Consider the following 143284-nt stretch of genomic DNA (forward strand, 5'->3'; position numbering starts at 1 on the left):
GAGGCAGAGCATCCTGCAAGCATCTCTCACTGGCAAGAAAAATACAACAATACATTAAATAGGAATTTGTTACCTCTTCATGATGCCCAAAACCAGCTGTCTGAAGCAGCTGCCTCACTTCATCTAGTGATAGGGCAGGCCCTTTCATACTGTGCAGATGGATGGAATCAGAACCTGGCAAGCAGCAGGCTGTTCCCCAAGCAAAAAGACACTTCTATTATTTCTACCTGATATGACCAATCAGAAGTCACCTTACCGTCTATCAGAGAAAATCAGCACATCAGGGACAGGCAGTTTCATGCTGAAATGGTATAGTCCTAGGAGTGGGATACAATGTGATTCTTAATGTGGAGAGTGGACCTTTTTAAAAAAAGAAGTACGGATGTAGGTGGCAGGGCCAACCCTGCCCTTAGGCAGCTGCCTCAGGTGGCAGATGCTGGGAAGCAGGCAGTGTTCAAAAACAGAGCAGTGTGTACCACACAATCTGCCCTGGACCTCTAACCTAGCCTGCTGCACTCAAGTGCCCTGGAGGGAACTGTCCATTCCCCTTGGTTGAGGGATGGGAGAGAAATGCAATTCTGTTTGCATTTAAGGAAGAACCGACCTTATTCACACTTTCTGAAACAATACGAGAACCCAAATGCATCCATCCTTTGAAATCCACACTTTTCTGAATTTTGCATTTCAGTTCTCCATCCAAGTTATGTGTGTGAAAAATGCAGGGAGTAGTGGAAAATCACAACAACAAAATGCCTCCTGTGATGGATGAAATGCTTTCCAAAAATGTGCTCAATGGGCAAAGTTCAGTTGCTAGAGCATGAAACTCCTAATCTCAGGGTTGGGGGGGAGATTCCTGCATTGCCGGGGGTTGGGCTAGATGACCCTCGTAATCTCTTCCGATTCTACGAGTGTGGTTACGAGAAATCTGTACTGAAATATTGGAGAATTTTCATGAAACCTTTTTTTCAAATTGCAAACTGATGTGGAGGACTAATCTTAAGAGTGGGGAACTGAGAAACAGAGAGAAACTGAAATAGGTATGTTTTCCAATCCCCACCAGTGTTGGAGCAAAATTCAGCTGCTGGTTCAACTCGCTTTTTTGTGAGGCATAGGCTGGGGCATCTTGTCCTTCACCTCCAACATTAAAATATCTTATGCTAGCCCTGCTAACACCATTCTGAAGGATGCTGTGCATGGGCTCCAGGGAAAACTTTTGTTCCTTTCAGCTGACAACAACTTCTGACATGCCCAATATGCCAAGTTTTTTTAGCCCCACAACTTCACAACATTAAAGAACAACCTAAATAGGTATTGTGTGAAGCAGAGACGTTGCCAGTTGACCTGATCTCATAGAGACCATTTGGAGGCCAAAGAAAGAACGAGAGCTCAAGGCAGCATCACCACTACTCTGGTGTAGAAGGGCCATGGGCTTGTTTTTTTTACTCAGTTAAAGCTTTGCTAAAATTAGGCAACTGATTTATGCCTATCCAGGCCTGAGGTCTTCATGTGTTGATGCATCTCTAAACACAGTGTTCTCATCCCCTCGGGTTTCACAAGCAAAGCAGGATTCAGCTAATAAAATGGTCCCGTGGAAAGCTTCCAAGTGGCCTCTTCTTAGTGCTGTGCTCACGGATGGCTGGTCAGCATGGAGAACACATGGAAGCAGAAAGGTACTAAAGGAGCATTTGGCGCAGACCATCACCACCCCCTGCCGTAGCCATGAGAAAATACTACAAATCGGTTCTCGCTACCCTTGCAAGATAGTCACAACATGCAGCCCATATCCCAAGTTGCCACAAAGTATGAGTTTTCTTGCCTACTATGCAAATAATAAAACTAAGCTTGTATTTATATGGCAAAGGCCTCATGCAAAGATTCCAGCTGGGCATCCACTGGTCTGGAAAGCATTCAGCATAAATGGGGGAATCTGGCTCACTTATCTGTTGCTTCCTACGGCCCCTCTAAACAGCTTTGTGCAAGCACTTCACGGACAGAACTGGAAACCATCGCCCAACCATCGCCCATCGCTGCGCATCTGAACTGACAGCACCAATGGTTCTAACTCATCCTAAAGACAGATAAATTCAATTTCTTTGAGCTTCCTGTGGTGGTATCAAGCAGAACTGACTCACACTATGCTTTGTCAGTGGTGATGGTCTGATGGATTGCTCCTCAAATATCTGCAATATGGACTGCGAAAACTTCACTACCAGCCAGGATGTTAGGATCATTTCCAGAACTAAAATAATATCAGGTATCAAAAGACTCTTGTGAAATTTGAATGTTATTATCATTAATCAAATCATAATACTACAGGACCTATTCAGAAGTGGCCACTTTCTACCCTGAGAAATATCAGTGACCCCTTCTACACACACACACACACACACACACACACATTTGGGGAATAAACAGCTGGTTTTATTAATTGCTGTTGCTATTAATAACTATTGTTGATGTTTTAACTCTTGTTGCTCAATGTTAAAGGGAGTGCAAGGAGTTTTTAATTGGATGATTAATACTTAATGTATTATCTTTGTTTATTTAAGAAAATTTTGCACATGACCTTGAAGGGGCAAGTCTGTCCTAAAAGGAAGTATATAGCTCAGATAATAAATACAAATACTGCTGCTTTTTGGACTCACTTTTTGCAGTAGCTGCAGTCTTTTTTATTGTTACTGGGTGACAATCATTGGTGTCCATCCACTTTCACAATGGAAATCCTATTGCTGCTTCAGTGCCCTCCATTTGAAGGGCTGTCTAGCCCAAGTACAGTTTAAAACATGAAGAACCCAGAGCAAAGAGACCACAGCTGCCCATCACCTTGGCAGCAGACTGAGTAGGCATATACGTCACCTAGCCAGTCTGGTGAGATGTATTTTATCCCCAATTTAAGTTGCAGTAATTACTTTTAAAATTTGCATCTATTATAAAAATTAGCATGTGCAAATTGTATGCAAAGCCATGCTCCCTTTTGTCTTCTTCTTCTGCTTCTGCTTCTGCTTCTGCTTCTGCTTCTGCTTCTGCTTCTGCTTCTGCTTTGATGATGCAATTCCTCCTCCTTTCCTTCTAGAAAATCCGCTAGACTCTAGAGAAACTGGCTTTTCCATTCTCTTCTTTGTCCTCCATTCTCCCACATGCCTCAAAATCAGTTCTGTCCCCTCACCTGGGCCACCAGGATCAATGATCAGATTTAACTCCCCCTCCAGTCTTCCCTTGAGTGTTTTCTCCCATATAATTCTTGTTTTACCTGATAATTCCTTCGTCTGTTCTTCTGTAAACCGCTTTGTGGCTTTTTCTTTTTACAATCAAGCAGCACATACATTTCATGGACTAAATAAGTTGTAATATCATTTGTTACTCTTGCCATTACTATGCTATGCCCCCAAAGTGCTCTAATGTGCAATTAAAATCTAAACACCACAGATGTAAGTTAATAACACCTGCTCACCTCTCTGAGCATCATTTTGGTGGTAGCTAGAGCTGACACTGAATGGACATTAGGGGGGGCTGGCCCTGAAGAGGACCCCAGCCCAGGGTGTGTGCTCCCTCAAGGGGGCCTTTAATATATAGGACCCTTTGCACCATACCTGATATAAAGATGGGCACTTTGCTGGTGTAAAACAAATGTATAAATAATGTGCCATCTCTTCTTTGGGGATCAGTAATGAACTTCCATAAGCATTCCCCTCCCACACACAAAAATCAAAATGCAATCTGCCTATTTTCCTTTGCTCACGTGCACCCACCCTCACGAATTCCCACCGACTTAAGGTATTTTATGTCTGACAGCTTCATGTCAGTTCTTTCCTCCCCTTATGCTATAAGCCTACCGCAAACTCCAAAACACTTCTTAGTGGAAGGAGTTTGGCCTTTGAACTCCTTTCCTCTTCTTGATTGCTTGTTTTGTAAAATGACTACGAGAAAGCTCAAATGCAGTGGAGGTGTGATTAATTACTGCCACTGTCCAGTGCAGGTTCAAGATAATATAGGAGGAGAGAAGAATCTCAAGAATCCAAGTATTCCATTAATGACAGAGAAAAGTAGCAATAAGCTGTTTACTTTGCTGACGGAATCCTGCGCACAGGTGCTGAGTGTTCCATGGCTTAGATAAAAGATGGTTCAAGAGTCAAAAGAGCTCATTCAGACCTCTGAATCTTAATCCGGTGTTATCGATATCACATCCTGACCCCACAGGTTACAATGGCTTGGATCCTCAGAGAAGCTAACTTAAGGAAGTTCATCAAAGGAAAGGTTCTGAGCCCCGTGAACCCCTGAAAAGGCTTCAAACAATGTGGGTGGGGTGGTGAGGGCTGCTGGGGTGTGGCGGAGACTTTCCTTAAGTTAATCTTAGGATCCAATCCAGTAGATATATAGGAATTTTTCTGCTCCTGTGAGGACAAAGTACAGAAGTCCCCCTCTGGGAGTGAAATTTGTAAGACACAGGGCATGGTCAAACAGACATTATTTAGGATATAGAGTCAGCAATGAAGACAGATGGTTTGGTGGAATAAAACATTTCAAACTGCTTTGTATCTCTTAACGATTTATCTTTCTTTGCCAGTCCTCGCACACATGCACCCCAACACTTTAAAGTCCCTTATGGTTTAAATAAAAAGTGTTGCTTGTGGCGTCTGCACGCCTAACACATCAACTAGAGCAATGTTTCCCAAACTTGGGTCTCCAGCTGTTTTTGGACTACAACTCCCATCACCCTAGCTAGCAAGACCAGAGGTCAGGGATGATGGGAACTGTAGCCCAAAAACAGCTGCAGATCCAAGTTTGGAAACACTGAACTAGAGAGTAAGTTCTGCTGAATTCAGGAGGACTGATTTTTAAACATACTTTGGATCACACTGCGCAGTCTGCATTGAAATCAATGGCACATAGGCCCAGTTGTGCCTGCAGTTTTCTAATCATCTTAATCCCATGCAAATTTAGCAACAACCGTGCTGTTATAACTATACTAGCTGTACTGTTGCCATGTTTTCAATGGAGTGCAGCAGTATCTATGAAAGTTGTAAGGGTGCAAATTTCTAGTCAGCTGACTTCAAGGTGTGAATTATTGAGGACGGGGGATATTTTGGATTCGATATAATGAATTTTCTCGTTTTTTCCAGTCCTATGATTCTTGGCCGAACTGTTGTAACTCATGTGGTCCTGAACCTAAAGAGGCTTTGCCCTTGCATTTTAAAGTCAAAGCTCCTGGTTTCTCAGCACACATAAAAAAAATCTGTCCTTTATTGAAGTGCCAGACTGAAAGCTGAACTCCTGAAAACCTAACCCTCTGTGTCTGTGAAAGATGACTCATCTATTCCAGGCATCAGGCCCAATCCTAGGAGATGGTGGACACTCACACCTTTTTGTTAATTTCAAAGGGTACTATACATTCAAGTTGTCCTCAGAGAGGATCGTATATCTTACTCACATGCTTCACAGAGTAAGAGGTTTCAGCTAATCCAATGCACAAGGAACTGGCAGTCCAAAACAGAGCTAGCTGCTTGCCTTCATTCAGAGATACAATCCACCCATCACATGTTTACTCTTGCCCGTGGAAATAATGGACCTGAAAAGCGCTTACTTGTGGCTGGATCCTGCCTTCAATAAAATAGCAAAACAACAATAAAGCATTAAAGCGTCATCCACAATGGCCTTTAATTGGTATGAGTTATGGGACTCATTCCTGAAGAGGACACACAAAATGGAGACACATTGCCTAGTGAAGTGTGTGTTATTTACAGCTTCTCCCATACATCATCTCAGTTCCATGGTCTACCCTTTAAGTCTCCAGTTGCATACACAACCTCCGCTCAGTGCCATTCCACATCTGTGAAACTGACTGGCTATAGAACATGGTGATCATAGTATTATGGCAGGGTAGGAGATCACACATCTTTAGCATGGCATATGAAAAAAGAGGCCAGCACATTCTAAATGCATAGAACTAGGGCATCCTTTCTGCTCCTTTTAATTTACCCCCCTGCAGCCTAAATTTCAAAGCTTGTTATTTTTGCAAAAGCAATGCGCTTTTGTTGTTTGCTCCACTGGGGGCAGGTTAGATTTCCAAAGCTGAAGAGCACTTGAGTGCACCTCACTTAACTGGCTGTGAGAAGAGGCATGGCATGACCTTGGCAAGAAAAGCCATGCCAATTCAGCTTGCAAGCTTCTCATAGTTTTTAGCTGGCTGACAAGTATATTGCTGTTCCTTTTCTGCATTGGTTTCATTTTGAAGTCCCACAATAAATTATGAGCAACTTACACAGTCCCCAAGGAAACAGACTGAAGTGGACAAGAGGAGAAAAGTTGTTCAGTGCCAACCCAGCCATGAGGCAAGATGAGGCAACCGCCTACACAGGGGCAGCAAATCCCAGTGTAGATTATTCCACTCCCTCTTTCCCTCCCTGATGTAGATCTTCCCTGACAGGGAGGGCAATGCCATTTTGCGGTTTGCCTTGAGATCAAAATGTATTTGGTGGGCACTGACATTGGTGGCAGACTTGCCTCTCAAGAATAGAAGTGCACATGGGTGACTTCCTTAGAAGGGACATCAGGATTGTGCACCTTTAATTATGATCCCTCCCAGTCTCTCCGACTGCCATTGCTCAATGGTGGAGCAACTGTTTTCCATGCATAAGGTTCCAGGTTCATTCTCCTCCATTTCCAGGTAGGACTGGGATGGAGACAACCTGGCCTGAAACCTTGGAGAGCCATTGCCAGTGAATGTAAAGCAATACTGAACTAGATTGACCAAGGGTATGACTCAGTGTGAAGCTGCTTCCTGTGTTCCCATAATTTTACAACCAGTACTTTCAGTAGCAGTAACACTGGTTTGTCAATTTTATGAGGATGAACCAAATGTCTGGAATATTCCAGTGTTAAACTACAGTAGCTGTTGACATAGAATAACTGCTGCTACCTGCATTGTTTTTGCTGCCTTGGCAGCCCTGAAGTGACCATCAGGTTGTGTATCCATAGCAGCAACTGGAGGAGGAATGACCGCTGGGAGAGAAGAAACGCCATGGTGCATCTGGACTTCTTCACCTGCCTCAGCTGCAATAAAACATGTCTCTCCCATATCGGTCTCCACAGCCACATCAGGCGCTGTAACTCTCCAAAAGCAAACGCTTGACTTCACCCACCCAAAGGCGCACTCCTCCATTGTCTCCTGAGACAGACAGATGCCAACAAATTAGGATAAAGTGTGACTGCAAACATTTAAAATGCAAGTTTGCACACACAATAATGGACTCATTTATGGCACTTCAGTTAATCCAGAATCACTATTGTAGGCCAATTTGTTGTCAATACACTCCATAAGAACGTTCCAAGAAAAATGCTATTCTGGAACATAGGGCACTGCCTTATACCAAGTCATGCCATTGGTCCATCTAGCTCAACACTGACTGGCCACTCAGTGATACTCAGTAAACCCACTGTAAAGGGGAGTAACCAGAGCGCACTTAGCCCTGGACCCTCTCTAACTAAAAGTTAACCAAGCCTGTTGGCTGTCAGGTATGAAAGCTCGAGACAGAATTTGGGTACAAAGAAGCAACAACAATTATAATCTGCCAGGCCTCCCCAAGAGAAAATGTCTTGAGCATTCTAGCCTATGCCCACATGCATCAGATAAAAAGAGAGGAGGTGAAATCTCTTACAAAGGCATACAGACTTTGAGAAAAGAGAGGCTTTGCATAATCTCACATTAACAACAACAACAGCAAAATATTCAGCTTCTCAGCTTTATCATAGGCAGGTCAATACTTTCATATATTCACAGGACTCGTGCTGGTAGCTTACAGCACCAGGAAAGTATGCCTGGATGAAAGCTTATACAGCATCAAGTATGCTTAACCATGCCACTGCTGTCAGTCCTTCACATTTCACGAGCGTATTGCTTCGGTAGCAGAGCTGGTGTTTCATTGCCCTTCCAATCCAAATACTAATATAACAGAAATGCTTTAACACTGCCTCGCCTCCCTGAATATTGAAAGCATTGGAATACATGAGCAGGCTTTTCCTTTCCTTTTCTTAAAGTGCACTGGCCTCATTCATTCCCATCCTAAACGCTGAGCTGTAATCAAAGTTTCAGAAAAATACAGGGCCCACTGCAAGGAGTTTGTCTTTCATGATGTTCTTCTGTAGAAACATTCCCACACTGTAAATATATAAGGCAACTTAAAGCAAGTACCATAATACATTGTGTTAAGGGCAGCGTAGGCTGGGTGAGTGGAATATACAAGTGTCAGGGACTCTAGAGTGGGAGCACAGGGAAGGGAGGAGATGGAGAGCGAGGGGGAGCAATCCAAGGGCAGCGTAGGAGAAGATGACAGTAGCCCGAGAGATTCCATGAGCCTCTCCAGCGAATCGGAAGATTCACAGAAGGGGGCGCCGGTGACCAGGGCAAGGGGGGCCCCAAGGGGGACACTCCAGAAACAAGGGGCCAGCAGGGACTCCCAGAGCAGCAGTTGGAGATCAGGACCAGCTTCCCCACCAGAGCGTAGTGGGGGGGAGGAGTCCCAGGTATCAGGGCCAGCGTATTCACCACCAGGGAGAGAAGATGAGTCAGGATTGACCACGCCTACATTGGAGAGTCAGGCAACGGAGGGGAGGTCACGTCCAGCCAGCTTCCAGGAGGAAGGAAGCAGTGATAGAAGCAGTGTAACGGTCAGGAGGAGGATCACGGGGTTGGCGCGAGAGCCAAGTTCAAATGTACAGGAACGCGGGACAGCAAAGAACGAGGATTGGGAACCAGGTCCTAAAGCCCGCAGGAGGCAGGGGGAGGAGTCAGGCGACTCAGCGTCAGAAGAGTCCAGAATGGTGAATGCCCCAGCGGGCAGGAGGACCCAGAGGAGGAGAGAGGAGAGGAAGAGGTGGAGTAGGGCTAGGATCTTAAACTGGTGTCAGAGGGGAGGAGATTCAGACGGAGCTTCGCCAGTCTAGGGTTTAAGACGTAGAGCTGCGCGCTGCGGCTTTGAAATGGAAACTGAACTTCAATAAAGACTTTTGTACATAACGACAGCCTGGCGTTGGTCCTCTGTGAGCTGGGACCTAGGGGCAGCTCTGACAACAAGCTATGAAATTTCACAGAACTTCATTAGTTAATCTGAAGATGGTAAAAATTTAGGACAACCGTGATGGTAAATGGTCTGAAAATGACAACTGCAAGCATACCATATGTCAGGGTTTCAGGGACAGAGAGCGAGGGGGAGGGGTCCCAGGGTGACGAGGAAGAGGACGACGATGACCCGAGGTTGTCAGTGAGTCCGTCAAGTGAATCCGAGGATTCCCAAAAGGGAGCCCCCCTGGTCAGGCCAAGGGGCAGTAGAGAGGGAAGCAGTCAGAAGCAGGGGAACGAAGAGGGAATCCCCAGTGGGGGTTGGAGATCGGGACCGGCCTCTCCGTCGGAACGGAGTGAAGGGGGTGGAGTTACCAGTGTGTCAGAAGGAGCAGAACAGGGAGCAGAGAGGGGAAGGAGTTCGGAGCAGAACGTCCTGCCAGAAGGGGAGGAGTGTAGTACCGAGAGTAGCGTAACGGTCGAAAGGAAGGTCAGAGGCAACGTACGCGCGCCAAGTTCAAATGTGGAGGCGCGCGGAAATGAGGAGAGCCCTGAGGAGGAGCCTGGTCCCAAAGCACGAAGGAGGGGGGAGCAGGCGTCAGAAGACTCAGCCTCGGGGGAGTCCCGAAGGGAGGGAGCACAGGGGGGCAGGAAGACCCTGCGGAAAAGGAAGGAGAGGAAAAGGTGGAGCAGTACAAGCCTCTTAAGCTGGTGCAGGGGCGGGACTGACTCAGAGGGGACTTCAAACATCTAAGGGTAACAGATGCTGAGCCACGGAGCTTGGATGTAACGACAACAATGTTCTTCAATAAAACCTTTTGTATATAACTTGGACTGGATTTTGGTCTCTTGTGAGCTGGGACCTCGGGTGGCTCTGACAGTAAGTCCCCTCCCAAAGAACGCAAAATTTTTTTTTGCAAAGCTCACAAACGGTGACAGCCATGAGTGCGGAGGATCAGCTGACAGCACTGCGAACTACAGTTTCCGAACTCACCGCTGCAGTCCTTGCGTCTCAGAAGAAGCATGACGAAATGGAGAAGCGCTGCCAGGACCTGCAAACAAGGTGGGAGCGTGCAAACAGGGAAGGGTTCCCAGGGTCCAGATCAGAGGGCATTGGACTTGGAAGGCGGGGGGGCAGCCTAGTCACCCACTTCGATGGGAACCTGAAGCACTACCCCAGTTTCAGAGCAGACGTTTTGTATGCATTACACTTGCTTCGTCATGACTTTAAAGATGAGGAGGAGAAAGTGGGGTTTATTGTTTCTCACTTGCATGGGCCGGCCAGAGACTGGTTGCGCAATTTGTGGCGTGAAGATGGCCCTGCCCGCCGCGATTCTGATGAATTCATTAAAGCGATGGATGCCTGCTTCCAGTCAACCGTAGATTTGGATCTTGCACGCAGGGAGATATTTGGACTGCGGCAAGGCAAAGCCACTGTGCGTCAGTACCATTCCAGATTTTTTGCTTTACTGACTGCGTTACGCTGGGAAAAAGACTGCACACCTGTGAGGGATTTGTTCTGGGAGGGTCTCAGCGGTCCCATAAAGGACGAACTTGCCAGGGGAGACAGACCTCAGACCCTGGAGCAGGTGGTGCAGAGGGCTCTGGCGATTGGCATACGTCACGAGGGACGTCCTTGGCACAATGAGGAAGAACGTCAGGTGCGTCCACCAGCGAGGACGTCTTCTTTCATCCCCAGGGAGTTCAGTCAGTCACATCCCTCGCCGCTCGGGAGGCAGGGGGAGGAGCCGATGGAACTTGGTGGTGCTAAGGCTCAAGCAACAGCCAGAGCCCCAGTTTCCGGTGCAGTAAAGGCGAAGCCTCCTAGAGGGACCAGGAAGTGTTACATCTGCGACAGTGCACTGCACATGGCGAAAGAGTGCCCCCAGAGGCTCCAGAAACACACTGCAGCTTTAGCGACGGTAGCTGCAGAAGTGATCCAGGAAGAGGAACCTCAGGGAAACGACAATGCCTGGCTGCAAGCAGGATTGCTGGGGCTCAGCCAGGCGAATCTGTAGAATAGTCCCCAGCGTCTTTGCAACCCACAGACCCTTTACCACCCAAGCCAGCGGTGCAGCTCACTGCAACACTTCAGTTGCCAAATGGGACCACCCTAGAAGTGCCCCTCACGATCGATTCGGGGAGCAATGCCGATTTCGTGGGGATGCAATTCGTCAAGCAGCATCGCATAGCGCTTCTGCCCGCCACAACGCCTCTGAACGTAGTCACAGTGGATGGCAGGAAATTGCTAGGAGGGCAAGTTGTGCAACAGACACCTCCCATGGTGATGCGGATAGGAGATCACCGAGAAGTCATTAGCTTCAATGTCACCCAACTGTCTGACACGCCTATAGTATTAGGCATGAGTTGGCTGGAGAAACACAGTCCTGCTGTAGCGTGGTACCAACGCCAGATCACCTTTTGCTCATCGTACTGTGCTCAAAATTGCATCCAGTCCTGCCAGGAGGAGGGGGCTGAGCACCAGCTGCGACTTGGCATGGTGCAGGCAGTACCTAGCAAGTACGAAGGGTTCCTGGAGGTTTTCTGCGAGAAGGAAGCTGACCAGTTGCCGCCCCACAGACCTTATGATTGTGCCATCGACCTGGTGCCGGGGGCGCAGTTGCCGACTGCAAAACTGTATTCCATGTCTGAGGACGAGATGCAAGAGCTCAGGGAGTTCATAGAGCACAATTTGAAGCATGGATTCATCCGGGAATCGAAAGCAGTGGAGGGCAGTCCTGTGTTCTTTGTAAAGAAGAGAGACACGCCCCAAAAAAGACTCACTGTGGATTACAGGTTCATAAACAGTATGACCAAGCCCAAGGCCTTCCCCATGCCCAAGATAGATGATCTCCTAGCAACCGTGAGGAAGGGGAAGATCTTCACCAAATTGGATCTGCGTGGAGCGTATAACCTCATACGCATCCGGGAGGGCGATGAGTGGAAAACGGCCATGTTCACGCCTCTGGGCACGTATGAATACAGAGTTATGCCGTTTGGTCTCCAAAATGGATCTCACGTATTCCAAGCCTTTATGCATCACGTGCTAGCGGGACTCCTCTACAAGAAATGTGTGTGTTTCCTCGACGACATCCTGATCTTTTCGGAGACGGAAGAGGCCCACGAGAGGGACGTAAAGGAAGTCCTGCAAAGACTACGGGAGAACAGGCTCTACGCCAAGTTAGAGAAGTGCCGGTTTGATGTGACGGAGGTGGATTTCCTGGGCTACAAGCTGTCCGACAAGGGGCTCGCCATGGACAGCGTCAAGGTCCGCGCGGTGTTGGACTGGAAGAGCCCACGCAATCGGAAGGAAGTCCAGAGATTCGTCGGCTTCGCCAACTTCTACCGCAAATTCATCAGAGGTTTTGCAAAGGAGACAGCAGCGATCACGGACACTCTGAGTTCCAAGAAGAAGAGGTTCGTGTGGACGGAACAGGCGGAGCGCTCTTTTCGGAAGCTTAAAAGCCTTTTCGCCTCCGAGGAGCAACTGCTGCACGTGAATCCAGGCAGGCCCATGCGAGTGGAGACCGACGCGTCAGACAGGGCGGTTGGAGCTGTACTCCTGCAAGAAGATCCACATGGAAACTGGAGACCCGGTGCCTTTTACTCCCGAAAGCTCAGCAAGGCGGAGCAAAACTACACCATATGGGACAGGGAGCTGTTAGCCATTCACGCAGCTTTCAAAGCGTGGCGACACTTCCTCATAGGAGCCAAGCACACAGTACAGGTCCGCACGGATCACAAGAACCTAGAGTATTGGCGCACGGCGAAGCTCCAAAGCCAGAGACACATGCGCTGGGCGGAATTCTTCGCGGATTTCGACTTTCGGATAGAGTACATCCCAGGAGATTCCAACGTTATAGCCGATGCGCTATCCAGGAAACCGCAATATCTCGATGAAGCGGCGCCAGTAGCAGCCAAGCACATTTTCGCACCGCAGGCGTGGTCGTGCGCTGCCATCGCAGTAGATCTGGACGCGGTGCGACGCGCGTTGCAAGTGGATCAGTTCGCACAGTCCAAAATGGAGGAGTTGCGCAGAGGTGTGCAGAGTGGAGAAGAGTTCCAACTGCGCGACGGACTGCTAACTCGCAAAGGTGCCCTCTACGTGCCAAGCGACGAGCTTCGCGCAAAGGTTCTGCAGCAGTTGCACGACGCCCCCAGTGCTGGCCACTTCGGTAAGGAGAAGACAATAGAACTGGTGGCAAGGGACTTTTGGTGGCCCCGGATGCGCGGAGAGGTAGCGGATTACGTCGCCAGGTGTGACACTTGTCAGAGGTTCAAGCCAGTACACCAGAAGCCAGCGGGGCTGTTGGAACCGCTGGAAACGCCACAGCAACCGTGGGAGAGGGTAGCCCTGGACTTCGTTACTGACCTGCCCAGCTCCAGAGGGAAGACAGCGGTACTGGTGGTTGTGGACCTGTTCACCAAGATGGCGCACTTCATTCCGTGCGCAAAGGTGGCGACGGCGGAGCAGACTGCCAAACTCTTCATTGATCACGTGTTCAAGGTGCATGGGCTGCCGCAGTCCATCCTGTCCGACAGGGGGCGCCAGTTTGTTTCCAATTTTTGGCAGAAGCTTTTAGGTATCCTGAACGTCAAGATCAACCTTACGTCGGCGAGACACCCACAGACCAACGGCCAAGCTGAGAGGGTCAACGCGATCATGCAGCAGTACCTGAGATGTTACGCCAATCAGCGACCCGCAGCTTGGGTGGACTACCTGCCGATGGCAGAGTTTGCCTATAACAACACGAAGCACGCGTCCACGGGGGTGACGCCGTTCTTCGCGAACAACGGTCGGCATCCCAGAACCTTCCCGGGGTTCGGGGCACCGAGAGAGGGGGTGCCGCAAGAAGCCGACCAGTTTGCAGCGGAGCTGCAGGAGGTGCACGAAGAGTTGCGGAGACATTTGGAGCTGGCCAAGCAAGCATATAAGGTGCAGGCAGACAAAAACAGGAGAGCGGGGGAGGAGATCCAGGTGGGGGACTGGGTGTGGTTAGCCGCCCAAGCCATGCCAGCCAAGTCGTTGGCCAAGAAGAAGCTAGGGCACAGGCAGTTAGGGCCGTACCAAGTGGAGGCTAAGATCAACCCTGTAGCCTTTCGACTAGCCCTCCCCGAAGGTTCCAGAGTGCATCCGGTATTTCACAGGTCGGTGCTCACCCCCTACAAGGCACCGCACAGGTTTCAGGAGTCTGAAACAGTCCCGCAACTACACACTAAGTCACAGGAGAGGGAGAGGGCGCCTAGGGCCGAACCACTCAACGAGGTCACAGAAATCCTGGACTCGAGATGGGGGGAAGAGGGGGTAGAATACTTTCTAGCCACAGAGGGCACTCCAGCCAGTGCCAACGGTTGGGTGCCGGGCTACGCTTTAGACGAACCTCTTCTAAAAGACGAGTTCCATGCCCTTTTCCCGCATAGACCCATGCCAGCCGAGTACTTTGATGACTGGCTCTTTACGCCCACACTCTCAGGCAGTACTTTCCGGGGTTTTTCTTCAGCCGAGGAGAGAACGCCAGAATCTAGCCCGCCCAGGGGATCGTGCTCAGGGGTGGACACAGAAACCTCCTATTGGTGGGACGAGCAACCAGAGGAGGACTGGCGCAGGAAATGGCTGACGGGACCTTGGCCGGCAGCACCAGACAAGGTACCAATGGAAGAGGGAGAAGAGAACACTTTGGGTCAAGAACCCGAATTCGAACACTCATACACCGAACTGCAAGCAGAGGATATGGAGGTACACAACCTGTATCCTGCATCCACCTCCAAAGAGCTGCAGCTCCTACAACCTGCACCCGATGGGCGGGAGGGGGGAAGGGGGGGCTTCGAGGGGGGGATGGATGTCAGGGTTTCAGGGACAGAGAGCGAGGGGGAGGGGTCCCAGGGTGACGAGGAAGAGGACGACGATGACCCGAGGTTGTCAGTGAGTCCGTCAAGTGAATCCGAGGATTCCCAAAAGGGAGCCCCCCTGGTCAGGCCAAGGGGCAGTAGAGAGGGAAGCAGTCAGAAGCAGGGGAACAAAGAGGGAATCCCCAGTGGGGGTTGGAGATCGGGACCGGCCTCTCCGTCGGAACGGAGTGAAGGGGGTGGAGTTACCAGTGTGTCAGAAGGAGCAGAACAGGGAGCAGAGAGGGGAAGGAGTTCGGAGCAGAACGTCCTGCCAGAAGGGGAGGAGTGTAGTACCGAGAGTAGCGTAACGGTCGAAAGGAAGGTCAGAGGCAACGTACGCGCGCCAAGTTCAAATGTGGAGGCGCGCGGAAATGAGGAGAGCCCTGAGGAGGAGCCTGGTCCCAAAGCACGAAGGAGGGGGGAGCAGGCGTCAGAAGACTCAGCCTCGGGGGAGTCCCGAAGGGAGGGAGCACAGGGGGGCAGGAAGACCCTGCGGAAAAGGAAGGAGAGGAAAAGGTGGAGCAGTACAAGCCTCTTAAGCTGGTGCAGGGGCGGGACTGACTCAGAGGGGACTTCAAACATCTAAGGGTAACAGATGCTGAGCCACGGAGCTTGGATGTAACGACAACAATGTTCTTCAATAAAACCTTTTGTATATAACTTGGACTGGATTTTGGTCTCTTGTGAGCTGGGACCTCGGGTGGCTCTGACACCATATATTTAAAGTACATAACTTCCCCCCAATAATCCTGGGAACTGTAGTTTGTTAAGGGTGCTGGGAATTGTAGCTCTGTTCCCATGATTCTTTGAGGGAAGCCATGAACTTTAAATATACGCAGCCACAGTTGAAATAACTATATATGTTTAGCTTGGAGAAGAGACGATTAAGGAGAGACATGAAGGCTGTCTTCAAATATCATTAGTAGCAGCAGCAGCAGCAGCAGCAGCAGCAGTAGTAGTAGTATTTTCAATTTAATATCAGAAGTCTGTCGTGCATAAAACAGCACAGACTTGCTCTTTACTGTCCCAGTGGGTGGAAATTTCAGTGAAGCATACTTGGGTTAAATATTGAGAGAAACTTCCTAATGATAACAGCATTGGGCATGTTTTGGGCAGGGTGGGTTCTCCTTCACTGGAGGTGAGCTGGGTGGTTATCTGAAATGGATGCTAGAAGAAGAAGAAGAAGAGTTTGGGTTTGATATCCCGCCTTTCACTCCCTTTAAGGAGTCTCAAAGCGGCTAACATTCTCCTTTCCCTTCCTCCCCCACAACAAACACTCTGTGAGGTGAGTGGGGCTGAGAGACTTCAAGGAAGTGTGACTGGCCCAAGGTCACCCAGCAGCTGCATGTGGAGGAGCGGAGACGCGAACCTGGTTCCCCAGGATTACGAGACTACCGCTCTTAACCACTACACCACACTGCTATAGTTACATCCTGTGTTGTAGTTGCTGCACTGAGCACAGGGATGGCCTAGATCTGAGATGGGGGACCTGTGGCCCTCCAGATGTCTTAGACTTCGACTCCCATCAGCCCCAGCCAGCATGGCCGAGGGCCAGAGATGATGGGCGTTGTAGTCCAACAACTTCTGGAGGACCACAGGTTCCCCATCTCAGGACTAGATGACTTCCAACGTTCCTTGGTTCAAGGTTCTGTAACTCTATTGTTTCACCTATTTTTGATATTTGTAGCCTGACAATCTACCTACTAGATAGCAACATTTTTTCGAGCTGCTATTTCCCTAAAATTTTACCACATTGGAGCAGGGAGCAGGTAAGAACCCTTGCTGATAGTTCTTGGGTCTAAGAAATGGGAGCAATGCAGTGTGACTTTATTCAAGCTATATGCCCTTGATCAATATTATTGGGGTCATACTTTTCTCTAAGGCAACCTTCTCTGGTGCTCCACAGATTTTTGAACTGCAACGCCTATCATGCCTGACTATTGACTCTGCTGTTTGGGGCTGATGGAAGACGAAATCTGAAGGTCATCAGGCTGGGGAAGGTAGGTGTAAACAGTAGGAATTTAAACAAATTTTCCTATTCTGGGGCAATAAGGCTTTCAGAATCTGTTGTAACAAGAGTTGGTTAGGCATTTTGGGGTGTTGACTGATGGCTATGGAACTGCACTGACCATGTGTTTGCTTATATACCTCCAAAAACACTTCCTCAATCTGTACATATGGAAATTAATAGTTCACTACAAAGCCTTGCTTATATTTTCAGTAATGAGCTCCAGCTACTGAGGGAAATGGGAGCTCTGGCAAAATACTCTGTGTTGTCCAGAAACTTGCACAATCTAACACCCACCTAATGTGTGCCAATAGATGATATTGTTGTACCTAGTCTGGTACATACAGCTGCCAACATTTAGTCAACATTCTTAAATGTGTCATTTTCGTCTGCTAACACAGTATGCTATCCACAGTTAATTTAACAAATCATTAGCATCATTTATTTGAATTCCCTTATTCTAGAATAATTCACCGCTATGTAGGACACACCAAGCAATCATAATTAAGGTTTAAAGCACTCTGGAATTAATGCTTTTGAATGTTCTGGTGAAACTATGATTCTATTGGATGTTGAAGACTCCATTTGCCAAATACAAGTTTATATTTCCTTCTGCGCCATGCCATCTTCTTCACCATACAAACAGGCAACAGCAGTATCAGTTCCCAACCAGATCCCCAAACCCTACTGCAATAGTATAGATTTCTTCTTTCCAAAAATAAGGGTGCTCAAATGTGTTGACCAATGGTACAAAATGGTAAAGGTAAAAGGACCCCTGACAGTTAGATCCAGTTGTGGATGAACAATAAAATACTGATTTCTCTTGGAAAGCTAGTGACATTTTAAAAAATGAATGTTTTCATTACTATTACAGCTAGGATTTGTATACATTCTCTTTATTATGCAAGAAGGTCCCATCTCTAACGTTTTTAACATTAAATTTTAAGCAGAATTTCTCATCGTCTCACAATGACTAGCTTTCCTAGGAAAATATTTTTTAGTCTTCTGTGGGTGAGCTGGTGTCAGCAACCTACTTAAGCTATCTATGGAACGAGAGTGACACACTGTGGTCAGAAGAAAGCATGGCTTCCCTTTAGTTCTGAATGTAGTATAAACACTGAAAACTGGGAAACACTGGCCTGTGAGCGCTCGAATTGAAGAACAGCCTTTACCAAAGGTGTCACAGATGCTCAAACTCAGGACAAAAGGGAGAAACATGCTAAGAGGAAGGCACGCTTAGCAAACCCTCACCATGATCAACTCCAGCCTGAAAACCTATGTCTCAACTGTGGAAGGACGTGTGGATCCAGAATTGGCCTCCACAGTCACTTACGGACTCACTGTTAAGACAGCGTTCATGGAAGACAATCTGACTCAGCTATGAGTGATCGCTAAAGAAGATGGTTCTGTTCATATTCCATCCCTAGGAATGGCTAACATAAGTCAATGAGAGTTTTTGAACTGAATACAGTAGCCTCAAATAGGTTGCCCTAAATTAATACAAATGGGAAGAATCCACCAGGAAACTCTCCCACAAATGCACCACAAAACGGATGGGAGGAATGAGCACAAATAGGCATGAGATATGGATGGCGAATGATGTAGTTAGTGACTAATTTCTAAAATGCACTGCCAATTGCCTAAACCAGAATTTTCCTCTACCCAGTGCCCAGCTGAACGAGGGATTTGTTGAGGAGAAAGTTTGTTTTTTGCAGCTTAAAGGCTGTGAGCTCCCTTCCCCCAATGCAACCTGCTACACAGGGATGAGAAAATATGTGGCCCTCCAGATGTGGTTGGACTACAGCTTTAATCACCCCCAACTATTGTCCATACTGACTGGGGCTGGTGTCCAACAACATTTGGAGGGCCATAGACTCCCCACCCACAACCTATTACTTTTCACCCAAATCTCTTGCTTTTTAAGGATATCTCTCCTGCCCATGAGGGCAAAGTGAGGCAAAGGTGAACAGACAGACATACAGACTTGCAGTGGTGTGGGACATTATTATAGAAAATTTTGTCTGCAGTTCCATCTCATTGCCACGTTCTTGGTTTTATCGCCTTGAGTCTCATCAGGGAAAAAGGAAATGAATGAATGAATAAAACAACTAGACCCATCAGAGACTTTCAGTTTATGAGAATTTTTTTCCTTACCAAGATATCAGCCAGACCCTTAAGTAACAATACAGTACCGTAGTACCTCAGGTTACATACGCTTCAGGTTACAGACTCCGCTAACCCAGAAATAGTGCTTCAGGTTAAGAACTTTGCTTCAGGATGAGAACAGAAATCGTGCTCCGGTGGCATGGCGGCAGCAGGTGGCCCCATTAGCTAAAGTGGTGCTTCAGGTTAAGAACAGTTTCAGGTTAAGTACGGGCCTCCGGAACGAATTAAGTACTTAACCCGAGGTACCACTGTAGTACAAATTAACTAGCTCAAAGGTTTCCCAAAACTTTGCTACAGACACCCTTGCTGCTGTCACATGGTGAGAAAGGAGTTCCTTACTGTTAAGGTCTTTATTGGCTTCAGGGGATAAATTTTCTCCCCTTGTCCTCTGCTCAACTAATGTTCCTCAACCCTCTCTGGAGCCACTTCCCCCCACTCCCCTTGCAACACGCTCCTGCACCTGCAGGCTGTCAACCTCCTCTTCTGAGCAATCCCTTGGTGACACGTTAAGGCAGAGAGGAAAAATGTGTAGTATTCATACTCAGGGGTCACCAAGTAATTTAACACCCTTCCTTCCACAGGTCACAAAAATAGACAGACAGATTTTTTCCATAATATGACACATATTAATCTTTCTGAGGATGATGTACAGCCGGTAATCTGCAATGCAACCCTACATCATAAGATGCGACATAAATTTAGCCTCTTGAAAGGCTCTTGGACTTATTATGGCATCTCCCTGGGCAGTGCTCCTCAGCAGGGACCTTAACCACATTGCATGCTCTGCTGCTCTGTAATAAACCACACACCTCACACAGTGCTTCCAGACATGGGTGATTTAGCAGCACCCATGGTTCAGACTTTGCATTGCAAGAAATGGCTGACTAGGGATCAGCTGTGTTGTCTGCACAGCTGGTGGGAATGCTTGAGATAGGTCTGTATGTGGCAGAATGCTAAAGATATATTTGGGAGAGATTACCATACAGGAACCACTTCTTTCTTGGTTATTTTGTTTAGTTGCTAATGATGCTGTTTTGTATTTGGCTTTATGTTTAACAGAATATTTTAATTTTTTCATGTTGCATTAAATATGTATTTTGTATTTAGCCCTTTACCTGTCATGTTTTATTTCGTGTTGTTCTGGTAGGTTGTGATCCACTTTGAGATTTTAAGATTTTTGGAGTCTTACCTATTCTCACCTGGACATTCCAGGAACTGAAAATGGGTCCTGTGTTGTACTACTGACCTGTCTTCCTGACTTAATGAATAAAAGTGAACCGTCACACTTCTATCTGCTGCAACCCACCTGGCCTTGGTTTTATAGCATCATACTAGTGAGAGTCCTTACGTGGGTTCCCTATTGGTAGGAGGAAATAACAGAGGCCAACCAGAGAATATTGAGAAGCAAAGCAGCTAGTAAGCCTGATCTTTATTGATCTGTTGCAACAGGGTGCTCCCCTCACCCACAGGAAAGGAGGAGGACCTCGAACAATGACACGCAAGGCCTTATATAGACATTTTAAATTCCCTGCCCTGGAGCTCAAGACCACCCCCCCCATACATCATACATACATCACAGAAGGGGTGTAACCCAAGACCAGCCCCCACAAACATCATACCTACATCACAGAAAAGGTGGTCTGCAACAGAAATTTGAATGTTGTTGTTTTCCCTGTCTGCCAGGTTATCTGATAATGCCTTAACTGATTGCCTTTCCTGGTAGTCTTTTCCTGGTAGTCTGTCACCCTTTGAAATGGTGATTACTAAATTCCTGTAACAATGAAGGTTTTTTTCACCTCCTCCCTCTTTGCAGAGAAACATCTGGTCAGCTTGGGAGTCAAAATGGTTTCAGGACTGTCTTCCTGCGCTGCTTCAGACATGTGATTTATATATTTATGTACGTGTTTGCTTGGTACATTTATGAACATTTAATATATATCTAAGACCTTAAAATTCTTATTACACTATGACCTGCTGAGTTAGCCGGCTCCACTAGCTCCATCCTCCATCAATATCTGTGAGATTCAAAACCATACCTCTGTAATCACGAAACTTGCTGTGGTTGACATCCTGAGGCTACAATCTCATGTCATGCTGCTCTCAAGAATTTGTCCTACATACTTAACTTATACCAGGCAACTCAAAAACCTGCAGTCAGAAACATCTGAAATGGATAAGACATAGATGATGAAGCATTTTTCTTTTTTGAAAAAATGTGCTATGCAAACATAATCAATAATTCTAACAGCAGCCTCAGTGGGCTGTATGGATCCATCTTTTTCTTATAGGTCCTGCAGTTTTATTGATTTATTTTAGGGTCCTTGTACAAGACCACCCAGCTCGCAAAGGGTCAAGATAAAAGTTCCCGCTGTCTTTTGTAACAAGGAGCTGTTAGATAATTATTAACCTTTCAGTGACTATCAGCCCAAATGTTATCTTGGGGGTGATTATTTTTCTTGGTTGTTTCATATGAGACTCCCTGGCTTCATTGCTACAAACACACCTCTTGGTACTGGATGGATCCCTTTCAAGCTGTCACGTGCAGTCTTAGCTAAAGAGGCAGCACTAACCCCATTTACCTGGGAGTAAGCCCCACTGAATTCAGGAGGACTTATTTCTGAGCAGACATGGTTAGGACTTAAACCATAATCATGGGGAGTCAACAATCTCTACCCTGGGAGCATAATATATTTCTTTATACATATGAGCCCCCTTTTTTTTTCAGTGGACAGACTGAATTGTGGCATGCCCTTTCTTACCTACGTGTCTTATTCCCATCTTCTTCAAATCAACAAACTCTCTGGGTGTGAGCATGGGAGAAACACACACAGTCACTCAGCAGTCTCTCATACACCATATGTGGGGGCTAAACTCAGCAAGCTTCATGCTCATGTTTGAGATACACAGTTCAGCCATACAAACTAAATGAAAATGATGGTGCTGACTTTTACACAAAACATTCTGATAGCCAGTCCAAGATTCTGTCTTTTGCACAATACATGAAATCTGGGAACGGGGCCCAAAGGTTGTTTGTTTGTTTGTTTGTTGAAAAAACTTGTTCTGATAGGCTAGCAACCAGCTTTCCACTTTTCATCATGCTTTCCACTAGGTGGCACTGTGATATGCCGCATGTTAAATTTTGGAATTGTAAACACCTTACAAATGCTGGATACTGTTTGGTCCTTTCTTTTATTGAATGCCAGGCATGCATAAAGAAAACATTCCCTGGACTCAGTGAAGTAGAAAGGGTAGTCATAAATCAACTTTGTGCCAGGTACTAGTGGGAGTGTGCAGCCACTTATCACTTAGTCTAGGTCTGCATTCATGAATTTCTGAACTCCTCACCTGGGCTGACACACATTGGAATGTTTCTATTTAAATACAAATTATATGATGTAGCACAACCCTGCACCATTTTTCCTGCAAGAGTGCAGATATAACGAACTGTGTCATTGCTTGAACTCCCTCTCAGACAGGTGAAGAACATTAAAATAATAGACAGTACCCTGAGGGTCATCTTAGTGCAATGCAGGAGTCTCACCTGTTACCTGGCTGCTTTGTCCTATACTGCTGAGTACCTTCTGGGCTTGGGGCTCAAAAGACAGTGAGTGGACTATCTGGCTCTCGTCTTTGTGAAACCCAAAGATGTCCAGAGAACAACATGGATTTCCTCTGGGCTCAGGATTGGTGAGACTACAAGGATGGCAGCAGTACAGCACATATTACACAGAAGGTCATGGTGTGTATGTGCTGAGGCATCATGGTTTGTCTGAATACAGGTGCAGTGCCAGCTATAAGAGCTTGCTGCGCCACCTTTCAACTAGCATGTCATTACAAACCATTGCTATGGCCAAATGAAATGGAACACCTACAGAAAGAACACATTTCTAAATTGATAAGTGCCAAGTCAGCATGCCTCTGGATAGCAGGTGCTAGGAAACAGCCCACGTATCGTGTCCTTACTGAAGGTGTTTCATTTCACTGCACTCAGGTCCTGCTTGTGGGCGTCCCATAGGCATTGCTCTGAGAAGAGGATACTGTACTGGACTAGGCGGACCCCTGGACTGAACCAGCAGAGCTCTCCTTATGTTATTATGTGTGCTTGTTTTCAGTGGGTTGCAAATGCTCACTGGTATATTGTTATATTACGCATCCCAGGGTTGAGATCCTGTTGTAAAGGAACAACAAAATCATTTCCTTGCAACCTTCCCTGTGAAATGTGAGGCAAGATATTAAAAGAAGAAGCACCTCTTAAAAGTACTAAAGCGGGTGTAGTTATGTTTTAAATAAGCAGTCAATATTGTCTCATTGCCTTTTCAAAGAAAGATTTCGCTGAAATGAATTGAGAAAAAACCAAACCACAGGACCTTTAACCACATTTTATATATCCATGTAAACTGGGTTTGTTTTTTTTTTAAATCACTCTTCACAATTCACTTCTAAAGCTGGAGAATTGTTTTTAACACACCACCTGAATATGTGAGTAGCATTTTTGTTTACAAAAAAATTCACTGAAACTTGCATTTATACCTGAGCTGCTATGAAGCCGTTAAATGTTTACATCAGTCCAAGAAAGAATACCTAGAAAATGTAGTCTGGCATTTGGTGATGGCAGACTTTGCTCTCTATACAACTGTCTAGAAAGGCTCAGCAGGCCAACTCACTCTTATAATTCGTGGGCAAAGTGGTTTGTTTTGCTTTCCCAGGCATTTTAAAACTGAAACTGATGCTGATGCCTCCTGCAGTTTAGGAGTGATTGGATGTTGTTGTTTTAGTGTTTAGGGGTTTTGTTTGTTTGCTTAGCTCTGATGAATTGGATGTCACCTTGGGAGCTTTTCAAGGTAGAATGGATGATTCATAAATTTTATAAACAAATATTTGCTGTCCAAGTCATTGTGGGATGCCTTCTGCTGGCTAGGCTGGGAAAACCTTTAGGCTTGCTGACACAGCTACTTTGACCCAGTTGGACTTGGCAGTGGACAGACATAAGGCTGTGGGAACCTGTCAGGATTTGCACGCCCCTTGTTCCCTATTAAGAAACTTTGGAGAATGATAGCCTCCATTCATGAGGGTGCCTGTTACTGAATGTTGAACATGCCTCTAGCAAACTGCTTGCAGTTTGAGCCAGTGGAGATTCCCTGTCCCAGGCTTGATGTCCTTTACTCACTTAGCCCTGCCTGGTTAAGGTCACTTTAGGACTGGATCTCTTCACGGCAACCCATTTCAGAGCAAAGTTGACAGACAGCAGCCCAGCCAGCCCACTTTGCATATTCTTGATAAAATTCTAGTTCCTTTGTCACATGGGTTTGCTTTGGAAATGAACAGTAAAAAACAACAACACAAAACCACAATCTGGGGGGTTGAAAGTTTTGCCAGTGTTTCCTAAGGATCATGTAACTCCCTGCAGCAATGCTTCAGTTCCAAAAGTTCACACTGCAATAAATCACATCCAGCAGTGCCACAGACTTTTTTGTTGTTGTCTTTGCTTAAAAAGATTAAGGAGGCTGCTCCTTTGGAATCATTAACGTAGCCTGATTTAATGGCCCAGCTTACCTGTAACATTAAATCAAAACATGACTTACGGTACTTAGCATGAAGAAGCAAACATATAAGCTCCAGGAGAGATCATGGCTGCTTTGCTCATTTTGCTGCTGTGCTGCACTGAGCTAAACCATGGTTTGGTTTAGAATGTTGTTCAAACCTGGGCTTGTGATTTAGGTCTCTCCAGATAGACGATGAACAGAAACCATAGGTTTTGGCAATGGTTCACAGCTAATGGTTATCTGAAAGGGCTAAACCAAGCAAAGTCAAATCATGGCTTAGCTCAGCACAGCACAATGGGAAAATGGCTGCGGAGGAGCAAAGTGGCCATTGACCACAACCTCCTTCCCGTGTTTGCTCAATCACATGAAGCCATGGTTTGGCTTAGTGTTACATGGCAATGAGGGCACTGATATACATGCAGACCAACTGTATTTTTCCTGTCATGCATAGTGGCTGGATTGGAATGAGAGAGAGACAGAATCCACAGAATCCACAGTCATTTTTGTGACTGCTAGAGAAAGCACTACTATGAACACAGGGATAGCTGGAGGCTTTCTTCTTGTTCACACTGAGATTTCACTATGTGATCTTGTATGGCAGAAGATGAGTTGGCTTGGCGAACTGACCCTTAAATACTTAGAGAATTTATGTGAAGAAAGTAAACAAAATCCCTTGTGACTGCAAAACTCAAACTTAGTCTCTCTCACTCTCACCCCCCCCCCCCCCCCCCGTCTTGCCTTGGTATTGATAGACTCTGCCTGTTTGCAGGAACCATTCATTTAACATTGTTTTGTACATACAGGGAGAAAAAAGAACACGTAAAGCCCCAACAGGTTTGGCTCAAGACTGATATGTACCTCTGCAGATTACAGAAGAGCTTGTGAAAACAAGGCTGTTAAAGCTGGAACAGACTGGAAAGACAGTCACGCATGAGATACTAAACTGGTCATGAGACAGGGATTTGTTCTCACTGATGTAGAATAATAACCAAATAAAATGATGTGTTAAGTGATGGTCAGCCATTTATTTCAGCACAGGGAAGTTCACACTGGAAACAATTGACAATGGTATGAACACTTTATACTACCAAGGGAATAATGAACATTTTGTTTATTTATTTACAACTAGTAGACTCAAAGCTGTCATTGCTTGGGAATTCTAAAAAACAAAAAAAAACAACCAGTGCACATTTGGAAATCAGTGGTTAAAATCAGTGCAGTTATGAAAATTTCAGTCCATCATCTTGACTCAAAATGGCTTCCAACTGTATTCAAACATCAGTGAAAAACCACTCCTTGATTTCAGGAAACATCATGCATTCTTTGTTTACAAAATCTTAAGAGGCGTCCAAACACATAGTGAACAAACAACTTTGCAAAATATAAAGCAAATACTTACATCCTGCTTTATAGTCCTGAGATGCTCTCAAAGAAGCTTCCAAAAGATTCTCAAAATAAGATCACATTCAAACCTGGTACAGGAACCAAAATCACTCAGTGTACATTAGGGACTAGGATTTTTCAGGCAGCATTTCCTGCCCTCTTCCTTGTCCTTCCCTGATGTCAGACCAGGCAGCAGTTCCCACCAAAATCTTGAGTCAAGGGAGTATTCTTGAGCAGCTGCATCTTGCTCTGCTCATGATGGAATGGAAACAGACTTCCCCACTAGCAGTTGGCAAGCAGCAGATCCTCTGAGGCGCAGGGGTGGGGAACCTGTGGCCCTCCAGATGTTGTTGGACTCCATCTTTCATCAGCCTCAACTATCATGGCTGATGGTCAGGGATAACAGGGGCTGTAGTCCAGCAACATCTGGAAGGCCACAGGTTCCCCACTTGCTCCTGCTCTGAGGCAAGGAAGGGGGGCTCAGCAGCTGGATCTCGTTCAGCACATGATGGAACAATATGGCTCCTGAAACAAACTGATGTGCTGTTGCCCTATATTACAACAGCAAGCAACCAAAAAATTAAACCCTGCATCCAAATCAAATATGGATAAATCTTTTCAACTTGTATATATGGCTTCTAAAACTCCTTAGTTCAAGCAGCTGGAGCTTTGGAGGACAGCTGCTACAGGTTGGGTCCAGAGTATTGATGATTTACAGATGAATCCTAAATGTGTATGTGTGTGAGATCTCTAACACAGCCACTGCTAAACCATGGTAACGCGTCAGTGGAAACATGGGAGGCAGAATGAATTGGTTCCCAACAGAACTTTAGAATTTTTGATCCTGCTCTCCCCCCAAAACACACACACACACATTGGGCCTTAGATACAAGGCTGCTTCTTACCTGCTGCTGAATGCTCTGTTTTGGGTCTGCAAAACATTGCAGCACAAACATTGCAGGTGGTAGATCTAAGCCCAGCTCTGTGCACATCCCACAGCACATCCACATCACAGTGGATGCATGCCACCTTCCACAGGTGGAGCACCTTTTTGCAAGCAGAGGGGTACTTCTACCTCCTCCAGCCAGTGGCTCTGCAGGTCAGGACTGCACTCTTATGGCATTTTAGTACGTAATCCATTTCTTTACAAATATACTAGATAAGAAAGAAAGAACCTGGACATGGAACTGCTAGTTTGCAAAGCAAATATATTTCTCCAAAAACAAATCTGCACTCACACTTGGAAACTCCCAACACTGTTTCTTGTTAGCCAGCTGCACAAACTCTGGCCTGATGTGCAGAAACAGCAGGGGAGGTGGCAAATTAATTATCATGGCATTTGGATGCTGCCCTGTAGCATAGAAGTTTTCTGGACAGTTTGTCTTAAATAAGAAAGCAACTGGAACACAAAGAAGACACAAAACCCAAAGCAACATAAATACAACCAAACAAAACCTCACCACATGCAGATTTTAAAACTGAACGGTCCACATTACTTCCAGTTGTTTAAAAGGCCTGGATGATGAGAAAATATCACAAAGACAGTGCCAAGTGAACCTTCCTGGGAAGGAAGGCTGCTCAATACAGTAAATAACTGGGTGGCCACTGCTGAAAAGGCCTTATCCCTGGTGTTTACCCACCTCACTTCATTCCTTAAGGGTCTCCAAAGAGCACCTTAAGGTTGGACTAGGTACATAGGATAGAAGGCAGTATTTCAGATGACCTGGTCACAAGCTACTCAGGGCATTAAGAACATAAGAAGAGCACTGCTGGATCAGGTCAGTGACCCACATCCTGTTCTCAGTGGCCTACCAGATACCTGTGGGATGCCCAGAAGCACTTTCTCCAGCTTTAAGGCACTTTAAGTTGGGCCCAGAAAAGCACTCAGCGCCACTACAGTTGCCAAAGCACAGGGATAATATGGTCAAACCACCTTGTTCTCAATTGACAGCAGTTTCCATGCCATTTTAAAAAGTATGTAGCACATTGCAATAATCGAAACAAGCGCATGGGTAATGAAGATTGACTGCAAGTTGCCTAGAGGCTGCCCCAGTTTAAGCAACTTACCAATTATAAATTACTGTTAATAACGATGGTGGACACGCAATATTCCTCCAAGTTAATGTATGCACAATATTTGACTTCAAGGTCATACGACTTAACCCACATGAAAACACTCCCTGCGTTTAGAAAAGAAGAGTGGATATCACAGAGTTCTAGCAGGCTCCGTGCTAGTTTTCTGGGTGCTGCGATTTATTTTTCGAGGGCGAAGGTGTGCTCAGTGATGCCATCAGGGCAAGGCTTTGGGACAGAAATCTAGGGCGCCATTAGGCAAAACGAGAAGGAGTGTCCCTAAACCAAGGGGTCCTGGCATAGTGCAATAAAGTGAAGAAATACACTTTATACACACTAGAGAAGACAGGAGTTGCACCTGGGTACAGGCAGAGTGCCATTCCCTCACGTCCAGATGAGGGAAGAGGAGGGCTTCGGGGTAAATCCCCGCTGGCTTCCAGGCAGGCTCGAACCGAGCCATCGCTGGGAAAGGAGCCGCCGGGGCGGGCGGACGCGCCTCCCTCGGCGCACGAGGGGAGGCCCGGGCCCGCTGGGAGCCGCCCCTCCACCGCGCCGTCCAATGGGAAGAGCCGCGCTCGCCTTCCTCGCTTCCTTTCTCCCGCGGGAGGCGGCCGGGCGCTGGGCAGACGGGGAGCCGCTTCTCCGGCGCCGCCACCGTCGTTGAGGGGGCGTCCCAAGGAGGAGGCGAGCGGGAGAGGGCCGCCGCGGGCGTTTCAAAGCGGCGGGAAAAGGGCGAAGAGCGGCGGCTGGGCAGGCAGCCGCGAGTCCCGCGGGGCCATGGGTCGCTGCAGGCGGCGGCTGCTGCTGCCGGGGGCTCCGGCGCTCGCCCTCTTCCTGCTGCTGCCCGCTTGGCTGCTCGGGAGCTGCGCGGAGAAGCTCGGTGAGTCGGGGCCGCCGGGGCCATTTTTGAACGTTTCCTTTGAACTGGGAAAGTTTAGTGCCGAGCGCGGAAGGATTGTGTGAGAGAGTGATTGTGTGTGTGTGTGTGTGTGTGTGTGTGAGAGAGAGAGAGAGAGAGAGAGAGAGAGAGAGAGAGAGAGAGAGAGAGAGAGAGATTCTCTCTATGTGTAGAGAATGACTGAATGCGACAGCACTGGAAAAGCTCGTGGTTTAACTCTCTGAAAAAGATACCAGATGTTCTTTGCCTTCGAGGGATCAGATTCCTGGAGATTTAAAACAGCATTTGAGATTTCTTCCTTCATCGTCTTTTAATAATAATAATAATAATTATAATATATAATATAATTGTGCATATTGTGGCAGAGCGGATGTTTTTCTCACCTTTCCAATAAGTAGTTTGTGGCTGGTCAGCTTGTGTTTATTAAATGGTTGAAAATGCAGGACTTAAAGGCTAGAAGGTATTTGGGGTGAACTGGCACATAACAGGACCAAGGTATGATTTGCGGTGCTACTCTTGTCAGCAGATGTTGTTGAAGTCCAGACTCCATCACCTGCGACCATTGGCCAAACTGTCTGGTGGCTCATGGAGTTGCAGTCCCAAGAACATCTGGCACACCAGCTAACCTTGTGCTAGATATATATTCTACTTTACCCCAATTTCCACATGGAAGAGACCTAGCTCAGCAGCAGAGCACATTCCTTGCATGCAAAAGGTCCCAGTTTCAGTCCTAGAAATCTCTAGGTAGAGCTGGGGGGGCTGCCTTGAAACCTAGGAGAGCTGCTGCCAGTCAGTGTTGACATTACTGATCTGGATGGATCAATGATCTGACTTGGTATAAGGTATTTGGCCTCCCAGTGTTGTTCGTCACAACAAAGCTTTGAAGGAGATGGAGTTTATTTGCAAATGGAGTTCTGGGGTTGATGGACAGCAACTTGTCCTGCAGTGCTCAAATCAAATGTCAAGACTGTCCCATTTGCTTCCATGAAGAGATTCCTCCTTTGTACACATACGGCTGCCTTCTTTTTTGAAGGGAATGAAGAAGCCTGATGCATGATGTGTGTGCAGAGATGTAGATTGCGGGAGGCAGTAAAAGGCTGACTTGGGAAATTAATAAGGCCAGAGAATGCACACTTAATAGGACTGAAATGCAATGTTACTCACATTTAATATAAGATAATTTTCCACATTTTGACAGTTGCTGCTAAATAGCTTGGCATCTTGCTGGGAAGCTGAGCATCAAAAGCTTTCTGAAAATCCTATCTTGACCATTAAATAGTGTGATGAGAAGTGTGAAATTGAATGTTTGCTTTTTAAATATAAGACGGTCCTTTGATTTTTGTGCTTTCCATTTCATCGCTGCATTTCTGCCTGTAAAACTTGTTTAGTTTGGCAATGCATTCCACAGGGACGAAACTATGCTTTATTTCACCCCGGTTGAAGACTTAGTTTGGCACCCCCACACATATATTTGTGTACACACACACACACACTCAATGGCACCCCTCTGGAGGCTTCATCCAGGGCAAAAAGCCTGGATAGCCCTGCCCCTGCCCCTCCATAGCTAAAGCTCTGCATTCCCTAAGGAATCTGAAGTAGACAACCTGTAAATCATGCAATGGAAGATCACATATACTTTGTTCTCTGTTCTTAGATGCTTTGTTTGTGGTTTCAAAATTAACGGTAGTTTTCCTTCTCTGGAATCCTGTGCACGTTTACTTGGAATTAAGTCTTGCAGTGTGCTCATAGAGGTTCACTTCCAGGGTTCACCCCTGGTTTGTTATCCTTTTATGTTTGGTATTCCATGCAATTTTATTTCATTAGCTATGTGTGCACTTCTTAGGTGAACTTTGCTTTCTGTAACTCTTTGTTCATGTAGGAATTTCCACTCCCGAAACCTAGGGCTGTCAATAATAACTTGAGAAAAGACGATGGATGAATGTAGGCTGCCAGGCGCAAGAGTCTTATCTAAGGGACGCTGTGGAGGTACATTGATTTTGCTGGCTGAAACAGCTGAGGTAGAATGGAATCTCCATTACGTGCTGTGGAACTGTGACATCTGGCAGTTCTAGAGGGAGGACGGTCTAAATATTCTAATTAAAAAGAGATGTTTTAACTGCACACAAGAGCTTTCCTTAAGGGTATAGAATTGCCAAATAATTTTTGCTATGCCAGTTAAAAATAGAGATATTTTTCCTCTCCTTTTAGTCTTTGCCCTCTTCCCCTACTCCCCCCCCCCCCACCTTTGCTTTGTCTGTGCCAGTAGAACAATGAATTATGCTGTCTTAGCTGATTTTAGTGCTTTATATAGTTTGACCCGGTTAATCCATGACTAGTTTAGCCATGTGTCTACGTAGCAGCAAGATTATAACAGTAACCCATATTTTAAAGTCGATGCATGTGGACTGTTTTTTTAAAAAAAAATCTTTTGATTTTTAATTTAGAATAGAAACACAAATTATGAAGTGCAGTTTTACTACAAAGCATAGTTGATTCTATGTAGTGCAATGGCTAAGAACCAGTGCCGGGAAGTCCCCCGGTAAACCTCAGTTCTGCCATGAACATACTAGTTGGTCTTAGGCCAGCCATTACCCCTTTCTGTGTCAGCCCCAACAGCAGCAGCAACATGCAAGTAGGAGAGGACTCAGCTGGTAGAGCATGAGACCCTTGATCTCAGGGTCATGGGTTCCCCCCGTTGGGTAAAAGATTCCTGCATTGCAGGGGGTTGGCTCTCAGGGGTCCCTCCAAATTTACAGTCCTAAGCCTAAGCAAAGAAACTGATGGTGGTAGATGATGATGATGATAATAATAATAATAATAATAATAATAATAATAATAATAATGGCCTGCCTTGAAAGACTGTAAAATGAGAGGATGTGAAATCCTTCAAACATTCAAAGTACTGTATAAATATTAAGACATTAATCTTCTGCAAAAGTTTTTCTAATGCCTGACTTGGTCTTGGGTATGTCAGAGGACAGGCATGGCCAGCAAAAGATTTAGTGTTAACCTTTGTATGTATTGATATTATCTGCTGTGATGTCGCTTGAATGACAGTGAATAATGAGAGTTGCGGTTATTCATTAGCTTGTTAAACAGGCCATAGCTGAATGAAATCGATACCCAAGGGTCTCCATAAGATTTTAACAATTGGAATGGGTATCAGTTTAACTCATTGCTAACATAAACTTTTACTGTAAAATCTCGTTTATGTACCTAACGCATTTGCTTCCAAGACAATTGGAACATAGGAAGCTACCTTATGGGACCATTGCTCCACCTCTGCTGACAGACAGCGAATCTCCAGTGTTTCAGACAAGGTTTTCTCTCAGCCCTGCCTGGAGATGCTGGGTGTTGAAGATGGTTGTGGGCTTACTGTACAAGCTTAAACTGTGTGGTAATTATTTCTAGTGCGAGCAAAAATTACATTCCCGGCAACCTCTGTGCTGCTCCTGTGAGAGACTTCTGGGCAGAGGTGTCACCCACAATTTCCTCCCAAAAGCGTGCTAGACCTGTCTCCAACCTGTTCAGTGGAAAGCTTTTTGCTTTCTCTTTGCCCTCTCTTTCTCTCTTCATGGAGAGACAAGGAGTAGGGTTGATGCTCTTCTGTGTTCCACTAGCTGAGAGATAAAACGGGGAGGGAGGCACCAACCAAAGGAACAAAAGAAATGAGACACATCCAAGTTGCACAGGAAACAATGCAGTTTATTGAGGTCCCATACATTTTTTTATGCCACCGGGCAGGCGTGGGGGTGCAATTACACACACGCATGCACACACACAACAACAACAACAACAACCTGGAGCTGCTTCCTTAAAATAACTGCTTGGAAACCATTGCACACTTCTCTGAAATAACTTGTAAGGCATCCTAGAGGGAGTTTTTATGCCTCTGGGCTTAAAAGCTGAAGTGCATTCCAACCATGGCAAACTGCTCCATTGGGCTGAGGGAAACAAAAGCAATAGGGAGTTGCTCTTGCATGAGTGCACACTTGTCTCCTGGCAGAGACATACTTTTTGTCACTATGTGGGAGTGCTGCTGCTAGTATCCCAGTGGCGTTGGTATCTCCCATTTGAAACAACTTCACATGATCAAGCTCCATGCCTGCAGAAGTAACAAGCTTTAGCATCAAACCTTATTGCTAAACAAAGTTGACCTGCACAAAATGGTGCTCTGTGGGATTTAACTTAGACACATACACAATCATTCCCTGAAAGAGTAATGCATTTCCAACGACATAGTGTTGACTGTATTATCTCAGCCCATTACAATCTGTGAGACATGTTTTGGGGGAGTTTTGTGAACAGATACTTCCATGTACAGAAAATATAGTGTCAGCAAGGAAAGATCCTGTCGTAGATTAGGCAGTATGTCTGTGCTTGCATGTTGTATTTCCCAAATTCATCCTTGTGATCCAAAGTCCCGTCTCAACAGCAGCATAAAAATGTCTATGGAGTTGTAGAGTCTTAAAGAGAAAGGGCAATGGAGCAAAGGGTGAGAAGGTGGTGTTCTAATGATGTTTGCTTGTTTTCTTATTAAAAGAGCAGTGCAGGTGCTTAGTACCTCAGTAGGTAAAGGTAAAGGGACCCCTGACCGTTAGGTCCAGTCGCAGACAACTCTGGGGTTGTGGCGCTCATCTCGCTTTATTGGCCAAGGGTGCCGGCGTACAGCTTCCGGGTCATGTGGCCAGCATGACTAAGCCGCTTCTGGAGATCCAGAGCAGCACATGGAAACGCTGTTTACCTTCCTGCCGGAGCGGTACCTATCTATCTACTTGCACTTGACATGCTTTTGAACTGCTAGGTTGGCAGGAGCAGGGAGCAGAAGCTTTGACAAGTTCTTCTGCCCCATCCTCAATCCTAGGTAGAGCTGCTCTAGTTAGTTTGGTGTATCAGACTGGCTAGAAATGATCAAAAATGCGTTGGATCCTGGAGCGTTGTAGCAACATTTTAACGTGTTGGATCCTGGAGCATTGTAGCAACATTTTAATGCCATATATGGATGGTTCACATGCACCCCAAATTTTAGCAAAGAACATGTAACTCCCACGACTGATTGACATCAGTCAATAAGTAATCCTGCTGAGTAAGTGTGCTTTCAGGATTCACATGCAAAAGCCTGTTTTACAGCCCTGACCACATTTGCATGTGAACTTTGACTTACATATCGGAGCTGGTTTCTTGCTTGCCGGGGCAGTCCTGGTTTTGTCTGGGTGTGGACAAATACAGTCTGCAGTGTAGTCAAGCACGTATGCAGCTGATGCTGGCAACTGCCCACTCCCTTCAGTTGCTGGATAGGGAAGTTCTAGCCATTCAGCTCTGCAGCTGATGGGTTTATTATTTTCACATTAAGCTTGGCTGTGCTAGTGTGCACCTGGCTGGGACAGGACTTCTCACATGTGAAATGGACTAAGGATTTGCAGAGCAGCATTAGTGGCTGTTACTGTCAGGGAGGAAGCCAGCTCCCAACCCAGCTGTTCTGGCTTTGTGAAGTATATGTTTCACTGCCCAGTCCTATGTGTGTCTACTCAGAAATAAGTCCCACTGAGTTCAGGTTATTGTACGTAGGATTGCAGCTTTTGATGTTTAATCACTTCACTTGTGACTTCTCCCCGCCCCACGAGCCCCTTGAGCCAGATAACAAAGCTTGTGAAATTTATTTCAAAAAAGGGAAGTTATCCAATGCTTCCATTTATTTACGAATGACTAGATTGTGAAATGTGAGTTTTTAAGCAGGGGCTTGTATACATCAGTTGTGAAACTTGTTAAGTTATTATGGAGACTTTTCAGTAGACTTTGTTGTTCAATGAATTCTGTGGAATTCAATCCCCCCTGCCCAACTCATTTCCCGTACATGCAGTACACAACTTTTTCAGTTTCTCGGGCTTCATGCTTTCGGGGAGCAGCTTCCTCACTGAGTCACCTCCTGAGAACCTGGGCAAATTGTAAATTTTGAGGATGTTTGATTGCTGTTTTTGTCTTGTTATTCACTATTATAATTTGTGCTGCTTTGTTCACCACTTCATGCGGATTTCTTCATCTCTTCTCCCCCCCCCCCCTTATTATTATTATTTTTTTTAAAATGCATCTAAATTCACAGTCTATTCATGCAGAATACTGGCCAGGCCTTTTGCCTTCCTGAGTGAACAGAGAATGCAGCCAATGCTCTGCTCTACAATTTGTAGCAAAAACCAGTGGCCATACTGTCTTTCAGAAAAGTTTATCTTCTGAAGGGAGATCCCTGTTCTGGACCCAGATCCCTGATCTGGACCCTCCGAGTTTCTGGAACGCAATTTGAAAACCACTCGCAACTGTATGTGAATTGGGTTATAAACATTGATGTTGGGTGAGCAGGGAATCACTAGTTCTGTTGAATTGGAATATAATTATTGTTGAGTAACAAATGTAACTTTCTGTATGGGAAAAAAGAATAAAATATTATAAAAAAGAAAAGCACTAAAGTAGTATTTTGTTTTTAGAGTATCTTCTTGAAATATAAACACTTGAAAGAGACAGATTCATTGTAGCTAAGGTTCTTCTTTAAAATAAAAATCGAGCATCCTGGTATTTGTGTGTTTATCAATATGTTCCAAGTTCTGTGCCTAGTGTACCAAGTTAAGTGAGATGAGGCCAGTAGCAGTATATATACAACGGGGCAGTTCAAGGAAACTGTGATGGTGGAGAAATGCTCCACTTTTTAATGTTTTCTCCTGATAATCTGCTAAGGCCACTGCTGGAATTGTGCACAGCCAATGCTGCCAATCAGATCAGTGTCTCCCACCAGAAGAGAGCGAAAGAAAGAAAGAAAGAAAGAAAGAAAGAAAGAAAGAAAGAAAGAAAGACAAATGTGTCATTTTCATTCCCTTTGAGTTTGTTTGTGAAGGTCCCAAGCGCAGTGCGATGCTGGAAATTAAATGAAGAAAGGGAGGACATAGGTCCTCTTGATACACAGGTCTTTCTAAAACTAAGACCTACCCTGCCTTAAAGGATTTAAAAGGGTAGTCAATAAGTAGAGCTGAGAATTAAGTATCAGGTTTCTTTGTTTAATTCATGATGCATTTTAATAGTTCACTTCTTTTTGTCTTGCAATGGCACCTGGTTTCCTCCCTGAAAATTCTTGAGTACTGACACATCCTTGGCTTGGACCAGGGCAAACATTTTGGCTCCCTCTTCCCCCAACCCCAAAGCATCTTGTTTCTCTAACAAACCTTAGTAAATATTTAGCTGCCCAGGATTGTCAAACCAGAAAAACTTGTGTGAGCTGTCCCAGACAAAGCCCTTCATAACCTTAAAAGTCCATATTGGGCAATGTAAACAGACACCTATGGGGAGGAGGGATTCCCGACATGCATTCCCTTTGCATCCACCCTCAGATATCCCTGAAGGCTCCTCTGTTTGGAGCAAGAGGCTTCGGGACAGATTGAGCTGCATGATGTTCCCCAACTAAAGAATCACTGATGTATTTTGAATAGGAATCACTACCCCAGTTATATTATCCTGGTTTTATATGTTCAAGTATGTTTGTCTAGAACAGCCTTCTCTAAACTGGTGTCTGCTAGCCATTTTACAGTAGAATACAGTTTGCACTTTTACAAATGCCACTCATTTTTCCATTCTGCTTTTGTGATAAGTTGTGCCTCAGCAGTTCGAAAGCATGTCAAAGTGTAAGTAGATAAATAGGTACCGCTCCAGCGGGAATGTAAACAGTGTTTCCGTGCTCTGCTCTGGTTCTCCAGAAGCAGCTTAGTCATGCTGGCTACATGACCCAGAAGCTGTACGCCGGCTCCCTCGGCTAGTAAAGCGAGATGAGCACCACAACCCCAGAATCGGCCGTGACTGAACCTAATGGTCAGGGGTCCCTTTACCTTTTAGAGTTTGCACTTTTACAAATGCCGCTCATTTTTCCATTCTGCTTTTGTGATTAGTTGTGCCTCTATCTAGTGTGGCAGTGCCTATGCTATGGAACTCCTTGCCTGTTGACAGGACCCTTTGCTATGCTGTGTTAGATGCCTGCTGAAGATTTTCCTGTTTCTGCAAGCCTGTCCAGTCACATTATTTAAAATCATAGAACTGTAGAGTTAGAAGAGACCACGAGGGTCGTCTAGTCGAACCTCCTGCAATGCAGGAATCTTTTGCCCATCGTGGGGCTTGAATCTATGACCCTGAGATTACGATTCTACCGACTGTTCTACCCCAGCTTAGTGACATTTGTTTTAAATGTTTCTTATTTTATCACCTTACATTTTTTGAAATTGGATTTGTGTGGTTTTAGCCATACTTTATATATAGTTGTGCACCACTTGAATGTATATATCTTTAGCAAGTGGACTACAACAGGGTGAATAAAAATCAATGATTTTTTTTAAAAAATAAATAAAATCTTTCCTTTTTTTTTACTTAAATTTGATTTTTTTGATTTAAATTGGATTTTTAAAATAAAATGCTTTTGGAGGAAAAATCTTTCTAAAGATAGTTTTCTGTTTAAGTTACATTATAGTCCAAAGGTTATTCATCAGGAAATAAGGATTTGTTTTAAGTTTTTCATGTGTGCTAAAACTCAGTCTAAGTTTAACACTGTTTAACCACATCAGTTAACAATCATGGATACATATGCTATAATATTATTTTAGTTAAATAAATTGTTTAAATTGTTATTAAGGAAATGATCATTTTTCTCCTTCCAATAAAGTACAGCAGCAAAGTTGTCCAAATATAAACACTTAACTTATTAAACCTCGCAATAATTTCATAATTATCTGTCTATGTATTTCTAATAGTATAACCAAATCAGTATTTTTTTATATAACTGTAAAAACTACTCTGAAAATTTATTGTTCCAAAAATGAAACCTTCATCTGGTTGTAAATATTAAGATTATACCAGCAAGAATGAGTCTTTCTGTATAAAACAAAATGATTAAATCAAGTCTTACTGACTAGTGATTTAAATCGTGATTCAAACCAACTTGATTTAAATCAAATCCACCCTGGTCTACAATGTTAACAAATATATACAGCTCATACTGCCCATCAGCCTCAGCCAGCATGACCAATGGGCACTAGGTTTGGGAAGGCTGTTCAGGAATACTGTATACTCTTCACACAGATACTGTTCTATAGAACTACGAAAGATGTTCCGCAGCACATCACTCTGGAACTAAGGAGACAATTTTCAGAAAGTCTTGCTCCTATTTACTCAGAGTACTTTTACTCCAAAGTATGTTGGAGGCTGCATTTCTGTACACTTACCTGGGAGTAAGCCACACTGAACTCATTCGAACTTACCATACTTTTGATTAGATGTGTATAGGATTGTGCTTCTATGTTGGCTCCTAAGGAAACTCTTCCCAGATCTATGAGACTGGTGGACTTTTAACTTAGTTGCTGTATTTGTAAAGGGATGAGTGAAGAGGGGGAGGAGAAGCTTGATAAATAAAGCTACCCTCCCCCAGAAATCGCTCTGTTACTTCTGAATGCAATTGCTTTTTCGGATGTGCTGTGCAGAAATATCAGGGGACTGTGCAGGCAGTATGACAATTCACCGTCATCCTGTTTCAGAATACAAAAGGGAACATCTGCCAGTAATGAAGCCCAAGGCTACATGTAGGTGGAGGAAAGAGGGTCCCAGCTTAGGTCATTCACTGTTAATATCAGGATCATTTCCTCCTAAACCATTTTCTTCTAGGCAAAAAAAAAAAATCCCATGGGTCAGAATGTAAGCACTGTATAGTACTCGTGCAAAATCATGCCTTTGTGTAAACCAGACAGAGGTAATCCCACATTCTTGTGTTTTCTGATTTCTGTTGCGCTAGTACGGAGGCCCAAGAATGTCATTCCTTCATGAGCAACCTCATAGGGTCACATGCTGGTGGTAGGTGGTTCCACATGAAAAAAGCGGGTGGAGCAACAGAAGTGGTCGTGAGGAAAGGGGTGTGACCTGCACAGAGTCTCGAAGGCTGGATAGAGCAGACTGGGGGGTTGCATTTGGCCGCTGGTTCTTAGGTTCCTTACCCCTGTTCTAATGGAATGGAATGTCTGTGTGGGGAAGAAGAAGGCAAGATCCCCTACTTTTCTTTACAAGGAGCACAGTGTTTTGTAGAGTCTGTGTGAAGACATTCTGTTTACCAGAGTGAGAGCAGTCACTTGGTGCAGATGAACATTTTACCACACCTTCTGCTGCTCACCTGCGTTTAACCCTTCAACAAGATGAGGTGAACCTTCCTTTCCCTTTATCCTGATGATACAGAAGATCATGTTATCCTGCGGTGAGAAAGCTCACCCATAAGTTAGTTGAGTGACCTGGTTGAGCAAGAAGGTCTGTATTCCTGATCCTGCCCCACTGTAAGGCAGAACAGGAGCATTTAAATAAGTTTGGTACATGATGGATTTCCATGGTAAACAGGAAGTGTGAGTCACATAGAAATTTGGTAGATTCTTAATTGGGGGTCCATGTACCGCCCCCCGTTCAGTCTGACCTGTTTTCAAGGGTTTATTGAGAACTTGCTTTAAATTTTAAAATGAAAAAAATAAAATAAGGAGGACTTCCATTTTGAAATAGTGTAGTGATTTGAAATAGGTATGTGCCTATTGATGACAGCTTTGATGGTTTCTTAATTGTCCCCTTTCTGTGTCCTCCCCAGGAGATGGATGTGGGCCTATGATAATCTATCAAGACAGTGGAACACTGGCGTCTAAGAACTATCCGGGAACCTACCCCAACTACACTACCTGTGAGAGAAGAATTCAGGTGCCTCAGGGGAAACGTCTGATCTTGAAAATTGGAGACTTGGATATTGAATCCCAGCAATGTGAATCTAACTATCTTAGCATCCACAGTTCTACAACAGTGCATGGTATGTAACGATATACCAGTAAGACTGGATGCATTAAAATACTTAGAGCTCTAATTAACTCTTTGTTGAGCAAAGTAAGAAAGGCTTCCCTGAAACCAGTCCTATTTAAGATTTGTTCTTGAGCATTGGGTGTTTAGGACTGGGATGGCACTTTCCCCACTCAGCTAATGTAATTTGGTATGGTCATGCACAGGTGTTTAACCTGTAGACATTCAGATGATGTGGGATTCCAGGTCTAACCATTTGCCATGTTGGAATGGGCTGTTGGGATTTGGAAGGCTACAGGTTAACTAGTCCTGTTTTAAGGGAATGTTGTTCAAGGTAATGTTTAAGGTACAGTTGTTGTTATATTGTTAGAAACTAATTTACGGGTTGCCTTTCACTTAAGTTGCAATTTGTTTTATAGTACTATAATAAAAACAACCAAAAATATATTTAATAAGATTTATTCTTTATGGCATTACTTTGCCATATTCCTGTGTTTTGTACTTCATTATTTAGAAGCTGGTTACTTTTTCCATTATGTCTGTATTCTGTAGAGCAGGAGTGGGGAGAAAGGTAGATGAAGATCTACTGTTTGATCTCTTGAGTGATTCATAGTAGATCAACATGTGTTTCTGACTCCAAATTGTTTAACAATAACAATGACAAAATGACTCTTCCCTCCACCCTAAGTTATACAGGTGAAACGAAGAAGGCCAGAGGAGGGGAGCATATTTTTGTGTAGAACAACTGAGTTCAACCCTAGTACTCATAGTTCTTTGACTGGTGGTTCTTGGAATTCTTTTAAAATGCAAGAGTAGATCCTGCAGGCATGATGTCTGCCCTCCCCTGCTGTAAAGCACCAAACAACATTTCCTGTTCCATTCCAATTGTTGTTTTCTCTCAAGAGTCTACACACCCACACACACTTTTTTTTAAGGCCTTGAGACTTTCTGCTGACCTGTCTCTCTCTCATGCATGCATCTAGACTTTTAGCATAGGTTCTCATCGTCATTTGGCCAGGTATGCTGCTTTGAAAGCGCCAGACCAGTCAGCCATAGATTGAGTCAGCAGTCTTACTTACATCTGAGCAATAGACAGGTCATTGAGAAACGTAAGCAAGAGACAGCAGAAATATATCTGTGGGAAAATATGTGGAGGCAAATCTTGTGGGAAAATGTGGGAGTGGGTGGGAAGGTTAGGTGCAATGATCTCCAAATTATAAAACACTTTCCCCCCCCCCCCAGCTCGTGTGGCACATGGCATGACATATTTAAGAATTAACAGAAGTGATCTATCCTTCCTTGACTAACAAATAATTTTTCCTCCCTGTAGTTAAATTTGAAATCATTTGGTTAAGAAGCCCTATGTGGGGAGATGGATCTGATGGTTGAGGGTCAGTAAGGGGTTTCTGCACACTCTCACTCATACCTCTCTATCTCCATCCAAGCAAGAAAAAGAAATTCTTTTTCCAGAGTTCAGTGTGGTGCTCACATATTTAAATGATGGCAAGAGTCCATCTGTGTTGGCTTTGTCTGTTTGTCGGGGCCTCCATTGCCAAACTACTCACCAGGTGGCAAGGATGGTCTGGCTGTCATGCATCAGAGCTGGACTCAGCTGGACTTGTGCCATTTTATTTTCCCTGCGATCTATGACAAATGGTAACGGATGGAATGTGTATAGCGTAGTGCGGTCAAGAGCTAAGCATCATTCTTCATTTAATGTTTTCTCTCTTTTGTAAAATTGTAATATAGCTTAAATTAAAAAAATCATTATCAGCTTAAATTAAAATTAAAATTAAATTAAATTAAAAATATCAGCTTAAATCAAAAAATCAATTAATGAAATAATTTCAAATGTAATGCCTTTTTCGGCTGATTGGTTTTAGAAGTTAACTGTAAAGGTGCTTTATAGCTAATCATGTGAAAAAGTAAGACTGGTTCCAGGTTGACTTCTAATAGATTGTTTCCCTAAATTTTGATGGGTAGATGGGAATCTTAAGAAAACAATATTATTTCTTTTTTAAAAATTGAGAATGAACAGTTAAGTATTCAAATATAGAATTCTTTTTATATGCCTTTATTACAATGTGCCATCTCAAGAAAAATGTGTTTGCTTTCCCCCTGTGTTGTGATTGCATTTAAAACTTGTACCTGGTGATGCTATCTTGTTGAGTCTATGCAATATTCAGTAGCCTTTGACTGTTGTACTCTTTCTGTAATGGATTGCTGCACTTTAAGAATGCTGTGCTTCAAAGGCTAGGGAGCCCCAGCCGTCTACAAAGCTAAAACAATTTGAAATGTTAATGCCAGCTTTTATCTCCTACTGAACACAGAATTGCAAGAATTTGGTGGTCTGAGTAACTTCAAAGATTACAAACAAAAATCAATTAATTATGCACATGGATAGATGAATGCACCGCAAACACGATTTCAAATACTATTTGTTCTGCATTTAGGACCCTACTGTGGGAATGTGCCTGTCCCAGAAGAAATCATCTTAGATTCTAATGAAGCAACCATTCACTTTGAGAGCAGGTCCCATGTGTCTGGAAGAGGCTTCCTGTTGTCCTTTGCTAGTAGTGATCATCCAGGTAAAGTACAATTCTGTACATCATTGTGGACTAATGATTTTGGGTTGGTGCTACGCTCTATCCAGCCTCCATCCCTCTCTCCCTGCCCCACTCTTCTGCCCTTTTCGGAGCAGATTTGTCAGGGATGAGTGCAATGATTCTCTCGCCCCATCATCTTACCTGGTTGCCTCTTTGCCCTGTCTGCTGTGGAAGGTAATACCCTGCCTGGTATTACCAGCAGATGTTTTAGAAAAGCACCTGGCCTAGATGAATGTGCTTAAGTTTTCTAAGTAGTTCAAACTGGTTTTATGGGTTTGGCCCCTTAGCCAACTGCTTGACCCGCTTGTTTTCCCTCTAGAAATCAAGCTCTGGGTGCTATTTCAATAATGTGCTAATTCATCTAATAGATGGCACTGATGAAATTTGGCTCTTTCATGCACCTGAACATCTAAGTGCATTGGCTGCCATATAGAACTGGGAATCCTAATTTTGATCCCATTGGCTCATTTCTCATTGGTTAGGCCTTATTATCCTTGGGCTTCTTGATCTTCTGCAGGTATTTGAGCACTAGCTGATATAAACCAAGACTTTTCTTCAGACAAAGTTTTGATTCAGTTCCTTAAAGAGAACTCTTTTTTTGATGGTAGTTGAGACGCATCGCTCAGGCTGAAATCTTTTTGCTTCAGGCCTCTTGCCTTGGAACAAAATCCTCACTGTACAAAAATATTCCAAAAATGTCTGTTGGAATTCTTTCTACCACCCTCACTTGGCCATTGCTTCAGGATGTAGTAGGATGTGACTGATCTCGCAATGAAGTTGTTGCTCTGAGGGTAGAGTCTAGAACAATTGCTCCTGTGCAGAAGAAAATGTGTATCCAGATGAACAAATTGGGCAGGTGGGGGGGGGGGGGGACCAGGAGCAGAAGCTTGCTGGCAGAAGGAAACACTGAATAGGTGCTGTGGCTGCTGAGGGAGGTTTGAAAAAAGCTGGAATTGACTATCCACATCCAGTTCAGCTGGAATTGACTATCCACATCTTCTCTGTGTGATTCCCAAATAGCTTTTTTTTTAAACTTTCGCAGATCTAATCACATGTCTGGAGAGAGCAAACCACCACGTGGAGAATGAATTCAGGTAAATATAGGTTTCGGTGGCAATACACTCTGGTTGTCATGTTGCATCTTGCAATTAACATACTTACAGCTGTAGCCGGATACAGTCCATGACCGTTTGTGCTGCGTTTGGAACCCTGTTGCCAACCACAGGAATGTGTTTTTCTGAAGATACTCGGAGGTATCTAAATCTGTGATTATCTTCTTACATGGGAGAGGCAGTGAAGTCTTCCTTGGAGAGAGATTTTGCATTCCAGAGTAATTAAGGAATGCAGCTTCAGACCACTGAACAGCCGTTATCTGTAGCATAACCAGTAATGCCAAGGGAAATTAGGGCAGTGCTTTGGGTACTGAATACTCCTGTCTTGGGGGTGGTTGGGTTTTAAAGCTCTAAGCATCTTGCAGGATCAGGCTGGAGGATTGAAAGCTGATCCATGTCAGTTTAAATTGTTTCTCGGTTCTCTTGAATAAATACCCTTTGCAGTAAGTTTAAAGAGTAATGGCATGTAAGCCAGTTGCTCAAGGTGTGAACAGATGTAGTTGTGCTGTGTTATCTTTCTTCAATTACTATTGTTCCCTGAACATGTAAAATGCTAGAAGGAACTAAGCAGAACAAAATTCATTTCCATTGCTGCTTATGTGGCTACCTGTGCCATTTGGAGCACACGAATATGCTAGAATTTAGAAGAAGAAAAACCTTTATCTTTACACTGTTTGCTTTACAAAGTGCATGTGTGCGAGCATTGTACATTACACCAGTCACAACAAGATCCTGTCTTTTCTCCATGGCAGCAGGTACTGTCCAGCTGGTTGCAGAGACATAGCAGGTGATATTTCTGGGAATATAGTGGAAGGCTACAGAGACGTAAGTACATGGGATAAAGGAAAGGTCTAGCGCAGCCTTCCCAAACCTCCTGCCTTCCAGATGTTTTGAACTGCAACTCCCATCAACCCTGACTATTGGCCTGTCTACCTGAGGCCGATGAGAGTTCTTATCCAAAACATTTGGTGGGCACCAGGCTAGCAAACACGGTCTACAGAAAGCTAGAGATGTGACAGCATTGCTTTCTGAAGAATTTTTTATTGCAGATAAGCACAACCTAAAAGTTTAATGCTGGGCTCAAAGACTAGTAGAACAACCAGTTGTGCACAGTGAAGGTTAGTGCATTTTGCTGAAGACAGGAACTGGGAGAAATGGTAAATTATTCTTAGATTACCTCAGTTCGTTGAAGATGTTGGCTAGAAAATCATTTATTCTACCACTGTGCAATCATAATTACAAAGTATGGAATCGGAAAAGAATTGTGCATAAAAGTATTATGGTGGTCAGCTGTTTTGTTAGTGCTAACAGTGTTACAGATTACATGTGCATATGCATTTCATACGTGCACATTTCATGTGGGCTTGTAAACTCAGCCATTTATTTTTGTTCAGGTCACAGTATAATAGGTATAGTTCTTCAGGTACAACTTCTTATTGTTCAGTTTGCAAAATGGGCGTAACTGCTTTTTAATAGCAATAACCAAATTTAGGAACATTTCCCTCAGCCTTGCCCTGCATATAGTATGATATCTTCAGCATGTTGTTTTATTTGTCTGCACATATGATATGGAAATGACACTCAGTTAATTATTCTCTGAGGAAGGATGTGTGTGGGAGGATTACTACACTGTAAAATATTAACCTTAGAATATATTTGTCCAACAAGTAGATTTCTCTTAAGTCTCTTCAGCATGTTTTCACATTTAATTTAGGTAATTTAGCATACAGAAAATTGCTACTTCCTTTTGCATTTTTGACTTGAATTTTTTTAGGGCACCACGTTTATTCGTTTTGTTTTATTGTGCTGACTGTGAGTTTGTTTGAATACTAAAATCTTGCCTTACTTTTCACTTGATTTCTGCACCTAAGACTTCCTTATTGTGCAAATCTGCCATACACGCTGGAGTAATTGCAGACGAACTGGGTGGTCAGATTAGTGTGATTAAACTGAAAGGAACAAGCCGGTATCAAGGAATCCTAGCCAATGGCATCCTTTCTCAGGAGTAAGTATTGGTTGTGTTCATGCATAATGTGTGTACTAGTCAGCCATGATACACACAAGCCTTTTTCTTGCACACAGAGTCCCTTCACTCCTTCCTTTGTGTGAGTTGGAAACTCTTGTTAACCATTGTTTTGTTCGAACTATGTACTGAAATGGCCACGTTTGGAGCATCATATTTTCACTTAATCAGCCAAGATGTGAACAGGCATTGTGCATACAGCTGCTTTCATCCTCCCTTCACATGAGTAGGCAAACAGACCAGGAACTCTTCCATTATCTATAATTTCCCTTTGGATCGAATTAGAAAAACAATGGGTGGTATCCACTTTAAGTGATCCATCAGCACAATGATACTTGCACGATCCATCCACTTACACGCTGACACTTCATTCCGCCTTCTCTCTTTGTGTACCCCATAAATCTGTTCTAGGGGCTACCCCAACCCTCCAGAGCAGATTCGGGGAAGATGTGGGCAAGGGGAGGGAGGAGAGGTGGGGGAGCTCAACTGCACAATTGATTTCATTTTAGGTACTGTTAATAGTGACAGGCACTATCTATTCTCTTTGGGTGTTTTGAGTTAATAAACTGAGAGCTGTTTAGATTTAAAGTGCACTGAGTTATGCAGGCTCATGATAAAATTGCAACTGTATCCTTGGTCCCCCCCCCCTTGATATTCATATGGCACCCAGAGTTCACATATTGTACTAAAAAGCTGCAAAAACATGTAAATTGCATGTCCCCTTCCCACAGAAAATTATGGGACACATTCAAGCCAGAGTTCAATGTATTGAATCCTCGTTGATTTCAAGTGGGGAGTTAAGCACAAGTCAACTGCTTCTTGTTATACTGTACTTACATCCTGCTCTGTTTTGAGAAACCCCAGAGCAACTTAGATGGGGCTCCCTAATGGTCTGGTCATTGGTCGCCAGAGTTAGATGATCCCTGAACTGTATAGTACGACCAATCCCTGAACTGTATAGTACTTTAAAGTATTTATTTTGGTGCATCAAGTTATAGGATCAAAAGGCAGGGTAAGAATAAAGCAGAACTATTTCAGCTTAAAATTTCTTGTACATGAGTAGCTAATCAAAATGATAATGTCATCTCTTTTTCTTACAGTGGCTCTCTGTCAGATAAGCGGATTATTTTTAACTCAAATGGTAAGGCTATTTTTTTTTTTCATTTTAAACATTATTAATGCATAATCCAGGAAAAACCAAAGCACTCTCCAATTAAAATAAATACAATTTGGGGCAAATACAATGAACTACTTTATTTTATTTGCTTGTTAATGAAGAATGTATATACCACTTACTTTATAGGAGATCTCCAAGTAGTTTACAAAGAACCTATCTAAAATATTCATTTAAAAATAATAATGATAAAAGCAAATGTTAAAAACAAGTTATTATAACATAGATCAAATTCTTTTGTTTACTGGAGTTAGGCTAGGGCTCATGGGTGGGTAGAGAAAGAAAGCATTTTCAGAAACTGTTAATGATATTTGGGGGGAAATTAATCAAGTCTTCTAGGTTGATGATTATAGTCATAGTTAATACCGTTATCTGAAAATACACTTTCCTCCCTTTTTTTCACTTTGGAAGGTTGCAATCAATCACTGAACCTAGAAGGACGAAATGCATCCGATGGCCAGATCACGGCGTCATCCTTCTGGGATGAAACCAATGACATTGGGGAGGTGGTTCCGTGGTCTCCTGTTAGGGCCTGGCTCAAAGTCCAAGGGCCTTCCTGGGCAGCAAACCAGAGCAACTCTCGGCAGTGGCTAGAAATTGACCTGGGAGAAAGGAGAAGAATAACAGGTCAGTTGTCTGTCATAGCAAGAGTACGTCTCTTAAGTTAGATTTAAGTTTAGTGTCATTCAGTTATCGGTTGTGACCCTATGCAGCTTGCTTACTGTTCTTGTAAGCTAGATTTCCTCAGGTTTTAAGTGAGGTTTCAAATGGTACACCGAGCAAGGGCTATTTACAAATGTAATGTATATATGTCTCGTAACACTGCAACAATAACTTTCTGCCAAAAAACAACAACCACTAAGGGTTGTATCCAATGTTAATCCTACTTGGAGTAGACCTGTTGAAATTAATGGACATTGCTTACTTAGGACCATGAATTGCAATGAGTCTACTCTGAGTAAAATGCAGGTACTTACAACATTGAGTTGTTAAAACTAGCAAAGACCAATTGAAATACACCCCACCCCCCGAAAGGCTTTTAGGCCAAATTTTACTGCCCACACAGCTGCAGTTCAGGAGCAATATGCCTTTCCAGTAACCAAATGGGAAATATTTTATGGTTCGATAAATTGCAGAAGGCCCAATGGGGCTGAGGTACTCTTCTTATCAACAGCTAATAAGCCTTTATCATTGAAATGCAGAAAGGAATTCCTCATACTTGCATCTTCTATCGTCTTTTTGGAATCTTGTCGTTGGTTATAATTGTGTTCTTCTAAAGCTTTTAGACAAACAAAACTAAATATATATGAATTCTTCTGGGTTGTTAATGAGGCTCCATTCTTTTCATATATCCCTCAATTTGATCTTATCAGGAGCACCTTAGATGTTTTCCCTTACGCCTGCCATACTATGCTGGAAGTCTAGGACTTGCTGTTCTTGTAAATAATAGCTTACGGCTGGGGGCAGGGGAGTAGGGCACCAATTGCTGCACCCAGATAACAGGTTGCACAACACTGGGTGAGAATTTATTTGCAGGGCCCTGATAAAGGACACTTAGTCCCATTCTGAAAATGGTTCTTTTGCCACTATTCACACAAAGAGCCATGCTTACACAAATGCAACCACATCTGCTCATGCCCTGCCTTACACACTCTCACGTGTGCCCCACCATTTCCCATTGTTCCACATCTCACATCTTCTGCTGATACCCAACAACTAGGGACAACATTCACTGTTACCATGATTGGTGATGAGAGTGTAGTTCTATTCTGGATTTGATCAAACTATGCATTGTGTTTTTAATACATAAGCTTCAGGCTGCAGCTGTGCATGTGCTCTTTTCTTTTGTGCATAGGGGGTGACGTGGATTAGGATTAGGTTTAATCCTTTCCTCCCCAACTGTGATGCTCCCCAAGACTCCTCCTCCTTTCTCAAACACACCTAATAACACCAATAGGGATTTTAAAGTTCCTTTTTTATTATCAGTAGCTGCTGAAAGAGGTATGAACCTTTTGGGGAGAGGGTGGCATGACTCTTTGTGCACTGCAGTCCTGTTTTGGATTGGGTTCCCTTTGCTTGCTTTTGAGTAAGAAAAACCACACACACAATTGCAGGATAAATGTTAAATGTAATTATAATTGGTACCCCAATTTCAGATGAGCCACTGCACACTTGGATATGGGGACCCTTTCCACATTACAGAAACACTTGTGTAATTAGCTGGAGGCCTGGTTTTTTATATTATTATTATTATTATTATTATTATCATCATCATCATCATCATCATCATCATCATTTGCTGAGATCCCACTCAGCAGCTTACCTGAATCTGATTCGCCCGTCACATGGGAGCTATTCAGTGGTCAAAGAGGGGTAGGATGTGGCCTCACTTCTACTCCAGCAGACCTATAACCATCCCACTTCTTCTATGGACATAACTGAGGCTGACCTACCCACCCCGTTTACATTTTGCCCCATTTTTGCAACTGTTTCTTGAGTCCATGTTGCTTGCGTGCTTTTGCAGTTTTGCTGGACAAATTGCCAATGCGAAAGGAGGGGAGAGCATGTATGTTCAAATATTAATTAGCTTTCATTATCGGTTTTGTAGATGGTGGTGTGCTCACTAGAGACACTTGCCTGTAAAAATGATTCCTGTGATCCAGAGCGTGTACAAGTGTGATGCTCCAGATGAGCTTCACAAGTGCAGGAGTGCCTTTCCCCTATTGCTATTGACAGTGGGAGAGCCCTAGCATGTACATCTGAGGATGCCTTTACAAATAATATAGTAGAAAGCGAAAGGTTTTCAGGTGGCGACATTTCTTAATTTTGCTGCAGATATAAATGAGTGATTGTTGTTTGAAGGAAATGTATGCTTATTTTACTATTATTAACCAACAGACCAAAACAGATCCCTTTTGTTTACTTTTTCTTTCATTACAAGGAATTAGAACCACAGGGTCCACAATGCTCAATTTTAACTATTACGTTAAGACGTTTATTGTCAACTATAAAAATAACAACTCAAAATGGAGGACTTACAAAGGAATCCTAAGCAATCAAGAAAAGGTAACTGGGGAAGCGGGGAGATAAAGGGCAAGGGGGAAATGGTGGTTGCCGGGGGGGGGTGTTCTCCTGCAGCCCAACTTCCATCTTTCATCCTTTGCAGGCAGCTGGAGCTACTGGATTGTTATACTCATATCTTGTTTACTCCAATGGGTTTTCAGCACCCTCATTGCACACGTTGTGCTGTCTAGGTTTAGTTGTGACTTGGGTAATTTGCCCTGTCCCTTACTTTCAGAAGGCTCCAGTCTAGTTTCGCCATGGAGAAATGATTTCATTTGAAAACATTTGTAAGGAAGCTAGAGATTCCTCTTCACTAGAGGAAGCTGGATGAGCAGTTTGGCAGGAAAAAAATATTATTTGGGCTATGAGAAGAAGCAGGACAGTGTACTAAAGTGCCCTCTTTGCCATTTTCTTTCTTTATAGGTACAGTAAAATATGCTTTTGCATATACATACCCCATACGGACAGAGCCTTCTTCCTTCTTCAAATTTCACTGTGGGGGAAGCAGATTGGATTGTTTTCAGGGAGACCTATATGTGATGCAACAGCTTCTTGCCCCTCAAATCTTAGACTGTTATTTGCCCTCCAGTAGATAAGAATTTGTATTTTTAAAATCAAATCAAAAGGGCTGCTTGTATTGTGAGCTGATTTTGCATGTACTTTAACATTATTTGAGAACTATTTTCTGTGAAACTACTGCTTGTGGTGGAGCAGCTTTATTCAAAACTATGTTTATAACTTTTAAGTGTTAGAAATCTTCCATTTTATTTCCCCTTCTCCCCTTGTCTTGAAAGCAGGACTTTTCTGGTTTCTAGCACAAGGTTGTAATTGCACAAGGATCTGATAAGGTGTGGCAGGGATATATACAGAATATTAAGGCTGCAATCCTGAGCACACCGTACAATAAACTAAGGGCCATTGAAAGCAGTGGGAATTACTTCCAAGGTTTGCTCTGTGATGGTGCACGACAAACATTTAAAGCACATCTGCCCCCACAAAGAATTCCAGGAACTGTAGTTTAAGGGTACTGGGAATTGTAGCTCTGTCAAGGTTAAACTACAGTTCCCATGATTCTTTACAGGGGAGATGCATTTTAAATGTGGGATGTGTTTTCAAGTGCACATCTACATTCTTATGCCCTTTTTCAGCTCCATGAATCAGTCTAGAAGAGGCATGGACTCCTGCTCATTTGACCTACAATAGGAATTGGAGAAGCTCAGCCTTTATCAGCAGGAGATAAAGCCAACTCTCTGCAAGCAAACTCTCTGATAAAGTCTCAGTTTGCTTGCAGCTTAGTGAGAGAAACTTACTTTTTTGCCCCTAAATACAAAGGGCAAGTTAGAGATCAAATCTGGAGAAGTTATTATCTCCCACCATCATATACTCGTTTTGGATATTTTTTTTTTTATTACTGAGTTAGCTGCATTGCACTACATGGGAAATCCATCTGCTGCACAGATACTTCAAAAGCGCTCTATTCCACATAGTTGAATAAAAGTATGGGCTATCAACATATGATTGTAATTCATATTAGGCCTTCTGTGAAACCTTATACAAAAAATTATAAAAAGAGAGGGTTTTTTAATGGTATTAATTTAAAAGAAGTAGTATGTTTATTTTGCTTTCCACTGGCAGTGCTGATTAGTACTGTCCTGTCAGAAGAAAATCTCAAGAACGCTTTGAGAAAAATAAAACGGCCATCTCCCCATCGCTCTGGCTTCTTTGGCAGTTTCTCCTTCCCTTGCAGATCCCCCCCCCCCCCGTGTGTCCCCACCCCCACACAGTTCCAAAATTTCCCCTAACCCCCAGAAGTTGATCTTAGGGGAATGGGGAGACTGCAGGGGTGAGGAGGCATTTGCCAAAGATCACCTTGATCCTTGTTCTGCCGACAGAAGGCTCTGCTAGATCAAAGGGTCTTCTGTCCACGGGGGATTACCAGCTGGATACCATTCTTTGGTGGTGGTCACTTTTTAAATCTAAAATGAGAAATGTGCTGCTCTTCCAACCCCACAACACTGAAGTTTCCAATACTTAATTCCCGTTACTAGCAAAGTGGATGGGCCCATGCCAACCAGCAGGGCTGTGAAGCAGGATCACCCACAACAGACAGGGCATGGGGTACCTGCACACTTGGAGAGACAGCGTGCAGGGCAAAAGGGTATTATTTTGCACACACCCATTCCACTGTTTGTGAAGTTGCAGGAGGACTTGTTGCAGGAATACAGTTTTAGAAACAGTAAAAGAGTGGCATTGATTAATGGTGTGTTGAGGAGAGGAAACAGGCACCAGTAATGGGGGGAGAGAGAGAGAGAGAGAGAGAGAGAGAGAATTGTGCTAGAATTGTACAGGGCCAAAGCCTTCCCTTCAGTTGTTCAGGCTGAGACTGGCTCTACTGGTTGAATTAAAGTGGTATAGTGCTGACTCCGCAGCTTGCTGTGCATCCAGCCTCAAACTCTGCCACAATCTGAAGGAGGAGGAAGAGTTAACTACTCCTTGCTGGCCTTGGACTGTTTGGAGTTGAGCCTGGTTGCGCAACTAGCTGCTCAGCTGGTCACAAACCCTCTTTTTACTGCTGTACTGCTCCAGTTTAGGACTGCCTACATATTGGAGGAAGAGCTTTAAACTCTGGAGGGTTGAGGTCTTTCCCCACCATCCCCCAGCGGATCAGCACAGGCTGCTGTTGATTTTTATCCTTTGTGATTTTAAGGGGAGAAGTTGTTCATTGGCTTTAAACCAAATAATATTGTGGTTCATTTTCCTTTCAAACGGCAGGTATTCAAAGCCAACTCTAATCATGGAGATATAGTCCGGAATAATTTCATTCCCCCCATAGTAGCCCGCTACGTGAGAATTATTCCACAGAGCTGGAACAAAAGAATAGCACTGAAGGTGGAACTTATTGGTTGTCGCATAAACCAAGGTAAGCCATTTTACCATTCGGGGGGCGGGGAGAGGTTTGTTTGGCAGCAGGATCTGAATGCCCTTCAAATGTTTTGAGGTTCACTTAGTTCCACCTTTTGCCTTGCAGTTAACAGCTCCCTTACGCATCCGCTCTGGCAGAGACCAAGTCAAAGCACAGGTGTCTCGGTTAGAAAAGAAGACAGAACCATCACAGAGCCCATACCCTCAGAAGAAGGCAGCTTAGGTAGGAAACACCTTTCCTAACTTTAACGGAGGGCAAAAGTCTTAGCACAACTCCTACCACAGACTGTGACAACTTTTCAGAAGTGATAATGTAAACCTATTTCTAAACCACCTTTTTGAACCCCAATTTTCAAATGCCTGGGAACAAAATGTGATTCATTGGGGGTGAGGTTGGCAGGGCACATTCATGTCTTTGCTACATGGTTTTTACTTTATGAGGGCCAAATGACCAGAAAACACAGTGACATGTGTTCTGGATATATACAAGGCTTGGTATAACTTGAGAGGTATCCAATGCTTAATACCGATCTAAAGTGGGTGCAGGTCTGAGCACACGGAGTGGTATTCAACACAGAAGAACACATAATCAAATTATTAGTTAAGCCTGCATATGGGCAAGCCTGCTGCACCCAGATGCAACCACATTCCTCTTGCTGCACTCTTTCCCTTGTGCAAATGGGGAAAGAAACCAAGAAGAAGGCCTCAGTTAACCATGGCTCCCTACTACATGCAAGCTAGAAACTGTGGTTAATGACTTTCAAAACTTGGCTTGTTTGGAATCCATTGTGCATAATTCCTGGCTTGTACGTAACAAGAAGCCATGGTTAACAGCAGCTCCCCACCCCCGATCATGTGAAGGGAGGAGTGAAATGGGAGCAAAGGGTGCAAGGAGGTCATGCATATCCTTGCTTGTTAAGCCAGGATTCAAAAATAATGTGAATTAAGTCTCACTGTTTCCTGGGTTCTACATACTCCCCCCTATATACCAGTACTATGTGATATGTAGTCCAGCCCTCAAGCTAGTTTTTCAGCTGGGTTTTCAGTACATTGTAACTTTTTATCTTCATTTCTTTTTAAGGACTGAATCTCACTACCATAATCGTTCCAGTAGTAGTGGTGCTTTTGCTGTTCCTGATATCTGGAATTGGTATCTATGCTGTTGTACGAAAGTATGTAACTCTCACTTCTCCCTCTTCAGAGTTGAAAAGCTTAAAAATTCTTGTGGTGGCATTTGGACACATAACAGCCTTTTCCTTAGCTGTTTAGTAGGTTAAAGAGTAACTGGCAGATTTACCAGCTAACAGGAATACACCTGATGATTGCCTTCGGTGGTTTTACAGCAGAAGAGGAAAAATGCTATGACCAAAACCTATGACTGTATTTGCATTATTAATACGAAGTCCCAAGCTTAATCACCGGCATTTCAAATTGTGCCGCCTGGGCTTCCTCAAGTCCCTTGCCAGCTCCTCATTGTGCTCCGGCTCGTCCAATGAGCTCTTCTCCCAGCTGATGTCCCCATGAATTGCAGGGAATGGGAAACGGTGGCTCTCTTCACGGAAGGAGTCTTCCAGCCTTTTAGAGACAAGCAAGCTAAAATAGGAAGTTCCATGAAAAACAGCAGAAAGATTTCCACAATGATTCATTCCTCACCTGAGGGCTTTTCTGATCGGGAAAGAGATGACCTATGCAAAAGGCTCGTGGGCGGTGCACTTTCTTCCTCTCTCTTTCTAACCAGTTGCAAAGTCCATTCCCACCATTTTATAAATATAAAACAAGGAAGAACTACAAGACTGTCTTATAGTTGCACCCCAAAGGAAAGCAGTCCACTATTAGTAGTTCATTGCTTTAAGTGCTTAAATACAACCTGCAATTCATTTAAGCCTGCATTTCTAAACATCCTTACTTAGGAATGAAATTGTAGTATGGTTGGTCTTTGTAGTTGGCCACCAGAAAAATAATGATTCGCTAGTAATTTTAGGCACAGTCAGTAGATTCCGATGGCACCTGTCAGGGGCATTACTGAGCAATTAGAAAGATTTGGAGCACAAGCCCATGAAACAAATATGCCTACGTTAATGCATATTTACATTATACAAATTTAGTCTGATTTTCAAAGGGAAAGGAATTTACTCTGGCTCTTGCCATCATTCTATTTTATGTGGGTTGGTCTCTCTGCCCTACCTGGCAGGAATTTCTACTTATGTATATATGGAAACTGAAAGAATCTTTATCCAGTATCATATCTGTCTGTTTACCTGTCTGTCTCTCCCCCCCCCCCCCACACACACACCCTTGCCCAACTCATTCAGCAAATCAGGATGGTGAGTGGATGGGTCTCATCAGTATTCTGCTTTGCATTGTGCCTAGCTACCCTGTAAGCATTTTCTTAAGTTTTCAAAAGAGGCGGTAGATCCAGGGTTCAGCATAAAGACCCAGGTCTCCGTCTCCAAGGGACACCCAGTGCCTCTAGTAGCAAAGTTGGGGAAGATCAGTGCCTGAAAATCTAGCCTAGACAGTCAATAGGAGTTGACAGTCACTGGTTCAATGGAACTGACTGAAGCCAAGTGCTATTGTTGCTGTTCTTCATTATAGGAGAGGAAAGAAAGGAGGTGCTTATGGCTCATACGACACCGGGAAACCAGGTGGGTGGTAAAAATCGTGGTTTTGTTCATCATCTGACAATAATGAGAAAGGGAAATGTTTATGTAGTTGTAACAATATCTTTGTGTGCAGTGGGACTAATTCCCCTTAAGGATCTTACACGCAAATAGCACAAGAACTTTTAATATATGTAATGGATGGGTGGAACTGGAGCAGGCATTGACAGCAGCCAGCGACAGTTTCCTGTGCTTAGTACTTCCTGATCCTTGGAATCACTGTGGCTTAATCTGGATGGCTTGGATCACGCATCCATTATCCATGTCAATCTCTACCAGGGGATAATTTAATAGGAAAAGGGTTTTGTGGAACCATTTTCATTAAAAGTTTTGGCTCAGTGTTTTTTGATATCACACTCTTGTTCCGTTCTCCCTTGCGGGCCTGCTTCCATGAGATGCTCACCAAGTCCAAATTTAGCTTTGCTTTGAAATTCAACAGTGCACTGCTGTTGAGATGCATTGTTGGGGAGGGAGATCCAAAAATGATCAGCAAAGCAGCTGATTTAAAATTAAGTGTGTTCATGACTCCAAGAGAGCGTCCAGATGACAAATTGCTGGGATCAGAGAGTCCCTTGTTGACCATACTAGATGAGCTTCTGCTGATTTTTTCACACACACATGCACGGACACACGCACACGCACTGCAGCTCTCACCCCCAATATCTCCCTTCATTCAAGCTCTCAAGGGTGACTTGTGAGGAACACAAGCAGCTGCAGGATGGAAGGGAAGATAGTTGTCAGGATTTAGCCCTATGTGCTCTGTATAGATAGACTGATCTCTGCTAGTGCAAGCTTCTTTTAACCCTAGGTCTATTACATGTCATCCTTTCCAACACAGTCTGAATCAAACTGACAGTTTTAATTTTTGTGTGTGCATGCAATGTTTTATATTGGATCACATTTGAGATTTTTAACATTATTAGGACTTGAACTTCTAGGTTTCTGGAAACAAATCAAACAACCCTTTGTCAGACACCAGTCTACTGAATTCACCATCAGTTATAATAATGACAAGGATACGCCACAAAAGCTAGATCTCGTCACAAGAGAGATGGCAGGTAACTTCACTGTCTTCTGAAAACAATCCCTATGTAGCACGTAAGAAACGTAAAGAACAGGCTTAGTTTGCCCATCCGTAAGGATTGGCAGAATAGAACTTGTACCATTTTTAAATTTATTTATCATATTTCTGTTATTGCCCTGCCAGTTAGAACTTGTACCATTTTTTAATTTATTTTTCATATTTCTATTATTGCCCTGCCAGTGTGTTCACATAAAACTGTTGGCATTCTTCTTCCAGATACCTGTAGAGTAATGGCTTTGGCATTCCAACATTCTTCCTCATCAGGTTACCCATGTGCGATATCAAAGACATTAAGAAGAGATTTCCCAGTCAGGCCCCTCTAGCCCAGCATCCCATTCTCACAGATGCCTTTGCAAAGCCTGCAAGCTTGACATGAGGATTTTGTCTGAATTTCTATTATTCCTAGCATTGGCTATCCAGAGGCATACTGCCCTAACAGTGGGGGCAGAACATAGCTATCATGACTAGTAGCTTTTTGGAGTTTAGCTGTAATTTGTGGTACCATCCTTTTAGATAGGATGGTGGATAAATTTGACAATTGTGTGCATGTTTTCTTGCTTAGTAACTCTAACATTATAGTGCACATTTTTTTCTTTCTGTTGCACATGGCTCATGTAGCTTGTATAATCAATAGCTATTGCTCTACTAAGGATCTACTGTAGGAATCTGTTTTTGACCTTTGATAGACTGAAGACTGGGTTTGTCAGTAGAGCGAGAAGGATGGTTTGATCTTGTGGCGAGAAGGCAGGGGAAAAACAAATGGTCTCTAATAAAATTTGTGCATGGAGGCAGGAGTACTCCAAGGAAAATCTTACGATTCTTATAAATATTTATTGCTTGTTGCCATAGGCCATTGCAAATAATGAATTAAAAATGCCCATTGACACAAACATAAAACATGAGCCGGTATGCTTCTTATTTGTTCTTGTCTTGAACTTAAAATGCATATTTGAAGCATCCTGGAAATATGCTTAATTTTAGCTTATTCAAGTTAATTAATTGCCTTGACAGTCCACCCACATTTGATTCAAAGTACTTGCTTGAATTTTCTTTGCTGCAGTTGGGAAATAATATCCCTTGGTCAGACGACTCAGGGATAACAAAAAAAATATCTGTCTCCTGTAGGAACAATAACAGTTTCTTTCTGGGAGAAGGCAAATAATATAGCAGATTGCTCAGCACAAATTAAGGTGGCATCTAGTATTTGGTGTGATCTGAGATTCTGATGTGATTCTGTTTCCCATCTAGATTATCAACAGCCTCTCATGATAGGAACTGGGACAGTAACCCGAAAGGGATCCACTTTCAGACCCATGGACACAGAGAATGAGAAAAAAGGTAGCGCCGAGACTGGGAACCATTACCACTGCCCACAGAGAGCAAATCGGCACGATTATGCACTGCCTTTGACCAACCATGAGCCTGAATACGCCACTCCTATTATAGAGCGACATGTAGGAAGAGAAAACGCTTTTCCTTCAGAGAGCTGCTATAACATTCCTACTGCTTCCGCTGCGCATAAATGTTCCCTTTCCACAGGCACTTTCACTGCCTTGTGCCAGACTGAAACGGGGAGTGAAGATTATCAAACACCACAAAGTCAGAAGGAGTATGACAAGCCAAAAATGAAAGCCTTGCCCACACTTGACTACAATACTGGCTATCAGAAGCCCCAAACCAGTTTATTGACAGATGAGGGCTATTCGACACCCAGATACTGCCTAAAACCGGTAAATCAGACTGCAATGACAGCTCTTCTGTAACCTTAAGGACCAGTGGAAACTCACTGCCATAATGTTTAAAGCACTGGATTAGATTTAGAGCAAAACAAAATTTGCTCTTGGCTGAGGAGTGAAAGCTGTTCGTTGCTGCCTTTGCGGTAGAGTCTTCAGGCAGTCAATTCTCTGCAGCTGCGATATTGGTGCTCCACTCTAACATTGTGCAATGTGTACATACATTTTTAATTTAATAAAAATAACTTAAACTTTAATCTGTTTTGTCCTGTGTGGGTTGGGGGCTGTCAGTGAGAAGAACTGGTCACTGCACTGATTTCTAGACAAGGTAGGACAGTGTCCTAACAAAACAGCACGGCGTCTGGGGTTGTTTTCCTGTTGGTAGTTGTGCTAACTAGTTCTGACATGTTACACAGAAGTGGGAGCTAATTAAATTTAAAAGCTAATTTCCTCGGGTCATATCCTATGCTGCAGAACCCCCTGCTTTGAACAGTTTTAACTGTGTGGATAAATCTGTACTTGTTCTGGGCAAAATAAGTTTTGAAAAAATGAGGGATGGTGCATGGTATTGTGATGAGAAGTGATGCTAGTCAATTGCCACTGAGAAATAGTGGGGTCTTCTGTTTCATGGATTTAACTGTGCCTGTAAATGGTCCATTCTTTAGCCCCAGATTAGGACAAGGGAAAATACCAAGACTAGAACACAGAGCTGAGTCTCTGCCATGGCCCTAAATATGCACCTCTTCTCCACCATAAATTGCTAATAGAAAAACAGCGTAGTTGAGATCAGGCAGCCAGTAGGTTTCTAGAAGTAATTTTTCAAACTCACCTCTAGTTTCATAATAGCATCTTCTGAAAAATCAGTACATATACTGCCCACTCTGCAGTAAGCCCCACCAAATACTGTGGATATTATAGTAGCACAACCTAAGCCTAGCAGTAGTAGTTTGCTTTGGGTCTGCCATCTCATTAAAAATGGGCTCTGCAAGTTGCATATGGAAATATTTTTTGCTAGTTTACTCGCAGATGCTTAGATATTTCGAATGCATTGTTCACAGGCTCCTTGTGGCAGCTTTGTGTTAAAAAATGTTTTTTGTGACTTTGTCTCAAGGGTTTCTTTAAAAAGGGGGGGCAGGAAAGATTAACTGGAATAGCTGTAAGGATCTCTGCTTGTTATACTGACTTTTCCATCTGGTTCTCACGACTTTCCCCAGGCCACCACCTACTCCCCAAGCCACCTACCTTTCTCTCTGTCCTTTTCCTGTGCTTTCGCCTGGCTGGAATGAGTCCTTCAGCTCTGATGATGTTTCATTCTTACTTAGATGGGGGGTGGAGAGATGTGTGGAGCCAACTGGGCAAAATTAAGAGTTCCATCTGCTGCCTTGCCCCCTTTTTCCTCTGCCTCTGCCCACTACTGGTATGCGACCCATGGGAGGTTGCTTAGGACAGCAGGTAGCCCTCAGGTACCCCCACCCCTGACCTGACCCCTTCCTGTCTTTCCTAGCTCTGTTGTCCAAGATTCTCTAGGGACCAGTTCATGCGTATATTTCCTACAAAGATGCACCCTGCCAAGTGTACAGCTGATGAAACAGACACTTGCATAATCTTCACACATTATGGCATTCCTAACAAACAAACAAAAAATATCCTTCCAGTGGCACCTTAGAGACCGACTAAGTTTGTTATTTGTATGAGCTTTCGTGTGCATGCACACTTGCACACAAAAGCTCATACCAATAACCAACTTAGTTGGTCTCTAAGGTGCTACTGGAAGGATTTTTATTTTTATTTTGTTTTGACTATGGCAGACCAACACAGCTACCTACCTGTAACTAGAACTAAGGTATTCCTATCCCTCTTGCATATTTTTCATCCCCTACAGCAGTACACTTCTCAGCTAGGAGAAATACTCTGCTAGGGTGAAGCAGCCCCCTAACTGGATAGGTCAAGGATTGAATCTAGAACCTTGTACATGAAAAGCATTTGCTTTTTCATATACATTGTGGCCCCTGCCTTCCCTCCTGTGCAGTCTAGGAACCGTGTTTTCTGGGAGCCAGGCTTTCAAATAAAATGTAATGCCAAAGCTTTCAGCTCTCTTGATAAGACGACTCCTTCTACTGAGTGCAAATCCTGGTATTGCAATAGCAGGGTGTCTGGTACAGCTGGCCTTGGCAGTGTCCTTGTCAAAGCAAAGCCAGGGAGGAAGATAAGAGAAGACTGCAGCCAAAAGGCCTTGGCTGAGAGCAGGCATTAGAGGTTGTGGTGAGACTCCTAACAATGTGTGGAGTTATTCGTATTAGTATCCGTATATATTTATTTATCCATCCCCCGCGTTCTTCCCTGACAGAGACTCAGGAATGTTATTATCAAAACCCAGGAGTTTGTAAAAAGTTTCGATTTTTAACACCACCACCAAATGCTTCTAAATATTTCTAAATCTTCACTCCTTTAAAGCATTGCTCCATTGTTTTGCAAATAGGGAACGATAGCAGTTTGCTTTCCTCTTAAATGAATTCTGTATGTCTCTGGTTTCCACCAGAGGGCTCAGGCCATACAAAAGTTATTTGAAGGACATCTAGAAGACTGGACTACACCTCACAAATACATAACAATTATTATTTAGATTCATCCAGATTTGCTCATCCTTGTTTTGATTTTTAATTAATCTACCACTATGTCTGTAAAGTGTTTAAGAGGAGCTTACAATATTATCTGGTCTTAAAATGTGTTGGTGTTTGACTCACACTTGAGAGTTCATGTAGCAACGAGGCATTTGTGAGTATAATAGCACACATCGCTTTCCCCTCAGTCTTGGGGTGGAATCTGATCCAGGGCAGTAATGACCAAACATAATTAGCTGCAGAGGGTTTGTTTATTGATCTAAATGTAACGACCTGATGTTCACATTCCAGTTTTTATGGACAGGTCTCGGCGAAATGCAGCTGTACTCTGAAAAGGAACCTATAAAGAGCAGTGCTACACTTTACCATAGCTTCCACCCTCCTCCCTGCTGAGAGCAACAAGGGTAACTGGTTGCAAGTATGAAGACAGGCGAGGCTGGTGGCGCAGTGCCCATTCGCCCAAATGGACCTGCCACCACCACCAAACAGGCCTCTCAGTTGAAAACCAATGATAGCTAGCCACACCTCCTGAAGGCTCTACAAGGCCAAGTCATGCGCATTTGCTTGCAAGCTCTGCAAGGACAAGAAAAGAAATCAGATAAGTTTATGAGTTGTGATGGGGTGGAGTGGAGATGCCAAAGTTTGGGATGCAGCCATGTCATCTACTGTTTTATAGCTTAGAATACTTTAGACACCACTCATTTTCCTATCCTGCTAAAGCTTGTGTTTTCTAACTTGAAACAAGATCTGCAGGACACCATCACATACAGAAGCTGCAGTGTATCTCATGCCTGCTGGCTCTTTCACAGAGGAATTATATATTCATATCTCTCAACTGCTCACTAACTGCAGAATGCACTGCATCTTTATAAAAGCATTTGCTCTCTAGCACCTTATCTGTGCTTGCAAGCAACGTAGGAGGCAACAGGATCATATCAGGGGTCTGGCTGACTAGTGTGTGCTCTCTTCGCCAACAGTTTCCCAGATTGGTTTCCTCTGAGTTTGGGAACTGTCTTCCCAAGAGCCACGATTCATAAGCCTGCAGCAGCTTTTAAAAGTGACAACCCTTTGTCTTCAGAGAAATGGTGTGTGCTTGAAAGACGTGCAATATTCAAGCTTCCTGGTTTGTTTGGTTTTTTTTTAAAAAAAAGGGAAATAAGGTTTTGTGTGGGTGGGCAGCAACATCACACCACATCAGGCAGACTTTCAGATGCACTGTCCTAGAACTGTATAACTCCATGCAAAACCTTACAGTGACAAAACTACGTAACCCTAAACCCTATCAACCCACAAACAGGATTGCATCAAAGACCAGTTAGTGGAGATACTAGTGCAGTCCAGGAACATTTCAAGAAACTCAGAAATGATTTTTGAATTATGATGCTGTAGACAGTGAGAGTCTCATTTTTCAGATGGCACAATAAGTGATAGCTGTGTAGAATCAGGCAACATATTAGAAAGATTGTGTATATCTCCTTGTTTTAGAATGCTGTTGGTTTTATTGGTCTTTTTTGGATAAAAATTTTGCACCATTTTATGTAAACCAATTAGGGATTTGTCATTTTCTATTAAGTGGTCTATATGTTTTGTTAGATGAAATCAATCAATATTTTGCCCACACAATTACTATGAGACGCGTGAAGGTTACGAACAAATGTTTGCGCTCTCCATTCCTGCTGATAGCAGAAATGTAAGAAAGAAGACACCAGCAAATATCGTAAGCAGATCTTCTTTAAGACAGCTTTTCTCATTTATGGCTAAGCTGTTTATCCTTAAGTGACACCATCTGTTCTCATTGTCAGTTTTGTGAAGTGTGAATTGGCCAGCAAGAAGAAATACTGTAAACTCAATGTAGTGCACATGTAAATGCCATACTGAGCTGAGAAACAGGAAGTACGGAAATGAAAACTTGATAATTTTCATTTTATTGTAGACAATTAGTCTGCTTAATACTCAGGTCTCCTGTCTGGCCATTCAGAAAGAGACAGAGATTTATGCACAGCAGTGCTAAATCCATCACATATTGCAAAGAACATTGAAAGTTTTATAAATCTGTCACTATTACATTCATTGTAGTATGGCAAAGAATAGTAAATAACTATTTCAACCTTAAGTTACAACATAGTTAGACTGAATAATTTTGATTTATGGCAGTGCAGCTCTTACTTCAGTGGGACAAACAGTCAGTCACGAAGCTGTGGTATTTATTGAATTCAAAACCCTTCCTCCACACCAAAGCCCAGCAAGCAACAACAAAAACTCTTTTCAATCAGCATTAAAGTGGTTATTGAACCACTTGCCTTCCATAGCTTATTTTGAAGCCCAAATGAGGTCACAGGAAAGCAGATAGGATTGTCTCACGCCTGTTTTGATATATCCCAGAACCTGACACAGCTACGTATTCTTCCAAAGCAATCTCTAGCCTCGGATAACAAAGGAAGCAGATGCAGCAGCCAATGTTTTTACTGTATACCCCACTTCCACAGACAATACATCAGGATGCTACTGTAATCACTTAAAGGTGTAAGAACATAACAAGAAAAACTTGTTGGCAGCAAAATGCACCTTTCAATGACCTGTCTGACCAGTAAGGTTTTTAAGAGGTCTGAAAGAATTCTAGGAGCTGTGTTCCCCCCTCAAAGAACTACTGTTTCCAGCACCCAGAACAAACTACAGCTCCCAGGGATGTGTCTGTGGGGAACCATATGTTCCAAATGTATGGTACATACGCAGCCAGAGTTGTGTGTGTGTACCTCAAGTACCTCCACCAGCAAATGGAGACTTCTCCTAATGCTCACCTCTGGTTTTTGGACCCTCATGTTGCATCAGTTATGAATGACATCATAACCAATTATATATGCATTTGCATTTTTGTAGATTGTTACATTTTGCAACACAGGGGTTTGTGTTTGTTTGTATGTTAAAATCTGGCTGGGAGGTCCTGCTTAGCAACCTGCTGCCAAGTGATATCTATTCTGCGGTGACTTCAGAGACGGTCTTCTCGGGACTGGCCCCCTCCTTATGGAATGCTCTCCCCTCTGAGCTCTGACTGGCACCTTCTCTTTTTGTCTTTCAGGGCCAGCTGAAAACATGGTGCTTCCCCCCCACCCACTCAGGTTTTTGTAGGATGCTAGCTGTCGTTACCAGGTAATTTTAACGGGTTGCTGTAGTTATGTGCCTTATCTGTTCTTGTTTTATATTAAGATGGATGTTCTATTCAAATTGCATTAGCGTACCATGCCCTGGATCACTTGTGATGAAAGGCAGGATGAAAATATTTTACATAAGCACTGTGAGAAGCTAAGACTGAGAAGTACTTTGGATCCCACTCAAGGACTTGACACACTTTGTCATAGCGTTTTCCGAGAAGGAAATCTGAAGCGTTTGCTGCCACCTACTGACATTTTTAAAATATAGACACAGGCTTTACATTTCCTGGAATTCAAAGCTACATGAGAAATGGGAAAAGGTTAAAAACCAAAACCAGCATGCTAGATATATTTTGCTCTTCCTTCAAACAAGTTTTGTTTGCTGCTTAATGTCTCTTGCTTAATTAGACCTGCTACTTTAAGGAGATTCAGGGCCTCATGAGGCTGAAGATCTGCTCTATTAAATCACCCCTTTTAGTACAAGCAGCTCAAGGCTCTTCATTTCCCCGGGTTATCCTCGCAACCATGTTGTGAGGTACGCAAATCTAAGCAACAATGATTGGCTCCAGGTCTCACCACAAGTTTTAAGGCAAATTTAATCCTGGGGTAGGAGTCACCTCACCACCCTTGTCAGCAAAGCCCAAGGATTTCCATTTGCATAAGGCGTCCCCACCCTCCTCCAAATTTGGCACTGGGGGTCTAGCAACCCCCCAGAACAGTACAGTGGTACTTCTAGTTAAGAACTTAATTCGTTCTGGAGGTCCGTTCTTAACCTGAAACTGTTCTTAACCTGAAGCACCACTTTAGCTAATGGGGCCTCCTGCTTCCACTGCTTCGCGATTTCTGTTCTCATCCTGAAGCAAAGTTCTTAACCTGAGGTACTATTTCTGGGTTAGCAGAGTCTGTAACCTGAAGTGTCTGTAACCTGAAGCGTCTGTAACCTGAGGTACCACTGTACATGGGGAATGTCTTTCTATCTGGAAAACTGGAATATTTGCACAGATGAATGAATGGAAGTGTGTTGCACTGAATCCCATTCTTGGTCTCCCAGGCCTTAGGGCACTTAATATCCCTCCATCTAATTCCACATTCGGGGGGGGGGGGGAGATGTAGAAGTCGTGGAACGGGAATTATTATTTCCCATGGGGCTGCAAATGTATGGGGGTCCCTTGTTAGCACCTTTAAAACAAACCAACTTAGGCTTCAGTCTACTTACCAGAGAGCAATTCCCAGGGAAAAATCAGCGCAGCCTGTTGTAGTCCCCGGCTTGCCATTGTCCACTTTCTTTCAACTAGAGGCAGACAGCCTGTTCCATAGATTTGGTGCTGAACAGGATTTTGTAAAACAATTCCTTTGCAGCTCTGGACATTTGTAAAAATTTAAAAGCCAAGTTTCTTTAAATTGCAATAGTTTACTATTAAAGCACATGTTTCACTGCATTTGTTTAAATAAATGTTTACTTGTTGAAAATGAAGATTAAAAATGCTCCTTCACAGGATTTTAAAAGTGCCTTTTGGAGTTCATTTTCCCCAATTAAAATTCATTTTAAAAAGGAATTCACCCCAAAGGGCGAAGTTCTTTTTCCTCAAGACTATATGGCCCAGGAAGGGACGCAGGTGGCGCTGTGGGTTAAAGCCTCAGCGCCTAGGACTTGCCGATCGAAAGGTTGGCGGTTCGAATCCCTGCGGCGGGGTGCGCTCCCACTGCTCGGTCCCAGCGCCTGCCAACCTAGCAGTTCGAAAGCACCTCCGGGTGCAAGTAGATAAATAGGGACCGCTTACCAGCGGGAAGGTAAACGGCGTTTCCGTGTGCAGCTCTGGCTCGCTGGCCACGTGACCCGGAAGTGTCTCCGGACAGCGCTGGCCCCTGGCCTCTTAAGTGAGATGGGCGCACAACCCCAGAGTCTGTCAAGACTGGCCCGTACGGGCAGGGGTACCTTTACCTTTACCTATATGGCCCAGAAAAAATAAGAGGCCCAGAGTTCAGACAATTATTGGGGGGGGGGGAGGAATTCCAGAGTTGTCCAGCAGTCACACAGAATGTATTCTAATATGCCTTTATCACACAGATGCATTGCATAGACAAGAGGAGAGTGCTCTTGTGCTCATGTTCTGCTCACTGGCTTCCCATACACATTTGGTTGGCCACTGTAAGAACGGGATGCTGGACTGGATAGAAGATTGGCCTGCAGGCTCTTCATATGTTCTTTATTAAAATTAGGTAAGGTCAATCAGGGTCAGTGCTCATTCTCAACACATCACTTTGGGCAATTAAGTTTTTAGTTGCAACTAACTACACTAATGCGCAACTTGCTCTTGAACTATCATTGAGCAAAAAGGAATTCTGAAATGTAAAATTAAGTGTTCCAACCACAATAATGCAAACAACTTTATTTACAGGCTAATCAAATTAATCAAACTCAGTTTAAGTAAGTAGAATTAAGTTGCAAAGGTCTGCAGGACTGAGGTCAGCATAAAATGGAAGGGGAATTAGCAAAGACTATATAACCACAAAAATCTGGACATTGCATGTTGCCCAATAGTCTTACAAACTCTTACATGTGTGGAATGCTGGCTTAAGGGAAACTGAGGCACACTTCAGAAAACAGATTTCTGTTCAGCAAAATGCCAGCTCTGGGTTCAGTCTGACATTTCACCAAGATTCAGTTGTTGGTTTCAAACATTAGAAATCTAGTATTCCAGGGATTTTACTTCTCCTGTAGCTTCTGCCATCTTTAAAAACTGCAAGAAATAACAGTCTAGATGGCTAATGGAATACACATACAATTAGAATGTAAAATACAAATTTTCTGACAAACTCTATACAACTGAGCATAAGAATATTGACTTTCCCCAAAAGGCCTTCAAGCCTAATTCATCCAGCCCTTGGAAAACTAGCTATTGACAAAGCTGACGTACCATGTCTGAAAATTCCAACATATTACAGTTGCCAGTGTGGCACTCTACATGATTGGTCAAATAGCAGTGCAATCACAATAATTCACAATAGCATCAGAGCAAAATTTCAGAGGTCTGGGCTTTCCCAAAGTGTGCCTAGACAAAACAATGGTGGGAAGTGTCTGAGGGAATTTCTGTGCAGTTATTTATCAGTGCCGTTTACAACCGTTCACTGACTTGTGTGCAGTGATACCATCACAAGGAGAACAAAGCAGTACCAGCAAACAGTGTTCAACAATAGCCTGATTTTAATAAATAGCGAAGTTGTGCAAATGCAACAGAGAAAGGTTGTCTGCATTTTTGTCACTTCAGACAGAACAAAAGTATATCAAGCGGAGAACATGCTTCTTCGCTTGAGAGTGGAAAGTAACATTCTCTCATAGATAATCCCTGGATTACTGTTAACAAGGGATATAGGAAAGCTCTTTCGATAGACCAAGATTCAACATGCTCAGAAATAGTGCAAAATGGAGCAAACATTGAAGAGAGTTCATTCTAAAAAAGGGGGATACCAGGTAATTTCTTTCGCACATGTCCTACTGACAAAAACAGGCTTGTGTAGGAACACTGTGCTCCTATGTCAACTCTCCATTTTGCTCCCCTTTAGATTCCCTAATGAAAAGCAATACACAGGGAATGTTTTTCTAATATACACCAGAAAACATCATATGCTGCTTAACAGCCTCATACGGCAGGGCAAAGGCACATCCATGAACAGCAGAAAATGCAGCCTTTCCAATTTCATGGCTTGCTTAAAATACTAGTCTTGCAATGGAGGCAGTATCATGGTTAAGATTACTTTAATATACAGTATTAAAGGAGCAGCTATAAAATTTTACTGCAAATCAAATACAGTTCCATGAGCAAAATGACACACAAAAATTATTTTATGAGCAACAGTTAAAGAATTTATAAATAGCAAAATCTTTGCATAAAGTATTTACATTTTAAAGATTTCTCTATAAACATATGTATATATATAGTGCACCTAGGAGAGACAAGTTTAACTGTGTTCTACAACACAATGGTTTTTTAACATTAAACATTAGGTTAACTGACATTACACTAAATGCCTTTCGCTCGCTGTCAATTTATGTACATTCTATAAAAACACTTACAAAGCTGTCATTTTACATTATTTGCACTCTCAAAATACATCTTTACATGTTACATTTTAATGGCCCGCAAAACAATGAATGGAAAGCAGGCGTTTCATGCTTTATCCTATTATAATAAAAGCTATTACATGGTTTTTAACTGTTTGCATATGGAGAGTGTGCGCTCTAATAAGATATAGATACATACATACATATATATATATAAACATACACACATACACATAACTGAACAGCAACCTAGCCAAGACAACCCCCAATGGATTCTAAAAATGCCTTTGGCATTCAGGTGTAAAACTATTTTGCACGTTTGGGGTTTAAAAAAATATACCGTAGTTCTGTAAAATACTAGGACTATTATACTGTAACAAATTTGGTACGTGATCCTGCACAGTCTTAAGTATCACCTGGCAAGATACAGGATGCACTCAATTCCCACTTGCTAAGGGCCAGTTGATTCAAACCTCTCAATGTAGCACAGCGTGGGTAACCAATGACATGGCAAGCACTGCATTTATGGATGGAAACAATGATCGCTATGACACGATCATAACTGGAGAACACCTTCCTCAAGGGATCTAATCACATGGAGTTCTGGTGGTCTACAGACTTTTAAACACACAACAGGCAACTGGGCAATCGCTTTCATGTTGCCTTACAACACTGCAATACATCTTAAAAAAACAGATGTAAAAATGGTATGATGAAGCATTCTCTGGACACAGCCTGAAGCAATCTGATGACTATTTAGCCACAGATTAAATGGTTTATTATGTATCCAACACCATCCTCCCATCTTAAGAGTGTCAAGTGAATCAGTTCCTATAGCAAAGGATTTAAATCAAAAATTTGAATCGCCCCTCTTAGCAACTCTCGTATAAAACCATGCCTACAGAGAATGTTTTGTAAACTTTTTGGACTGCATTAGAGGCACATTTTCATTCCAATGCACAGCAACCTTTACAGTTATCCATGTGGACGGGATATATGTGGAAATAGGTTGTTAAAGAATCTAAGGCATGATGTACTCCCATTCTGTGGATGAGCCACATTGTCAAAAGTGTAACAGTACTATTAGCCTGTAGGGCACAGAGCTCCTTTAGACAGCCCAGGGTCACATAGATGGCACTGTGTGGCAACTGTAAAAAAGACTATGCAGTGGAAAGAATGGTCATCTAACTCCATCCTAATTCAGTTCACACAGAATGGTAGCCACCCAATGATACAATTCTGTAAGTTGAGCATGCTACACTTAAGGGCAGACATAATTCCAAGAGGCCAATTTTACACTTATTTTGCATTTTAAAATTAACAGTATTCTGTTTAATACCTTTGGAGAATACTTCACATCCAGCATTGATTGGCAGGAGAGTTTAAAGGAATATATTTATATATATATGCTGCATTAAATAATGCTGAAAAACATCTCAGGAACAGATCACTAGGATCTATTTCAGAGATTTAACGTCACAATAAATATTTAGCAGCTAAAATGTTTTGTATGTGTATGTTTTAAACCAAACTTATTTTTGTATATTGTGAAAATCTGAAATGAATTGACTTTGCTGTTTACCTTTTTACAATACACATTTTAAAAGCAACTAGGTAGGTCAGGAATATACCTCTGAGAAATCATGTCTCCCTTATATATGGTCATTAAAATCTATTCCTCTATCAAATGAATGCCAATTTTCTGCTTCTATTAGTCAGAGGATCCAAGTGTCAAAGTTCTTTTGCTTTAGTCTATCCCTTTTACCATAAACAAGATCCAAAGTTAAATTCAAGAAAAGCCTTTGGAAACAACATGCTTTGGTGCTTATAATTCAAGGGAAATTCATCTGACATGCAACTTCTTAGAAAAATGGGAAATTTTACACATTTAGATACGCTCATAATGAAGCCCTGAGGTAACCAACAGAACAGCTTTTTTCCAGGCAACAGCAACACAGCTTCTCTTTATCCCTTTAATCGTCCTTTATAATTTTATGTGGAATTTTGAATGCAGAACGGTCTACACAACCTGTCTTGAGGAAGAGACCAGTCCCACTGATGAGTTAGGGGTGGTTTTAGGCTAAGCTTTCAGCAGATTGGTCTAGTTTAGATATAGTCTCTTCTGTTTCAACTGAATTTCCTAGGTCTCCATTTTCATGGCCATCAATACTTGCTTTCTTATCAAACACTGCAAAAGAGAGAAAAGAATGTTTGTAACATTTTATAGTACAGCATCCTAAAGTTTACAAACTGACCCACCCAACAATTTTTGCTGATAAGGAGAAAACATGCACCAATGCTGCACAGGAAGGCAGAAATTCCAAGACTTCTAGAAATGGACTGTATATAAAACAAGTTAAGAAGAATAGGGACTACTGCAGGCCAAACGACCTTTTCCCCATCTACATGTGCTCTTGCAGAGGGTTAGGAATTAATATGGCTCTCCACTTCCCCTCTAACAAGACCTTCCAACTAGTACAGAAACACCACACGAAACAGAAAATTCCAGTAACCAGCAAAACAAGGAAGTGCCTACACAATGCAGAGGCACCCCCAAGTTATGGGTAGGGATTTGGCAAATCCAGATTTTGAAAATTGTACTGCATTAATCTTTGACCATGTGAAATCTTTAAATCACATCACAAAAATAGTCACCAAGAAAGAGGAAAGGAAGAATATACCTACAATTTCAAATCAAGAGTCTGCTTTATGGGAATATAGGGAAATATGACAATATTCTGACAAAAATAGCAAAGGAAAACGATGAGCTGCCATTCTGCCCAAGCGTTATATTTACCAAGAACATATATGGTTTAACCTTGCATGTTGTGACACAACTGCATAACTGTCATTCCAATCTAAGGACAGATTATCCTAAGCATATCCAAACAATTGAATCTAAATTTACAAAATCAAGTTTTACTTGAAATGTTGTACCTTAGTTATTAAAAAAAAACCAACCCAGAACATTTACCTTGCAATTGTTTGACATCTCCACATCCAGATTTTCTATTAGAAGCAGAGTTTCCACCTTCCTCCAATTCGTCAAGATACAGACGATAACGATGTCCACTCTCATCCTCATATTCTACATTTTCATCATCTGAGTCCACTTCTGGAGCAACGTACACAACTTCAAACTCAATTTCCCCTCTCTAGAATACAGAAATGAAGATTATGTTGCTTCTAAGAATGGGCAGTCCATTCAGAACACTTAAAATATGAAAACTCAGAACTATAGCTATACAACAGAATAGTAAAAAAAAATTCCTAATATAAAAGAAAAGCCAGATCAAGTCTTACAATACATGCCTACAGAGTATAGTCATCCAGATAATCCTTGCTGAAATAAGAACGTTTGGAAGGACTTTCTGGACACTCTGAAGCAAGGCCCAAAATGAATGGACTACTGCTCAACTTTAGTTTAATTCTGGATGTGACTTACATGTATGGAAACTGGGTTTGTTTGTTTTTTGAAAATGGCAATACAGACAATTTTAAGAGTCTCCAAAACATTCATCTGGTGAAACTTGCACTTTCAGTAATTGCAGAAGAAAACTTCACACAGAATGTTTGCCCTACCAGTAGTGGACCTCGGGTCTCAAATTTAAGTGGTGCCCTGTGTGACGCCCAAATTTGGTGCTCCCCACACCCCTTCTCATGTTCCATTCTAAATCTTAGTTGTGGCAACCCCTACAGCGCCCAGTGCAACTGAACCAGTCATGCTCCCCTAAATCTGCCCCAGGCCCTATCTTAGAAACATAGGCAGCTGCCTTACACCAAGTCAAACTGCTGGTCCATCTAGCTCAGCCTTGTCTACACTGAATGGCAGGGGCTCTCCAGGGTTTCAGAGAAGGAATCTTTCCGAACCTTGTCGGGAGATGCCAAGGACTGAACCTAGGACCTTCTGTCCTTTGCATGCAAAGTATGTGGCTCCACTACTGAGCATCTGTATGCTGCCCAGTAATTAATAAACCCTTCCTCTTAGTGCTTGTGTTCAGACATACACAGTCATAGAGCTGAAATGGAGAAATGTCAGGAGGCCCTGCCCCAATTATTGGCCAAACCCCACTAAATGTATATATGCATATTAACAGTTCAGTATTCATGATATAAAAATAAAATACCTGCTGCGAAAGAATAGTTACAGCTTCTTTATGTTTGGCATCTCTCAAATTTACACCATTTACTGCCAAAATGGCATCTCCAACATGCAGACCTCCACATCGATCAGCAGGCTGACCTGGGTGAATTTCAGAGATGAGGATGGGAACACCATGCTCCTTTCCACCCTATCACAATGAGATAACACAAGTCAGGAGATTGCCACAATTTCAAAATGAATTATAGCCTAACACTGTGTATGTTCTTCACTGTAGATTTCAAAAGTGTTGAATTCATGCTGCTCTTCAACAAATAAGTATTTGCTGCTCTGCGTATTTGATGTATAGCACAGTTTATAATGCATTTGTAGCAGAGATTTCACAAAAGCATAATGAAAAATTTAAGTTCTTTCAGTTGCATTTATAAGAGAGTTACAAAAGCAAGCATTTGATATAGGTAACATGGGCCAGTGTGACACACAGGAAATATAAAATAAAATGTTAAGTATCTTGTTAGTAAACACTGAATCCTAGAAAAAGAAAATAAATTCAAATATTACGGTAATTGAAATGCCCAGTCCTTCGTGATCTTCTTTAACCAATAGAACTTTCCTTATGGGACCAACACCTTGACTCTTCTTTAAAGAATCTGGATCCTAGTTTAAAAAAAAACAAAACAGCTATGGCAATGCTTTTTCAAAGTTTTCCAGAGATTCACAGGACACTACTATCACTACAGGCAAAATTATCTCTAAATTCAGAATGCTATAGACATTGCTGCTATAAGAAAATCACCTTTCTAAAGATTACTCTGGAAAAGATTACTTTAGAAAGGAAAACACATGCACCTCAGCCCCATCCAAGATCCGAGTTGATGTGGCACAAGCAAAGGTTTTTCCTACATTGGCTTCAAGATAAGCAGAATTAAACACATTTTGGGCACTAAAAAGCAGTTAGAGAAAACCCTTGTTACAGTTCTGGAAGTCACAGCGATGTTCCAGAAGTAGATGGATACAAACTTCCATTTTGATGGGATTTAAGAGGCTGGAAGAAGTCCCACCACCCTCACTTCCCCTTTCCACAGTACCAGAGCAACAGGCCTTATAACTTCCAGCACCACAAGTGTTTTTTAACTGAAAGTTTTTTAGGTTGTTTTGGGGGCCCAGTTTAGGGCCTGAAAGGTTGTAAACAAAAAAGCAATGCATTCCTTTGTGCCAGCACTATAAACCCCATGTGTTTCACCACCTCTGAGCAACAGGTTGTATGTTCAAGAGCTTGGAAGACTCAGTATGCAGTGCAGAGGACAGGCTGGGACAGGAAGGACCAAAGTTCAAATCACCACTCAGTCATGAAGCTCACATGCTTATTGTATTCCAGACACTAAATCTCAGCCCAGCCTACTTACAAGGGTTATTGCAAAGCTCAAATGGACTATCCTGAGCTTCAGAATTTAAAAGCAGAATGCCTAATAAGATTCTCACATCTATAAATTAAGGGTGCTGTGGATGTAAATGCTGTGATCCCTTTCAATACTGAATACCTTTTTTTTTATTTACAGCACAATCTTAACTGTGTTTGAGATAAAGTCCTATTGACTTCAATAGGAGATAAGTCCTATTGACTTTAAGAAGGATTACTCCCAGGTAAATAAAGTAATGACTGCAGCCTATGTCACTAACTAGGATTCACTTAGTCCAAATCCCAATACAGAATATTGTAATTATTCCTTAAGTTTCATATACAGTTGTACCTTGGAAGTCAAATGGGATCCGTTCCAGAAATCCGTTTGATTTCCAAAATATTTGAAAACCAAATCACAGCTTCTGAAGCTGTGGAAGCCCCATTGGACGTTCAGGTTCCAAAAGAACGTTTGCAAACCGGAACAATCACTTTCGGGTTTGCGCCGTTCGGGAGCCAAAACATCTTGAGTTCCAGGGTGTTCGACAACCAAGGTACGACTGTATGTACAATTTCAACATTTCTTCCCCTTGACTATTGAGGCAAGTTAGTAAAAAAAAAGAAAAATGCACTCTTTACACGCACTGTGATAAAACAGTGTTGTAATTTAATCTACAAAAAATGAAATTCCTTTTTTCTGCCCCATTGATCTGAGCCATAATAAGAATTTCAGTTTTGAATGGCAAGAGATATATTAATATATCCAATGTTGACATACATTTAAAGGTACAAACATTATATTGACAAATGTTGAAAACAAGAAGCTTACATGTCCTGGGGGTACTTGCATGGGTCGCTTTAGATCATTACGACCACGACATGCCCTGATCACAGTTTTATGCCGGTGCAGATGGATTTCAGCTTCCAGCTGGTTCCAGAGTTTATCATGAGCAGGTCCTTTCATATCTCTGCCTAGTAACTGAATTTGCTGAACCCTACATAATGAGAAAAGAACATGATATGTATGAAGTGAGAGGTTCAAACTACTCTTTGATTTGCTCTCTCAGTGCCATGTTCTCAAGTCCAATAAAGAGGTAATCAAATGGCTTACAGTCACTACAATAATAGGGAAAGAAAGTGGGGAGGGTGCTGTACCATACTCTTTCATAGCCAAGCTTAAGGCTGCTTCCACATTTGGCATTTACTGTGGAATAGACATGCTTTGTTCACTCACTTTTTAAGGAGTATTTGCATAATGTCATGAGTAAAACATCCCCCTCACATTTTACCTGTTCAGCTGCAGACTTTTCGAGAGCTAAAAAATCCCTCTATGGATGAGCTGTGCAATTTTCCCAGGTATAGGTGGCCTAACTGCCACTCTGGCCAGTTAAACTGCTCTTCCTTCTACATGATCCATTTTTCTTCTCCAGGAATCAAGTCAATCACTTAAAACCTTGGTTCAGATAGCACTGTCTCTGTATCTGTTTCTTCCCCCTTCCCCCTGTATTCATGATCAGGAGTGCATTGAGGAGGGAGTATTTAAACCACACATGCAGGTCCCAATGAAAATAACCCCCTTCCAATGTTTCAAGCTCAGGAAAGGGGAATTGTCCACTTTACTACATAAAGTTAGAATCTGGGAAGCAGAATTGCTATTCCACTTCCAGCTTGAAGCAGAACTAGAATGATTGCAGAATGCTAAATTGCCCATGTTTGGAAGCAACCCAAGTCCGACCTTGTGAATCCCGGTCCTTATCTTCTCCCACTACAGATAGTTTTTATAGCAGTTCAGCACTATCCTGATAAGCTCTTATATTCTACTCTTCCACATCCCCCATATGGTCCACACAAGTACCCTGAGATCAGGCATGTCAACACCTAAACAACAATTCTGTCCCAAATGTCCATCGCAAGCTACTGAATTTTTACACACCTTCCAGCTAGCTCTTTATCTAAATATTTGGCTGCGAGTCTTGCCCCATATACTTCAGCCTGGAGCACAGCTATGTGTCGACGAAGTGCCTCATTTTCCTTCCGAAGTAGCTTCACTTCAGCTTCAAGTTGAGCTTCTTTCACCTTTTCTTTCTTGTTGGCTTCAAGTTCTCTCTCCTGGTGAAGTAAAGACCCTGGTTATTTTAGCCACAAGCTAAACATTCCTATTATGTGGATATGAAAACTGCAAGCATCTTTAGTCTAACCTTTAATTTCACAGAAAAAACCATGACACACAACATTTAGATACAATCTGCGTGTACACATTTACAACGGTTTTGCAAGTGAGTAGAAAAATATTCATGCCACAAAGCATTTTACAAATCTCAATGTTTTACAGCTGCATCAGAAGGCAATTTGAGGGACAAGTCTGGAAAGCTACATTTGTTCAAGAAGAACTAACTACAATTGAGCTATCATAATGTGAAACTGTTTTTATGACACAGCAGCTAATTTAGGATAATACAGCATGGCACTGCTTATTAAAAGAATTGCAAATATGAAGAAGAAAGGCAACTAGTTGGCTAAAATTATGTATATTTAAGACATATGGCAAGCATGTTAAATGAACTGATGAAAATAAAATAAGCTTCTTTAAAAATAAAGTGGTTTTTTAAACACACAAACGTGATACCCAGCACTGCTGTTCCAAGGCATATTTAATTGCCAGGGAACAACACAGAGATAAGACTTCAGGAACTGGGGCTTTTTATTTAGGAAAAAAGGTAGGGAAGGGGACAAAGCACGAGAAAACTTTAATAAATATGAATAGTGTAGTAGAGAAAGTAAAGAGAGAATGTATTCCCTCTCTATCCTCCTCATTCCTAATGGACAGAATGGATATCACCCAATGTTTACACTACAGAAAGGTACAGGAATGGAGAAATGAAGTTTTCCTGTTTAAAATTGAAATACACTAGAAAATTCACACTGAACCTCACAATTTCTTATCTATATTCCAATAGGATTTATAAAGGTTTCTAAGTATCTATAAGTTTAAAAATTGCAAGTTAAGTTCATGAACTATTTTCATTTTTAATTTCTGCACATATATCATGGCAGCCTGGGCAAAAATATGCCATCATGCCATTGGCTTTTGGAATGCAACCACTGAAGGGTAGGTAGGAATAGAATGCTACATAAATATTCCATCATGTGACAATTTTTTTTTTTTTAATGCTGTTTTACAGGACATATAAGTATTCTTAAAACAATGTGGATTCTGGACAAAAAAAACAGACAAACATTTTAGGTTTCACTGCACTTTGTGTGATGTTTTGGTTCTTGAACAGCTGACTGCCATGTCATATCACAGCTGATTTTGTTCAAAGCCTGAGTGCATCACAGAGTTAGTTGCTTGGATCTCTGGATTGCGATCAAAGTCAGTCTTTAATAACTTGCTACATTTAGACTCAATGCCAAGCTTTACTTCAAAATTCCCACATTAGTCATAGCAATCAACAGCAGCAATACAGACATGCATGTTGAGTGGAAAAGAGCATCAAATCTAAAAAGAATACTGAACATAAACAAGGACTTAGCTAAGAAACTGTGGAAAGGAAAGAATCTAGCAGACATTCACTGGCACTAACTCTCCAGGCTAATATGCGCAGCTCTGCAGAAAACTACTGCACTGCTTTGAATTAAACACAGATGAAGACAGCCAGTGAACTTACCATATCCTCCACAGAAGGGGCAGACTTAGGATGAGAGAAAAAAAGTTTAGTAATTAGAAATACTGGCCAAAAAAAATATCAAAATTATAGGGCCATACATCGACAAGATTCTCAGTCTAAGCAGTAATCAAATTGTATGATCCATGGTTGCAAAGAAGACAATTACTATAAATACTTGCTCATTGAAAATGGAATTTCTCTCACACTGTGAAATGGGGAAATGTCTCCAAATAAATAGAAATTGTGATTTTACTAGGAAATAATTGAAGCCTGCACTGCAACAAGCATTCTTTTTTAAAAAAGAGGTGTGAATACTGGTGGGGCAAATTTTAAAAGAAGACTGGTCTGGATATGATCTTTTTTCAGTTCCTCTTCCTTCTTTTTCATGGGCACAGTCATCATCTGATATGGTTTGAACAAGAACTAGCAGGAACTGAAAAACAAGTATGCCTTTCCAGCTAACAATGAGCAGCAGATTTTGTACGTTATCACACCTTTTACATAAACTAAGCATTTCCTACAATACCCTCAAAAAGTTACTGATATTTGTTTCTTGGCAAAATGAAGATTTATACTTTTGATTGACCATCTAATTTTAAATCAAATAATCAATCACTTCAAATGTATGTCTGGAATTCAGATTGCTACTCAGGTTCATTGATAAGACCTGTACTAGCCCACTCGAACTTTTGATTTCTTTAGCCAACCACTGTGTGGGAATAGGATGTTGGACCAGATAGGCTTTTGGTCTGATTCAGCAGGGCTCTAATGTCCTTATGGTGCTTTTGAAACTCCCCTTGGTTTCAAATTGTAACTTGCTAGGTATATATGTGTTCCTATAAAGGGGAAGGGACTTTGGGCTCACAAACCTTATTTCACAGTTCTTAATTCTAAGTGTCTGTGAATAAAAGGCTAAGATAGAGTAGCCCAAATTTTGTTGACTCTAGCCATGAATAAAATCTCATGCAGCCCCTAGCACACTGGAATTCGACTGACTAGATAGTTCATTAAATACATGACGTGCTACTATAACTAGACAAGCACTTAGAAAGCTCTTACCCAAATGTGTGCTACTTCATAATTCCATAATACTGAATTCAATCCACAAAAATAGGAGATGCAAAAATCCTCCTCTAAAAACTTCTAACTATGACAGTGGACTACATCAGGGGTGGGGAATCTTTTTGGCCCAGTGGGCCAGTTCTCTATCTCCTCCACCCCAATGGGGTGGTCAGAGCTACTCATTAGTCATCAACTGACATCATAATGACATCAGTTGAGCGATACCTGTCAAAGCTCAGCACTTCCCCAACACCTGGCTATCAGCTGGTTGCCTTGTGCTAGGGAAGCGCTGAGAACAGGTCTTGGAAAAAGATTTGCACAGCACTTCCCCAATTCCCAAAACGATTGTTGGGCCTTTGGGAAGTGATTCACGAAGCACTTTGCAATCCCTATTCTCAGCACTTCTCAGGCACTTTGTACAATGCTTCGGAAGGATCCAACAACCAGCAGCTTGTCAGACTCTTGCATAACAGGTCACAAGGTGTACAGTCCCTGCAAAGCCCCTTTTGGTCAAGCACCGCCTTTATGTGTTCCACATGTGATTTCATATGTGATGCCCAGTGTAGGGAAGATGGCTTGGCAGGTCAACTAGATAGTCTTGGCAGGCCAAATTGGGCTGATGGGGGGTGGGGACTCCATTTTACATCTCTAGCTAATAGATTTAACAGTCTCTTAGGTAGCAAGCCTAACCATGGCAAGTGACATTCAGATAAACTAGATAAACTGCTTCCTAGATAATACAGAAAGACAGAAGATGAATTCTGTGAGCACACATGCATACAAATAAAATACAGTATTTATTCTAATCTAATGCTCACCTTTTTGGCCAAATTACATTGGGAAAATTCGATTCGATGGCACATTTACATTCGTCAGCAAATACTTTTTTTGGTTTAAAGGTTCTGAAAATTGAGGTGTACATTAGATTTGATGGCGCATTAGACTCGAGTAAATACAGTAGTTTGGAGTAACAATTCTGCTGTAAAAAATAGGTCCTTTCTGTTACTAGTACTCACCAGCTTTGCTTTTATTGTCCCCGAGTCAACACTCTGACCAGTTTTTGCATGGAGTTGAAGCTGGATGGCATGGAGTTGTAATAGTTGATCGTGCACCTCTTTTTCTAATACTGCTTTTTCAGCCCGTGTTTCTATCAGTTCTGATTTCATGTCCACTAGCTGTGCCTGGAACATAAGTTATTCAATAATCCACATGATCAAAAAGTCTATAGAAAAAGATATTTTGACTCTGGATGTTTTCTGTCCTTCAAATTAGTGTAAATCACCAGTTTTTAAACCAAAGAAATAACACAGGTTTCTTTACATAGTCACAAAACCGCTTAAGTAGAAGTTTTTTTCAATCTGTTCAAGCTTGAATCCTAAACACAGATTGAATCAGACTGATTGATCAATAACGGGAACAGAATATTATGGAATAAACTGAAAAAGTGAGAAGATTCCACCCTTTAATAACATGTTAAAATCCTGTCATACAGGAATGGTGGTCATTTATACACAATGATATTAAGGAACAGACCTACCGAGTCATAACATATATGGAATGTTTGGCACAACCAATCAGAAATATATTACATACTGAAAGAGAAAAAGAATGTTTGTGCTCAAGTTCCAAGCAAGTTTGGCAAATCATATTCTAACAGTTAGAATGGTAAAATTCTATGGTTAATGACAGTTAAAGATTTAGCATAACCTCTACCTGATTAAAGGGACGCAGGTGGCGCTGTGGGTTAAAGCCTCAGTGCCTAGGACTTGCCGGCTGAAAGGTCGGCGGTTCGAATCCCTGCGGCGGGGTGCGCTCCCGCTGCTCGGTCCCAGCGCCTGCCAACCTAGCAGTTCAAAAGCACCTCCGGGTGCAAGTAGATAAATAGGGACCGCTTACCAGCGGGAAGGTAAACGGCGTTTCCGTGTGCAGCTCTGGCTCGCCAGATGCAGCTTTGTCACGCTGGCCACGTGACCCGGAAGTGTCTCCGGACAGCGCTGGCCCCTGGCCTCTTAAGTGAGATGGGCGCACAACCCCAGAGTCTGTCAAGACTGGCCCGTACGGGCAGGGGTACCTTTACCTTTACCTTTACCTACCTGATTAATGTGTTTCAGCAATGAAAGACCTCTAGCTGGGAATTCGCTTTTGCTTTCTGCTATGTAAATTGTTTAATAACAGAGGCCTTTTAGTTTATCTAGTAAGCCTTAAAATTCAACTGGGCATTAACAGCATACAAATATATGATTCAGTTAATATCCTGTGATCTTTTAACACAGCTAACAGTAAATTGTTTCCTGCTTGTTTATTCTTACTGGTATGTCAGTCTACAACAGGCTTCCTCAAATTCGGCCCTCCAGATGTTTTGAGACTACAATTCCCATTATTCCTGACCACTGGTCCTGCTAGCTAGGGATCATGGGATTTGTAGGCCAAAAACAGCTGGAGGGCAGAGTTTGAGGATGCCTGGTCTACAAAATAGTAGTGGATTACCCTACACCTTACTGTGCTTTAGGAAAGCCTGGAGGAATGTAATAGCCTTTACCTTAACTGTTTATTGATTTTATGGTTATTGCTGAAGGGTGTGAGTGGGTGGTAGACCAACCCCCAAGTACACTAGGCATTGTTAAACTGTAGCATAACACAGTGTTTCCCAACCTTGTGCCTCCAGATGTTTTTGGCCTACAACTCCCATCATCCCTAGCTAGCAAGACCAGTGGTCAGGGATGATGGGAGTTGTAGGCCAAAAACATCTGGAGGCACAAGGTTGGGAAACACTGGCATAACACATTTACAATTTATCACTGCAAGAAACGAAAGGCTATAGTAGTCTAAACAGTGGTGTGTTATAATTCATGATCACTATTTTCTTTAATGTTGATTACTCTTTCACAGCTGTAAGAGCTTAGAAAAGACACTCTGCCAATTGCAAACAATAATGACTGAGCAAGTCTTGCTGATATAATTGCTGTCTTGCGCAAACATACAGTCTAGATGTACAATTTGCCAACAGGAAGTCAAAAGCTAAAAACTGACTTGTTGCTTACAACTGTTTAGCAAAACTGATCTCCTCTGAACTAAATGGGGGAGAAAGATTGGACAGCTTTAACAAGATTTATGTGCACACTTCACTACAGGAATCACTAAGATGGTTAAAACTGTATTATTTTAAAATATTTTTTCATCCTACCATTCAACTTAAGGGTTTCCAAGGCAACCACATGAACTACAGGGTATAGTAAGTAATGCATTTAGAAGTGCTAGGCTCCGTATGGAAATTGGGAGATTTTAATTTGCCAATAACTGATTCCAGTGAGGGAAAGTGTATTGGGTGTATTGTAAACTTTACTTCTCATTAATATTGATTATTGCTTAAAGTTGTTCTAAAATACAATTTTTAAGTCAACTTCAATTCCTAGACTTCAACAAACTTTTAATTAGAACATAAACTTACATACAAATAGGGTTTGATCCATCACTTTTTATCTATGGATGTGTTACTGATTTGATTCAAACAAGAGAAGGAAGGTACATTTGGATCAGAAATAGAGTAAGAAATAAAAGACAGCACTGATGCTCTCTAATCACCTTCAAGCTATTAATATGCTTAGAACATCAGTGTCATTATTTGTCAAAATATTTCTAACTTGCTTTATTAGCAGTTGATCTCAGGTTGGAATATACCTGTAAAACAATCAATAAAACAATCCTTGAAATTCAAAAACCATAAAGCACTAGTTATATTCAATACAAAGTCTAAAATGCTTGACACCAACAAACAGCACAAGCAGGTCAAAAGCTGAACTACTCTCAAAATGGTCCAAAAGTCAAAGAAAAAAGTAAGGTTTTAATTTGTGCCAATTTATAGTCAATATCAGTGTCAGGAAGGCAGGGATTCCATAATTGGAGCACCACAACAGAAAAGGATCTCTCCTGCATCTCCACATAATGTTCAGCTTCCAGGGGAGGGACGCACAACCTAGCAAATGTTAATTCTCAGGGAGAAATATATGCAGAGGCGCAACCTTGCAAGTACTGAGGTACCGAGCCATTTAGCGCTCTAAATTAACACATTGAAAGCAGACAGGAAGCATTTGGCAGTCAATGTAATTTCTTTATGATCAGCCGTAGATGGATTATATGAGAGACTCCCAATGGCAATCTTGCTGCTGGCTTCTGTCCCTTTTATGTCATCTTCAAGAGCAGCCCCATGTAGAGCACACTGCAGTAATCTAACTGCAAAGTTACAAAAGCAGACACTCTTATGACTAGACTGCTTCTGTCTAGCAACAGTCAACTGGCAGGTCAGTCAAAATTTGCCGAAGCTGCTCCAAGCCACCAAAGCTCTTAAGCTTTGAGTGGCAAGATTGAATATAGAGTACTCCCAGCCTACATTCTTGTTCCTTCAGGATTGCAGTCCCATCTAGACCAAGTTGATCACCTAATTTCTGGAATCAAAACCCACCAATCCACTGAGCCTCCATCTTGTCAGGATGCAGTTCCAGTTTACTGGCCCTCATCCAGTCCATAACAGCAGGCATATGGCTATAGACACCCAGGATTTGCACAACCTCACCTGTCTCAGATGTCATGAAGCAACACAGCTGGGTATCATCAGCATACAGCACACCATAATCAGCACACCAGCTCCAAAAGTTTCAGTGACCTCTCTCAATGGCTTCATAAAGTTGTTAAATAGCAAGGGGGGGGGGCAGAATAGAACCCTGTGGTCTCCCACAACTTGTCATGGAGCAGAGCAGAAGTTCGTCAACACTACATTATGGAACCTATCCTATAAGTAGGAATAGAACCATGATAGTACCATGCCCCAAACATCTATCCCACAGAGCTGATATGTGCCATGACAGGCAAGGGTTGAGAGCACCTGTAGTTGGTTGGATTCACTGATTCAATCGTCTCATCCACTTCCTCAGAAAACACCAACCAAAGCTGATTCCAAGATACCTGAATAGACAGTACACTGGACAGCTCCACAGATATTGCAACTTGACACTATAGTTGGGACAATAGGATACAAGCAACTTTTTCTTCCAAGTGTTTAACAAATTTATCACAGCAAATACCCAGGGATCCAATCCACTTCCTTCTAAATCTGACTACAACAGACTCTTTACTACTTAGAACCACTCTGCTGGATGATACTGCAATGGATGAAGCAAAATAAGTCCTTTAGACATGGCACTGTGCTCAGTCATACTCAATGAGGGATCTCCACCATCAAACCAATCTAATGAGGAAATGGTCTCTCCATAACAACAGTGTTAATGGACAACCATCTCCCCAAGAGTTTGGATCCCAGCAGAAAGGAGATTCTATCTTGTATCACTGCCTTAGAAGACCAGGGGGCGGGCATAGAAGAGCTTCTGAAGAGAAGATCACTTGGGCAGAGCTCCAGGGTTGTTGTGAGGACCTCGGTGATAAATTTTGCACAATAAAAAATATTACATAAATAAACAGCAATATGCTTACAATACCATACCATTCTGAAAAAACAATTTCAAACCAGAACTTTAAAAACTATACCAACATGAAAGGGACTCAGCTTAGCATATCACTACATCCTAAGCCACACTAGAAGAACAGACTGTAATGCACATCACTTTAGAGAAGGAAGGTGACTACCTTTTACAAAATATCAAATTCATCAGTCTCAACCAATTTATTTTTAGAAATCAGCTATTATCATCAGGATCCTCTGAAGAGAATAACTGAAAGCAGCTTATCTAGCCTACAACACACATTTTTCAGTAAGGTAAGTACCAGCTGAAGAATACTTTATTTTATTTTTACCCTGAAAGTTTAAAGTGATGTGCCTAAGGGAAACCTATTTTAACTCTATGTACATATTAGTTAAAGCATTTGTTTGGCCCTTTTAAATTCAGAATACAACTTCAGAGGAAATACATTACTGAGGCTTATAATATTATGAATAAAACAAACATTGAGAAAATGTTCACTCTGTTCATAATACAACTGAGCGTCATTCGATAAAGCTATTGGCAGTAGGTTCAGGACAAAGGCACTTTTTCACATATCATACGAATGACCTATGGATTCACAAGATTTAGTTCTGGGCAGATGTTAAAAATGGTTCACTGTGACTACCAGGTTGACTCTCATTATCATAAGCTGAGGAAAAACTGGCTCTGCATTAAAAAGACTTCCAAGGCTTGTGTTAGGGTCACTCTCCACTCATGTGCCCAGCTGGGACCAAACACAAACCGAGATACTGTCCACTCAACTGGGACCTTTAACTGTGCACTGCAGGAAAAGGTTGGTAATGGGAGGCATGCTATCTTCCAGCTGTTTCCCTTTATCACTTATTTCATTGAAGAACTACCCTGGTGTTCTTCAGAAGTCTATAGACATAGATCTAAAACCACCATTGCAATGGAGCAAATGTACAGTTGATATTCATTTGCAGCAGCATGGGAAAAAGTATTTCCTCAAGGTAGCACTCTGTTGTAAGGATATCACATTTCCCTGGCACTTTCAAAACACAAGGTTTTATAAAAACCATTTCCATACAGCTCTATAACAGAAAATGACAGCTGATGAGTGACCTAACTGCTGCCTGTTCTATGCACTCTCTGTTTTCTGAATTTCTTTTTAAAACCTGTTGTTTATGAAAAACGTGTAACTTAGATTTTGAGTGCTTCCCCCATACTACTCATGGCATACTTATAGGAGGGGGAATGGTGAACACGAAAAACCTATCTTTTTCCTCACACGACCTCACAAAAATGACTAGAAGAAAATGAAACAACTGAATAGGATGAAGTCAGGAAGTTAACAGTGGGGCTGCCTACCAAATCTCTGCTGAGAGAGCGTTCCACAGAATGGGAATGGCAACACTAAATGTCTGACCCATAGTTGAGACCAGGAAGGCTTCGGAAACATGGGAAACTAACAGTACTAGGCAACCAAGCTGGGAAATAAGAGTGCAGGTGGTCATTAAGATATCCTGGACCTAACTTGTTCACGGCTTTGCAAATAATAATATGAAGATCAGACATACAATTTGAAAAACAATGTACTAATCTATAAAATATTAATAGTATTTCAATACCATAGGAAATAACTTTTATTAACAAAGGCTTTGTGAGTCTTCTTCAAAAGAAAGGTATAAATTCATTTGTAATAACTTAGCTTCATTGGGGTATATTCAGTGATGGCTCTGCAGTAGCAGAAAGCACTTTTGCAATTCAGGATACCTGATTTTCTTTTATTCTCCCTACTTACTGCAGACCCTTGGAGCCCTTTAAAAGCTGCTCATGGTATGGGGGACCTTCAGGTATAATATGAGACATGTTATAGAAAGCTACAGCAGATACAAGCATTTGGCAAAAAAAATACCTTCCACAAGTGAGAACCAACACTTAACACAAACTGCAGTGTTAATTTGGAATATATAGAATTGTGATGCAAGAATACTTGGGGAAAAGCAAAAAAGATAACATGATGATCTCACTATGTCCTGAGCACAGTTGACTTCTACAGTCACTGGGCTTCTTATAAAAAAAATGACAAAAGGAGAAGAACATTATAAGCTAGCTTTAAAAATGAACTAGTATGCTGAACAGTGGAGGGGAAGGAAGTCTTTCAGGTAACCTGGTCCAGGTATCTGAAGAAGTGTGCATGCACACGAAAGCTCATACCAAGAACTAACTTAGTTGGTCTTTAAGGTGCTACTGGAAGGAATTTTTTTTGTTTTGACTATGGCAGACCAACACGGCTACCTATCTGTAACTGGAACTATGGAACTGGAACTATGGAAGGCACCACATTGAGCCGCATGAAGGTATCTGAAGAAGTGTGCATGCACACGAAAGCTCATACCAAGAACTAACTTAGTTGGTCTTTAAGGTGCTACTGGAAGGAATTTTTTTAGTATGCTGAAGTCACATTATAAATTGATGACAATCACTTGTTCAGACAAGAGTAAGTTCACATTACTATAGAATAACTAGGATTTCAAGAGTGGACCAGTTTCTAAGTTCTATCTTAAAGCCTAATGTTACTAAATAATGGCATTGCAGCTTACTAGACAGATGATCTTTTGCAATATATAGTGCTGGAACTTCAAACGTATCTGAGGTTTCAAAAACACTTTTTTTCACATAGAGTATCCCAGGATGAATCCCTGGTCTCTTCAGTTAAAAGGGATTGGGAGCAGCAGGTAATGTTAAAGACTATCAATCTGAAACTCTGGAGAGAGACTGCCAGTCAGAGTAGACAATACTAGGCTAGACAAAGAAATTGTCGAACCTGGTATAAGGCAGACTACCAACCAGACTACCAACATTTATTTTGAGCACAGTCCTATTAGAAACAGAGTTGAAAACTTATCAGGTTAACAGGGTTAAAATGGTACCATTAGAGTCTATTTTGTATTGTTTTGCTTTATATATGTCTGCCTTGTGTTTTCATTGTACATCACCTTGAAACAATTGTATAGAAAGTGATTAATAAACTGATGATGATAAGAAGAACATTAACCCCAATATTTGAAACTATTAAGATAAGGATGGGGAATATTTTTTTGGCCACATTCCCTCTTGGCCAATTTTCTGAGGGCCAAGACAAATGTGGGCATGTACCACACATGCAGACTCTCACTCTTCACACCCCAAGCATCTGCCTTGGAAACTGCAGCTCCATAAAGCCTCCTCATGCAGCTCAAAAAGAGCCTCCTCATACATGACTGCCTATAGAAGGCTTTGTTCTATGCCAGGGGTGGCCAACTCCCAAGAGACTGTGATCTAATCACAGAGACTGGCAGTGATCTACCCCCTGGGGGTTCAGGTCAAAGTTGTTGAGCTTTTTTTTTAAGGAGGAAGAAAGCCTTGGGGTTTTTTTGGGGGGAGAGATCTGCCTGTTGGAAGTGCCTGTTCTATCCTAATTGCTGTAGGGGGGAGGGAATGCTGCAGGCAGGATCAGAAGGAGCAGCTGACCACATCCAGTCCATGGGCTCCCTGTTCTTCATCCTATTTATTAAGATATGAACTTCATTATATGTGCACTGTAAACAATTCTGAATCCTATATCTGCTTATAAGTCCTTAAACATAACTGTTATAAGAATTAGTGAGTGGGAAAATTAGAGCGAGAAATGGGAAGGAGTCTACTGTACTGTGGCCCAGCTCCAACACCTTAATCTTAGTTAATGTTCATCTAAATCTCTGCAGCCCTAACTTATTTTGTCTGTCCTCTAAAGAGATCTAGAAGACTTATTCTGGTGAAATATGAAGATTTTCTACCTGAAGAAATAAAACAGACTGCCAATGTTTCTTATGGGCATGGTCCTATTCTGGATGAAATTTTCTTCACCATAGTAAAATCCTGGAATTGTGTGTTATTCAGACTTAACCTATACAGCATTGCTCTACAACTGTTACTGAATGATAATAATCAGACTGATACATTTTATTCTAATATGCTCATACCCATGCCTGCTACTACTTACTATCGTATGTACTTAATTTTTTGCATGTTGTTTGTAGCCACTGTCTTGTCCATAATAGTACTTATAATTTGGATTTAGCGGCCCAATACTATAAAGTTGTGAGAGATAGTTATTTGTTCCATCTAACAAAATATAATATTTCTTCCATAGCAAACTGCAATTACTGTAATAATACAGGCTTAATTATCAATGTAAATCAATGAATAAATTGTAACAACAGCTCCTGAAAAAAGATGGAAACAAGTTTATAGCAAAATGCTTATTTTGTCATGTTATGATACAGACTACATTTGCACTATGTATTTTTCTCAATACGACTGCTTACACCATATTGGCCTGGGCTTATGAGATTTTGAATTTAACAGTGTCTGGTGAGCCACAGGCTCCCAGCCCTGCCCTACACCTTGGTTTTTGCAGTGTGCTCACATAGACTTGTGACTTAAGTATTTCCTTGTCCCTGCTCTGTCCACATTTCATGCCAAAATAATATAATATTGAATTCTACACTCTAACAGCAAAGTATAACATTTGAGAGCTGGTGCATTTGAAAAAGAGACAATGTGTTTGAGAGAAGACAGGCATAGGTAATTTCTAATTCTGGGTTGGATTTAAAGTGGGTCACAGGTCTGGAAAAAATGAAGACCACTCTGATACAGAGCATGTATATACAGAAGATGAGACCTTTTGCATTCAAAGCATGCTCTACCACTGAGCCAGTGAGGTCATGGGTCATGTTTGAATCTCACATTACCATGTAAAGGTAAAGGGACCCCTGACCATTAGGTCCAGTCGTGACCGACTCTGGGGTTGCGGCGCTCATCTCGCTTTATTGGCCGAGGGAGCCGGCGTACAGCCTCTGGGTCATGTGGCCAGCATGACTAAGCCACTTCTGGCGAACCAGAGCAGCCGTTTACCTTCCCGCCGGAGTGGTACCTATTTATCTACTTGCACTCTGACGTGCTTTCGAACTGCTAGATTGGCAGGAGCTGGGACAGAGCAACAGGAGCTCACCCCGCCGAAGGGATTCGAACCGCCGACCTTCTGATCGGCAAGTCCTAGGCTCTGTGGTTTAACCCACAGCACCATGTAACAGACTCATTTAAAAGTTCGGAATCCAAAGAGACTCCAAATCTGTAGATATTTGATTTCTGAAAGTCTATACCCAGATTTATCAGAAGCTGGGTTTTCAGCACATTGTTCTGCCACACCCCCTAACATTACTTCCTACTACACTGAGCTTAATTTTTAGCCAGTCACCGAAACCGTAATAACCTTTGCCTACAAGGAAGAGCCATAGACGAACATCCTTGCTCCCTCCTTGACGGCAAGGTTTCCAAGTCTCTACCGCAAGGCCAAGACGCTATGCACGAGTTGATGGAGGCGCCTGTGTCCTCACAGTATGGGGCAGGTGACACTGCTTTGCCTTGGAAGTTGGGGGAGGGGGGTTCGCCATTTATTCCCATTTCAGAGATAGGAAACTGAGGGTGTGGCCATGATTTGCTTCCTCCAAGTGCCTCTGAAGGGGGAAAGAGAGAGGGGAAACCCGAGCGTCTCCTCCGTCCCGTTCCCCGCAAGAGAGCCCACAGCGGGCGCGAGGGCAGCTATTCTCTCCCGCTCCACAAATTCACCTCGAGCTTGTGGTTGATCTGGTAGACGGTCTGCGCTTTGTGGCAGAGCTGCGCGAAGCAGGAGCTGAGGCTGGTCATCTTCTGCCTCCCCTCGTAGGTGATGTCCGCCTGGTCGGGGTCGATCTCGCCCAGCAGCAAGTCCACGTCCACGAACGCCTTGTCGAACTCCTTCTCCAGGACCTCCAGCCAGCGGAACATCGACAGGCCGCCGCCTCCACCGGGAGACGACGACGACGAGGAGGCCGCCGCCCCCGCCCCGCCGCCGCCACAGGCCCCGGAGCCCGACCCCCCGCAGGAGCCCACTCCCACGCCAGACATTGTGACCCCTCGGCGGGAGACGCCTCCGCTCTTCCTACGAGCCCTGCCGCGCTAGCGCACCGGCGCCCCCAGCCGACCCGACCTAACCCTCGCCGGCGCCCGCGGGACGCCCCCTCCTCCCCTCGGTGCCCGCGAGGCGAGGCGGGACAGGGAAGTGTCGGCCTGAGCTCGAGAGCGGCGAGGGCGGAGTAGCGGCTAAGGGAGAACGAGGGGTGGGGGGCGGCGCATGCGCGCTAGGTGCGACTTCGCTTCTGTCACCCGGTAGGGCAACGCAGGAAAACCGCTGCCGAGCAGATCGGCGCTCGGCTTCTTCGGCCTGCCACAACGGAGGCTTCTTCGGCAGTCAGGTCGGTTGGGCCGAGATTCCCCACAAATCGTCGGTCGACGGGCGCTGCTGCTGCTGCTCTCTGCCAGAGGGGGCGCTGCGGCGCAGCTCTACTTCGAGGACGGCGCGAGTTTAGCAGCCGGGCTTTCGGTCTGGTTCTCATTCGCTTAAAGACGTGAGAAAATCCTTCCTGGATCTTCCTCGACAGGCCTGTCTAGCCCAGCGTCTTGTTTCCCACAGCGGCCGGCAATAGCGAAGGGCAATGCTGCTGCTTATTGGTCCGTCGGGAGCTCGCATTGACGTTAGGAAGCCGCGCGGGAGAGAGCGCGAGGCGACGGGGAGGTTTCCTGAGTCCGTTTCTGAGCGCCTCCATACTTCTCCCAGAAGCTGTGGCTGAGCAAGGGGGTCTTAATTGGGGGTGGGGGAGCCTTTTTTGGAACATCTACCACCCACAGCAAAGGGCTTGGAATTAAGAACAAGGTGCCTTTTTCTGAGCACATTCTGAGCCCAGGCACTTGTTTCCAGTGCTAGCACTTAACTTGAGGTCTTAACTGAGCTCTTGTGCTCAAAAGTCCATGCCAGGTTAGGTTTTTGTTTTAGTGAGGAAAGGAAGTTTGAATGCTGGAAGTCAGAGACCCTTCTCGATCTACTGCATTCAGCTGGATCTATCTACTGCCCCCACTACTCGAGCTCTACACAAGTGCAAGCACTGGCGGGATCGGAAGGAAACACTGCATATTCCCGGGTAAAAAAAAAAAGGCTTTTTTGGCCCTAGAAAGCTCAACGTATGAACTGTTGCAGCATACAAGAAACATTTAAAAAAATGGCATTGTGCGACAGTGTGAAAAAAAACAGTCCCTTACCTGAGGCTTACATTCTAAATGATTAGCGTGGAAAGTTCCCTAAATACCTCATAGGCTTGAATAAGGCTTGAAATCCTTTCCATTTGTTGTGTTTAGAGTCACAGTGAATTCGCAGTTTACTAGCCTGTCCCCTAATAGACCATCCAAACTTACTTCCATTTGTGCAGGGAGTAACACAGTACTTAAGAAGTGGGATACAAACAAACCTGTTAGCATATCTGCTGTGTGGTAATCACATTTTCCTTCTGCTTGAGCGAATATATTGTGTTATAGGGGGAGCAGAATTGCTTTCCTCCCACCTATCCTCCAAGAATATAACTTGGACAGGTGTGCTAGCATCACATATCCTAAAACACTTATTTAAAAATTCCTCCTCCCCACCCATCCAATTTTTACAAACTTGGAAGATTTTTTAAAAGCTTATTTGAAGACTCAGCATTTCTAAGAACAGGAGTTTAGTCATTTAAATAAATGGCAAGAACCAGCAGTGATACTTTCTGTACTGCCAATACCCTATCATTTTGGGAAGAATTTTGTTTGATCCCCCCAAAAAATAATAATAATTAGGCTGCTAAGGATTCCTTCCCTCCACCACTGTGCTGCTTTTTTTGAATACAATGTACCGTATTTTTCGCTCTATAACACGCACCTGACCATAACACGCACATCGTTTTTAGAGGAGGAAAACAAGGGAAAAAACATTCTGAATGAAACAGTGTATGTATCATTTTTGTGCTTCATGCTGTGGCCACAGACATGTGATCTGATGGTGAATTTGGGGTGACCCAATGCAAAAATCCTGAGACTCCCTGTGGATCCATGCTTTGTAACCACATTTTTGCACCATTGCAGCCCCAGGCAACAGTGGGTGCGTGATTTTTGGGGGGCAGGCTGTAGCCATGGACATGCTATATGATCTGATGGTGAATTTGGGGTGACCCAATGCAAAGATCCTGAGAATCCCTGTAGATCCATGCTTTGTAACCACATTTTTGCACCATTGCAGCCCCAGGCAACAGTGGGTGCGTGATTTTGGGGGGGCAGGCTGTAGCCCTGGACATGCTATGTGTTCTGATGGTGAATTTGGGCTGACCCAATGCAAAGATCCTGAGGATCCATGTGGATCCATGCTTTATAACCACGTTTTTGCACCATTGCAGCCCCAGGCAACAGTGGGTGCGTGATTTTTGGGGGGCAGGCTGTAGCCATAGACATGCTATGTGCTCTGATGGTGAATTTGAGGTGACCCAATGCAAAGATCCTGAGGATCCACGTGGATCCATGCTTTATAACCACGTTTTTGCACCATTGCAGCCCTGATTTTGCATCAGATCATTGCTATGTGATCTGATGGTGAATTTGTGGTGACCCAATGCAAAGATCCTGAGGATCCATGTGGATCCGTGCTTTGTAACCACGTTTTAAGTGGGGAGGGAAGGAAAAATATAGAAGGGACAAGGAGCACGAGAGAGGTGTGCGGAGAAGCAGCTGGCTAAGAATGCAGGAGAGGGGTTTAAAGGGGGGGAAGGAAGGCAAAAGTCCACCCACCCACTCAAGCCAGCCCTCTCTCTCTCTCTCTCATCTGCATGTTTTCCGCTGCCTGCCGAGTCCCCAGACGCAGCAGCAGCACCGGAGCACGGACGCTCTGCTTTCCTCTCTACTTGCCTGGAGGGGAGGGGTTGCCTGGAGGGGAGGGGATTTCACTGCTCTTTGTTCCGTCTGAGCAAACAGCAACCGAAACGGAACAGGGTGGGCAGTAAGACCCTGAGGCAGAATGCAGGAAAGCAGCAGCCTCCTCTCCTCCGTGACTGCGCAATATGATTTTTGCCTGATTTTTGCCATGCACTTGGGACAAATGGCTCCAGGGACCACACATTCGCTCTATAACACGCACAGACATTTCCCCTTACTTTTTAGGAGAAAAAATCTGCGTGTTATAGAGGGAAAAATACGGTAACTGCAAAGATGAATCTTGGCACCTCCAACCTGTCTGACCAAATTTGGTGTTATTGGCTCTGGATGGAGCTAGCATAATAGACCAATTATGCGCATGTGTACTCAAAGGCAAATCCCACTATATCAGTGAGGCTTTTTAGCATGTGTGCATATGACTGCAGTCTTAAATAAATGGGAAGGCTTTTAAAATTTCTGGAAGGCCTCTATCCCTTTGCTTGTTGGAAGAACCATGGAAAGTAGCAGCTTCCTTTGAATTTTCAGAATGACTTTGTGTATTGAGGAGTGCAGCATTTGCTCTTGATAAGACAGCAAACTCTTTTTCATCAAGAGGCATAGGTAGAAACAGTATAACAAACATTGCCCTGTCATAAAGATTATTATCACTGACAGGTGTGGTTCATTCAAATATCAGAATCCAAGGACAAATCCCTGTTCAAGTTTGTTTGTTTTTAAGCTGGGAACATACTGCCCATTGAACTTCTTATTTACATAACACCTTTTTTGATCCTGCCTTCCTAATTAAATTGTCCAAGATGTCTTACATCCGTAAAACAATAACTTGTAAAACCATCCACATCAAGTAACAAACCAGCAATAAAACCAGCAGCAAACACAAACAAGGAAAGTGCAAGAATATAAAGTGAAGGTTTACGTGGTGCATGCAGGAGAGCAGAGCAGGTGCACCACAATAATGTATGGATTGCAATGTTAAGAACTGGAAACCTTTGGTGAAAAAAATAAATCACAGAATCACTGTGGGTAGAAATAGCCAGCCAAAAAAGCAATATAGGAGGAAGGAAATATCACCACCTCTACTCAAATTCTGATGCTTATCTTGAGGTAAAGAAATTAGAGTTAGTTGAAGAGAAAAGGGGTAATAATGGGTGGCTTCAATTATCCTCACATTAACTGGTACATTCAGGCCAACATAAACAACATTTCAAGATGTAATAAATTAGTCAAAGAGCCTACAGGAGAGGAGGTGGGTACATATTTAATATTGAGTGGTAGCCTGGATCTGATTAGCACTTTATTTGTTGCTGAATGATATATATGGAAACCACCTTAAAGAGCTTGAAGTCACATTCATTTTAGACAAGGAAACCTGACAAAGCCTAGGGCATTATTTTAAAACCAAGTTATAGGCGAGAGTCCCTTCAGGAAATTTGGAGCATGTATGCAGGCTCATCTTAAGGAAGAGCAGTGTTGAAGAAGCCACACAAGACAAAGGCTTGCATTCAAAAGTCTTGCTCCAATGGGAAAAATAAAAAAGGACAAAACAAATATAAAACTATTAGGCAGGCAAATAAAGTATTCAAGGAGTAATGACTAAATACATAAAAACAACAGTTTCTTTAAATGCAACAAGAACAAGAAATCAGTGAGGCAAATGGTGGGACCTTTACAGACCAATCTTGAATTACATGGCCAGCTGTGTTGGCAGGGCCAGGAAGAAATACACTGCCTGCATACTGATGGAACAATTACTGTATTCTAGTCACACATGCCAAGGAGGACAGGGGCAAACATACCACTCAGAAAATTCCAAAATGGCATAAAAGCAGCATCCAGGGAAATGTCACAGTGCTGCCAATGATGCCCACATGCTGACCACACAGGAAGGGAACCAATGAATTCATGATGGGCATGAATTCATGATACCCCCAGTACACACCCCTGGAACAAAATGCTCAAAATGACACCATATGAGCCCTGGTGGCATGGCCAGCAACCATCACATTAAAAACTCCAGCCATAATAACGTACGGACCCTGCTGGATCAGGCCCAAGGCCTGTCTGGTGCATCATTTGGTTCTTACAGTGGCCAGCCAGATGCCTCTTGGAAACCCACAAGCAGGACTTGAGCGCAACAGGAAGGGGTTCCTACTTGTGATTGCCAGCAACTGGTATTCAGATGCATGCTGTCTCCACCAGTGGACACAGAATAAAGCCATCATGGCTAGTAGCCATTGATAACTTTATTCTTCATGGATTTATTTACTCTTTTAAAGCCATCTAAGTTTTTGGCCATCACTACCTGTTGAAGGAATAAATTCCAATGTTTGCTTATGCACTATGTGAAAAAATACTTTATTTTGTCCTGAATCTTCTAACATTCAGCTTAATTTGTTAGTCCCAAATTCTTGCATTTTTATGCAATTTAGAAAATTATGCCATCTAGGCATAATTTTATATGTCTTTGTCATGTCCTCTCCTGATTGCCTTCTGGTTGCCCTCCTGGTTGTCCCAAATATTGTAACCATTCTGATTTCTCCTTTCATTCTGATTTCTCCTTTCTGCAATAATGCAGAACCTTACTAATGCCAGTCTTCCTTACGCTCCACACAAGCACCATTTTGGAGCACAGTGTACAAGGGGCTGTGACTCACTGGGGGAGGACAAGACTTTTCCAAGGCCACATCCATAGCAGCTGCACACACAGAATAGCAACAGCTCTCTTTTGCTTAGGGCAGTTGACAAACAGAAAGCAGAGGGAGGGTGACAGCATACTCCCACTGAACGTTTACATGTCCTGGCCCCAAAAAGGAATGTTAGAAGCAAAAGAGAGGGAGTTTCCTGGACTCACAGCAAACATGGCAGAGCAGGGTTTTTTTACTGCTTCTCCACAGTTGCACACAGGAATAAAAATATTGCAAGGTATCTGTAGCCCACCAGTCACAAGAACCAGTGAACAATGCTTAGAAATAGGCTGGAGACGGAGCCCTCATCTGATTGAACATCTTATGCTTTACATAACAGGAGATTGTGCTTTAAATCCAGAGTGCAGCCCCACAGTAGGAAAAGTAGGGCAAGTGCACTCACACCTGCCTATATGAAGGGGCATATAAAATAATTTTATGCACAAATGCAGTGATCACTCCGACTTTGGGTTTGAAAGTAAAGAGCTCATGCAGACTATTGAACAGTGTTAGACCTGGATAGAGAAGACCTGAATTCTTAAAGAAGTAGGTGTGATTATGAGGAATTATTCATTCATTATTATTTTTTTGCCTCCAGCTGTAAAGAGTACAGGAGTTCTGGGTGAGTGAGAGGTGAAATGGGAACACAATCCACAGATGAAAAGCAGAGGATAGTAAATCAGCCTTCCAGCATTACAGATTTTCAGTAACTAAATCCTAGGAAAACAAAAGATACACAAGTTCTTCAAGTGACATTTTTTGCATCAGACAACGTTGTTGCTGCTGCTGCTGCTGCTGTTTATGAATTTTGTTTGTCCCTCTTCATCTGAAGATCACAGGGCGGTTCACAACATATATAGACATTTTAAAATAACTCAAAATAAATGTTGTCAATAACAATCATTGAATTATGTAAAATATAGAAATCTATGTAAAATATAGTATATTTTAAAAACAAAGTAAACTGGCTTGATTCCTCCTGATCAATCATGCAACTATGTATGTGTGTCAGGATAAAAGAGGAGCTTCAGGGTCTTTTTCCTGATGCTTTTAATACGGGGTCATTGAAAATCCAAAAATTTTATAGCCCACTATAAAACAGCTCTTTATCTTTTCTCCCAACTCATTCTGTGGTGTCACACTTAAGCAAACTAGGAAACTACAGATAACAGAAGTGTTTGCAGATTAGGCAACAGCCAATAAATAAGATCAATTTCCACGCCAGCCAGAATAAAGATTCCTTATCATTGTTTAAACCTTTTGCTCTTTGTGATGCCTGTGAATATTTTAACCCAAGGAAGTTAAGAGATTGTCTTTTCTGTTCGCTCTCTTTTAAACAAAAGTAAAACACGCATCTGTATTATCTTTTTATCAGGTGTTACGGTATAAAAGAACACATGGCACCTAAATTCATGCTGCGGCTCACATTTAAGCTGGTGCTGCTCGGGAAGGTGCTGTTTAGGAAAATGCAGCTGTTTTGCCTTTTACTCCTCTTGTTTTATCTTTGCAGAGCTCAAACCCCCACATGCCCGCGGAAATGCCACTGTGACTTGGCAGGGAGAGTGCAGTGCTATAGAGTTGGAGAAGTGCCTAAAGAGATTGCTAAAACTACCAGGGGAATTTACATCAGCCATGGCAAGATCAAACACCTCCAGGTAGGATGGTTTATTCATCAGCTAACCTGCATTTTCAAATTAGAGTGGCAAGGTGCAAAAGAGGACAGACTTATTACATATGTAATCTTTGTATAGGATGCAGAATTTGGTACTGGAGGTTTTATTGGGAGGGTGGGGTTAGAATTGCCTCTACAGATATTTCCTTTCCCTATATGGCTGTTACAATATCAGGAGCCCACTTCTCCTATGTGTCTGCTGCTGCTAATAATAATAATAATAATAATAATAATAATAATCTTGTTCCATGTTTTAAACTGAAGCTTGTAGCCCAGGGCTATGAACTCAGATCTAAGCCTATTATTATTAATAATATTAATATTATTATTATTGCCTTAGTTCTGAGTGCACAGCCTTGGGCTACAAGGTTCAGTTTAAAACATAGAACAAGAATATGCTCCCTTTTATTTTGTCTAAATAAAAACCACCATCCAGTGTTCTCTTCTGAATTTTAGAGAACACTTTCCCATGCTTGGTGTCAGGTGTGAGGAACCACTGGCCCCTCCAAATGTTGCTGAACTGTGACTCCCATCAACCCCAGCAAGGGCAAGGGATGATGGGAGCAGCAACCTTACGAGGGCAAAAGGTTCTCCACATCTGTTCTATATTAAAACACACGGCATATTTTTATACTGTACTTCATAAAGATTCCAGTTTGACTTAACAACAGTTAAACAGAACTTAATAAAATAATAATTAAAACAAGGTAAATAAAAGCACATAAATAAGCAGACTAAAAGACAAAAAATAGCCAGACTATCCATCAGAGGTTGTTATCAGTAACCCACAAATGCTTGGGCAAATCAGGTGACCAAAACATAACGCATATGACTTGTAGCAGGTAAGTTCTAGCCGCAGAATAGTATTGTCATATATTAAATATCATCCATAATATTCAAATATTTATGACGTTATACAGCTGTTTTCCATTACCATTGAGAGAAATAGATTTATTTCATTTGAACATGTACAAAAAATAGCCTTTCCTCTGTACAAGTTCAATGCATGGTATTGGTAGTTCTGCAACAGTGTTGCCAAATGGCACAGCCTCCTCCTGTCCCTTTAACAGTTTTAATAAGCAAATAAGCAGAAAAAAGCGGCACATTCTAGGATCAAATAAGAAACCAGGACAATTTATTTAAATCAGAGACATCTCTGGAAAATAGGGATACTAGGAGGGTCTGTATACACACACAGTATTAGCCACAATTGTGGGTGATTACATAGCGGCAAATCTTGGGTTTACCACCCAATGCGCCCTTGATTGAAAACCATAACTGACCCCGTCTGACAAATGTTGCTCTAATATGTGTGGACAGATCTGTTTATTACAGCCAAAATTTACTTTTACCTCTTGTACATTAGACAGACCAATAAATGTTCTTACACAAATAGGTTTGTTTGCTCATTAGTACAAAGTGTAATCACAATTTCATGGGCAAGAAAAATAGTATTTGCATGTCATGACCAGAAAAGAAAAATGGAAGTTCTTATCAGGGTAATTGACTATTTTGTCAACTACTAACCGGATAGCCAGTTGTAACACAAACCTGTAGAGCACCTTTGCACAAAGGGCTGTTTTGTTCTTTCTTCTTAAAACTTCTAAAAGAAGTGCCAAAATTTATGTCATGAGATGATGCTAGCATTTTCTTGTGTGCTCTACAAAAATAGAAACCATCTCTGAACTGATGTATGAAGATATTTCAAATAAAACACACAGTCAAGCCAAACTAAGTAATTTAAAAATCCATGGTTCTACAACTCACAACACTTCAATTCTAGAATCAGAATAGTGTTGCCATATATTGGATATCGTCCTTTATATTATTTAAAAAATTCTTTTCAGTTCATTAATTTTTTACTGCTGAATCATGAACAGAAATATTGTTTTATAACTAACAAATGCTTTGTTTAATATGAAATACTAATGTTTCTAAAGGCACATTCTAATTAAGACATGTATCCCAGAAGGAAACTCAGCAATTCTAATTTTCATAATATTCATAATATTCATAATACAATGCTAGCCTATACACTGTAAATATTAGAGCTCAGTGGGGTTTACTCCCAGGTAAATCTGAATAGTATAGTGTTTGTTCCATGCCAAGCCTCTAGAGGGCTCCAACTTGCCATGAAACATGGACAAAATCTAGTTTGGCTAAAATTAAATCATGCTCACGTACAGTATAATATTGTTCTTGCATAACTCCCATTTATTTGAATGATGATTTGTGGCCATTCCATGAAACAAAATCCATCTCTGAATTAGTTTGGCCAGAAATAATTTTGTTGTGGCTTTTGTCCTTTAGATCACTGACATCAGCAGCATGTCTGCCCTTGAAGAATTTGTCCTGACCTGGAGTGGGACAGAATCAGTGGAGAATAACACTTTCAAAGCTCTGGATGCATTGAGGACCTTGGAACTTCGGAAAAATAAACTAAGGCACATACCTACCTTGCTTCCAGGAAGCCTTGAAGTACTGAAGCTGGGGGACAATTTAATAAGTGTTGTACATGAATCTAATTTTGAAGGTTTACAAAAATTAAGGGTACTTGAAATACAAAGCAATGTAATTTTGGCTCTTTCTTTTAGTACTCTCTCCTCCCTCAGCAGCTTACAAAGTTTGACTTTGGATGGAAATAATATGGAATATGTGTCTGGAACCTTCTACCTACCCAACCTAAAGTATCTTAGCATGGAAAACAATAAGCTGCAATCTTTCTCAGGAGGACTTTTTATATCTCTTTGCAATTTGCTATTTCTCAACTTAAATGGTAATTTACTGACAAGCACCCCTTCAGATCTGCCTGCATCTTTATTGACATTGAAGTTAGAGAGAAACCAGCTCAAAATGCTAAAATTTGGAGATATGAGGCAAATGGCAAACTTGTCAGAGCTTTTCCTGTCTGAAAATCAGCTTTCATCAATTGAGGATGCGGAGTTTCTTTCCAGTTTAACTAGACTGGAGCTGTCTGGGAATAAGCTCCAGATAATCCCATCCAGATTACCAGTCACGCTACAGAAATTTGATTGCAGCAATAACCTGATTGAGAGAATAAAGGCGCAAGATTTCAAGGAACTACACAGCCTAAAGCACTTGTTCCTTGACAACAATGTTGTTGCCACATTTGAAGATGGGGCACTTCAGAACTGCACGCAACTGTCTAATCTGGCACTTGAACAAAATCTACTTAGTTCTATTCCATTAAGGTATGTGAATGGATTGGGCTCCCCTTTTCACACCTGCAACAACTGTAAGAAAACTAGGTGTGCCACTGCAAATTACTTAAATAACTGGGATAAGTTAAAGCCAGTGTGGCATAATGATAGAGTCAGCTGAGAACTGTGGAAACACCAGTTCAAATCCCCACTCAGCCATGAAATTCACTGGAGAACTCTAGGCAACTCACTGTTTCTCAGCTTAACCTACCTCACAGGCCTGTTGCCAGGATAAAATGGGGAGGCGTGACTGTGCATGCTGCCTTGAGCTGAATGGTGAAATGGTGGGATATCAATCTAACAAATAATGAATAGAGATTGATATTGCTTCAGAACAGATCAATGTGCAAACAGCATACATGCCACTTATTTCAGTGCGGTGGCCAGATTTTTGAGTCCAGAATCTGATTTCTAAACACAGGCGCCAGGACTCATGCCTCCCAGGAAACCAATTTAGTCTAAACCACTGTATTGCAAAGATGAGTCCTTGCTCAAATTACTCCCTTGTCTGGTTTATGTGCAAGAAATTGGTTTCAAATCACTTTTCTACTATAAGGCTAACTGGATGGCCTTCAGGCAAGGCATTATTTCTCATCCTAATGACAGGCTTCTTGCTTTAAGCTACTACATAAAACAATGTTTCTTTCTTTACTTCAGACTCCCAAGTACACTAGCCAGACTGGATCTGAAAGGAAACAGCATACAAATAATTAAGGAGCAGGAACTGAAGAATTTAAGGCACCTGCAGGTCTTAAACCTACGGAACAACAATATATCCACCATAGATCACAGTCTCTGGAAATATTTACCTCGACTCAGATACCTATATCTGGACAGCAACCCATGGAATTGCACTTGCGAATTCCTCAAAACCAGAAGGGTGCTCACAGCCAAAGGCATAGATGTTAAAGGAGGACAATGTAAAGCACCAGCAGAAAGCCAGGGTGAAAGCTGGATGTCTTCAAGAAAGGTTCTGCATTTGTGTGCACACAACAATCTGTATTCATTAGAAGGAGAAGAAATAGGAAAGAACACAAGCGTTGATAATCCCTCCAGTCTCAGAGTAAACATGGATGATTATTATGATTATGAAATATATTAAACAGAAGTCCCCAGTAAATTGCAAACTCAAGATTAATTCGGTCCTCCAGAGCAATCTATCCCTGACATTTTTTCATTTTGACCTACAAAATTGTATGTAGTCAGCAGCTTCTAAACCTATTGAAATCATTAGCTGTACCCAGGATTGACCTGGAAAGGCTGGGCTGTTACATTCTTCCTGTTTCCAAATGTTTGGAATGGAAATGAGACAAATCTAGTACTGTATTAATGTTGTTTAGACAACACTTCAGTGGGACCCTAATGATGGTATTGGGGTGGCTATACACAAACCTGGTTTCAGTACTGTTTGCACGTGCAAAATGTTTGGGGTGAACCGACCTGTTTCGTTTCTGATCAGTGCATGTACCATAGCTTCCTGCTAAAATCCTGTAACTTTTCATACAGCAAATGTCCAGGGTGTGTGTTCTGCTTTTGTTGTGTTGTAATTAAAGTGCCACTTCATAAAACACTAATGTTGGCTATCTATAGCAATTAATTGTATAAACAAGATATTCATATTTGAGAGTGTGGGTAGGCAGGGTGGTAGTGTTTTGAAATCACAAAGTGCTTTGTTAGAATCCACGTCGTTGTGCATTAAATATGAGATGTCATGGGAAAAACAAGAATGCGAATAAATGAAAATTAGTAGTGCACCAATAAAATTGACTAAACGTATGGTCGTTCCTCCAGTGCATCTTCGTTTGTTTGGTCACAGGAAAAGTATATATTAACGGATGATGAAACTTGCGTACGGTGGCCTTTTATGTAGAGTCAGTGACCGAAAATGAGCAAACTAAAATAGTGAAAAGGGCAAAGTCAGGCAGCGCTCTCCAACCCAAGCAGCGCGACTATTAGCAGCCGGCGCACACTCCCGCCGCTAGATGTCGCTGTGCATGAGGAAAACACGTGCTGAATCCGAGGGCCGCCGCCGTAGGTGGCGGAGAACTCGCCTTCCCGTTCATCTTGGAATTCAGCTCGGAGACGCCGCCCTTTCCTTTAGGGGGCCACGTCATTCGCTCCACCAACCCGGAAATGGCCCTCGGCGGCATCGCCTCGGCCAATGGGCGGCTCGTGCGTAGGCAAGAGGGAAAAGGTCAGGGCAGGTATGGAGATGGCGGCGCTAACGGAGGTTGCCGGGCAGATAAAACCGTGTCCGTGAGGGAAAGGAAGGCGAGATGGTTTGCGCCTCGCACTGCGGCTGAGCCTCCCTCGCGACAGCAGCAGCAGCCGCCGCCGCCGCCTCTCCCGCCGCCGCCTCTCCCGCCGCCGCCGCCTCTCCTTTTCCCGCGTCCGGTTCCCTCGCGCCGTCCTCCGCCCAGACCAATGAGCGTCGCGCACGAGCTGCTGTGGCGCCTGCTGCACCTCCTCCTCCACGTCCAGCGCGCGCTCTTCGCCTGGTTCCGAGGCTGGTTCGGAGGTCGCGGCTCCTGGCCCAGCCGTTGGCGGCGGCGCGCGGCTTCGGCCGCGGCCGCCGTCGCCTCGCGGGCTCTCCTGGCCCCGGCGGCGGTGGGCACGGGGGCTTTCGCCTACCATAGGCCGGCGGCGGCAGGGCGGAAGGTGGTCGGAGGAGGAGGCGGCGGCCGGTGGCGCAAGGACGGGAAGTCTCTGCAGAAGCTGCCGGGCCACGTCGGGCTGGTGGTGGTCGAGGAGGAGCAGAGCTACGCGGACATGGCCAGCCTGGTGGTGTGGTGCATGGCGGTGGGCATCTCCTATGTCACCGTCTACGACCAAGAAGGTGAGTTGCCCTCGGAGCCGCCCTTCGGCCACCCGCCTTGTCCGCTTGTCCTTTCGATTTTCTCCCATCCCATGCGGAGGACGTGACCTTGCCCTTGCTCGGTTCAGAAACGTTTGCTCTAAGTTAACAGTTTACTATAAATAAAGGCAACCCGCGCATACCGGGAGGCAACTTCCACGGAAGTCGCATGTGCCTCCTCTGAGAACACAAGTGTAGGGTGTGTTGGTGGCATCTGAAAGGGGTGACAGATGGGCAATGGGGTGGGGGTTAAGGATACAAAGACCTCTGTTGAACGGGGCTTATTGCCAGGTAACTGCACACAATTGCACCATTCAAATGAATGAAGGTGAGTTTGTCTTGATAAATTTTCAGTCCAAGGATTTCAATGACTCTGTGTATTAGTCAAATGCAATGCCCTGTTTCTGGTTGCCAGAACGTTGTCTCTCCCCTTCATTGCAATCCTGTGCACATTTACTCTTGTGTTCAGTATGCTTGGGAGTAAACCTCTTATAAACACAGTGGCATGTTGTTTTGAATATACATGCATAGGCTTGGGCTGTTGATCCCTTACCTGGACTGTATCTCTGCCTGAAGTTGAACAATCCCTTGCTCCTCTTCTATAGGTCCGAATTTGGAGCTGTGGAAGAGGTAGGTGATTCCCAGGAATTGTATAAGGCATCAGAGGACCTCAGAAGCCCAGTGTAATTGCTGGAATCATACTACCACTGTTTCTAATTCTAGGTTTGGGGCTGGGAAAGGGGAAGCAAGGGCTAGGTAGCTGCATCAACACCCTTGCTACCCAAACAAGTCCCAGACTTTCTCTGTAGAGCAAAAGACTGGGGCTTATTTATGCAGTGGGTGGAAGTGTAGCTCAAAGTGCCACCACTTTTCACTTTTCAAGGCTGGGACTTGACTGGATGGAGGAGATACACGGAGTGCCACAGCTGTCAACCACCTGTCTCCAGCCTTTTCCAGATGCAGCTGGAGGGAAAGGCTGAGGCTCATTTTGCAGTGGTGGATAGACACTTCTTGGACCACCCACTGTGCAAACAGCCAGCTCCGACTGTGGAGCTGGAGAGGTGGGTGACAATCTTCCCCATATCCCAATACAAGAGAGGGATGTCTTTGCTCCTCTCAACTTAACCAGGAAGGAAGCAGGTGGGTTTCTGCTTCTCACTCTTGCCAGAGAGCAATGTATCACTTGCCATGGCAAGGGGGCAGAATTGTTAAAGGATGATCAATGTACATGAAAGTTTTTTAACATTAAACAATAAAATTCAAACTAATTTATAAGAAAATACAAAACACAACTGTACAGAGAAAAAAGAATAGTGAAAGAATAACTAAAAGACCCTTTATCACATTTATATTGTGCATATCTTATCATTTATCCACACATAGAAAGGCAGACTCCCGCAGCGGTTCTCAACCTGTGGGTCCCCAGATGTTGTTGGACTACAACTCCCATCATCCCTGAGCTTTGGCTTTGCTAGATAGGGGTGATGGGAGTTGTAGTTCAACAACATCTGGGGACCCACAGGTTGAGAAAGTCTGCCCCAAGAGCTCACCTGGGTACATGTATCAAAGTCATGTAATTGAAAACCAGTGCTGCTTTCTTACCCCTCCCTATTTCCTGTCTAACAAAATGATAGAAGGTATTCCTGCCTATCTGAACCCCATCTCTGACCAATAAGGAACAGTACAAATTAGTTCTATTTTCTGACCAGATCCTATCATGCAAACTGTGTTTGCAGGGAAATGGGAAATAGTGGTGGTAGTTTAAGGTTTCAACCAAGAGCATTTGTCTGTAGCCTCAAGAGAGAGAAATATCTGATGCTGTATTATATTTTGAACTTTAGAAGACATTTTTTTCTGCCTTGAAGAATCAAGCCCGAAGCAGCTGCAAATGATGCAACTATGTGTAGGTTTAATTTAATTTGTTAATAAGTACAAGCATGTTATTTAAATTTCATATGACTACTTAGTCTCAGATTCACATGCTGATGGTTGTCATACTTTGAAGTGAATCACTTAAGAAGCTTTTTTCCATCTTGCATACATTAAAAGCAACAACATAAGCACAATTGATTTTATGATACTACACAGGGGCATATGTATTCAGATATTTAGCTGCATTCAAAAAGTTCTTTTTTTATAAAAATCAAGCTTTCAACAAACTGTAGTTGAAACTGGTTTTGGAAACAGACCAATTAAGAATAAAAAGTCACAATTCAATTCCATACATCTGTATTTTGTTTATAGCTAATATTTCATATGACAAACAATACTATGCAGCAGACACGTTTTCTCTTTTTGGAATATTTGGAATAGGAATTCTATCTAGTACCCATGGGGTAGGAAATCTTTTAGAGGTCAAGTTCTGAAACTGTCAGCATTTGGGCCTCTTTTGTAAGCTTAGAAAATAGTTTTTGGCTGCTGCTGCAATGGTGGTGATGGGTTATAATAATCTCCCCCAATCTCATACTCATCAAATGTTTGGGACCCATGGAAAATGGTTAGGGATGTTGGGTGTTATGATCTAAAACATCAGGAGGGAATCCAGCTGGAGAAGGCTGGGACATAGCATTGATTCATGGACATCTGTTGCTAGAATTCTAAAGTCATCTTTAGTCATAGTACGCTTGAAAAAGCAAACAACTCTTGTGTTACATTGAACCTTTATTTTGAGAGTAACTATATAAAATGTGTAATCATGTTAGCAGGCTATAGGGTAGGAGAGATTGGAATGGTTCACTTTGTCAGCTGACATTGCCTCCAACAGCATTGGAGAGGCCTTGTTTCATTCTTGTGAAAGCTAAAAGCAGACTGCTTGGTGCAAGGGAACCAAAAGATCCTCTTTCACATAAATGGTGCTTCCACTGAGGCTGTGCTTCTGCCACTGCATCCAAATGCATTTGTCAAGTGCTTACTTCAATAATGTTCTTTTTTACAAAGCACTGGGGTGAGGTGTTTTGATTTTTCTAATAAATCAGAAGTGAACTCTGTGTTTAAGATCTAAACTACAGAAAACTAAATAAATAGATTGAACAAATGTGGTATGAGCCAATCCCTCATTAGCTCCTACATTCCCAAGGAGTCATCTTACAGGTTAGCTAGTTATCCCGAGTAGTCCTTTCTTCTTCAGTGCCTTAGATACACGAGCATGGAGTGTTCGATACAACTATTAAAGGCATGTGAAGAGGCAAGATACAGCAACTATTAAAAAACAATTTAAAATGAGCCCATTTTTTTGCACATGATATAGCTGTTCCACTTCACAGGATCTCTTTCCCAGCTCCCCAGGCTGAAACAGCTACCATATCTCAAACGGAAGGAGGAATGGAGCATTACTGAGAAGAAATCTGTATCAATGTATTTTCTAAATTATTTATGTCATTTCAAACTATACTTCTAATATTATTTTCACTCAATTTGACAATATCTGTGTGAATGAAGTACATAAACTTTTTGTTTTTTGAGAATGTTTTAATAGGAACAGCCTACAGGGTGAAGGTGATGGCAAATAGCAACTCGATACATACTTGCATTCTAACAATTTGTTGTTGTTGTTGTTGTTGTTGTTACTAATTACCTTTTCTGCAACCTGAGGTCCGAGGAGAGTTACAATATTAAAACACAATATTTAAAACAAAACAAAACACAATACTGTATTAAAACATTTCAAAACAGCCTAGTCACAGAAACAAGGTGGATCCTAAAAATGTATATATCAAGTGTCAAAAACCAGATTAAGAAAGCTGCATCTTCAGAATTTGTTGGAAGTTGTATAGTAAAGGTGCCAGATGCAACCTGGGGACTGTCACAAAGAATGCAGTCTCCCAGTCCACCACCCCTCAAGCTTCTAAGGGTGGAGGAACTACTAAAAGTGCCCCCTCTGCTGATCTTAGCAGTCAAGAGGATCTGTAGGAATGAGACAGTTTTCAGATATCTAGGCCCTGCATGTTTAGAACTTTAAACACTAATGTAAGTACCTTGATTGGGCTGGAAAGGAACTGTTAACCAGTGCAGCTGTTTCAGAACTGGGGCTATAGGAGATCTAAATGAACCCCCAGCCAGTAATGTGGATGCTGCATTTTGGATCAACTGAAGTTTCCAAGTAATCTTTTAAGGGCAGCTGCATGTAGAGCACATTGCAGTAATCTATTCTGGAAGTTACCAGGACATAGAGTGCAGTGGCTGAGTCATCTCTGTCCAAAAGGGGATGTAGCTAGTGAACTAGCCATAGCTGAAAAAAGGCATTCCTAGCCACCGAGGCCATCTGAGCCTCTGGGGCAGTGCTGAATCAAGGAACACCCTTAGGCTGCAGATATGCTACATCCCAGGGGGTGCAACCTTATCCAGGGCCTTCTTATCTTCTGGATATGGGAACTTGGAACACATAACACCCTCAGTTTTCAGGATTCAGCTTCAGTTATGCATGCTGGTTAGGAAAATCCAGACCTGTGGACAGGTGCTCTAGATATGTCCAGTTTTAAATTTTTGTATGTCTCTAAACACATGTCTTCTTAGGTGGAATTAAATTCCATAAAGAGAGACTGACTAGTACACATAGGGATTCCTCAATTTCAAATGTCTTTTATGTATAAATTAGAAGCTTGACTATCAAGAGCAAGGTGGAAACAGAACTTCAGACAGATCCAGAAGCTATAATAATAATAATAATAATAATAATAATAATAATAATAATTTATTATTTGTACCCCGCCCATCTGGTTGGGTTTCCCCAGCCACTCTGGGCGGCTTCCAACAAAGATAAAAGATACACTGAAATGTCACATATTAAAAACTTCCCTGAACAGGGCTGCCTTCAGATGTCTTCTGAATGTCAGGTAGATGTTTATCGCTTTGACATCTGATGGGAGGGCATTCCACAGGGCGGGCGCCACTACCGAGAAGGCCCTCTGCCTGGTTCCCTGTAACTTGGCCTCTCGCAGTGAGGGAACCGCCAGAAGGCCCTCGGAGCTGGACCTCAGTGTCCGGGCAGAACGATGGGGGAGGAGACGCTCCTTCAGATATACTGGACCGAGGCCGTTTAGGGCTTTAAAGGTCAGCACCAACACTTTGAATTGTGCTCGGAAACGTACTGGGAGCCAATGTAGGTCTTTCAAGACTGGTATACAGTGGTACCTCTGGTTAAGAACTTAATTCGTTCTGGAGGTCCATTTTTAACCTGAAACTGTTCTTAACCTGAGGTACCACTTTAGCTAATGGGGCCTCCCGCGCCGCCGCTGTGCGATTTCTGTTCTCATCCTGAAGCAAAGTTCTTAACCCAAGGTACAATTTCTGGGTTAGTGGAGTCTGTAACCTGAAGCATCTGTAACCCAAGGTACAACTGTACTAGCAGAAATGAGAAGCCTTATAAAATAGCTTATGTGTTGAAAAAAATAATGTTCCTATTTAATTATAGGATGGTAAATGCATAATAATACTATTGTGATTTTTTTCTTAAATATTCATGAACCAATCAACTTTTAAAACTGAATATTAAAAAGACTGCTTACTTTTTAAAAAGATGCAATTAACTTTCATAAGAAATACACATTAAAATGAAACATAATTGTATGTAACAGAACTACAATTGTATTAAATACATTAATCTAAGCCTCAACATGTCACAATTCTAATTTTTTTATACAACTCAGATTTTAAAGACGTCAGTACTGAGATAGGCTTTAATGGATGACTAATAACAATTTAGGGAATGTTATCTTCTGTGAAAGTAACTTTGACCTATTTGTATGGGCTGAACACAAGTTCTGTAGGCTTTAATGGATAACACTCCCACACAGCAAGGCTTCTACAAGATGATTTATAATTGAAAACCTGTTGGACACTTCTCTGCCTAATGCAGAAAAGGCAATTAGTTTATTCTGCTGAAAGCATAACAACTCTTTATTTCCAGGCAAATACCTGGTACAAAAATATATAAACCATTTTCATATTAACTTTATATCTTAGGCCCCTAGAGATCAAAGGAACATTTCTGTAATGCTAGCCCTAAGAAGGGGTAGGAATTGTTTCAAGGAAATAATTTGAGTACTAAAAGTTTTAAAGAAACTTAACACTAAAAAAATTGCTGGAACCAATATAAAGGAAGAAACATAAATTACATGCTTGCTAAACTTTTTTTTTGAGAGAGAGAGAGGGGGGGCTAATAAAGTTGACAAACAACTGCACATAAAGAAAATTTGGTGCCTCCAGTTTTCAGAAAGCTAAGAAATATTAACTCTAATAGTAATGAATAGCCCTCTATCATGAAGTTTTTAATATCTGATGTTTCATTGTGCTTTTTATATTCTGTTGAAAACTGCCCAGAGTGGCTGTGGCAACCCAGTTACGTAGATGGGTAGGGTACAAGTAAATAACAATAACAATAATAACAGCAGCTCGTGAGGCACTCAAACCAGAAAAGCTGCCCCTGGCCTTGTCTTTAGCCTATTTTTATAGCACAGTAGCAGTTGATTGGTGTGTCATACCTATATAGTCACATATGTACAGTTGGGAACCACTTAACTTGGACAGATTTCGGAACATTCAGGACAGACAAAAGTAGTCACTTCACACTGTGCATAGTTTATTTGTAGGATGTAGTGTTGGCCACCAACTTGCATTAAAAGAAGATTAAATATATTCATGGAGGATAAGGCTATCAACAGCTACTAGCCATGGTGGCTGGGCAGTACCTTCCATGTTGAAGGCAGCATGCCTCCAAATACCAGTTGTGAAGAAAGGCAAGTGGTGTGAATGCAATCAGAATGCTGTTACACTCAGGTTCTGCTTTCAGGTGACCACTGTGAGGACAGGATGCTGCACTAGATGGGCCTTTGGTCTGATCCAGCAGGACTGTTCTTACAGAAAGTACTCAAAGTTTATTTGCCAGGTTCAACTGCAAGGTCTGTGGGAGTCATAACATCTTATTGTGCAAAGTCACCTCTACAGCTGCTGCTACTTGTTCAGACAAGTACAGCTTGGTTAACAGTAGTTCTGGTCTGTGCCCAGCAGCATGTGTTTGTTTTTTCTTTGTTTTTATTTAAAACAAAGGCTGAGACTTAGCTAGATTTAGCACCCATTGGCCTCATTTACATGACTATTCAGTCCTGGTTTTAAGGTAGACTACATAACCTGTAGTTCATTATGTTGTCAAGTTAAACTCTAATAAATAAATCATTTTGGGTAAAAGTGTTGAAAGAATTGGCTGGGTTCCAAGAGCCATGCAACTCACTCTGTGCACCGCAATCAGCACTTAGGTCGTGTGACAGTAGTTGTTAGTAGTTAATGCAGCTCCAGTGTCTGTCTTTTGGGGTGGGGGCAAGGCATCAAAAACTGTTAGATACGCCCAAAGCCTTAGGTGTACCTTCAGTAGAGTTTTTGTATCCTGGACATTACTTGCACTTGTGGATTCTGGTAGTAACAAATGGTTGGATATAAAGTTGTAGAAACAGAAGACTGTTCATGCAACATATATTCCCTTTCTTCCCACACCCCCCGAGAAACCTTTTTGGAGTGCCATACCCAACTTAGCAATACATGAAACTCTACCCGTAGGATCCCACATGGAAATTCATGCCTTAAGATTGGCTGTTTGGGAAAGCTCAAAAAATGTCACCCACCTGACACTTTCAAATTGGGCAAAAATAAACTTGAACATGCGTTAATGATGTCTTCAAGTTCTTCAGTTCACCTTTAAAATCAAGACTACTTACAATCAAGCAGCTACACAAAATAAATGCAGTATAAAATTGCGAGAATAACATTTATATTAAAAAATTACAAATAGAAATCCATACTTTTACTTTGGAACTTTAATCTTATTGTTTTTTCTTCTGTTAATTACCGTATTTTTCGCTCTATAGGATGTACTTTTTCCCCTCCAAAAATTGAGGGGAAATGTGTGTGCGTCCTATGGAGCGAATGCAGGCTCCTTGGCTTCAGCGATAACAACGCTAAGCTTCCGAAGCGCAGAGGGAGCGCTCCCTCCGCACTCTGGAGGCTTCCCGTTGCTTTCGCTGAAGCCTGGAGAGTGAGAGGCATCGGTGCGCACCGACCCCTCTCACTCTCCAGGCATCAGCGATAGCTGCCTGAAGGCCTTTGGAGTGCAGCGCACGTTTCCGCTGCGTTCTGGAGGCTTCAGGTTCCTTTCGCTGAAGCCAGGAGAGTCTTGCTCTCCTGGCTTCAGCAAAATGAACCTGAAGCCTGAGGAGCGCAGCGGGAACTTGCGCTGCGCTCGGAAGGCTTCAGGGATAGCCACGCGCAGCCCCTCCGGCAGGGAGAGGCTGCACGCGGCTATGGCTTTTTTAGCCCCGCACAGCCTCTAAAGAGGAAGCCAAAGAGGAAGCCAAAACAGTGAGCGGGATCCATCCCGCTCGCTGCCTTGGCTTGTGCCATAGCCGCACGCAACCCCTCCGGCAGGGAGAGGTTGCGCGCAGCCTGTACGCTGCTCTTTGGGGCTGGGGGGGAAATAAGATTTTTTTTCTTGATTTCCCCCTCTAAAAACTAGGTGCGCCCTATGGTCCGGTGCGCCCTATGGAGCGAAAAATACGGTACATTTTTATTCTGCCCTTCCTTCAAAGAGCTTAGGGTAGCATACATGATGCTCTGCTATTTATATTAAATTAGGCTGGGCCATATGATTACTGTTTAAAATATGATCTGTTTTTAATTTTTTAATCCTTGAAGGTGGAATAATTGGAACATAATTCTGTTTACATTAGCTGGATATAGTAGTTGATTTCAGCAGGATTACTAATCTCCAGTCGGTATTCTGATTTGTGCAACAGACTAATCAAGTGTGGCTGAAAAAGATTTCTGGTATCTGTTGCCAAACTGTAGTTCGCTTTTCTCAAATTCAGATGGCTGAAAGCTGTGCTTAAGGAAGCTTAGCTACTATTTGGCATGATACATGAATTAATGTTCCGTAATTCTAGGAACTACTGAAAACAAAACAAAAGCAGACAAACCATTGTTTCCTCTGTGTGTGTGTGTGTGTGTGTGAGAGAGAGAGAGAGAGAGAGAGAGAGAGTAGCAAAAACCATGGTTTGGTACGAGAACTTCAACTATTTGATGTCAAATTGAAAATTCATACAAGTTTCTGTAAGATGGCTAGCCTCTACATGTTTTTCTTCAGGGGGTAAATGAGGCCCAGATATCCTTGGAATTTTTTAAAAAGAAAAATAATTAAACTATTTATATGATTCTAGAGATCTATAAAAATACTGACATAGATTACCTGGAAAATGATGATTAGCCAGTACTTCTTTCTCTTCTCTTTGCAAGGTTTTTTCAAGAGAAATAATTCAAGGCTAATGGATGAAATCCTAAAGCAGCAGCAGGAATTGTTAAATCTTGACTGTTCCAAATATACAGTGAAGTTTGCAAATCAAGATAAAACAGATCAAGGTAAGATTTCTTATTTTGAAAATCCTGTACTGTTATTGAGAACTAGAAAGTTCCTGGACACCCAAATCTGATCCACAAACATTGATTAACTCCCTGCATGGGAATTAATGGGTATCTCCATGAGTACAATAAATCCCATGAACATCTCAGCATATGCTGATAGCTGGAATTGAGTGTGAATGCCTTATTTTACAGAAATGACTGGCAGTTTTAGTTAAATGTTTTAAGTTTTGATATTAAACTTTTACTGAACTATTAATATTTTAGCAAGCGTTTCTTGTGATTCTTTACAGAAGGTTCATTTTGTAAATTAAATTTAAAATAGGCTTGCTGCTGGGAGCCTTCACTGGCTTTGGGAGTGGAGAATGATGTTTATCCTGTTTGCAAGTGAGAGGTGAACTTCAAGTAAAGCTGACTTCTTCCATTTCCATTTAGTTGCTTTAAGTTCTTTCTTTTTTGTTGCAGTTTTAAATTGCCAATCTACACTGAATGTGCTGTCTTCAGAGGATGGGAAGACAGATATAGTAAAAGCAGCTCAGAAATTTTGCCACTTAGTAGCACAAAAACAAAAAAAATGCACAGATCTGGATATGGACGTCTTGGAAAACTTATTAACTAGTAAGTATGATGGCTGAAGTTGTTTACCCCTCATGAAGCGTGGTGTGGGGGAGGTGTGGCTAATCAGGTGGCAGTAATTTTCCCAGACCCAAACACATTTGTATCTAGAGCTCATACCCATTGTGCACAGTCTTCAAACTGGCAGATTCTGAGGGCTGCTCCACAGAATACCTATTTCCCACAAGTGTTTTGGTGTATGCTATGTAGTGTTGTGCATTTCAAAGAAATTTAATTGCTTGTGGGACGTGAGTGACTCATTATTTGTTATAGCACATAAAGTAATTTGGAGAGAATTGCTTCAGCCAAGCCATCTGAGGTAAATTTTATTCAATTGCCAATTGAAATTTGGCTATAAAGGAATTTCAGGGGAAACTTATTTTGACAGCTGTAGTGCAACTGCTTTTTTTATTAAGTAGTGCCAGGAGATTGTTACATTAAGTGCTGTTAAAAACAAACTGTAATGCCTCACTAAATTTACCATTTGGCAGTGTTTCATTTTAGCGAGCAGAATTGTTTTATCTGCTTTTGTTTAGCTATATGTTACAGCTTGATGAGGAAATGTTCAAGTTCACTGTGGATATATACACTGATGTCACAAATGTATATTCCTGGCTGCCATTAATTACTGTGTCAGGTTAAAAGATAAATGCCTGCCATAGCACAAAGTGGAACACAGGTGTGGGCCAATACAGGCCTGTATAGGGCTTTGGAGGCATTTGAAAGCAGATTTCATACTGCTCGGAAGGGCTTCTGAAGTTCAACATAACATCAGATAAAAGATCCATACTTACTTAATCAGGAAACGGGAGCAAACTGCATGGCAGTAGCAAATTCTGGCTGCTTTGGACACCTCCACCTTCAAGTTAGCCTGAAGAAGGAATATGTCATGCAGTAACAGCAATTACTGCTGATAGTACAATCACCTTTTTTGAAATCAAGACAAGGGTTGTGATTCAAAGAAGGCATGTGTGCAATGTGAAAAAGAATTGAGTGAACAGCTAAATAATTTTTTGACTTTCTTGAAACACTTGCTGGAGATGTGGCATGTCTTCTTTAAAATAAAACTGTACCTTGCTTTCTTTAGCCATGGGTACTATTGCCACAACAAAAAATAATGACACGTCCTTTTATGTGTTTGGCTCTCAAAGCAGCTTAGAAGGTTGCACTTTGAACTACAGCCACTGCATGGTGGTTCTGAAAACACTGGAAGCTTAAAACACTGATTGAACAGTTGAATTTGCAGTCTTTTACTGTAAACTATATGCTAGAAATAGCAAGAAAATAAAGCTAACAGAGATTCAGATTTCCTTTGCTCTAAATGAACAAAGTAGTAATAAGCATACTTGCTTTCAGTAAATTCCAAAGTCAGTGGACACGGCAGTGTTTCAGTTAAACTATTATAAAGACCAAAAAATGATAATTTTTTAAAGTACTGTTTAAACTGGATAATCAAAATTGTAATTGTAATATTTATCTTTATATACCAACTAATTTTGCACACAGTAGTTAACTGTCAAATTGTTTGAGGTCATTTTTATGGGGCCTAAGTGATGTCCTCTCTAAAATATTTGGTACTGTTCTATGGAAAATAATTTGTAAGAAATGCGCATTGTATGTGAAGATGTGTTAAAGCTCTAATGTAACAAGATGGTCTTAATTCTACAACCCCAAACTATTACTCTCTTTAGGTACTAATGGCTTTCCTGACCCAGAATTAATATTAAAGTTTGGTCCTGTGGACAGTGTATTAGGATTTCTTCCATGGCAGATCCGATTGACAGAAATTGTGTAAGTTGACTATACATAGTTGTGTGTAACTTGGAACATTTACTTTGTATTGCAAGTGGCTTTGACCCTTTGTGTTCAAACTTTCATGTGTGATTTTCAGTAGTTACATTTATCAGTGAATATGCTCTTCTTGTCATCATGCCCCAAATAATAATAGTTCTCAAAAGCCCCTATTAAAAGCATTCTGACAGTTTCTTTTCCTTTAGTTGATACATAGTTTCCCACTTTTTATAAAGGTGCAAAATGTGTGGTCAACTTGTGAAAGGAAAAATAATAATTATTTTGTTAGGAGTATAATAAATTTGTAATAAGAGAAGGGAAGCCATTTATTTTGTTACTCTGAGTACCAAAAGACTGTTGAAAGATGTTGCAGGACATTCTGATCCCAAATAACCTTCATGTTGCCCATTGAGATCACATCCTAGTTTTCCATGTTAATAGATGTAGAATATCTACCCTCACATAGATCTGAACTTGAAATTGGTTACAGAGATTACTATTCCTAACTTCACCCTTTAGCATGAATTAAAACAGTTTGAAACATCTAGATTTTTTAAATCGTAGGTTAGAGAATTGAAGCCTGCTACCACTACAAAGCAGATCAGCAGCAGGCTTAGTTCTACCAAGTGTATACCAAGAATATGTTCTCTATACCATTCCAGTGGGGGAAGAAAATAAATATTGCACTTCAAGCCTGGTTTCATGAGTGTATGTGTGAAGTAGAAGTGGTGTGTCTCCTACCCCAGGGGTTACTTGGCTATAGGAACCCAATCATAATGAGAGGTACTTTGCTGCTAGATACTGATTTAACAGAGCTTCACTGTACCCATAAGACAGATCCCCATTCAGCATAGTAATATTCTTCAGGAGAGCAAAAAAAAAAAAAGCCTGCATCAGAAGCAAAAGCCTGTCTAATATTATGTGACCCACTGTGTTAAAAGCTCTAGAAAGGTCAAGGGGAGGGGAGGGGTAGTGTTTTCTTTTTCTGCCCAAGTGCTGTATTTCCTCCTGGGCAACCTTCCAGAAGCCACATTCCAGCAGCAGACATGGCTAGGACAAAAGTGGGCATAGCTACAGTTGAGGAGACCAATTTCTCCTAAAAGATTTTAGCTTGTTTTCCAAGACTAATTACCAGAGGGAGTGATTTTCCCACCCTAGATTTGATCTGTCCAAAAAACGTGTGCTCCTTGTGCAGCAGTTAGGCTTGAAAGAAAGCCTTTCTTCCTGACCTAATTGCTGGAGAGTGGCAAGGAGCAGGTGCTGTGGGCTGGTTTGCAAGCTGCTGATTCTCCACTGGTCCACTGGTCTAGGATGACATCATCTGTGGCAATCACCAGGTGTAGGTTGCCTTCCAGAACAACTGAACCCGTTCAATTAATGGTTCCTGCATAAGCATGGCTCAACCTAAAGATTTAGACCTGGGAATAAAAAGTGCTAAGTATCTCTGGAAGTTACAGATGGTCTTCCCATAAACATTAGCTACACAGCAAATCTCCCCTTCACTCCAGTCATGCTTGTGCATTATTCATCAGCACTTAGGTTGTGGGGCTTTCTGGCAGGCTTCCACACTGTAATCTTGATTCTGTAAATAATAATCTTAACATGCATCAGTCATGCTTTGTAAATATTCCTGGAATCTGCCCTGTTGTGTGTTTCTTAAAGGGCCAGGTCGATCAGGCACAACACTCTAAAGTACTGTTTCATGTAAAAGGCAACACTAAATTCAGTATCTTCCATACAAGTGTTCCTGTGTGAATAGTTCTGTGGTATCAGAAAATTACTTAATGTAACCAGCTCAGTACAGTCAAATAATGACTGGGTTCATACAATCCATGATTAACTCTCATCTGTCACTATGCAAATCTTTAGAATTAAGGGAAATGGTTGAAACTAAATCCTGGCTGAGGAATGAAGATTGGATTTCTGAAGTTCTCTAGAATGGGGTTTGGATTTCTGAATCATTCCAGATATGGAATTATAACTATCCCTGAAAACAGAAGTTAGTTGAAGAGCTGTTAATGTAGTAAGATGGTGCCAAAACTGATACAAGAAAGCATGTGTTAGGCTTGACTTCCCTTCAGTAGAAGGTTAACAAAAGCATTACCTGGAAAGGTGTGTTGGTATTTGAGGACTATCATACTTGACTGTCATGTCAACAGAAAAGCTATGTGAAAGTAAACCTGTGAAGTAGGATTGAATAGTATTGCACCTGTAGCTGGAGCAATTATGTCTCCTATCATTTTTCTACTTTTCTCCCTCCTGTTTAGTAATCCCAATACTGTGCAGAGCCGGTCAGTTCTAAGTAGTCATCTATTCTAATGTTAAGTCATTTAAGTTTGCAAATCCACTTGATCAATAAAATTTTAATTGATTTCAGTTTTATTGCTCTGACTTCAAGGTTTGTCCAGAGTTATGTCTGTGACATGCTGTGTATCAGCTTGAGAATAAACCAGTGAAATAGTTCAAAGGCAAGGATTAGGATAAAGCTACTTGGATTTATCCAGTGCACACATTACTTAGGATATTTAGCTGCCTCTTTCCAATTGTGTTTTCCCAGTTCTTTGCCTTCACATGTGAACATCAGTTATGAAGAATTCTTCTCTGCCCTCCGTCACTATTCAAACTGTGAACAGCGCGTGGGAAAATAACTTCTTGCTGAACATTATCAGGATTTCCATGGAAAGGACCCAGTGTCTCTGTTTACAAGTACCTGTGATACATAAAAGTCCAGTACATAGTCTCTTAATTTATCAAATTCAATAAAGTGTCTTACCTTTTTAGAATTTGTATGCGTGTGTACTCATAGTCTTTGGAGTTGCGGGGAAAGCAGTGGTCTACTGCTGTGGCATATGGCATACCATAAATATTGTAAAACAACTGTTTAGAAGCTTCAGGCCTCTTTCCAGTGACCAAATCCTTAATAAAAGGAATACTTCTGACTTTGAGGGAACCAATCTAAGTAGCACTACAATCAATGGGGAGAAACACTGGACCATATAAAAACCCTTCCTAGAATTTTCTGCTGTCACACCTTTGTTGTCTCATTCTCTCTCATTGGACTTGAATAACTGAAAGTCTAGGAAGCTGTCTGCATAGTTGTCCTCAAAAGCTTCTAGAAATGCACCTCAGGGGTTTGGGGGCGTGTGTGTGCTTAAAATGGAATTAAAAGTATAGCTGAAAAAGATAATCATAGAAAGGTCAAGGGGTTTCTCAAACATGCTTTTTAATCACACATGTTAAGTACATTATGAAATAACCATTAGAACAACTGGCAGCTGCAAAAACTATAGCCACAGTCTTCCCTTTCTCTCTTAGGAAGGTGGGTGTTTCCACAACTTGTTAATTGACAATTAAACACTTTATTAGAAGTCAATAAATGTTGGGTTGGATCATCACCATATAACGGAATCACATAAACTGATTTCCCCACCAAACAATATGAACTATAAGATATACATTACAGTGTGTGTTTTAAAATGATATACTCAAATTCTAAGGTAAGTTAAGAAATACAACTTGTACTATTTTAAAAGGCTTAATTTCATTTTGATAATTATAGTCCAAATCCACTGTGATGCATTCATTATAAACATAAGTAAAATTGTCAATTTACATTTTTGTGGTAATGTAAATGGATTGTGTTTGGCTGCATATAGCAGCAAAGGGCAGGAAAGTATTAATTTAATATGCACTGATGAACCTGTTCCCCTCCCCCCATTATAAGATATGGCATGGCTGTCTGCATAAATGACTGTGACAATTGTTGTATGGCAGTGTGATAATACAATCTAATTGCAAAACAAATATGCAGAAAAATAAAATTCATAGACTCATTTTCTTGATCCTGCAGCTACTTAGGTGCTGTTTAATATATATGGTATACTGTTCCTTCAAACTCTTAACCTAATTTTATCCCTAAACATTGATTGGTGACGTTAAGTGTCCAGGTGTTCCTTTTCAAAAGAGTATTTTCTTATGGAATGGAAAGCCCATTATTTTTTTCGTTTAAAATGGAACCAAATTTAATATATTTTGCAAATGGCTTTTTATAAATGCCACAAATCAGTGTAGTAAAGTATTGCAGATCATGCTGCTATTAAACAGTATTTTTCTTTTTTAGATCAAATCTGTAATAGGTTCAAAAAGCTCATAACAAGAGTAAACTAATTGATTTCTTATTGCTTGTTTTTGAGAAAAATATGCTTTCTGCTGTGAGCTAATGAAGTAAAAAGGCACCAGGATGGTATTCACAGTCATTGGAATACCAGAAGCTCCTTCCTGCTTTGCTGTAGTCCTCAAATTTCTATTATGAAGTCCATGAACATGTGCAATATATTTCAGTAATGCTTTTGACTAATGCACACAGTTCTACAATTTGGACCTATTTGGTTTGCTAGAGAGAGGGTGTGTGGAGCGTAGCCTGAAAGAGAGATTCTAGGTAGTAAACTTCTGTGTGGTTGGAATTATCTGGAGAGAACTGGCAAATGAAATTCAGAATCATGAGCTTACCAAAAGAATTCTGGTACAGGAAATGACAATTACAAGCGCAAAGGGGAGAGTTTTATGTTCTATTTTTTTTACTTGTTAATTTCTTTCCTTGCTTATATCAGTCTGCTGCAAATTGCCAAAGAATATTTACAGTGCCCACCCTGATTTTGGTCATTCCTTGTCACATTTGACACCATTAGTTTCTGTAATTTGGGCCAGAATTTAACAATGAGTTAGCTGTGCCAAAAACACTGTGCATATCCACAATTTACTCTTTTTGAATGTATGTCATTGCAGTAAGCTTCCCCCTCCCTCTGTTGTCTTGTGAGAAGATATAGCAGTGACATTATGTATATCTTTGGATACCTGTAAATAATATGTAAAGCAAGTTTTTATGATGAAGAAATTCTTGGATTTCATTACTGAGAGTAAAATCTGAACCTGTAAAACAAATAAATTTATCTTTCTACAGGCAGTGATGGTGTACGGATATGTGTATTGGTTCTGCATACAAAAGTCTCTCTGATTATGCTTATCAGTGTATAATATGTAAGAGAAGACATGTTGGTCTATTCAAACAGCCATCAGGATTTGATGCACGGTTTGAGGTTGGATTGAACGATGTATTCACTCAGTCAGGATAGCTCTCTCTCAGGGTAACTACTACATTGAAAAAATGGCAATAGAATCTAGGCTAATGGTTAGTGCAAGCCATAAAATAGAAGCAATTTACAATTTTTAAAATTATGTGCAGCTAGTTATGAAAGTCAATAAGCTGTTTCTGGTTGGCAGTTGTTGCCACAATAGTGCTGGTAGTACTAGCTAGTACTAGCTAGCAACGTCAGTGCACCATTATATCTTAAATACTAGATCAGGTTACTAATAAACATAAGAAATGCTATCCCTTATTTACTATTACCTTTTCAATCTTCTAATTTTAATGAATTTGTTTTGGAGGTTTGTGTTGCAACAAAAATGGTAACTAGATTTTTTTGTGGTTTATATGACTTCTGGCTTGATGGTAGGGGATACTTTTAATGCTGCCTTTACTGATTATTGTAATTCAAGGGGAAAACTCCAATTTTCTAAAAATGTCCTGATTGCACTGGAAGATGTACCAATTTTTGCTTATTCTAAACTTGCTAAAAATGCACAAAAATGCCTTTTAACTTTTTGATTGCGGAATCAAAGAAGCCAACACCTTTTCTGCTGCAAAACACAAAAGCATCAACATTAAAAGAATTCCAGAACCACCAGTATCACCCTTAGGGCTCAATATTTCTGAAGCAGCAAAGACCATTGTGGGTGTTGTTAAGATCTGACATGGCAAGAATAGAGCCAATAATTTATCTTCATCCTCTTTGTGGAGATATTCTGCAGATTCATGCCAAGGACTACTATGGTGACAAATGATGTCTCAAAACATCATAACAGTGGTGCACCACTGAGGCTTACTTCCTGCAAAGGATCACCAGTGTTCAGTCCCATAGTGAAGATGGCATCAACCCCGTACTTTACAAAGAGAATAAAAGTGCTCCTGGTGTTGCTTTGCCACATACCGGTATTTAAGCCTTGATGTCCTTAGGGATAGTTGTGCTTGGTAATTATGCTTTGGCTTCTGCAATTGTGATTTGTAAGAAGGCAGGCAGACATGTGTTAGGCAGGTAATAAAGTGTGCTTCCTGAAGCATCTCCCTTCAAAGGAAGTCATGTTGAAAGTGATACTTGAACTATGCTGGTGGAATACTAGGCTGGAGGTGGGAAAGGGATGGTTTGGGTGTGTCAGGTGTCAGAGTGACAATTATGAAGGGTGAATTATGTTTGTGGTTTAAGTTGATATTGTAACTTTAATCCAGTAAATAAGGTTCGGGGAAGCCAGGTGTTTACTTTTTACTCACAGGGATTCTGCAATTTTGCTTCGTAAAACCAATGTATAAAAAGAGCATAAAAGTTGCTGAGTGACTGAAAAATGCACACCTTACAATTATTTAATTCATCAGCTACTCTTTGCCTTGAATAATCATTTGGGGAATTCAACATGTGTCATGATTCCACTACATTAAACACAGAAAGAAGTCGGGGTGAGCTAAAGCAAATGACAAGCTTTGGTTTCATGAGACAAGGCAGCATCAACTTTCTCTGTGTTAAAAGACCAGTGCCAGCACCTTACATTGGAATTGAAGGCAAATAAGGCAGCCAGTGTTCATTTTCCACAATGCTACACTGCCTTATTTCCAGCAAAGCGCAATACTATTTTTTTTTTTTTTTAGTAAAATGTTTCTCATATGAGTAGAAGGCATTTTATAGTCATATTGTACTTTGATGTATACTTGGTTTTAAACTGGAGCATGGGAATCTTTACCTCCCTAAGGGTCAAATTCCTTCAGGGGAAAGAAATAGGGGAATGCATAGCGGATGCTGGTGGGGCCAAAGCTGGTGTGCAGGCAACATGCATATTACACAACACACACACACACAGTGTGCTAAGAAAGCAAGGAGGAAGCCAAGGTGAGAAAAGCTTATGCTGCAGCAACAGATCAGATTGGCAGAGTAGGGCTTAGCTCCATACTAACGGAGGTAGTTGTGGGGGGGGGGGTTGTCTCTGCAGCCGATATAGAACCTGGGAAAGCAGAGATAATACACTCTGCTTGGTCAGCTGGCCATGGAGGAAAGATCACTGTCAGGTTGCTGAAATCATGGAGAGAGTAACACTGGGATAGGTGACTTAGTGTAGGGGAAGATGTGTAGCCCATTACATAGAAATTGGTGTTCCCACGTGGCTTTGTCTTGCTCTCATTTTGATGCAACAGAAAGGGTGTTGGCTTTCTCGGCTCATATTTTGAAACACATTTCCTGTATTTTCCATAGCAATTTGGAAACTAGCAGAGGCTTCTTATTTTGTTTCATCAGAATACTTTCATCTGTCTTTACGTAAAAGAATGCCCAAGGCAGCTAGCAATAATAAAATATATCAAAATAAAAACAGGGAACAATAAAAGAGTATGAAGTGTGCAAAAAAAAAAAAAGCTTAATAAAAAGAATAATGGAAGAAGCAAGGACCAGGAAGGTTCGGCTGGGAACATTTAGCGGACTAGCCTAGTCACCATAGTCCATTGACAGCACGCCATGCTCCAGATGTTGCTGGACTCCTACCTCCCACTAGTCCCAGCCAGGATGGCCAATGGTCAGGGAGTATGGGACTTGTAGGCCATCAGGTTCCCCATCACTGGCTTATGCTCATTAATAAAATGGTCGTACAAAACAGTGCCTGCCTCTAAGATTAGATCCATAGTGTCCTAGCTTTGCCAGTTGTATTACCACAAAAGTGTGAGTTGCCTCCATGATACCGACAACAGCCATCGGCTCTGGATATGGTGCAACAGTGTCAGCAAAAGATATCACAAGCCATGAGATCAGACTGAAAAAGGAACACAGCAAGGCTTCCTCTTAGTTTTCTCATTGTTGATACCCTGTTTTTACTTCCTAAGTTGTTTCTGTGTTACAGTTTCCCTCACAATCAAGCTTGAAAGATAAGTTACTACAATACTTCCTTATATGAGGATCTCTCTCCAGGGCCAGTAAGCATAAGCAGTATGCATATAGTGGTGAACGTCTGAAAGGATTCTAAGCAGCTGTTGGCATCTTAGTAACACAAAGAACTTTGAGCAGGTAGAAGCAAGAGCAGCTTTCAACAAATAAAGCCACCAAAAAGCAGATTAGCTTGTAATCTAATTTAAGAAAACAAGTGTGCACTACCATTGGCTAGATCAACCCTTTCATAGTCACTACACTAATAATAAGACTGTCGATGGATTGGATTAGTTCAAGAGGGTTGGACACATCTAACCTAGTCCATGGAAGCTTATGTCACAACAGATCTGTTGCTACACAATCCAGTGCATGTTTACTTGGAAGTAAATCCCACTGTGTTCAATGGAGCTTATTTCCAATTATGTGTGAATAGTACAAATGCCATGTAGATGTTGTTGGACTCCAAGTCCCGTCAGTGCTAGCCAACATAGCCAGTGGTCAGGAATGCTGGGAGTTGTAGTCCAACAACATCTGAAGAGCCAAAGGTTACAGTCCTGGTATATAGCATTGTGGTCTTGATTTAGTTGGGGAAAGTAGTCTTTCCAGGGACCTGTGATCAAGCCAGACAACTTGAAGAACTACATTCTTTGAACAGAGGTTCCTCCCAAAGGGCTGCTGAACCTTTGTCACCAACCTTGAGCAGCAACTGCTTCAGGTTCCTACTTGCAAGTGAAGAGGTAGGAAAAATCAGAAATGGAATCCCCAGAATCATCACAACTACAGCACCTAAGAAATGGCCCTTGTTCTTGGAGACTAGAATTGCTAGGACCTCCTTTTTGTCTGAAAACAGTAACTACCTTGCCTTTGAGAGAAGTTAATGCAATCAATAGTTAAAGCCATGGTTTTCCCAGTAGTGATGTATGGAAGTGAGAGCTGGACCATCAAGAAGGCTGATCGCCGAAGAATTGATGCTTTTGAATTATGGTGCTGGAGGAGACTCTTGAGGGTTCCATGGACTGCAAGAAGATCAAACCTATCCATTCTTAAGGAAATCAGCCCTGAGTGCTCATTGGAAGGACAGATCGTGAAGCTGAGACTCCAATACTTTGGCCACCTCGTGAGAAGATGGAGGGCACAAGGAGAAGGGGACGACAGAGGACAAGATGGGTGGACAGTGTTCTCGAAGCTACAAACATGAGCCTGACCAAACTGCGGGAGGCGGTGGAAGACAGGAGTGCCTGGCATGCTCTGGTCCATGGGGTCACGAAGAGTCGGACACGACTAAACAACTAAACAACAAAATACAATCAAAATATCAGTGAACAATGCACAAGGATGCTGCATGAGACCTTGTTAGTCCAGTTAAAATAAGGTTGAACTTTCAAAAATAGTTGAAAGAAACTATCAGACTAGCATAAGAAACAACATTCTAAAAGGTGCAATGTCTAATCTGCAGGTAAAACCAAACAGGAAGTGATCAACCGACAGCACACAACACAGTCAAGCATGGTGTCCCCGTGCTAACAAAAACCAGAAGTGAATAGGAAATTGGGATAAGCTTTGGGACAATCAGATCACCTCCAGGAGAGTGTTTTCTACAAGACAGAAGAAAACTGTATCCAGTCCAACACGTTTTTGGAAGAAGATACTCTTAAGGATTTAGGCTCACCCAAAGCTTGTAGTGGGGTGTACCCCACCCACCCATTCCTTTTTTATTTCTACCCAGTTTGGCCACTATTACCATAGGGACATCATACTCAACAATGAGATAGCAAGAGAAATTTACAAAACTCATTTTAGAAGTATTAGAGGATTCAGAAATATTATAAAGCAAAAGAAAGAAGAATCCATTTGAACAGAAGTAGCAATATTACAATTTCAAGTGACTGTTGCTTTCCAGTCTTTTCCAGTAACAACCAAAAAAGTCTGCACTCTAGTTTTTATTAGCACAGGGACACTGTGCTTGAGAGTATCGTGTGCTGTCAGTAGATCACTTCCTGTTTGGTTATAGCTCCAGGTTATAACATGGAAAGAGGCCTCAGTAACCACACAGGGCTTTAGCGGATCCCATAACAGGGTAGTCTGCCACCCCACATCTGCAGTTAAGCCAGCTGACCACTGCCATTCCTCATGTAAATGAGACTCAAGGATGTGCTTGCATAGTCCTAGTTAAACTATGGGCTGAGCTTTACTCTTTTATATTGTTTCCAGGGGTGGGGGTGAATAATGCAAATGGAACTACCAAATTAAAAAAAAAAATGCTAAGCACATAGACAAAGCATTGCATTTGGAAAGAGGAAGCATAACCTCTGGGCTCACATAACCAATTATCTATTTCCACCCTTGTTTTGATGACAGGCTAGTTATCAAGAGATTAAATCAGTGAAGCAATGTGTACTCCAATGCAAAACTGACAAGCAAGGCTAGGCAGGCAATGGATACAAAGAACAGGAAACATGGCTTAATAGCTGCAGCCTATAGATATGACAGTTCTCATAAGGGGGAAAACCAAGCTCTGGTTTTCCACCTGCTAGTGGCACACCTTACTTTCCATGAAACTCAAGGTGTGAAACATGGTAAGCAAATCAGACAAGGAAATTCCAAGAAGCAGGTGTGACAGTCACAGGAGGTGCCTGGCTGGAAGTCAAAACCAGCAGTTGTATGCTTCTGGCATCTTGGACTACTTGTGGAAAACTTGCTTGGACTTCACAGGGCATTAAGTACAGTAGTCCCAGTGGCCAGTTGACAAATAGTAGCATATGGGGCTGAACTACTAAATAAATCAGAAAAGAAGAAACTAGCAAAAGTGGTCAGTCCTGATATTACGCATGTATACATTCACTTTTGGAATATTAGTAGATGGTGTTAAGCATTGACCCATGTGTTTAAGGATCATTCAGTCTTGATTTTCTAATAGCACTGCCCTATGCCTATGCAAACCCATTTTGAAATGGGGGATATTTTCCATTGCACTTCGTGATAATGCATAGGCTGTTCTTTTGAAAAAGTGAAAAGAAAAATATTGTCAGCTCTGCCCGATGCCTGAAGTAGCTCTTTGGAGTCTCCTCTTGCTGGGCAAGATAGTGATTTCATAACTTCCTGACAGTGCTGGCAGAACTCTCTCCTGGTTAGAAATGGATAGCCCAAGACATTTTGCTGCCTGAGGTGAAGGGTGAAATGACGCTTCCCGTCTTCCATGCACAGAACTTGATGGGATGGCAGCCAAATTGGCATAGCATCCTCTAGCACTGCTTAGAGCAGCAGATTACTTGAGAGTGTGCAGGAGTATGGCACACATAGCTCTCTGCTCCAACAGAAGGAGAATGGTCAGGGGTTCAGGAGGAATAGCCAGGGCACTGACACCACTGCATCTGTCACAGGAGGACATGTGTTCCCTTTTAAGTGCCTGCTTAAAACATGTTTGTTTAGATAAGCCTACCCATGAATGAAGCATGTTTGAATCTGTTTTTAGTTTTAAATTGCAGACCAGATCCAGTCCAGGCACTCTTGGAGGAAAATGATTCCCTAGATCCATTTCAATCAGGGTTTAGTCCCAGTTTTGGCACAGAAATTGCTTTGGTCACCCTGCATGATGACCTCTGTCAGGAGAGGGGGGTGGGAATGTGTCCCTGTTAATTCTCCTCAACTTCTCAGCCACTTTCTATACCATCAACCACGGAATCCGTCTGGTGTGGCTGTCCAAGTTGTGGGTGGGTGGCACTGCTTTACAGTGGTTCTGGTCCTACTTGGATGGACATTTACAGAAGGTATTGCTTGGGGAGTGTTCTTCAGCCCCATGGAGCCTTCAATGTGGAGTTCCTCAGGGTTTAACATCTGCATGAAACCGTTGAGTGGGGTTATCCCAAGGTCTGAAGTATGTTGTCAGCAATATGCTGATGACACACAGCTGTACTTCTCCTTTACATCTGCAGGTAAGGCAATGGATGTGCTGGATCATTGTCTTGCCTCAGTAATGGTCTGGATGAGAGACAGTAAACTGAAGCTTAATCTAGATAAGACAGAGGCACTGTTAGTGGGTGGTTCCCTAAACTGGGTGGCTGGGAGGTTGCCTGCTCTTGATGAGGTTATACTCCCTCTCAAGGAGTGGGTCGTAGCTTGAGGGTACTTCTGGATCCTTTGCTGTCACTTGAGGCTCAGATGGCCTCAGTGGCATGGAGGCCTTCCACCAGCTTCGCCTGGTGGCCCAGCTGTGCCCCTATTTGGACAGGGGCAACCTAACTACTGATGTCAATGCTCTTGTAACTTGTAGATTACTGCAACACATTATATACACAGGGCTGCCTCTGAAGACAGTTCAGAAACTTAGGCTAGTGCAGAATTCGGCAGCCAGGTTGCTGACTGGGGCAAGATGGTTTGGGAATATTACAGTGGTACCTCGGGTTAAGTGCTTAATTTGTTCCGGAGGTCCGTTCTTAACCTGAAGCACCACTTTAGCTAATGGGGCCTCCTGCTGCTGCTGCGCCGCCAGAGCACGATTTCTGTTCTCATCCTGAAACAAAGTTCTTAACCTGAGGTACTATTTCTGGGTTAGCGGAGTCTGTAACCTGAAGCATATGTAACCCGAGGTACCACTGTACACTGAGCCTTGCCCAACTGCAACGACTGCCAATTAGTTTCTGGGCTCAATTCAAAGTGCTGGTTTTGACCTATAAAGCCTTAAACAGCTCAGGACTGCAATATCTCAAGAACACCCTCTCTCCATATGAACCTCTCTGGACCCTGAAATCATCCTCTGAGGCCCTTCTTCATGTGCCTCCTCCATGAGAAGTCCGGAGGGCGGCAACACGAGAATGGTCCTTTTCTGCAGTGACTCCCTGTTTGTGGAATGCTCTCCCCAGGGAGGTTTGCCTGGTGCCTTCAACATACAGCTGAAAATATTCTTCTTCAACCAGGCCTGGGGACTGATTGACATCTGATGCCCTTTAAAATGGGTTGTGGGATGGGGGGTTATTGGTTTGTTCCTAATATATATATATGATGACGAGTGAGACCTCGTCGAAACGTCGCCTAGACACCCCAACTTTTACACGGGAAGACACCCGAGGACACCAAAACCTGCATTCCTGTACCCGTGAAAATCTACGAAAGCATATATATATATATATATATAGTGGTTTTATACCGCAGTTTTATGTTGTGAACTGCCCTAAGATCTACGGATGAAAGGTGGTTTCCAAACTTAATAAATAAAATAATAATAATAATAATATCACTGATTTTTTTAAAAATTGTCTTATATAATTGCTTTAACTGTTTTTACCAGTAATTTTATTGTTCTATTATTTTTATAAAACGCTTTGGAGATTGTGTGTATACTGTATATACTATGTTTATAAACAAAGTGGTGTATAACTTTTTTTAAATAGATAGATGATAGATGATAGATAGATAGATAGATAGATAGATAGATAGAGATAGATAGATAGATAGATAGATAGATAGATAGATAGATAGATAGATAGATAGATAGATAGATATAGATGATAGATACATAGATAGATGAGATAGATGATAGATAGATAGATAGATAGATAGATAGATAGATAGATGATAGATAGATAGATAGATAGATAGATAGATAGATGATAGATAGATAGATAGATAGATAGATAGATAGATAGAATGTGCAAATTTGCAGGGTGCCAGTACTTAGGTATCCAAAATGGCACCATCCACCTACAAAGAGGGAGGTATCAGCAGGCTTAGGGGAGCCTCAAGTTTTGCAGGTTATTTTTTTTAAGAGGTCAAAACATTCCAAAGAGGACTGAGCATGCTCAGTGGTCATGGAATGCTGTCTGACCCTTGCAGGGGAAAACAGAAAACTGAGTGGAGTGGTGGAATAGCCTAATGTAAAGAGAGCCAGTGTGGTGTAGTGGTTAAGAGCGGTAGTCTCATAATCTGGGGAACCGGGTTCGCGTCTCCGCTCCTCCACATGCAGCTGCTGGGTGACCTTGGGCCAGTCACACTTCCTTGAAGTCTCTCAGCCCCACTCACCTCACAGAGTGTTTGTTGTGGGGGAGGAAGGGAAAGGAGAATGTTAGCTGCTTTGAGACTCCTTAAAGGGAGTGAAGGGCGGGATATCAAATCCAAACTCTTCTTCTTCTTCTACCCTCCAGAGGTTGTTGGACTGTAATTCCCATCATCTCTTACCTTTGCCCATGCTCTTTGGGGAGCGATGGTGTGAGTTGTAGTCCAACAACCTACTGAGAATATCCTGAGTTGTCTTGCATTGTTTGGCATTTGCAGAAGAAATGCACATGTCCATACATGCCCACATATCACCATTATATTGAAACGTGTTTATTTTAGATTGTTTATTTTAGTTTCAGTTTTTATGTCCAAAGACTCAATTTCTTCATCATAAATCCATGCTTTATATATGTGCAGAAATATCCAGAAATATTAGGGATGGGGAGAAAATTTGCTTCAGCTCAGAGACAAACCTACCTCATATTAAAAAACGGTACATGAACCAAAACATAACCATGCTTCAAAATATACACATCTCTGAATTTTGCAATGCAATTCTCCAGTCAAGTACAAAATGCATGTAACAGGGGGAAGTGTGTATATAAATGAATATATTAATGGAAATAACATACAACATGCATTATATATGGGGAAATTGCTTTGCAAAAATGTGTACATTAGGCAAAAATGCATATCAAAATGTGTATATTAAGATAAATTTGCTCTAAATTGCTGATGAGTTTTCAGGAGAACCTTTTGGAGGAGGTGGTATTGCAAACTGATGTGGAAATGGGGAGAACAGAAAATAAAAACTAGAGGACTTCCGGAGGCGGCGCAAAATAGCAATGGCGGTCCTCTTTACCTGGTGAAGAGGGGCTCCGCGAAAAAGGGTCGTCCGCTACGGCAAAGCGGAGACCCGTTAAGAAAAACCGCAGGCAGAGCGAGCCTGCGGCCGCGGGACTCGGCGGGCGCCCAAAGCCCCCCCGGAAACGAAGAAGGGGCTCCGTAAGGGGCTCCGGAACGAGAAAGGGGGAGCGGCGCTGTGAGTTCATCGCTCTTTTCGTGGATGCAAAGCCGCGCTGCTGCTGCTGATGAGCGCCGACCTTTCTTCTTGAAAACATCAAAATTGGCTGCTACATACCCGTGAGTAAGGGGAGCTAAACATCGGAAAATTTGGGAATTTGGTTGAAATTCGGCTGAAAACGGGAGGCGAGTAACAGGAAGTCCGTCTCCCGATCCTGCTAACCAGATTAAAGCAATTGTGCAGAAGAGTGCTGAAGCGCTGAAAGGGGACTGTAAAAGTAAAACGAGGGTGTATTTGACAGACTTTGTAGCGAAAAGACAAGCAGGAAATTTTTGTAAAAGTTGTGGATTTTATTTTTGGGACCTTCTTCCTAATTTTGAGCTATGTGGAGTTAAAAGAGACAACCCAGCGATCGGGCTGTCAGCGTGCAAAGGAGAACTGTCAAACTGCTGATACTGTTATTGGAGCTTAACTGATACATAGACTGAGACATTAACGTTTAAACATTGTTGCTGGGACCCTTCTTGACACCTTGTGGCTTCTCTTTAAGACAAAGAAAGCCTGTGGAAACTTCCTTTTGTGCTCTGGAACTATCAAAGACTTAACATAGGGAATATAAGAACTTCAATGGCGGACAAGAGTTCTCTCCCTCCTTGAAATTTTGAAATACCCCCACCTAGAGGATTGTGGAGATATAGAGGCCTGGGAACTGTACTTTATTGTGATTCTCTGTGGTTAAATTGTTTACACTCTGGACTTTGTCTAACTTATGAAACAAAAGAAAATTTGACCTTGAACAGAGGCAGGTGTGGAATGAGTGGCACAGGGAGAACAAGAGCAGCTAAAGCTAAAGAGAAAGAAAAGAAACCAGGGCAACTTGTTCAAACAACCCTATCTCATCAACGAAGATCATCCATCCCAACTGTGCTGACAGCACAGGAGGTGGAATTTGAAGAGCCTGCTGCAGAGCCTGCTGCAGAAGATATGGCAACTGGAGGATCTGAAATAGTCCTGAAGCAAATCTTGGAACAACTTGGAATTTTAATCAAAAAGTGGACAACCAATCATCAAAAATTGACCAAGCTACATCCTCTATTACTAAATTATCTGAGCAAGTTTCCCATCATACTCAGGCAATTGAAAAATTACAAGGGGCAACGACTGAAAATTATAAGCTTGCGGTGGAAGCTTGTCAAAAAGCAGAACAGGCGAACAAAAAGGTTGATGAGATTAGGGGGGAAGTAAGGCCTCTGAAAAGACAGGTAGGGGAACAACAAGCCTACCTGTCATTGGTTGAATTGAAAAGTAAGGAAAATAATCTCAGATTAAGGGCTATCCCAGAATTGGAGGAAGGAAACCTACAGGGATTTTTAACACTTTTGTTCTCCAAATTCTGGGGGATAGAGGAAGATAAGGACTTTAAAATTGTGACTGCCTTTAGACTGGGAAAATTGATAAAGAAGGACAAGTCCAGAGACTGTTTGGTTATTTTGAGATCGAGAGAGGAAAGAGACAAGATACTAGGCCTACACTTCAAAAAATCCTTGGAGATAGAAGGAAAAAAGGCTGAAATTTACAGAGACATACCTAAACACCTTTTGGACCTTAGGACTACTTATACAGATTTGACCAAATTGTTGAGATATAACACAATCCCTTATAGGTGGGAGTTTCCGCAAGGACTATCATTTACTTACAAAGGAAGGAAAGTAAGAATTAAAACACCGGAGGACCAACAGAAGTTCCTACATGACCATGAGGAGGACCTCCAGAAAGGAGCCGCAGCTTCTTGGCCTCCACCACCACCGGGACCATCTCCAAAGCCTACACCGCCTGGATCTGGACCAACATTACCACCTCCAGGATCGGAGGGAAGCCTAGACACCCCATTGTAGACCCACCAATTAGACCAGGATGTCGCTGCAGCTTCTTAGTTGGAATATAAATGGCGGAAATTCTCCGGAAAAAAGAAGAAAAGTATTTCATATTTTGAAAAAAGAACAATTGGACATTATTTGCCTGCAAGAAACACATGTGACAAGGCTCCACAGAAAAGTGTTAATTAATAAAAGACTAGGCCAAGAATTTATCTCTTCGGATAAAGTGAAGAAAAGAGGTGTGGTGATATATGCAAAGGAGAGCCTGTCACCGAAATTCTTATTTAAAGATGAACACGGCAGAATTTTGGCGATTGAAATTCAGACACAAGGAGAAAAATTTCTGATATTAGGAATATACGCCCCAAATGAAGGAAAATCGGAATTTTTCAGGAAGCTGCATGAGATTATGCTGGATTACTTAGACTATAACAACATCATCATGATGGGTGACATGAATGGGGTTGTGTCTGTAAATATGGATAAGTCGCAAAGTGCTAACATAACGAAAGATGGCAGACTACCTAAAACTTTTTTTGAAATGACTGACAATGTGGACTTAATTGACATATGGAGGGTTAAGAACCCCCTAGGAAAAGAAGGGACTTTCTTTTCTGAAGCTCATCTGACATGGACACGAATCGACCAAATATGGATAACTAGAGGACTGGCACCCAAGACTAGAAAGGTGGAAATCTGCCCAAAAACCTGCTCCGACCATAATGCTTTGAAAATGGAATTGAGACTAAATACAACCGGATCCTTCAGATGGAAAATGAATGACACCTTATTAAGGGACGAGAAGATTGTTAAGAAGGCCCAAAAAACTTTAAAGGACTATTTTGAGATAAATTTAAATGCCACTGTGGAAAAAAGAATAATCTGGGACGCAAGTAAAGCAGTCATGAGAGGGTTTCTAATACAACAAAATACGATCAAGAAAAAATTCTGGAATGAAAAGAAGGAGAAGATATTGGAAAAAATAAGAGATGGAGAGAAAAAATTAAGATCTAGGCCAAAGTCGAAGGAGGTGCTGAGAGAAGTGAAATTTTTCCAAGCACAATATTTGAAACTGATAAATCAAGAGGTGGAATGGAAAATTAAACAAATGAAACAAAGATCCTTTGAATCAGCAAGTAAGTGTGGGAAACTGCTAGCATGGCAGTTGAAAAAGAGACAAAAACTTAATACTGTTACAAATCTAGAGATTAAAGGGAGAATGGTTCAGAAACCCAAGGAAATTAGAAAGTGCTTCCAGAGATATTTCAAAGAACTTTATTCACAAGGGCCACAAGGGCCACAAAAAGATTCGGAGGTGGACCAATTTCTTAAAACCAACGGATTACAGAAAATACCTCAGGAAATGAGAACAACCCTGAATAGTAATATCACACAGCAAGAAATTGAAAGCGCCATTCAGAACCTCCAATTAGGCAAATCTCCAGGCCCCGACGGACTTACCTCCAAATACTATAAGGTTTTGAAAGACTATTTGATACAGCCTTTGTTGGAGGTTTGTAACCAGATTATGGAGGGGAGGAAGGCACCGGAAACGTGGAAAGAAGCCTTCATCACATTGATACCCAAACTAGAAACTGAAAAGACTCAGCTGAAGAACTACCGCCCCATCTCACTCCTAAATGTGGATTACAAAATTTTTGCAGACATTTTGGCAAGTAGGTTTAAAAAAGTGCTTAATGAAGTGATCCATAAAGACCAGGCTGGCTTTCTCCCTGGTAGGCATTTGTTTGGCAACACAAGAAACATTATCGACATTTTGGAACTTTTACAAACAAATCTAAACACTAGAGCGGTGTTAATTTTTATTGATGCGGAGAAAGCCTTTGATAATATTTCCTGGATGTTTATGAAGAAAAACTTGGAAGGGATGGGAGTGGGGCGGGGGTTTGAAAATGGAATAGAAGCAATATATTCAGAACAAAAAGCGAAATTGATAGTAAACAATGTGGTGACAGAGGAGTTTAAAATTGAAAAAGGGACACGGCAGGGGTGCCCCCTATCCCCCCTATTGTTTATTTCAGTTCTGGAGGTGCTATTGAACATGATTAGAAAGGACCGGTTGGTACAGGGAATTGAGGTCGGAGTGAAACAATATAAATTGAAAGCATTTGCAGATGACCTGGTATTAACATTGCAGGAGCCTGTCTCTAGTACTAAAAGAGTGTTAGAATTAATTTCGGACTTTGGTCGGGTGGCGGGATTTAAGCTGAACAAGCAAAAAACTAAGGTTATAGCAAAAAATTTGACAAGTACAGAAACAGATGAGTTTGTGAAAGAAACAGAATTAAATGTGGTTAAAAAAGTAAAATACCTAGGGGTGTATCTGACCTCCAAAAATTTGAATTTGTTTAAGGACAACTACGAGAAATGTTGGTTAGAAATCAAAAGAGATTTGGAAACATGGTCAAGATTGAAACTTTCCTTGTTGGGCCGAATAGCAGCTATAAAGATGAATGTATTGCCAAAAATGCTATTTTTGTTTCAGACCCTACAGGTCGTGGACAAGGTGGAATGCTTTGGAAAGTGGCAGAGGGATATTTCTAAGTTTGTTTGGCAGGGCAAAAAGCCCCGAATAAAGTTTAAGATACTAACTGATGCGAAAGAAAGAGGGGGATTTGCCCTGCCAGACTTGAGGTTATATTACGAAGCTGCAGCCTTCTGCTGGTTGAAAGATTGGATTTTACTGGAAAACACTGATGTCCTAGATCTGGAAGGGTTTGACAATGCTTTTGGGTGGCATGCATATTTGTGGTATGACAAGGTTAAAGTGCACAAATTGTTTAAAAACCACATTGTCAGGAGAGCAATTTTAATGGTCTGGACAAAATATAAAGACTTATTGGAGAGTAAGACTCCGAGGTGGCTCTCACCGGTGGAGGCCAAGGCACGTAAGAGACCTAATATGGAAGCCAATTGGCCTAAATATGGGGAAATCATTGAAAAGATTGGAGACAATTGGAGGTTGCAGAGCTTGGAAAAACTAAAAAACAAGGTGCGAGATTGGTTGCATTATGCACAAATTCAAGAGGTCTTCAAAGTAGATAAGAAGGTTGGATTCCAGGTGGAAAAATCGAAACTAGAGACAGAATTGTTAGAACCAAGAGGTAAACTACTTTCGAGAATGTATAACCTGCTGCTTAAATGGAATACTCAGGATGAGACAGTCAAATCCGCCATGATAAAGTGGGCGCAGGATTTGGGGCATAACATTATGTTTGAAGACTGGGAAAGGTTATGGAACACCGGAATGAAATTTACGGCATGTAGTGCCTTGAAGGAAAACATTATGAAAATGATATACCGGTGGTACATGACCCCAGTCAAGCTTGCTAAGATATATCACCTGTCTGATAATAAATGCTGGAAATGTAAAGAGGCGGAAGGGACATTCTTTCACCTCTGGTGGACCTGCCCGAAAGTGAAGGCCTTCTGGGAAATGATTCATAATGAACTAAAAAAGGTACTGAGATTTACCTTACCTAAGAAACCAGAGGCCTTCCTTCTGGGCATGGTGGACCGGAGAGTGTTTAAGAAGGACAGAACTTTTTTTATGTATGCTACTACAGCAGCAAGGATTCTGATTGCAAAATATTGGAAGACACAAGATTTACCCACACTGGAGGAATGGCACACGCAGTTGATGGACTATATGGAACTGGCCGAAATGACTGGCAGAATCCGAGACTTGGGAGAAGAAACATTCGAGGAGGATTGGAGAAAATTTAAAGACTATTTGGAAAAACATTATAAGTTGTATGAATGTTAAAAAACGCACCCTTTAGGAAATTCTAGCTTCAGTAATGTTAAATTAAAGAAATGGAAATTAAGGTACAAGGAGTCAGAGATAGAATAATGAAACAACTTTATTGTGTTAAAATGAAAATGTACATGATTTGGGTTATAATACATTTGAAATTGGGTAACATGATAAAAAGGAAGATATAATAAGTATTGAAATAAGTTAACAAATTGCAGACGTTATGCATCACAGAGAATGCAGGGTTGGGAGGACGTGGGGAAGTCCAACAGATTTGGAAAAAGGAGTAAGAAAAATTTGTAACCTTTCTTTTTTACTTTTATAATACGTTCTTTATTCTTTTTTCTGTATTTTATAAAACTAATTAAAAATATTATAAAAAAAAGAAAATAAAAACTAGAAAAATGAAACACCAAAATTGACAGATTGACAGATTACTCCAATTCCAACCCTCAGCCCCTATTCCAAATGCCATTATGGGAGCTTCTGCTTGTCAAAAGTGTTCTTCAAATATCCAAATTTTCCTGTGCCTTATGATCTGCAGACTGAATCCAAGGCTGCAGTCCTGTATAGCTATGAAATCAATTCCAACGATATCAGCACAGAATGGCCAGGTCAAAAACAAGATCCAGAAGAGGGGATCTCAGCAGGTACAGCTTCCATGACACCCCCTCTTCCAGATGATTATTACAGGTGCAGGAGACCTGCCCCTTCTTTTTCACCTGCCCAACCATACATCAACAAGTCTTTTTAAGTAATTATATATGGGATAGTGTTGCAAAGTGTCTAGAGTCTGACAGCCCATCAGTTTCCAGAGGACTTTAAATTTGATGCACCAAGGACAGAAAACAACAAGCCTCCCTGTGCCCTTTTTAACATGGATGTGCCAAGCTTGCAGTCTGCTTTCCCTAACATTTCCTTCTGCGAGCTCTGACTGCAACAGAGGCAGAGCGGGAGAGGGGAGGCCGCCTATTTGCCTATTTTGTTTAACAAGGCTACTTGCTAAGCATCTGGGAGTTGTCAGGAGCTCCTTACCCAGCTGGAGCAGCTGCTTCTCTCATTAGCCAGAAGCAGCTCTTGAGCAAGCAACAAGAGAAGCAACATTACCCAGCAGCATGGGGAGTTGATTTATTGCAGAAGAGAAAAATATGGGGTTTTGTTTATAGTACAGTCTTTTGAAATACAGAAGAGTACTCTCTCTCTCTCTCTCTCTCTCTCTCTCTCTCTCTCTCAGAACATGGCTTGACTACAAGACGTGCTCCTTAGCAAAACTAACACATAGTTTAGATTTGCATTTGCATTATGGATTTGTGCCAGTGAAACTTCTTTGCATAGCTCTCTCATTCATACTGCATACGGTAACCTAGACCCAAATGAACCCCATGCATAAGCAAAAGATGCTTCCATGAGCATTGGGGGGGTGGGCAGTTTCCTTTTTGGCTACACCTTCTGGCATGACATTGACTGCTGCATCCAGGAGTCCTCTAACCTCTAGAATCAACTTTGGGAAGGCCACTGTGGGATGAGAAGACCTACACAAGAAAGCCCTGGTGCATGCACAAAACACAGCATGCAGCCTCTGCGAATCCAGCAAATATCATTATGAGGTTTACCTAAGGCAAATGATCTCTAACAGTTGGCCTTTATGCCTGGGGCTGGTGGGAAGGGAAGTCCAACAGCACCTGGACAGCCACAGGTTGTCCTTCTTTGACCCACGGAGGCTTCCCTCATGTTCAGTGTAGCAGAAACAGGTTGAAATGACAATCCAAACTAGAAAAGGTAAAACAAAATAACCTAAACTGGATGGCTGGGAGGTTGCCTGCTCTTGATGAGGTTATACTCCCTCTCAAGGAGTGGGTCATAGTGCTAATAGCAAGGTTCAAATCTATGCCATATAGATTCCATCTGTATTCTTAGGGAAGACATTTTTTGCCTTATGTTACATTCTTGTGTGGATTTACTTGAAAATAAATCACAATTGGACATAGCAAGACTCATGCAACAGGAGCTGGGGCATCAGGTCTCCTCGAGCACAGCCCCATTATGGTGAATTGAAGGCAAAAATGTAAGTTTTTCCCCAAAATCTCACAGTCACCTTCTTTCCTCTCCCTTGCCCTCATATTTTTAGACTCTTGGAGACTTTCCTGTCAATCTCCCATTCTCTCTGCACTGCTCAACCAATATAAATTCAAAACCAGTTGTTACAGTAAGGGCCACATTTTCAACAACAAAAAAAGGTGTTGGAACTGCATACTCTTGAGTACGCCCAGAAAAAGCACTGTTCAAAACTATTGCTGTGGCCAGGCGGTCCCTCCCACCCATCTCTAGGCATAAATCAAAAATGCTGTTATGAAAGGTAGGATGGTTCAAAGGAGAGGAACTCAATGTGCAGAGCCTATATTGTGTGTAGGTGGGTGGGTGTGGGTGTGTATGTATGTATGTATGTATGTACGTACATACATACATAAACACACACACACACGGAAGCATGGATTGTACCTTGCCTGTACACCCCACCCAGGCAAGCCTGTCCCAGCAGACAGGCTCACATTGCATTTGCCAAGCGCGTACATGCAAATTCCATTGTAGGCCTGAATATACTGGCTGTGCACCAGATTCTTTTTCCTTTGTTTCCAAACTTGCCCTCACCCCACTTCCGCAATTCAAAATCAGGGGCAGGCAGAAGATACTTTTTAATTTTTATTATCCTTTATTTTTACTATCCTTTATTTATCAGTACCATATTATGTTTGCATCCACATTTCTTTCAATAAGCTTAAGAGTGGCATTTATTGTCCTTTCCGCCAGGTCATCATCACAACAACCTTGTGAGGTTGGTTAGGCAGAGAGTCCATGACTGGCCCAAGGCTCTGTGGCTGAGTAGTGATTTTAACCCTGGTCTCCCACATCCTAGTCTGCTTAATATCCTTCTACCTTGTTCTGTTTCTAGAAAGTCAGTATAGAAGTGAATAAGCTGGGGAAAGGAAAATGTTGCCACATAGGTATAGTAGTTAAAGGCTTGGTACCAACCAACCAACCAACCAACTAACTCAGACTCAATCCTGTTCACTCATATTAGGGGATTCAGTGAGGCCTACTTCTCCATAATGTATGGCTATTGTGGCATGAACCCACACAGTTGTGACTGTAGGCACCTCTTCTGGACCCAGGTGCTAAGTAGACCACACGGGTGGCACTGTGGTCTAAACCACTGAGCCTCTTGGGCTTGCTGATTGGAAGGTTGGCGGTTTGAATCCCCACAACAGGGTGAGCTCCCGTTGCTCTGTCCCAGCTCCTGCCAAACTAGCAGTTTGAAAGCACACCAGTGCAAGTAGATAAATAGGTACCGCTGTGGCAGGAAGCTAAATGGTGTTTCCGTGCACTCTGGCTTCTGTCACGGTGTTCCGTTGCACCAGAAGCGGTTTGGTCATGCTGACCACATGACCCAGAAAGCTGTCTGTGGACAAACACTGGCTCCCTCGGCCTAAAAGCGAGATGAGAGCCGCAACCCCATAGTCACCTTTGATTGGACTTAACTGTCCAGGGGTCCTTTACCTTTACCTTTTTACTTAGGTGCAAAGTATATACGATCATTTTAGGCACGACCGCTGACAGATGCTTTGACCAGGAACACAACCCCTGTGAAAACGGGGAGTTGCCTGTGGATACAACTATAAAAGAGAAGGATAGGGAGAGAACCAGAACAGGTGGAAGTCACACAATTTTTTTCCCAGAACAGAAGCAGCTGTGACAGCAGGGACCCCTTCTGAACAAAAGCAAGATGCTTTTCAGTTTAGTTAAGTGTCAACTATTTGTAAAATGCCAGTGCTTATGTGCCCACAGTATCTCTGCAAGGGAGGAGCAGAAGAAAACCAGGTCAACTGTTACATCCTTGGCTACTAAACAGCCCTGACCAGTCCAGCCACCACTCCACTCACTAAATAGGGTTGGGCTGTAGGCTCCTCATTTGTAAATTGAGAGTTGTTGAGAGGGCAAAGGCAATTAAATATCCCAAAGACAACTGAGGTAGGGGAATAAGAGCGGGCGGGATAAGAGAGATTAATTTAGCTAATACAGTCTCATCTGTGAAATTATCTATGCTGTGAAAAGGACTGCGTAGGAGACCACACAGAATTAAAAGTTGCAAAATATTTTTTTAAAAAAACTGGAAATAGATTATCCTTATGCAGACAAATTTATCTGTCATAATTTATTACTTTTAAATCTTGTTGAAACCAGAATGACATAGTTCTAGACTCAGGTAGGTAGTTGTGTTGGTCTGACGCGGTCGAAATATATATAAAAATTAAAAAATGTGTTACTGGACAATTTTTCATTTTTTATTGTATTCAGAATGACATAGTAAGAACTTATGAGCTGTGCGCTCCGAATACTGTTTTCACTGGATACATGGTGCAATGCTAAAGCTGATGCAAATCATTGTGTTTCATATTGTATCTATGCAGAGATGCAGATTGTTATTACATTGCAAAATTTCAATGTGGTAGGTTTTCCTCAAGACTCTTTAAACACACTCACTCAGCTACTGTTTTCGCTCTTAAAAATCTAGACCTAGGCCAGGCAAGAGTGTGGGTCAATGCTTTATACGTCAGACAGGTGAATATAAATATTTGTACCTTTAATGCTTTATGAAGAGTATTAGGTCGCTGCTGCCATCAAGCAGAGTTAGAACAGGAAGACACATAAGCAGGGCTCCCCCCTCGCCAGAACTCACTGGAACTCAGTTCCAGCACCTCTCAGGTGGGTGCCATTGGCATTATAAGAAAATGAGGGAGGCGTTCATGGTGAGTGCCAGCCCCTGAGACGAGACCTAAGGGTAGGGTAAGAGAGAGAGAGGTAGAGACAGCACCTAGCATTTAGATGCACATGACTTATCAGATACCAGAAGCAAGGGCAGGCTGTAAACAACCACACAGAGTGCCATGCTTTTAGGGGGATGCTATACTGACCTGTAAATGCTGTGGGTGTGGAGGCAGATTATGAGTGAAGGTGTTGGCCTCTAGTTTCCTCCTTCTGACACACGATGGTCACATTTTTTTTTTTTAATTATTCAAAATTATAACAAGACATATTATCCAAAAAATATCATCCTTGTTCCCCCCCCATTTTTCCTCCCTCCACGCCCCACCAAACCCCCCCACCCCCCGACTTCCCTCAGTTCCAGTCTTTGGTTTCTCTAAGAATGCTGTTTTCTGCATGTTACAAAGTTGTATAGATCCTCAAACTATTTCCATTTGGCATGGAAAAAGAGGATAGAGAAAAGTTTTTCTCCCTCTTTCATAACACTTGTGTGGACATCCAACAAAAGTGGATGCTGGAAGATTTAGGACAGATAAAAGAAAGTACTTCACACAGCAGATTGTGAAACTATGGAACTCCTCTCTCAGGAGGCTGGGATGGCCACCAACTTAGATGGCTTTAAAACTCAGGGGCGGCATGTCCTATTTTGCCACCAGAGGCAATGGGGATTCAGAGGCATATTGTAGAGGGAGAACATAGCTTTATTCTCTCTGAATTAGTCTAAACCTATAGCTACAGCACATGGCTTTTTCCAAATAATCCTGGAAACTGTATTTTGTTAAGGGTGCTGGGAATTGTAGCTGTGTGAGGGGCAGTCATATGCTTTCAGTGTACTTTGGTTCGGAGTTGAAAATACAACATGGAGGCAATTATTTCCTGCAGTTTCTGTATTTCTAGCCAATGTGCGTTTTAAAGAAACAATACTTTCTTTAAAGGGAATGGTTGTCTCTTGCCCTTGATTTTTAAAGGACAAAATCATTGCTTTGGTTAAAAAATTGTTTCTACTCCAAAGACTTTATAGATTATAGCAAGCAGTGCTGATCTGAACACCTTGAGCAAAGTAACTATATAAATAGGTTAATTATACAGCACAGAAGGGACAGCACATGCGATCCATCAATTATACAATTATGTGTTGCCTACTCCCTTCCCAAACAGGCACATCAGCTGCAGTTTAGAGTAATATAATACAGTAGTGCTTCATTTGACCTGGAAAAGTAATTGAAACACACCTTAGCTAATGCATGCTTAGTGTTTTATGTATCATGTTCTTAATAAGCTTATCTACAGGTGTGAAAGCTTTCCAAGAGATTTTGTCTATGTAATGATAATGAAAATAAATGTTTATAAATGATATTGATAGGATGACCAACATTTTTCCTGGCTCTGCTCCTTTGCCATTTTAAATTTGACGTAGAAATTAAGCCATAGATGCTCTTCCTCATGCTGACAGAAACCATTTCCCCATCGTGCTTAGCATGTATATAACAGGAGTGGGTAACCTGTGCCTCTCCCTGATGCTGCTGAACTACAGCTCCACTGACAAAGCTGGGTGGCCTGAAGGGAGGTGCAGTTCCACAACACCTGACTCAGCCCTGCCCTGTATGATCTTGCGGGGATGAGATTGAACAACTCAGAGACCACATCCTGCCAGTCACCAGTAGCGGAGGAAGGGTGGGTCTCATCACTGAGGGGATGGAAAAAGTATGAGGGGATTTTATTACAAAATGGGCTCATGCAACGTTTTATATTTTTTTTAAAACATTTTTTATTGCTTTTTTAAAAGTACAGAAATACAGAAAAAAGAATAAAGAGTGGTTATAAGAAAGAGAGATATAAATAACAAATTTCCATATTCTTTTTCCATCTAACCTATAGGACTTCCCCACATCCTCCGAACCCTGCGTTCTCTGTCTTATAAAGCATCAGCAATTTGTTAACTTATTTCAAAACTTATTGTATCTTCCATTTTATCATGTTCCCTGATTTCAAATATACTGTAACTCAATTCTTGTGCGTTTTATATTAAACACAATAAAGTTGTTTCATTATTTTACCTCTGAATTCTTGTGTCTTAATTTTCATTCCAATAACTTACATTTGCTGAAGCTAGAATTTCCTGAAAGGTGCATTTTTTTTTAACATTCATACAGCTTATAGTGTTTTTTCAAATAGTCCTTAAACTTTTCCCAATCCTCCTCAGTTGTTTCTTCTCCCACGTCTCGGATTCTGCCAGTCATTTCAGCCAGTTCCATATAGTCCATCAACTGCGATTGCCATTCCTCCAGCGTGGGTAAATCTTGTGTCTTCCAGTATTTTGCAATCAGGATCCTTGCTGCTGTGGTAGCATACATAAAAAAGGTTCTGTCCTTCTTAAGCACTCTCTGGTCCACCATGCCCAGAAGGAAGGCCTCTGGTTTTTTAGGTAAGGTAAATCTCAATACCTTTTTTAGTTCATTATGGATCATTTCCCAGAAGGCCTTCACTTTCGGGCAGGTCCACCAGAGATGAAAGAATGTCCCTTCCGCCTCTCCACATTTCCAACATTTGTTGTCAGACAGATGATATATCTTGGCTAACTTGACTGGGGTCATGTACCACCGGTATACCATTTTCATAATATTTTCCTTCAAGGCAGTACATGCCGTGAATTTCAAACTGGTGTTCCATAACCTTTCCCAGTCTGCAAACATAATGTTATGCCCCACATCCTGAGCCCATTTTATCATAGCGGATTTGACTGTCTCATCCTGTGTATTCCACTTAAGCAGCAAGTTATACATTCTCGAAAGTAGTTTACTTTTTGGCTCTAACAATTCAGTCTCTAGTTTCGATTTTTCCACCTGGAATCCAACTTTTTTATCTATTTTAAATACCTCTTGAATTTGCGCATAGTGCAACCAATCTCGTACCTTAGTTTTCAATTTCTCCAAACTTA

At 42.2% G+C, this 143284-nt stretch overlaps 4 protein-coding genes and 1 long non-coding RNA gene across 15 annotated transcripts; 3 read left to right on the forward strand and 2 right to left on the reverse strand.

The window, feature by feature from the left end:
• The first annotated feature begins 28714 nt into the window (after positions 1-28714).
• On the forward strand, positions 28715-58488 carry DCBLD1 (discoidin, CUB and LCCL domain containing 1). 4 transcript variants are annotated; one of them, XM_083731205.1, is made up of 15 exons: positions 28715-28997; positions 39655-39867; positions 42308-42442; positions 43503-43554; positions 44325-44397; positions 45444-45577; positions 46696-46736; positions 47181-47396; positions 49711-49835; positions 52605-52752; positions 52861-52977; positions 53836-53926; positions 55350-55399; positions 56353-56472; positions 57747-58488. In XM_083731205.1, exons 1-15 carry the CDS (start codon positions 28895-28897, stop codon positions 58259-58261), a joined length of 2133 nt encoding a protein of 710 aa, XP_083587331.1. In that variant the 5' UTR covers positions 28715-28894; the 3' UTR covers positions 58262-58488. The 4 variants fall into 4 exon arrangements, with proteins under 4 accessions (XP_083587331.1, XP_083587330.1, XP_083587332.1 ...); XM_083731204.1 differs by having other exon boundaries at positions 44328-44397; positions 56338-56472; XM_083731207.1 differs by having other exon boundaries at positions 28742-28997; positions 56338-56472.
• A 2817-nt stretch (positions 58489-61305) lies between these two features.
• Positions 61306-66960, reverse strand: LOC310841065. The gene is made up of 3 exons (XR_014562315.1): positions 66560-66960; positions 65218-65362; positions 61306-61425 (listed from the first exon to the last, which is right to left on the reverse strand). It is a non-coding gene; the product is annotated as an uncharacterized lncRNA (long non-coding RNA).
• A 228-nt stretch (positions 66961-67188) lies between these two features.
• On the reverse strand, positions 67189-89721 carry GOPC (golgi associated PDZ and coiled-coil motif containing; the record flags this gene model as incomplete). Of its 2 annotated transcripts, XM_083731383.1 has the most annotated exons (9): positions 67189-70252; positions 71039-71219; positions 72192-72356; positions 72728-72823; positions 74395-74560; positions 75499-75674; positions 77234-77257; positions 79312-79476; positions 89404-89721. In XM_083731383.1, 9 exons carry the CDS (start codon positions 89719-89721, stop codon positions 70140-70142), a joined length of 1404 nt encoding a protein of 467 aa, XP_083587509.1. In that variant the 3' UTR covers positions 67189-70139. The 2 variants fall into 2 exon arrangements, with proteins under 2 accessions (XP_083587509.1, XP_083587510.1); XM_083731384.1 differs by lacking the exon at positions 77234-77257.
• A 127-nt stretch (positions 89722-89848) lies between these two features.
• Positions 89849-101954, forward strand: LOC310840935 (nephrocan-like). 7 transcript variants are annotated; one of them, XM_083731351.1, is made up of 4 exons: positions 89849-89958; positions 96796-96940; positions 99268-100169; positions 100836-101954. In XM_083731351.1, exons 1-4 carry the CDS (start codon positions 89948-89950, stop codon positions 101278-101280), a joined length of 1503 nt encoding a protein of 500 aa, XP_083587477.1. In that variant the 5' UTR covers positions 89849-89947; the 3' UTR covers positions 101281-101954. The 7 variants fall into 7 exon arrangements, with proteins under 7 accessions (XP_083587477.1, XP_083587479.1, XP_083587476.1 ...); XM_083731353.1 differs by having other exon boundaries at positions 89931-90068; XM_083731350.1 differs by having other exon boundaries at positions 89933-89982.
• Positions 101955-102296: 342 nt separating this feature from the next.
• On the forward strand, positions 102297-119800 carry NUS1 (NUS1 dehydrodolichyl diphosphate synthase subunit). Its single transcript, XM_083731430.1, has 5 exons — positions 102297-103014; positions 112309-112431; positions 112897-113049; positions 114738-114837; positions 117395-119800. Exons 1-5 carry the CDS (start codon positions 102312-102314, stop codon positions 117483-117485), a joined length of 1170 nt encoding a protein of 389 aa, XP_083587556.1. The 5' UTR covers positions 102297-102311; the 3' UTR covers positions 117486-119800.
• Positions 119801-143284: the final 23484 nt, after the last annotated feature.

This window comes from Podarcis gaigeae, assembly GCF_964106915.1.
Source record: "Podarcis gaigeae genome assembly, chromosome: 3".
Classification (NCBI taxonomy): Eukaryota; Metazoa; Chordata; class Lepidosauria; order Squamata; family Lacertidae; genus Podarcis; species Podarcis gaigeae.

Bases quoted from the DNA above. Each gene is read 5' to 3' on its own strand.
- DCBLD1 (XM_083731207.1), top strand. From the start codon at position 28,895: ATGGGTCGCTGCAGGCGGCGGCTGCTGCTGCCGGGGGCTCCGGCGCTC. The intron at 43,555-44,324 runs GTAAATATAGGT...TCTCCATGGCAG, and splicing joins CACGTGGAGAATGAATTCAG to CAGGTACTGTCCAGCTGGTT. The intron at 56,473-57,746 runs GTAACTTCACTG...TTTCCCATCTAG, and splicing joins CGTCACAAGAGAGATGGCAG to ATTATCAACAGCCTCTCATG.
- NUS1 (XM_083731430.1), top strand. From the start codon at position 102,312: ATGGCCCTCGGCGGCATCGCCTCGGCCAATGGGCGGCTCGTGCGTAGG. The intron at 103,015-112,308 runs GTGAGTTGCCCT...TCTCTTTGCAAG, and splicing joins CACCGTCTACGACCAAGAAG to GTTTTTTCAAGAGAAATAAT. The intron at 113,050-114,737 runs GTAAGTATGATG...TACTCTCTTTAG, and splicing joins CTTGGAAAACTTATTAACTA to GTACTAATGGCTTTCCTGAC.
- LOC310840935 (XM_083731348.1), top strand. From the start codon at position 96,683: ATGGCACCTAAATTCATGCTGCGGCTCACATTTAAGCTGGTGCTGCTC. The intron at 96,941-99,267 runs GTAGGATGGTTT...TTTGTCCTTTAG, and splicing joins GCAAGATCAAACACCTCCAG to ATCACTGACATCAGCAGCAT. The intron at 100,170-100,835 runs GTATGTGAATGG...TCTTTACTTCAG, and splicing joins CTTAGTTCTATTCCATTAAG to ACTCCCAAGTACACTAGCCA.